Source organism: Pinus tabuliformis, chromosome J, assembly GCF_031772625.1.
Source record: "Pinus tabuliformis cultivar Carrire ecotype Pingquan chromosome J, CPIR1, whole genome shotgun sequence".
Lineage (NCBI taxonomy): Eukaryota > Viridiplantae > Streptophyta > Pinopsida > Pinales > Pinaceae > Pinus > Pinus tabuliformis.
In genome coordinates, this window is record NC_142295.1 from 909,221,549 (window position 1) to 909,365,727 (window position 144,179).

The following is a 144,179-nucleotide window of genomic DNA, read 5'->3' on the forward strand; positions in this document are numbered from 1 at the left end:
TGTGCAGACCCCAACAGCTGAGTGCGCAGGGAGCCTTGAGTCTATAAGAAGAACAAAAGCATTAATAAAGAGATTATTATGGAAATATCTATGTTTTTTCTATCTATTTCTGCTATGAATGAATGCGCTTTTATGATATGATGAATGATGGGTTTATGAATTATCACTGTATTGATGCGCGATTTTACGTGGTTTACATTGTCTTATGAACACAAGTAATAATAACTGTTTACGTGAAGAATATCTTATTGCATGTTAATATTATCAAACGATTAAGCCAATCTAGGCAAATACAGACTTGAGGGTAGTTACAGAGGCACGTAAGGGGTTGATTCACCTATTTAGGGTCCGCGAAAGATAGTCATAGACCTCCGCTAAGGTATAGAATCTGATTAAGAGAAGTTATATCGATACGCCCTCGGGGCTTATCGATCTACGAGAAGGCAAGTTTAGGGCATAAAATGACATCACGCTCATCTTTGGGTGCGGAAACTTGGTTCCAGCACCACCCCATACTACTTCGGGTGAGACTTCAGTCCATGCTCTGCGGGTTGATGCCGAAAGGGCCAGTGGTGTAGGGATTTGTTTGGAAAACTTAACCATGAACCTAGGTCAGGACCCCCTAAGCCAACAAATGGTTCCATTTCCAGGATCGAGATCTGCATAAAGAGATGTGTTGTGTCACATCACTGGAATCCAACAAAGAAATAAATTGAGGAGTGGTTGGATAGAAATATCCACGAATTCACGGCGCAAGAAAACATGAATTCGCGATTGACGAAAGAATAGTGGTTGGATAAGTATCTATACACAGAGATACACAAAATTTTCTTATTTTCCTTCGCGATTGAGCTATACGAGTGGATCGCTAAATTAGTGGACAAACAGGGAAGGTGGAGGCTTGAAGGTCCAATAGTGTGGACCCCGGAGTTAGTGTGGAGATTGGAAGCCTCTGAAGATAATATCATGTGTGCTGTCGATCATTGGATTGATTGTGTCATCGGAAGGTTTCTGACAAAGTTCGCGGTCGATACAAGAGACGCTTCTTCAAGGGACTGTGAGGTATGTATTTAAGATTTTTGAATACTTGGATTAAAATGCTCTTGTGTGAAAAGAGGGTTATGCAATTAATTTGATGTTTGGAGCTACGTGAAGGTGAAAATTATTCAGGGAGAGAAGGAGAACAGGTCCTGAATATAGCCCACTGATTGAGCCTCTTCTGAGTGACGACGAAAGAGCAGCACTGGCTTCACTGCAGAGCACTGTCCAGTTAAAAAGGCAAGGGTTCCCACGAATACCCCATCCGCCTACACCATCTCCATCTTCACCTCCACAACATACACCTTTGCCCACACCACCACCACCTCCGCCACCGTTCAATATGGTGAATGCAGTGAAGTTGTCCGTTTTCAAGGGCTTGGGAAATGAGGACCCGAACCAGTTTTGGTTTATTACGAAGGCTGTATGGACAACCCAGAACATTACAGATGATTAGATGAAGAAAGAAATGCTGGTTACTGCTTTACAGGATCGCGCGCTAATGTGGTACATTAAGTACTGTACCAATAACCCGACATCTGCATTGGTAGACATTCAAACTGCGTTGAATAAGGAATTTAGTAGGCCCAAGTCTGAAGCGCAATCAATCATTGGATTCAAGGAAATCATGATGAATCCTGGAAAGACACCCTGGGAGCTGGATCAAAGATTGAAATGCAAGATCCGTGAAGCTAACATGAATCTTATGGATGGGCAGCACCGCGAATGGTTTGTGGCTTCACTCTCACCTCATTTAACGGTTGCTTTATCACAACAAAGGATTGGGACCCAAGTGGAAGCCCTAGAGATTGCGATGAGACTGCATGAGACACCAATTCCAGATGTTGCTTTAGGAGTTCAGTAGATTCACGTGGAGTTGCAAAATATTTTTCTAGAATTCCAAAGTCTAAAGAAGGATAGAGCGGCTCGGCCAGCGGTGCACGAAGAAATTTGGTGTCTGAAACGTAAGAGCCAGGGGCATGATAAAGATCACTGCCCTGTCTTCCAGAATTATGTTGCAGGAGGAGGGCCGATGCCTCTAAGGCCGGAAGCTCAAGCAGGGTTGAGTATGGGGCCCGTGCTATGGTGTGCTATATGTCAGGTAGCTAAAAAACATGTGACAGATAATTGTCACTTGCTACATAAATTTGTACAGACACTGCAACAACTCTTCTGTAACTTCTGCAAATCAGTAGGTCACGATGAGTGCAATTGCTGTAGTTATGAGTTAATGATGGAGAGAACGCCCACATATCAGATGTAGATAGAAACTCGGCCTTCGGATCAAGGCACTGGGGGAGTGCAAGGAGGATATCAGGGGCACGGACGAGGCCAAGGTGGAGGAGGACCTACAAGGTCAGGGACAAGTTATTTGCTACAATTGTGGAGGGCCACGACACTACGCACGAGAATGTATGAACCCGATGTGCTTGTCATGGCTATAGTGTACTCAATTTGACCACGCGATATAAGACTTCCCTGTATTAATAGCTAAGACTCGGGAAAAGGGGACGCAACCTCAGTAGCCTACCCAAAACTTGCAGATGATGAGGGCTGAACCCCGCGAAGAGGATCCTAATGTGAATATTGTGCTGTGTAGTGGAATGACGACTAACAAGGATAAGGGAAAGTAGTCTAAAGAAAGTGAATGGGTCCGCAAAGCTCTAGAAAAGGAGGTTGGCTTTGATTTAGAGCACGTAAAAGAAACCTTCATGGAAGCAAAGAAAAGCTTCGTTGAGGCTTCTACCTTAGGAAGTCAGGATAAGCAGTCTGAAGAAATGGACCCATCCATGCTTACTACATTTTTGGAGACCTGTATGAAGCTGCTACACGATAGAAAGGCCATGAAAGGATTACAAGAGTTGATCAATAAATGTGCTGGTAAAGAAAATGCTTTGGAGGGACTGCGCATGGTCAGGAAAATTGGTAAGCATAAGGCAAGAACAGGGCGTGAGATGAGGCTCACCACGCAAATAGGCAAATATGAAATGGACCAAGTTATTTTGGATCTTGGGTCAGATGCAAATTTTTTTCCTAAACAAACATGGGAGAGAATGGGGAGACCTACGCTGCAGTGGTCTCCGATTCAATTAAGGATGGTGAATCAACAAAAGATTATCCCCATGGGAAGATTGCAGGGAGTGATAGTAGATATTGAAGGCACGAGCGCGTTGGCTGATTTCGAAGTGATAGAGATTGTCGATGACAACAATCCCTACCCCACACTCCTTGGGATCGACTGGGCTATTGACATGAATGGGGTGATCAATTTGAAGAAGCGGAAAATGTCATTTGAGAGGAAATCGCTCCGCGTAGTAGTACCTCTGGACCCTGCAGAAGGACCACGCTATACTAAACTGGTCCACGATTATGAAAGTGATGATGATTTGGAACAAATTTACAAAATAACAGTGTGAGACCAAGATTGGGTGAATCCGACAACAGATGGACGCATTGCATGGGACCGCAAAAGTTCCTGTACATTGGATTTAGATGAGGAATTGGAACACTGGCAGAATAGGTTGGATGAAGTATCTACGCTACGCTGTAACATGGTGACTAATCAATACATTGTGTATCATCGAAGGTAAGGAGTCTACCTTATTATGATGATCTAACTGATGTAGATAAATTTTTGGATGCATTTGAAAGGGAAGTGCCTGAGAAGCATCACTTCCAAGCACTGGATTTCGCGCTGCGCGCTACGCCCGCAAGATGGTGGGGTACACATAAAGACAATTTTGATGGATGGCACAAATACCGAAGGATGACGAGGGTGCGGTTTGGTCACCAAAAAGTGAAATTAACAGAGAAATATGATGGGAGGAGTGATCTGCGTGATCACTTAGCAAAATGGACTAATGCTTATGGAGCAGAGCCGCAACCGAAGTGGGTGCATTTGTTCTGTCATACGTTAGATGTAATACCAATGAATTGGTACCTGGAAATAGAGCTCTGCCATGATACAAAAGAGTGGGATATTTTGAGACAAAGATTCCTAATGACATTTAGCTTTAAGGATGGATTCGAGTGCATCGATGAAGCGTTGCAGAAGGTCAAGGCAGCGATCTTCAGAATACTGCAAGATCCCTTGGATTTGATTCAACCAGATTGGACCACCCAGCTGCGCCACATGTTGGAGTGCTACAATGTGACTGCTAAACAAGAAGAGGAGGATCCAAGGAACATTAATATCCCAGAGTCAGAAGGTCATTGCGAAGTCGAGGGGCCACAGATAGAGAATCCAGTTATCACTGCGCTGCTGAAAACTAGACAAGTGAACATTGGAACAGAGGAGGATCCGAAGTTTGCGAAAATAGGGCCTTATTGGGATGATGCTATGGTGGATAAGGTCACTGAGCTATTCTGCGAGTACCAGGATTTGTTCCCTACAAAATTTTCAAACTTGAAGGGGATAATAGGCGATTTAGGAGTGATGAAAATAACGTTGAAACTAAACATGAAGCCTGTTAAGCAAAGGCCATATCGCCTTAATCCTAAGTACAAGGAAAAGGTCTGCTTGGAGTTGGACAAGATGTTGGCTGTAGGTATTAATGAACCAGTGGAGGAGTCTGATTGGGTGAGTCCAATGGTGGTTCATGACAAGAAGTAGAAGGATGAGATAAGAATTTGCGTAGATCTCAGGAAGCTGAATGATGCTTACGTTCATGATCCTTTCCCAACTACATTCACTGATGAGGTATTGGATAATGTTGGCAAACAGGAAGCCTATTCATTCACTAATGGGTTCTCTAGGTACCATCAGATAAATATTGCGCCAGAAGACAGGAGTAAGACTACCTTCGTGACTGAGTGGGGATGTTTTCAGTATACAGTAATGCCTTTTGGACTTAAGAATGCGCTGACAATCTTTTCGCACGTAGTCATTGCAACGTTCAAAGAGTTCATTCACAAGTTTTTGGAGGTATACTTTGATGATTGAATAGTGTTTGGTTTGGTAAAATGCCACATAGCTAGTTTGCGCTTGATGCTGGATACATGCCGGAGGTATCAGATCACACTAAATTTGAAGAAGTGTTTATTTTGTGTCCCTTTCGGAATCTTGCTGGGTCATGTAGTGTGCAGACAAGGCTTAATGGTGGACCCTGCTAAGATCACAGTCATAATTAATTTGGAGGCACCAAGAAGTGTTAAACAATTACACGCAACACTGGGTCATACTGGATATTATCGAAATTTCATTAAGAGTTATGCTCAAATTACTGCGCCGATGGAGAAACTATTGAAGAAGGATGCTACATTCTATTGGAATGAAGAATGTCAGTGGAGCCTGGATGTGTTAAAGGAGAAAATGGTCACCACGCTGATCCTAGTCTTCCCGGATTGGAAGAAGGAATTTCATGTGCATGTGGATGTGTCATGTATCGCGTTGGGAGTAGTACTAATGCAGGGCAATGAAGGAGAATTGGATCACATGATAACATTCGTGAGCAGGAAGCTGTCAAAGGCTGAAAAGAACTATTTGACAACAAAGCGCGAAGGGTTGGCTTGGTGTACACGCTCCAGAAGTTCAGGCATTATTGCTAGGCGGACACTTTAATATGTACATAGACCATTCTGCATTAAAGTACCCAACCAACACTCAGGAGTATGATTTCGAAGTCATTGTGAAGCCAAGGCGATTAAATGCAAGACTAGATCATCTGTCACGCATTGAAATAGGAGAGGAGCCTACCAATTTGGAGGAAGGGCTGCCTGACACACAACTCTTTGTGGTGCACGTAGCAGATAATCATTTTGTAGACATTATCCACTTCCTGACTATAGGAACGGCTCCAAAAGGATACACTAGTCAACAGAAGAAGGAATTGGTGGTGCATGTGACAGATTTTTCTGTTATTGCAGGTCATTTATATAAAATGGGATCGGATGAGATACTGCGACGCTATGTGCCTGATTTTGAACGTAGAAATATCCTAGCTGAAGCTCATGGAGGAGCTGCGGGAGGCCATTATGCAGGAAAAGCAACAATGCAAAATATTTTATGCACTGGGTTGTGGTGGCCAACATTGCATAAGGATTCCAAAGCATATTGTAGGGCATGCGATGCATGTCAAAGAACTGGCAGGCCATCGCAGAGGGATGAGCTACCTTTGAATCCACAGGTATCATAGCAACCACTTGAAAAATGGACAGTTGATTTTGTAGGACCGATTCAGCATCTAGGAAAGAACACAGGTGCACGGTACATCATCATTGAGACCGAGCCCATGAAGGACTGTACAGGGGCAATAACAACGGAGTTCCTATTTGAATATGTGTTGACTAGGTTCGATTGAAGATTTTGATGAGTGATCGCGGTACGCACTTCCTTAATGAAACGATCAACGCGTTGACAGAGGAGTTCCAAGTTTATCATCGGAAGAGTACGCCATATCATCCTCAGGCCAATGGGATGATTGAACCGATTAATAAGATATTGGAGAACGTGCTAACAAAGGCTTGCAATGCTCAGAGGAATGATTGGGACATGCGCGTACTCGCTGTGTTAGGGGCATATAGAAATACTTGTAAGAATATTATGGGTTAGACAACATTTAGGTTGGTCTATGGCGTGGAGGCTGTGATGCCTATGGAGTATATCGTGCCTAGTCTACGCATAGCGGCATTCACACGGATGGCAGAATGAGGATACTTAGAAGAGCGGCTCGCACAGTTGACAGAGCTCAATGAAGATATATTTTTGGCTGGTTTCCACTAGGAGGTACAAAAGGAAAATGAAAAGGCATGGCACGATCAATACATCAAACTATGCACCTTCAAGGTAAATGATTTAGTTTTATTATATGACAACAAGTTTGATAAATTTCCAAGAAAATTTCAGATGCATTAGTTGGGGCCATATGTGATCAAAGAGATTACCAATGGTGGATCAGTTCAGCTTGTAAAATTGAATGGGGATCCATTTCCGGGAAAGGTAAATGGTAGCCGATTGAATCCATACATCGGGGATCTGGCCTGATTACTACATGATGGTAGCATAGTCTTAGCACTCCAGGCAATTGCAAGGAGGTGCGGGACTATAAACTACAATGCCTAGGTTGTAGAGCTATGCGACAAGGGCTCTGCGCGAAACAGGAGGATGTCACAGTACTAGAAGAAGCGTGAAGGGATATGCGCTATAGGGGTGGAGATCACGTAGCACAGCCAGAAAGTGACCATTACCATCACTGTTCATGATTTAATTGCCATAAGATGGTTAAGAGGAGCAGATGACTAACATTTAAGGCTAAAATCAAGTATGAAATCTTTGGAAATCTGCCACCAATCTCGCATTTATGGATGGATTTTGGGGGGAATGGTTGAATTTGAATTTGAATTCACCTATAAATTACAGGTGGCCATCTAGCGAGAAACACTTTTCATCTTGAGAATTTATGAGTTGTGCTATCTGTTGCGCATTAACTGAGAGTTCTTTGAGGATTTGCTCACAAGCCTCATGTTCGATCAGTATTCCAAGCTAGACATAAAGCTTATTCGATACATCATGTTAAGACCAGGTCCTACAGAAACTGCAAGCGCTGGAGAGATTGTTTTCTCTTAGGGAGCTGCCCCTGAGGTTGTGAGTATGGAGATTGCAACAACAGTGCCTATAGCGCTGAGGTCGCCTAGGCCAACGAGAGAGGTCCCTAAGCCAAAGAAGGATAAGCAAAAGAAGCCAATGCCGATGCGCGAGTCACCGAGGAAACATGTAGCTACATAAGCGCAGCGGAAAGAAAAGCCGAGCGTGAAGGAGAAGGGGAAGGTGGTCGATCTAGAGGTAGAGGAGGGCGCAAAGGATATTGACATTGAGGGGGTGGACCCTATTTCAAAACTTTCAGAGTATATCCCTCTGTGAAAGGGCAAGGTGAAGGTCCTGAAGGACCCAGATGTCAGACAATTCTCCCTCAACACTCCCCTGTTGCCAAAGAATATTACCTTTGAAGGTCCGTGCTTGGTGCGGGTCCCACATTTGAAGCTTGAAGACTGGGATTTGGTGGACCTTGAGTGGTTCCCCCACCTTGCTACCGACACCTTCATGCAGAGGGTTTTCTACAAGGAGTCTGGAGTCACCGCATTGGAGCCGGTGGAATGGATTCGCGGAGTCAACAAGTCAGGGCTGTTGAACTTGTTATGGGTGCCGCACTACCATCAGTCAAACATAAACCTAATAGTCATCAGACAGTTGCTGTGCCTGGTACACGACGGGTGCCTATGGCTGAATGAGCCGATCCCCATAACCGACATGTTGATCCACAGGATCACATTATTACCGCACTCTGGGCTGAATCTGGCCAAGGCGTTTGGCAGAAAGACAAGCGAGCGCGACCTCGCTGAGAAGATGAAGGACAAGTTTAAGCTTGTCAAAAAGCCACATGGGTATTCAATTACCAGCATTACCAACCCCGTGGTCAAGATTGCCACGCAAATTTTGGCTGGCAAGGTGATGAGGAAGTGTTGTGCGGATGAGGTACTGACACCAATAGTTTCTTTGGTGGCTTAGTGCATGGAAGGCGTACAGTTCAACTGGGTGTGCTACCTATGTAGCGAGTTCCTCACAAACTACAGAGAGGCGCAAAATGAGAGTAAGACTTTTCACTATTCGTGGTTGCTGCTCTCAATAGTGCTGGTCACGTGGGACTTGCCAGAGGATAGCCAATTTCCTCCTGTGGAGAAGGATTTACTAGAAGTAGAAAAGTTTGCATCTCTTTGGGCCATGAAAGATGTTGCGCGGGTGATGGAAAGAAAAGTCTTCTGGGTGCTGATGGAGGTGAGTATTCACATGGCCATCAACCAGAAGCTGCAGTTGTCACCAACCGTGTTCGAGTAGTTGTCGGGGTACGTGGAGTTCAAGGCAGACTTCCACCATGTTTACATCTGGGCGCGTAAGGACCCCGACCAGAAATGGTTTGACTTACCCTACCTGGCCACAGATGACGCGATTGTAGAAGTCATCAAGCATTGGCCAGCAGACTGGCATGTTCCATCTGATGAGGCCGCTGGGACTAGCAAGTCCGCGAAGAAAATGAAAAAAGGAAGCGACCAAACATAAGGTACAATTGTTGGCTGAAAAGAGGAAGAAAGAGGCTGAAGAGAAGGCCCGAGCGGAAGCGGAGCACGTCAAAAAAGAACAGGAAGAGTAGGAAGACCGCTTCTCCGACAGAGGCTAGAAATCTCGTTCGCCCCAAACAGAGGAAGAAGAGTGGTCAGATCAGGGTGACAAAGATCAATAGGAAAGTACTCCCTTTCGGGTGAAGTGGTATAGGGAGAAGGAGAAGGAAGGACTGTGCAAGAAGACAAAGGCCTCCAAGTCGTCGCTAGATCCCATTACCTTGATAGAGGGTGACTTGGATGATATTGGCGATAAGGTGTGGGATACAACAACAAAACTGTTATAGTAGTTTGAGCAGCAATAGAAGAAAGCACTAGTCATCATACAGTTGAGTCTACGCGAGCTGCAAATCCAAACAACTAGACTTCAAGCTGGTGTAGGACAGAGCAGTGCGACATCCACTAGTTTGGCACTAGGGACCACTCAAGTAGTAGAGTTGGTTCAGATAATGGATCTCCAGGCAGTCACACTGCTTGATGGAGCTTTGAACATTGAGGCGGCCGCTCACAAGACAATTGTTAGTACTTTGAAGAATGTGGGCCTCAACTTGGCCGCACTCCCCAGTGAGTTCCTTCACACCTTGCAAGCAGGTGTGATCGTAGAGCTTAAGGCCCGGGAGCAGCGCGCGCTGAGCATGATCAATGAATATAAGGTTAACAACGAACAGATGTTCGTTGAGAAGACAACAACGCTAGAAGCATGGAAGAAGGTTTAGGAGAAGAATGAGCAAACTGCAGCCGTGGTGGCTGTTTAGTCAATTTAGTATGTCCTAAATTGCTACATTAATTATCGACCAGGAGTCATAAACTGACGAAGTGTGGCACACTATATGTGCAAGACAACCTCTTTATTACTTTTTATTGTTTTCAATTTTTGTTTTGTTTTGGGGGTTTTATCTTCGTTTATCTCCTAATGTGAATGGAAATCCTATTCATAAATTTTAAGAATACTTCAGAAGGTAAGTATGGATATAAATTTTAAGGCAATTATGTCCTCTATGTTGATTTCCAGAGCTTAACACTTCAAAGGATATCAAAATGTACTGGTAATGAAACTGTCATTTAAACAAGAATGGAAATGTACTGCTAGTAAAATCAAATAAATGATGAACTACTGATCATGAAATCACTACTTCTGCTACTCATCTAAATACAAAAAAAAAAAGTTAAGCTACTGCACTCAAACAAGTCAAAAACTGCAAACTAATAAAAGTAAAATCAATTCACTTCATTCATAATCTGATAGCACGCCATGTAGTCTAAGCTATGACTTTAGGAGATAACGTCAATGATATGAGGAAATTGATATCTAATTGTAGGAAAATAAAGCTAAAATCAAATCACATCATTCATAGTTCGATAGCTCGCCATGTAGTCTAAGCTATGGCTTTAGGAGATAACGTCAATGATATGAGAAGTTTGATATCTAATTGCAGAAAAACAAAACTAAAATCAAATCACATCATTCATAGTCCGATAGCTCGCCAAGTAGTCTAAGATATGGCTTTAGGAGATAACGTCAATGATATGAGCAATTTGATATCTAATTGCAGAAAAGTAAAACTAAAATCAAATCACATCATTCATAGTCCGATAACTTGCCAAGTAGTCTAAGCTATGGCCTTAGGAGATAACGTCAATGATATGAGCAATTTGATATCTAAACTAGCTAACAAAGCAAGTGAATAAAACTGAAATCAAAGCATAACTGGAATTAAAAAAAACTAAGAAAAGCAAAGTCAGCAGAGAGGTTAATCTCATGTCACTAGTTATTGCAAAAATTGTATGGAAATGCCCGGGCCTACTCTATCCTGAAACACACACACACTGATCAGTGTTAACAACAATATACAGAGCTTGAAAAATCATGTACAGGAATGAAATGTTAATACCATAGCAAATGAAATATACACAGGTGGATAACTATGAAATATGTGCAATGGAAATAAAGAAACAATGCATAAAAACTTTACAGCAATAAGGAAAACGAAACCTCAGCATGTAGGGGCCCTCTGTATGGCCTTCGTCAACAGACTATCAGTCCAGAATTATGCTCACATAGTCATATAAAACAGAGTCTTCTTTATATTTCAAAACAGAGGAAGAATCCTCTTGTTACCACAGTGGAACTAGTTTCATGGCACAGTAAACTTAACAGCAAAATTACATCAACAAAGACTAACTCTATGCGTTTGGAAACACATTATTTATAACAAAAAATTCATAACTATTTTCCTATGAATCTCTTTAGCTAAAGACACGTAAAAGGACAACGTCCGTAAGCTTAGCATACTGGTTGCTGAGATTATTCAATCTATCAAGAGTGGCTATTGGATTCACATCGTGGGGCAGTCTACAGGTGTCAACATGACCCCATCGATCTAGGAACGACCACGAATCCTTCACATGTTTGAAAACAGAGTCTGGTTGCCATAGGACTCCTACGTTGGACCACCATTTGACCATCGTTGATCACGGCTTTCCTTAATGAATCCGGCTAAACCAATAGGACCTGATCCATGTCCAGGTCATTTCTATCTTGCCCACGTGCCTTGTTTTGCCTGATGACACCTGCAACCTGGAGTTTAACAAAAAAATTGTGGAAAGTTGAATCAGCTGCAGAAAGTGACTGCATTCCGCAGCTAATGAGCAAAATCTAAGTCAAACAACAAACACAAAAACATAGTTAGAAAACCGCTTAAATTCTCTTTTAGAATCAATATTTAATGTTATTTGATAGCTTATGGGGTACTGGTGAGGGGAAAAAGTCTAGGAAAATGTGTAGGAGAGATGTAGTTTCAAAGCTCAACATACCCCCACTATGAAGGTGTTGCATGTCCCCATGCAACCAAAAATTTGACCATCCTTCTTTCAGTTCATGTGTTCTGAGACCTCTGCCAATACATCCAGCCTTCTTTTCTTCTTTCTTGGGACGACTATCATCCTCGACTTCCTCATTAGGCACTTGAATTTGAGGTTGATGAGAGCCCTGCTCAACCTCCTATTCTTTTTCTTCAATTTTCTATTTTTCTTCTGCCATAGCCCAAGATGCAACATGGTGTTGTTGTGAATAATCTTATCTAACCTGCCCTGTTCTTTCAATGTTTCATTTTCTCTTTTGATGTGTCTATTTAGGACCTCTAGCTCAAAGAATTCCTGTTTTAGTGATTGGATTTGAGCTACCTGGGCTGTATTAGGCTGGGTAGATGAAGTGCCTTAGTTTGTGGCATTTTTCTCCGATGTCTCAATATAATCATACATTTCTTGTTGGGTTGGATTTATCTCAGGTGTAGTCTTCCTTGGGCTGTCCCCAAAATCTGGTTGAAAAGGACTATTTTCAAAATTTGGCTGAGGAATAGGAGTATGGTGTGGGCCACGACCAAGAGGGATTGCTGAAGGTTGTTCCGGTGTTTCCCCTCCTAAATCAATGAAGTGGGGCCCTTTAGTTTGTACTTTCCTCAATTTTCCTTTAAGTCTGGAGCTCCTCCTTAAATTTTGTGAGCTAGTGTCTTCTTTCTCCACACTCTGTTTTTCTTTCCCTTTTCTCCTTGCTGCAGCTGACTGTTCCTGAAGGTAAACTAGTCTTTCAGAAAGTATTTGGTGGTCCTCTTCTGAGGAAGGTTCTGGGGTTTGATAGACAGCCTCAATATTTCTTTTCCTTTTTGATTTTCTTGGCTTCCTAACCTCAGTTCTTTCCTTCCTACTTTTAGACAGCTCCTCTTCCTAATTAGTTTCTTTAGCTATGTTAGTAGGAGTGTCCTGAATTCTCACACTTTTTCTCCTACTTTTCCTTGCTGAGCTGCTCTCAGGTGTGTCAAGTGGATCTTGAAAGAAGTTTCTAACCAAGAACTGTTCCCAAGTGTCCTTCTTTTCCTTCAACTGTTTTTCAATCAAAATTTTCACAAGGCCGTGATGGTACAGGTGGGGTTCTATGTCCTCCAGATTCTTTTGGACAGTTATGGACATCTTTTTCAAGCTATTCAATAAAAAGTAAGGCAAATTAATGGTTTGATTTTCTAATAAATTCATCAGCAACCAGGTGTGGTACATATACATGGACCCAAATCGTCCTTCACATGTAATAAACTTCTGGATTATCAATAATAGATTGGCCCACTTTTCTTCTAAAGCAGAGACAGGGATTCCACATTTGAAAATAGTTATATCCATACCTGGATTGCATAGGATAACCCTCCAGGCCCTCTCATCAAAGCTTTTATTTTTGAACCACCGTTCTCCCTCCTGTGGGAGTTCTGTTGCGACTGCTATAGATGCCTCTGTGATTGAGAATTTAAGGTCTCCAACCTCAACTTCCACGCCATCAAAAGACCTCGCAAAAGTCTTCGTAACCTCCTTATCCTGACCTCTGAATTTCTGGATGAACTATAGCCACTGTGCCTTTCTTAGCATACTTTTCAATTGCGGATACCCCTCCATGAATTTGGGCCCTTCCGGTTCTGCTCTTAACAGAGGACCCATTCCTTCCCCTGCTTTAAAATACATCTGCGTGAGTGATAGACTGACGGGGGTGAGACGGTTGTGTTTGCGGGGGATGTAGAAGGACTGTGGAGAAAAACCAGTAGTCATAAATGGAAGAACAAAGTTCACAGAACGAAGGCTTATGTGAGTAGACCAGAAATACAAATGCAACTTCGATGGGGCAGTATGGAAATAGAGTGAGCCCGGCAAAGTTTTGAACTAGACGGCTGCGGAATAGACGTTAGCATGCTCACAAAATGGCTGTGGAATTTGTGCGGCAAGAAAGAGCCGTGATCAAATCGATTACATCCTCATAATTACCCGGTTTAACAGATGGAGTGTCAAAGTACGATTAAACACGAGTTAAGTTCGGAGATGGATCATGAGGCCATTAAAAATTAATGCAAGGTTTGTGGTGGAATTATGTAAAGGCCATGGAGTAGTTATGGAAGCTATCAAGGCGAATCATTACATATAATGGAGCCGGTGGTTTCATAACTATGTAAAATGTGCTTTAAAATGCTATTTGAAATGAACTTTGCTCATACCTTGGAACTTACCACTTCCGTCCACTGACCTTTGATTGGCTGCTTCCTGATGATGCTTCTAGGTGCTTTATATCTTCAGAATATCTTCCTTTGCCATACCTGCATTTGGTTTTCATTATCATTTAACTAACATCTGACTGTCAGTGTTGAATAATAGAGTGATGGCTGCAGAAACTAGGTTCAGCTGTGGAAACTGACACAGTGATCATATTACTGAATGGAGATGGATAAATGATGACTGAGTGAATGAAAACTGGTCATGAGAGGGCTTTTATTGGCAAAATGAAATGAAATGAAGTGAAGTGAAATGAAGTGGGGTGAAATGTAGTGGAGTGAAATGAAGTGAAGTGACATGAAACTATGAAATGAGAAAAATATTTATTTTTTTTGGAAAATATAGGGCGTCAGAAGGTTCTGATTTTCGCCCTATATTTTCTATATAAGACTGCCAATCAGTGATTGGTTTTCAGGCTTATACAAAGTTTTTTTTTTTTTTTAACAGAAAAAGAACAAGGACTAGGCTGGTGGAGAAGAAGGATTCTTCTTCACCAACCTTATTGCAGAATTATCCTGAAAGATTTTAACAAATTCCTCCTTTGAGAGTGGCTTATGATAGATCTTTAATCTGTGGCCATTCACAATAAGAGGAGTTTGATGTTCATCAATGGTTTTGATTCTTACCGCTCCATCGCTAAAGATTTTGTCAATCTCGTATGGCCCAAGCCAATGAGTCTGAAATTTTCCTTTAAAATCTTTAAACTTGGAATCAAATGGCAATGCCCAATCTCCTTCTTGAAACTTTTTCTCCTTGATGTATTTGTCATGCCACTTAGCTCTTTGATATTGAACTAGATCAGTTCTTAGGATTGCTTCTTGTCTGATCTCATCTAGCTCATTCAACTGCTCCATTCTATGCTTTTGGGCTTCTGATAGATCCATTCCCAACTGAACTGCCATCTTGAAAGTTTTGACTTGGAACTCAATGGGGAGCAGGACTTCTTTCCCATAAACAAGTTCATAAGGAGAATGTCCTGTTGTATTCCTCCATGTAGTTCTATAGGCCCATAAGGCTTCAGGAAGCCTTTCTGCCCAATCTCTTCTATGTAGATGAACAGTCTTGGTAATGATGCCTTCAAGAACTTTGTTTGTAGACTCCACTTGACCATTTGCTTGCGGATGGTAAGGAGTATATTTTCTGTGCTTTACTTTGTATTCTTCCATCAGCTTCTCCACCAAGTTGGATGTGAATTGACCTCCCTGATCTGTCACAATTTCTCTTGGAACACCAAAGCGAGTAAAAATATCCTCATAAAGAAAACTAATAACTGAATGCTCAGTAGCAGAAAATAATGCTTTGGCTTCTACCCATTTAGTGACATAATCAGTACATACCAATATATACTTTCTTTGTTTTGATGGTGGGTTAATAGGTCCAATGAAGTCTAAAGCCCATTTTTCAAAGGGTTTGATGAGTACCTGTGGCTGCAATGGCATTTCATTTGAAAGGGTAGGTTTCCCTACTCTTTGGCAGCTGTCACACCTTTTGACATATTGTTTTGCATCTTTGAAGAGGGATGGCCAATAATATCCTAAAGAGAGGATTTTATAGGCTGTCCTTTTGTCAGCAAAGTGTCTGCCACATGGTTCATCATGACATGCTTTGAGGATATCAGGCATTTCATCTTCCCTAACACATCTTCTGATCACAAGATCTGGCCCTGTTTTAAACAATTTGTTAGAAATCCATGAATATTTTGAACTCTCCTGAATAATCTTTCTTCTTTCACCAGGAAATAAATGTGGAGGTAGTTTCCCTGTAACCAAATAGTTAGCTATATCTGCATACCAAGGAGTCTTAGTAGTTACTGCAAATAAATATTCATCGGGAAACTTATCCTCTACAAGAGAATCTTCTTTAGTATTCTGAATCCTAGACAAGAAATCAGCTACTGTATTTTGTTTCCCTGGTCTATCCAACACAGTAATATTGAATTCATGTAAAAGTAGGAACCACCTTGTAACTCTGCCATTAGTAATAGGTTTGTTCATTAGATATCTAATTGCAGAATGATCAGTATGAATAAAAGTTTCATAGCCTGTTATATAATGTCTGAACTGATTGATTGCATGAACAATAGCTAAGAACTCTTTTTCAGTCACATTATAGTTCAACTCAGTGGGAGTTAAATTTTTACTGGTATAGTAGATGGCATAAGGAACTAAATCTTTTTGACCCAACACGGCTCCTAAAGCTGTATCTAAAGCATCTGTAGAAATATGGAAAGGAAGTTTCCAATTTGGTCCTCTCAAGATGGGCGCTTCAGATATTCTTGTTTTCAAAGTTTCAAATGTTGTTTGGCAATCAGGACCCCATTTAAATTCACAGTCTTTTGTAAGTATTTTGAAGAGTGGAGATGCTATTTTAGTGAAGTTTTCTATAAATCTTCCATAATATCCAGTAAATCCCAGAAAACTTCTAACATCTTTTTGACAATTTGGAATAGGCAACTTGGAGATGACTTTGACTTTTGATTTATCAACTTTAATCCCATCCCCTGAAATATGATGTCTTAAAACAATACCTTCAATAAACATCATAAAACATTTTTCATGGCTTAATGAAAGGTTTGTTTCTTTACATCTTATAAGGACTTTTTCCAAATTTTCTAATGCCTCTTCAAACGAATCACCATAAACTGTAAAATCATCCATATAAACCTCTACACAATCATGGATTAGATCAGAAAAAATTCCTAGTACTGCTCTTTGGAATGTTGCGGGTGCATTACACAATCCAAAAGGAAGCACTCGATAAGCAAAAGTTCCCCATGGACAGGTAAATGTGGTCTTATCCTGATCTTTAGGTGCTACCTGAATTTGATTATAACCATTAAAACCATCCAGAAATGAAAAGTACTTTTTTCCTGCTAATGTATCTAATACTTGATCGATAAAGGGCAAAGGAAAGTGATACTTCAAAGTTGCTTTATTCAATTCCCTGTAATCAATGCATACCCTCCATTTACCATTCTTTTTAGGTACTATAACCAAAGGAGAAACCCATCGGCTATCTGAACTTGGATAAATGAAGTTTACATTGAGTTGTTTTTGGAGCTCTTCTTTCACTATCTCCCTAAGATTTGGATTCATCCTTCTTTGAGGTTGTCTGATTGGTCTACTGTTTTCCTTGATATAGATATAGATATGATGGATGCAAGTCTTAGGGTCAATACCTTTCATATCAGTATACTTCCATGCAAATGCAGTAAAATGTTTTTGCAAGATTTTGATTAGCCCTTCTTGTTGTGACTTTTCCAAATTTTTGTTGATATTCAATGTTTTACCTGGAAAAATCTCAATGGTAGAACTACCAAACTCTTCCATAGAGTAAAGAGACATTTGTCTTGATGATAAATACTCAATGTCAGAATCTAACTGAAATTGTGTGTGGTCATATTCTAAAGATGTTTTAAAATTTTCTAATGTGTTCAGAATTTGACTATCTTCACTAATTTCAGAAATGGTAAAGACAGGTTGTATACTATCCTCATCATTGACCCATTCATTGTCTCCTACTTCTATAATTGCTTTTGCTGGAGGATACAGATTGAATTTCTTTGTCGAACTACCATCAGAAATGTACATATCCCCAGATCTACAACTAATGAAAGCATCAGCTGTGGCTAGCCAAGGTCTTCCTAAGATAAGTGGGTGCCCTCCTAAATTACTCTTGGGAGTCAAAATCATGAAATCTACTAGATATTCCCAAGAATCTAAGGAGACTGAAATATCTTCTAATACACCATCTAGTTTGATTATTGATCTATCTGCAAGTTGTAGTAAGGTGGGTGTAAAAAGAAGATTAGGAAGTTTAAGCTGTTCCATAGTTTGTCTACTCATAATGTTGATAGCAACCCCTAAGTCAATCGAAGTATTTGGAATTTCTATCCCATTTATATGTGTCTTGACAATTGGACTACCTGGATCTACATATTTCTACATGGTAATTTTTCCCATCATGATATCTGCAATTTTTCCTACCAGGTGGATTCTTCTTGTATCTCTTGGTTTCCTTCCTAGTCTTTTGAGATTCAACTCCTTTATTGTTTTTGCTAGAATAGGAATTTCTCTAATGGCTTGTAGCAAGGGAATCTTGATACAGACATTCTTTAATTCATCTAGAAAATCATAGTCAGGCAACAAGATTTGTTTTTCCACCCCTTTGTCAATTTGTAATATTTCAGGGAAAGGAGGTGTGGATGAAGATGCAGGTTTCTCAACTATAGGAGTTGTGGGGGTTGACTATTTTTCTTTTTCTTTTTGAATGTTTGGGTTTTGAAGAGATGCTTCCTCAGAACCTTTATTAGCTTTAAGAGAATCCTCCTCAGAGGTATATTGCTCTTGAACATCTATAGAAGGTTTTTCTAAAACTCTACCAGACCTGAGTTGTACATCATTAAGAGGAACAATCATATAGGTAGGAAATTGTTGTCCTTCTACCATGTAAGAATTCTGAGGATTTTTGTTGTTAGGATTTGGCAATGGCTGGGCTGGTAGTTGATTTGTCTTTTGTTGAAATGGAAGCAAGAGTTGAGAATTTGGATTTTGTTGAGAAGGTTGTTGTTGTGGAAATGGCAATGAAAGTTGTGGGTTTTTATTTCGAAGTTGTGGATTTTGTTGATTTTGAAAAGATGGAGGATATTGATAAAAATTGAGTAAATCTCCCATAAGGATTTTGCATTCCTTGTGCCCATGATTGGTATGGATTTTGAGGTTGGGGCTAAGGTTGTTGCCAAGAATTCCAATTTGGTGGGAGCTGAAAGTTCGTAGGATTGTTAAATCCTTGATTTTGTGGCCCCTGCCATGGTCTTCTTGAAACAAAACAAAGGGACTCTATTGAATTTGAATCTTCCTGAAAGACAGCTTTGAGCCCACGAATTGAAGGACAATCCTTGGTCTCATGGCTTTCTGAGGAAATCACACATGTTTCTACAACTTTTGCATCCAAGGGGCATTCCCTTAAAGCATGTTTCTTTCTACATTTTGGACAAAAGATGGCTAAGGCTTCGGCTTCTGATTTCTGCTTGTTTTGTATTTTAAGGGTGTCTAGTTGTTCACTAAGGCTCCCTAGAATATCAGTTTTGAACTCATCAAGCATATTGTCAATCTCTGCCCTACTTAATGATCCAGTTGCAGATTTGTTTGCTCTAATAAGAGAAGGATCTCTTGGCCCTTTTCCAGTTTTAGATTTTCCCCTTGAGAGATGGACACATAGTTCTGCTATGTCATGAAGTGGAAGTTGATAAATATCTCCCTTCCCCATCATGTTTAAAATATCTATCCATTCATCTCTAATGGCTTTCAATAGAAGGGCTTTCAAGGTTTCCTCATATAAATTACTCATTTTTGCTCTCTTTAAGTTGTATTGAAATCTTTCAAATAAATCCTCCAAGTTTTCATCTTCTTTTTGCATCATTTTGAATACCTCATCCTTATGATTGGTGGGCATATAATAATCCAGGTATCTATCCAAAAATGTTTGTTTCATATCATTCCAAGTCCTAATAGATTAGGTGACTAATCCCATGAACCATTTCAAAGCAGCTCCTTTCAATGTTGAAGGAAACAGTTTGAGTTTTTGAGAGTCTTCCATATAGTCATAGGTTCGGCACAAGACTTCAAACTCAAATAGACATGTTTCAGGATCCTCACTTCGCAACCCATAAAAGTTTGGGAGGACAAATGGTGAAATGTTTTTCATTGTTGTATGAGTTTCCTCATCGGCTATAGGGAATCCAAATGAGTTATCTCCATCCCTATTTCCCCCATTGTTACCTCTACCTCCTCCATTATTTCCTCCTCCTCTACCTCTACCTCTACCCCCTCCTCCAAATCCATCTACTACTTCTTCTGTCATGATAGTTTCCTCAGAGTCTTCTGGTTCTTCTATTAATGGTGAATGAGGAAGAGTTTCTCCCTCCTCTTCTTCAGGTGATTCTACTTCTGTGATTACAATATGTTTCCCTGTAGAAGTGAAGAAAGGTTCTTCTCCTAGATCAGATTTAGTAGATAGTGTGGAAGAATCTCCTAATTCGGCTGCTCCTTGAATTCCAGGAATCCTAAGGCTGGGAGTATGAGTCGGAGATGATGGAGGTGTATCTTGTCTATGCCTTGAAGTAGCTGGAGTTGTGAAAATCGAACTCTTGGCCCTAGCTATAAACCTTCCCCTAGAATCTCTTGCTCTATGCATGTCATTTTTTATTTTTATTTTTTCAAGCCGAGCTAATAATTCTCTTTCTGATCTTCTAGGTCACACTAGGTGCAAGAAGAGAGCATAACCAAGAAATTATTGAACTAATAACTCTTTTTTCTGATCCTCCAGATCACACTAGGTGCAAGAGGAGAGCATACTTCAAGAAGTTATCAATTTTTCCCCTTTTTTTTATGTAAGAGATCGGCTACCTAGTTACACTTCCCCAACAACGGCGCCAAAATGTTTAGTCAATTTAGTATGTCCTAAATTGCTACATTAATTATCGACCGGGAGTCGTAAACTGACGAAGTGTGGTGCACTATATGTGCAAGACAACCTCTTTCTTACTTTTTATTGTTTTCAATTTTTGTTTTGTTTTGGGGGTTTTATCTTCATTTATCTCCTAATGTGAATGGAAATCCTATTCCTAAATTTTAAGAATACTTCAGAAGGTAAGTATGGATATAGACTTTAAGGCAATTATGTCCTCTATGCTGATTTCCAGAGCTTAACACTTCAGAGGATCTCAAAACGTACTAGTAATGAAACTGTCATTTAAACAAGAATGGAAATGTACTGCTAGTAAAATCAAATAAATGATGAACTACTAATCATGAAATCACTACTTCTGCTGCTCATCTAAATACAAAAAAAATAAGTTAAGCTACTGCATTCAAACAAGTCAAAAACTGCAAACTAATAAAATTAAAATCAATTCACTTCATTCATAATCTGATAGCTCGCCATGTAATCTAAGCTATGGCTTTAGGAGATAACATCAATGATATGAGGAAATTGATATCTAATTGCAGGAAAATAAAGCTAAAATCAAATCACATCATTCATAGTCCGATACCTCGCCATGTAGTCCAAGCTATGGCTTTAGGAGATAACGTCAATGATATGAGAAGTTTGATATCTAATTGCAGAAAAATAAAACTAAAATCAAATCACATCATTCATAGTCTGATAGCTCGCCAAGTAGTCTAAACTATGGCTTTAAAAGATAACGTCAATGATATGAGAAACTTGATATCTAAACTAGCTAACAAAGCAAGTGAATAAAACTGAAATCAAAGCATAACTTGGAATTAAAAAAAACTAGGAAAAGCAAAGTCAGCAGAGAGGTTAATCTCATGTCACTAGTTATTGCAAGAATTGTATGGAAATGCCCGGGCCTACTCTATCCTGAGACACACACACACTGATCAGTGTTAACAACAATATACAGAGCTTGAAAAATCATGTACAGGAATGAAATGTTAATACCATAGCAAATGAAATATACACAGGTGGATAACTATGAAATATGTGCAATGGAAATAAAGAAACAATGCATAAAAACTTTACAACAATAAGGAAAACGAAACCTCAACGTGCAGGGGCCCTCTGCACGACCTTGGTCAATAGACTATCAGTCCAGAATTATGCTCACGCAGTCATATAAAATAAAGTCTTCTTTATATTTCAAAACAGAGGAAGAATCCTCTCGTTACCACAGTGGAACTAGTGTCATGGCACAGTAAACTTAACAACAAAATTACATCAACAAAGACTAACTCTATGCGTTTGGAAACACATTATTTATAACAAAAATTCATAACTGTTTTCCTATGAAATATCTTTAACTGAAGACACGTAAAAGGACAGCGTCCGTAAGCTTAACATACTGGTTGCCGAGATTATTCAATCTATCAAGAGTGGCTATTGGATTCACATCGTGGGGCAGTCTACAGGTGTCAACATGACCCCAGGGATCTAGAAACAGCTAGGAATCCTTCACGTGTTTGAAAACAGAGTCCGGTTGCCGTAGGACAACTACATTGGACTACCATTTGACCACCGTTGACCATGGCTTTCCTTAATGAATCTGGCTAAACCAATAGGACCTGATCCATGTCCAGGTCATTTCTATCTTGCCCACGTGCCTTGTTTTGCCTGATGACACCTGTAACCTAGAGTTTAACAAAAACAGCTGCGGAAAGTTGAATCAGCTGTGGAAAGTGGCTGCATTCCGCAACTAATGAGAAAAATCTAAGTCAAACAACAAACACAAAAACATAGTTAGAAAACCACTTAAATGCTCTTTTAGAATCAATATGCAATGTTCTTTGATAGCTTATGGGGTACTGGTGAGGGGAAAAAGTCTAGGAAAATGTGTAGGAGAGATGTAGTTTCAAAGCTCAACAGTGTCCGAGGCATGCAAGACAGTCTCGGAACTGCATATCTCGGAGGAAGTGCCAGTGGACGCCAAGATCAGAAAGTTGGCTGTAGGTATGCGCAAAGCAAAAACACAAGTGGCCAAGGTTAAGTTTGAATTGAATGTGAATATTACAGAGCTCGATTTGAAGGTAGAACCTTCAACTCCACCAGAGGTCAGAGAACAACACGAGGCAACTATTAAGGATGGAGTTGTCAAAGTAGATGCCACAGTGGCAGATTGCACCGCGCTCTTTGATCAGTCCATGGAGGTAGTCACGACACTCCAGGAAGATCCTAACCTACATAGATTGAACATGAAAGCCCGTGAATTGCAGTAGCAGTATGAGCGACGCTGCGCACCGTCGCTGTATCACAACGATTGATGAAGCTGAATGAGGAAAAGCAGTTTCTTGAACAGGCGGAGGTAGCGTAAAGGAAAGAGGCAATCCTCAAGGTCAGATTGGGACCTTGGCTGGACAAGGCCTATTTTATCTACGCCACCATTGAGGAGAAGCTGGAAAGCCTACATAGAACACATTAGAAGATAAAGGAAGACAGTGCAGGACCAACAACAGAGCAGCTAGTGGAGCAGATCAAGAAGGCAACCATGCAGAACGCAGTTGAGGTAGCAATGGCATAGGTCGAACTAGGAGGTTTCCACAGTAAGATCTCCACGCAAGCAGAGTGACTCGGCGGAGAGTCACGATATTTGTGTTGGGGGCCTATTGGGACAGGGTCCCTTAGGGTCAATTTTAGGGAAAAAGCCCAAGTTTTGGGGAAAAAATCCCAAGTTTTATTATAAAAAGTGCAAAGTCTCCACAAAATGTGGTCACGGAGCGCGTAGATGGTAAAGTGTCATGATGGGGTTTTCCCTTCTATTATGAAAGTTGTGTCGGCTTGTATAGACCTACCCATGGTCTGTGGACCATGGGATTGTATAAAAAGGGGAGTCTTAGAGAGTCTAAGGCATAGATAGAAGTAACAGAGAAGGAAGATGTAATGGGTCATTAGAAGTAAGAGCGGAGAAATCTTAGAGTAGAAGAGAGGCTCTAAAACTATGTGCACAGAGGCCTAGAGTAGAGTCTGCAGCTGTGTCCACAAATCCCTGCAGCTGAATACACAGGGAAGCCTTGAGTCTGTAAGAAGAACAAAAGCGTTAATAAAGAGATTATTATGGAAATATCTGGGTTTTGTCTATCCATTTTTGCTATGTATGAATGGGCTTTTATGCTATGATGAATGATCGGTTTATGAATTATCACTGCATTGATATGATTTTACATGGTTTACATTGCCTTATGAATGCACATAATAATAACTATTTACGTGAAGAATATCTTATTGCATGTTAATATTATCAAACACTTAAGCCGATATGGGCAAATATAGACTTAAGGGTAGTTACAGAGGCATGTAAGGGGTTGATTCACCTGTTTAGGATCCACAAAAGATAGTCATAGACCTTCATGGAGGTATAGAATATGATTAAGAGAATTTATATTGATACGCCCTCGGGGCTTATCGATCTACGCGAAGGCAGGTTTAGGGCATAAAACAACATCACACTCATCTCTGTTTGCGGAAACTTGGTTTTAGCACCCCCTCCCCCTCCATACTACTTCAGGTGAGACTTCAGTCCATGCTCCGCGGGTTGATGCTGAAAGGGGCAGTGGTTAAGGATTTGTTTGGCAAACTTAACTCTGAACCTAGGTCAGGACCCCCTAAGCCAACACACCTACTCGTCAACGACGCCAAAAAGTGGTGAGCCATGGTATTGCACCAAGAGTGTTGCAGATCCAAAGGGCTCCTCAACTCTATTTATGAACCCGAGGTTCGTATAAACTTCGAGGTGACAATGATATATGCATAGTAGATGGGATTCTATTCATGCCACCCTTAACTAGGAGACTTGATCAATAGTGATGCAAGACCATTCCTCCTATTGAATTAGAATAAAAACTAACTAATGAAGGTGCAATTTAGAAGCTACCTCTAATTATAAAAAGGAAAATGCTTTTGAACTTCAACTTGTAAATGTTATTGAATCAAATTCATGAAAGATAAGATCTACACTACTTGCAGAAAGGGAACTACATAATATTGCAATCAACCATATAGCTACCAAATCTACTTACAAATAAGAAGCTAACCTATCAAATCAAAACTCAATATTCTATGTATCATTTATCTAGCTCACATTTGCATATAAACCAATGTTCTATTTGTGCCAAATCTGTGATAAGGAAACTAACGCTATTCTATTTTGCAGTGAAGGAAAAGGAGGGTTTGGAGTGGACTAGGAGCTTCCCTCAATCATGGAGTCACAACTAGGGTTCAACATACTTCTAAGTGAAGTCTAAATTGCAGAAAAGTTCAAAACTAGTTAGGAAACAGGCTTCTATAAGTGTGCTACGAGAGGCTACTACAGGTTCTCTATATTGCTACAGGATGGCTTTCGAGAAGGTTTAGGAGGTGGAAATGATGGGTTCAAGGGATGAAAATATGGATGGAGGTTGAGGTAAATGGATTAAGGGTGGCCACAACCCCTAGCCAAGCTAAGAGCCTCTTTAAGGCCTGTTTTTCACTAGGAGAGTTGCTCATGGTGGTTTAGGAAAATGATCTCAATAACATAACTTTGAGGAAAAAAATTGGGATTCATTAAAGAGGGTGAGGAATTCCAATATGGAGGTGGTGAATGTGCCCTTTCTTGCAGGTCCAAAAAACCCTACAATTATCACATGCATATACCCTTTTATCATTGACAAAATGAAACAACTAGTAGTGGAAAAGACAAGTTGAATTTGAATGTTATCTAATATATGCCAAAAATCTGTTCTAGTCAACAAATCAAATCCTAAGCTACAATAAGAACATGCACAACAATATGACTAACATAAATCCTCTTCCAAGAAATCATAAACATAGTATTTTTGGGCTGTGATTGTAGATCATTCTATTCATGCTCCCATGGGAGAGATGAGGTAGAGGTTGCAATCACATGATTTTGATGGGTTATTTTCTAATGGAATGTAAGAAACTAATAAACACTCTGAACCAAAAGGAGATACAAATACACAAGAGGGACCTAAGCCACTAGGGTTGGGCCCAAACCCAAGAGCCTCAGCCCTATGGAACTAACTCAGTGATGAACCAATAAGCAGCTTCTCATTATCATTGCATCAATGTCTAATACGTCATATACCAGTAAAAAATAACAGTGCCAAATAGTTAAGCTCAGTAGCTACCTAGCTGAAAACAAAACTCGAATCCTAATGAGCTCTTTTACATGTTTATTTATACAAGAGGGTAGATACTAGTAGCTCCCTAGAAAATAGGAATGTTTCTCTCCCATGGCTAGAGATTGGTGGATCTTGATCTCCATTAACTGCACTTGCTTGGCTGCCAATGACCTCGAGATGATGAGAGAGAGTGTGGTGATCTTGGGTTGATTGAAGGAGTTAATGAGATGGACAACCTCCTAGAATCTCTCCTCATTATCGACTCCAAGCCCCTACATGTAAATTATCTAAAAAATGCTTTATTTCCCGCAATTAAACTATATTAGGCCACATGACATAGAAAAACATCTTTTACCCCTCTCGCTAAGCATAATATTAAAAAAATTGTAAATAAATGTGAGAAAGAGATAGTTCTAAAGCTGGAGGATGGCATTATGACCCTTATAATGTACCTATTGATGAGCCTCATCACCACGTTCATGTGCCTTATGAACATTGTGTTGTGTCCTTATTTTGACAAGTTTGTCATTGCGTTTGTTTATGACATATTGGTGTATACAAAGACAAAAGAAGAGAATAAAAAACATTTGGCTGTAGTGTTACAATTGTTGAGGGAGCACAAGCCCTATCCAAAGCTTAGCAAGTGTGATTTATTCCAATCACCGATACATTACTTGGGGAGTAAAGTCTCCAAGGAAGGAATCTCAATTGAACCTAAAAAGGTCAAAAACATAATGAAGTGGCCAACTCCAAAGACTGTGGATGAGGTTATACCATTCATGGGATTGGCAGGATATTATAGGAGATTTATTCAGAATTTCTCCAAGATAGGTCATCCCATTACAACCTTGCAAAGAAAAGGAAAAATATTTGAGTGGACTACACAATGTGCAGAAAAGCTTTGAGTTGTTAAAGCAATTGCTCACCAATGCACTAGTGCTGAGAATTGCAGATCTTGATAAGGATTTTGTGGTGTGCACAGGTGCCTACAAGGAAGGGATCGATAGAGTCCTAATGCAAGAAGGGAAAGTGGTATGCTATGGGTCTAGAAAGTTAAATAAGCATGAAGTGAATTATGTAACCCATGATTTAGAATTGGTTGCCATCATTCATGCCTTAAAATGTGGAGGCATTACCTCCTTGGCAGGAAATTTACACTCATGATAGACCATAGTGGGCTCAAGTATTTGTTTGGACAACCCAAGTTGAATGCTAGGCAAGCAATATGGTTGGCCATGCTCAACGAATTTGACTTTGAAATCAAGTACATAAAAGGTAAAGAAAACAAGGTTGTTGATGCTTTGAGCAGAAGAATTCAAGTAAATCACTTGGAAGTTGTAAGTTCTTATACAACAAACCTGATATAAAGAGTCAAAAGTGCTAGGCAGCAAGATGAGAAATATCAAAAAGTGAAATAAAAATTGTTGCAAAGTGGCGAGGATGAAGAATATCACCTCATTCAGGATAGCCTAATAAGGTTTAAAAATAGAATCTATGTGCCAAATATTGCTAATGAAATAATTCCATGTTAAACCTTATTCAGGCCATCCTTGGTATCAAAGGACCTTTATGGCCATCAAAAAGTACTATTACTAGCGTAATTTGAAGAAGGAAGTGGCATATTTCATTGCAAAATGCATAAAATTCCAGCAGGTAAAGGCCAAGTGCAAGCATATGACATGATTGTTGCAGCCTATGCCCATTTCGGAATGGAAGTGGGAGGTAATTTCTATGGATTTACCAAGCAACTTGATGCAATCATGGCGGTGGTGGATAAGCTGAGCAAGGTAGCTCGTTTCGTAACAGTCATGTCTACCAACTCCTCTAGTGACATAGCACAAATCTTCATAAAGGAGATTGTGAGGTTACATGGCATTCCCAAGAAGATTATGTCAGATAGAGATTCTAGGTTCACTTCTAGGTTTTGGAAGGAACATAATTGGCATTTAGTACAACCTATCATCCACAAAAAAATGGGAAAATAGAGAGGATTAATAGAATCCTTGAGGACATGCTAAGGATGTATGTGATGCAACAACCTAAAAAGTGGGGAAAATATCTTCTACATGTGGAATTTTCATACAACAATGGATAACAAGGATCCATATGGATGAGCCCATTTGAGGCATTGTATGGCAGGAGTTGTAACAATCCCATTAGCTAGAGTGATCAAGTTAACAAGGTCCATGCAGGACTCGATATGCTGAAGGATATGGAGCAGCAAGTTTGGATTATAAAATAGAATTTGAAGGTGGCACATGATAGGAAGGAAAGCTCTACAAATCAATATAGGGTACAAAAAGAGTTCCAAGTTGGGAAGCACGTCTATCCGAGAATTAGACCCAAGAATAGTTACCTAAGGATTGGGACATGCACCAAGTTGGCACCATGTTATTGTGGGCCTTTTGAAATCCTTGAGAGGATTGGACCAGTGACTTATATGCTGGATTTACCTCCATCAATTAGAGTTCATGATGTTTTCCATGTTTCTTTGCTTAAAAGATATGTGCATGACTCTAATCATTTGATTGATTGTTCTATGCTACAGGTGGAACCAGAGGGAGAGTTCCAACCATAACCAATGTGCATTCTAGACCAAAGGAGTCTCATGCTCCAGAATTGAGCCATAGAGCAAGTCAAGGTGTAGTGGAAGCGATTTGGGCCAAAGAAGGCCACGTAGGAAATGATTGATGCCATAAAAGAAAATTACCCCTTCTTGTTTGCTGGTTAAAGAAAGTGTGTATATGATTGTAATTACTATATAGAGTTGTGTATATAAAACTCCAAAAAAAATATGTGATTGTGTTTTAATTCTAGTATTTCATACGGGTAGAAGAACATCGAGGGCGGTGTTCCCTCAAGGGGAAGGGGCCTGTGACAACCACACCTGTGGTTCTCTCATAAAAGGCATTGTAAATATTTTACAAATATTTGAAATTTAAAATAAGGGGACTGAGTCAAAGGCACACTAATTCCAGAGCTTGGGAGGAGGATTGCTTTCTTGGGATGATTGAGGTTTTCTTGTGCAAAAAAAAACCTTGAATTGCTTGGACAACCATTAAAATTTGGTTGGTGCATGAATTAACGAACTAGTTCTTAATGTAAATGGGTTGCAAGAGAAGGTACAAATCTCATGTTGCTTGAGAAATGGTAAGAAGAAAAGAGGACAGGAAATTAAGAAGGAAATTGCGCAGGGAAAGAAAGGGAGGATGGAGCAGTAAATATGAGATCAAGAAGGTAGAAATAACGAGGATGAAGAAACCCTACTGAACAAGTAAAAGAAGGAAACAAAGGCATTCAAAAGAGGGAGGAAGCGAGAAACAATTGGAAGAGGAAATAGGAGAATAAACAACAATTCAAGCATTAGATAAACAAAGAACTCTGGTTTAATCAACAGGTAGTGCAGAAGAGAAGAGAAGAGAAGAGAAGGGGATTGGCTCTCAGGTTACCTGGAGGTTGTGGGTTGAGCTACTAGTATCTGTAGCCCTGTAACAACTTGGTGTCCCTGGAGGTTTTGGGTTGAGATAGGATCCCCAGAGCCCTGTAACAGATTGGATCCCTGGAGGTTGTGGGTTGTGACAAGGTCTTTGGATCCTTGTTGCAACTGCCCCCTCCCACATGTACCAAATTTCAATCATGTCAGGGTAAACATAAGATAAAGAGTTAACATGACATGACCCGACTCTAAGCTTCAATTATGAAATTGGGGCCAACAACTAACTTCTCACAAACATCACTTAGGGCTATAGGACACTCATTGACCAAAAGACCACCCCAGGTGACCAAAACCTGAGCTAGAGATACTTTTCTCACATCTTAAGTTCCAACCGAATGCACAACAAGGCAAGGGTGTGGTTATAGGGCTCCAACTACATGCATGACATTGCTTCCATGCGGTTATAGCCCAAAATCTCTAGTTCATAGGGTGTGGTCCCAAGATCTGAGCCACAATTTCAGGCCAACCTCCAGACCACTACCTATAACTATCTTAGAATTTCCAAAAACATTATTGACATGAGGACAAAGCTAAAAATTCAAACTTGAATCAAGAACTTGACCTAGACTGCCTAGAACACACTAGACATTTTGTCAAACACATGGAAAACATAGAAGCTACAGGTCATGAATCCATATATGATCATACAAGTATGAGATTCATCTAAGAATCACCAAGAAGGCTCTATTCCCTCTCCACATAGTTGCAACAACACTTTTTAGTCCATGCATTGATAAATCAATCAATAAATAAATGATTCATGACAAGAGCCATAGATGGTACACATCATATAACCATCATATAACCAGAAAATAATCAACATAGAAACCATGGAAACCCAATCATAATATCACCAATATATACTACAAATGCTCATAGATCACAATAAGGAAATGTATTAACGTAGGAAAATACCGACCAAGTCAAGGACTTCCACATATCACCCGACCATAGATTGAGATGAACCAAATCTCTCTTTCAGCCAATCACCCCCACGTCATATTCTAAGCATGAATGCGAGATATCATGGAATAACACATGACAAAACCAAACTGGGGCTTCCAGAGGCCAAACCACCTCAACCCTCAACCATAGTGATACCACCTCCATGATTGGACATCACTAGCACCAACCATATTGATTTCTACCCAAGCTGTTGAGGGCTTTAGGAACTAGTAACTCAACCCACAACCCTTCTAGGGCCCTAGAGCATTTTTCCAACCCAACTTCAGGGACTAGTAACTCAACCCACCAAGGGCTCCAGAGTGTTTATCCCAACTCAGGCTCCAAGATTAGTAACTCAACCCAAGTTGTTCCAGGGCTCCTAGAGTGTTTGTTCCAACCCACAACCATAAGGAATTATGTGCACCAATCATAAAACAATCAAGTGAAAAAACCCACAAAACCATGGTTATCCATGAAATGGAAAGGCAAGGCTAAAACCACTATAAATCTAAGAAAAGCTTCATGCCAATGACAACACATAACTAGATAATCACATGCATATGCCATGCATCCATAAATCAACAAACGAAATCACACATGCAATCTGTTACTTGTAAATAAATCTAGCTGTAGTTGTTGATCAACCTGTTCCCTTGCGATTTCCTACTTTCCTTTGCCTTCTCTATCCAAATCCAAGTGAATGCTAAAGTGCTCCAAGCATGCTCTAAGAATGTTCTAAGTATGCAAGAGTACTAGAGAATGAGAGAATATAAGAGAGCTCCAAAACTGAATTGACCAAAGCTCTGAGTGGATCCTAAGAAGCCTTTTCATCATTGAGGCCTCTATTTTCTTCATTTTCCTTCAATTTTCCTCTCATGCAAATATGTGTCTTTTCACCTTCCTTTTCTCATATTTTCCTTTATTTCATAAATAAAATGCCAATTATTGCCACTTTGCCTTTTCCAATGCCTTTGCCAATTTCCATAGACATAAATTAATCACCAATGATACCCATAACTATGTATTTCCAAACATTTAGCTTGGAATATGTGTCCTATGACCTTGGTTATAATTTATTTACATAGAAAATCAACTAGGGGCTGTTACACCTATAACAACTTGGGTCCCTGGAGGCTGTGGGTTGCGATGTAATCTCTAAATAATTGTAATAGATTGGGTCCCCTGGAGGCTATGGGTTGAGATAACAGGCTTTGTATCCCTAGACATCTTGGGAAGAAGCTAATCCTGAAGCAACATCAAAGGAATACTTGATCAAAGACCTATGGTTATTGCCTTACTATTACAGTGGATTATGGACTTCCTAGAAGGGAGTGAATCACTGTGTGCACACTTGGGGTGAGGTAGAGAACCTCTGGAATCCTTGTGCTAAAGAAGATGGTAACAGTCAAATGTGGGATTGAGGAAGAGGTCCTCTGGGATTCCCTATCTTTGGTTGGCGATTGGTGATCGATTCACTTAAGAAAGCACCCCCTTAGAATCTGGAATATGGCTCGAGGGTGATAGCTACAAGTAAGTGTCGCTACAACTATCTGTCTTTTTTCACACATTGATTAATTTATGATGCATTTCTAGTTGAAATGGTGTTGGAAATTTGGATTGTAATAGTGTTGTTGATGCAATAAGTATATGGTTACTCTTTTGTGTTGAGATGGCTTTTATGGTTATGATAAATATACATAGATATATGTATTTGTTGCATTTATAAAAGTATTTTTGCAGTTAAATGAGTTTCTCAAGTGCATGCCTCTGGACTGTAAAGAGGTGTTGTGTGAAGCACTTTCTAATGTCGTCATAACCTAGAATATGCAACAAAGTGTAAATGAATGAACTTAATAACAAATATTTTTCCACTCTTCTACACAATAATTTCGTTATGTATGAAATATATACCAATGTTGCTAATAACATGTATGTGAATAACTTAATGACACCATGAATGCCAAAGGCAATGAAATGATCCATGAGGATCTGGAATAATACTTGGAATCCTTGGGCATATAGACCATTTTTATTAACATGAAATAATTACATAAGGGACTTCTCACTTAGCATGGTCTGTGCATATACATGGATGTTCCTTCATTGGGTTGTAAACCCTTGAACCTATGGAAAAGGTGTTGTGTCAATGTTGTAAGGGTTATTATACCTTCAAGTGTAGGGATCGGTGAAACCCCTCCAGGCAAGATTCACCAACCATTCATTATCAGCAGCTTGGATGTCTTCCACTAGCATCAGGGTGTAGCTAGCTCGACCCTCGATGCTTCTTCTAAGCGCCATATACTTGTTTACACCCTTGGCATGGATTATGACACTCTCGGCATGTGGTAGGCGAGGTGGATACTTTTTAGGAGTTCACACCAAGCTCATGGTAGGTAAGGGCTGCAGGAGCGCCTACGCCAATATGCTTGGAATTCCCTGTCCACGAATGGGGAATGCAAATGGTCTCGGAACTCCATGAAGGTAGATTTTATAAATCTCAGGAGGGGTAACTCAATAAGGTGCCTTAATAAACCATCAACGTCGACACTAAGTACTGGTGTTGATCCAGAGGTGTATAAGACCTCTGAGACAAAGCCATCGTTGAAATAACCAGTTTAGGGAAATCATGGCAAGGTTGAGACTTGCTCTTATGATAGTTTTAAAGATCCCTATCTGATGCATTGCATAAGGTAGGGTCAAAATCCCTTAGTTGAGCCATCGCAAAGGTCGAGTGCTAGTTCAATGCAATGCAGAGAGGAGCACCATAGACTTATAGCATAGTTCAACTAAACCTCATCCTACCCTTGGAAGGTAACCCTAGACGTGGAGGCTCCCCATTGGTGCAACCATATTTCTCCTTAGCATGATTGGAAGAGGAAGGTTAACATGGGGCGAAAGTCTCGCCCTCGAAGATTGTTATGGGAAGCAAGGGAACCAACTGGGATGATGTCATCCAGGATGAGTTGGCTGACACGCCAGCCTAGAAGTCTAGCGATTGGCTAGAGGTGGATCCTCTTGACAGGTTAGCTCATTTAGGCTCACCCCAAAACATTTGCAAGGATGTAGGTGAAGGAGAGTTAGGTTAGTGCAATGGAATGATGTGGGTAGGTTGATGTGAGCTAGGCAGTAACCCCCATTGGCCAGAAGGGTGACCCACTAGCCAAGTGGCCCAAAGAAAAGGGGTAAGCGCAATAGGGAACTGCCAAGATAGAAGTCAATGAGATGACATGTCACAGAGAGACCCACCCAACAATTTCTAAAAGTGACACAAGAGAAAGTGCTACAAGCATTGTAGTAGGATGAAATAATTTGACGCCACCCAAGAAGTCTCACCCCAAAGGTGTTAAGAAGGGTGGAAAAGTAGAGAACCGAGATAGATCTAGTGGGATGGTGTGTCCCAAATGCTTCACCATTGGTAGGGGAGCAGCCCCACCAACCACATAAGCCTGGTAGTTAGCAAAAGCATGTCCTTAGGAATGGGAAGGGAGGGAACCGACAGGGTGATGTAAGCCAATTTTTCCCACCTGTTGAATCAAACTGATGGGTTCAGCCCTCAAGACTAAAGTAGGAAGTCAATTGTAAATGTCGGGAGAAGACTTGCAGGATGACATAAGTCATGCCCCACTGACAAAGTGCATACTCGACTGGTCAAGAAGGGGTCTTGTTGGTCAGGTTAGCCTGATGCTATGGCTACAAAAAATTAAAGAGGTGTAGGGAAGGAGGTGTCGATATGAGGGAGTCGGGGTGATGTGGGATAGGTCACAACAACAAGAAAGAGTGCAATTGATGACTAATGAGGAGGCGACAACATGAACCCACCATCATTGTAAGCCTGGAACAGAGGCCCTGATGGTAAACTAAAGTGCAATCTTGGGGAATCGTGAGGAGAAGGTAAGCAAGGTGTCATGTCTAGTAGGACCAACATGGGAGGCATAAAGGTGTTGTGTTTAAAGGCAGTGGGCTGATGCGGGGAGTAGAGGCCATTGCATTCGGAAGGGCCCGAGAAATGGATATATATATATATATATATATATATATAGATAAGAGTAAAAGCTCTAGTTGTGAAGCTCTTTTGACGATTTGGGAAGCCTGAGTTAAAATAATAATAATAATAATATAATTTTTACCCCATTCCTCCCTCCATGACTTGAGGGGTTGGGTATGTTACAAACTCAAGGTCGACCACAATATAAAGAGGAAAATCATGAATGATATCATCATGATGAGTATATCTTCCACATTGAACTGTGATGACTTCATTATTAACTAAAGTTTCAATGATATTGTGGACTATAATTTCTAACATGGAAAAGTGGACATAATCTCCTTGTCCTTCCTATAAACTATGCTCATGAGTATTGTGGCTAGATTCTACACAATTGTAACAACTCCTGTCATTAGAAATAATAAATCTCCATTTACTTTCAAAGTAGAGTGATTAATATTAGCACTCTATTTCACTTCTGCTAGTAGATATTGTATCTAAAATCCAATGGCACTATTCTCTTTCATCAATGATTTTGACATACAAGAAAATTCATAATATATTGATTAGTGACAAATCTTACTTCAATTTAGTCCATAACATCATTGCCAACATCATTCCTTTAGTTTTTAACATTATTGCTAGTGATATCACATAATAATTGTCATTGTCATCTTCCTTAGTGGAAACATGACTTGTCCTCATCTTCATAATTGATTCTTCAAATTAGATATCTTAATGGCCTTCATTCATTGAAACTTCTTTTTACAACTCCGCATTTGCAATTCAAGATTCCTTTACAACCATGGCTCTGTTACCAAATGTTGGGATTATGATTCAATGAAAAATACACTCAAAAAAATATCAAGCAAGGGACATAAGAAGTTTCCACTCAAGAAACCATAGAAGCGGAAAATTCTATTCAATTAATCATCCCATGTGTGTATATGTTGTCCAATTATGTCCCTTTCTATAACAATAGGTGACTAGAACAACTATGTCATGATTAGATATATACTTCAAGCATATGAATAACTATCTCCGATAATCTCTCCATGAATCTCTCAATTAATCTTCATCCTTAACTTCTTTATTTTCTCCTCATCTTTGATTCTCACACTGAATTTTATGCTTGGTATACATCATTACAAAGCCATCATATAATTTAGGCATTATCATGATTCACGAGAATGAATTAATCCTTTACAAAGGCATTGAAAAACAAGATTTGAAACTTTAATGAGTCGATGGCCAAAGCTCTTAGGCCTTATCATATTCATAGGTTTTCTAGATCCTATAGCAATAAAGTCTAGAAAAATCAAATCAAAAGGAAAGCCAAAGGCATTTTATTCATTTAGAAACATCATATTTATATTTGTGTTCATTGGCTTTTGCAATTTCAACTAGCCTAGCTTTTCAAACTCAAATTATAATCGCCGATATTCCTAATGTTTACAAAAGTTCATTAAGGATGTAGAATTTGCATTAATTTCCCAAAAAATCCATATCCACTGTTAAAATAGGCTACACAATTATGTGAGAGTGCTAAGAAAAATGCATGCCAAGTTTCGTACCCTAGTTGGTGATAAAACTCATGCATCATAATTCCCAAATTAGTCATTTTTTTGGTATACAATCTACCAAATTAGCAACTTTTATATTTTCATTGCAATTGATGAAAATACCTTCACTAAAATGCAAGCTTATGGCTGATTTCTTATCCAAATTTAGTTATTACAATTAGAGAAAGTGTATTTTCGATTCCCCATCTTCTTGCATTTCCATATTTTTAATGTGTCTTAAAAGTTGTTATTATATAATAATACTTAATTTCTTCCATCTTGCTACACAATCTACAAATCCTTTAAATGCTAAAAAAAATGCATGCCAAATCTTTTACATGGATGATATAAAGAAAACATCTATGCTATTTTGTAATCTAGGTCTTATATTTTCTTGATTCATCTCTAAATACACATAGTTTTCCTTCAAAATTACCCTATGGCATTAATTTTCATATTAAAATAAAATGCACACAAACATCACTTAAATGTACATCGAGGCCAACATGAAGATCTAAATCACATTTTGAAATTTGTTCGAAATTTTACATCCAATTATTTATAATCCCTTTTGACCTTGTTCTATGCCTCAACTACTACATTCTATTGTGCTTGAAACAAAACTGTTCTTATTTATGCAATTCAAGAAATTGCATGTTAATAGCTTAAAAAATGAAAGCTTGGGGAAAAGTAACCACACCCAAGTCTTGAAGTCTGAATTTGAAGTACTTATAAGTCTCCCATGACTATGATTGAATTCAAATGCATCTAGGATATATTGTTTGGCCTTGCATTCTCATAACAAACCATATAATTACAAATGCAATGATTTAAACAGAGAATTCACACATATAGTTTGCTATCACAAGAATTGCATCAAAAAACTTCAACAACAATCTTTAAAAGAGTCAATGGTTAATTCTCTCTAGACTCTTTACATTAATTAATCCCATACGCAGGTGTCTAGATCCTAAAAAAAAACAACAACAACTACAAAAATTCAAACCAAAAGGAGAGCCAAAGGGCCCTCATCCATTTATAAACATCCTATTTATGCTTGTGCTCATTTTCTATTGGGATTTCAATTGGCTTATTTTCAAATTCAAATTATAACCCTTGGCATTCCTAGTTTTTACAAAAAAAATGCCAAGGATGTACAATTTGCATTCATTTCTTAAAAAATCTAAGTCCAATGTTAAAATAAGTTAGAAATTGTGTGAGTGGGCCTAGAAAAATGCATGCCAAGCTTTGTTAATTGAAAAAGTGATACATGTTTCCTATATATTACTAGTTGGTGATAAAATCCATATATCATAATTCCCAAATACACCTCATTTTCTTTGCATATAATATGCCAAGTCAACAACTTTTGTATTTTTCACTAAAATTGAAGAAAACTACCTTCCTTCACTAAACACATGCTCAATGTTTATTTCTTGGATAAATTGGGTTACTCAATTGAAGAATGTATATTTTTTCCATTCTTTGACTTCCTACATTTCCATGTTTTCAATTTGAGCCTTAAAAGTTGTTATTGGCACAATACTCGAATTTTACCCTCTTTTTCCATAATGTGCAAAGTCAATGAATTCTTACAAAAATGTATGCCAAATATTTTGCATGTAAGATATAAGGAAAGTATCCTCATTGTTATGTAATTTTATATGTTAGGCACATAGCCTATGTCAGATTGCATTTTCTCAATTAATCTCTAAATGCACACACTTTGCTTCAAAACTACCTATCACATTATTTTTCAGATTGAAAGAAACTACACATAATCAACACTTGAATACATGTCAAGGCCAAACTAAGGATCTAGATCACATTCTAAAGGTTGATCTAACTTCTACATTCATATTTTTAATCCATTTTGACCTTGTGCCTTCACTCTTATATTTTATTGTGCTTCAAACAAAATTGCCCTTATTTTCACATTTTAAGAAATTTCATGTCAATAGCTTAAAAATTTCAAGCACATGGAAAAGAAGGCATGCCCAACTCTTGAAATATGAACTAGAAGTATTTGTTAGGATCTTGTGCCTATGATTGAATTCAAATGCATGCTATATATCGCTATTAGCCATGTATGTTCACAACAAACCACAAAACTTGTAAATGCACTAGTTTAAATAGACAATCACACAAATAGTTTATTATCATGAACAAATTACATCAAAGACCTTCAACAAGAAGCTATAAAAATTCATTGAGTCAATGACCATTGTTCTCAAGTCCCATTACATTCACAAAACTTATGAGTAGGTCTCTAGTTCCCACAACACTAAACTCTACTAAAATCCAAATCAAAAGGAAAGCCAAATGCCCCGTGTACATTTAGAAATATAATATTTACACTCATGTTTATTGGTTTGGAGATTTCAACTAGGTTAAATTTTCAAATTGAAATTACAACCCTTGATATTCCCAATGTTTATGAAAATTTATGAATAAATAGAATTCACATTAATTTCTCAAAAATTTCAAGTCCACAATTAAAACCTATGACACTTTCACTTATTTCAAGAATACAAGACCAAGTCAATCACATAAGAATAAATCATATCCAGAGAATACAAGACCAAGTCAATAACATATGAATTAGATCATATATAGCTCAACAATAAACTTAATAGAAATATATTACAAACTGAGATTTGAACCCAAGTGGGGAGAGTACCAATTTTTCCTCACAACCACTAAAACTATATCCAATTAACAAAGTCGAATCCAATATTTCCTTTATTCTTATAATACATTTATAAGCATCATAAACTCTTTCTTCTAATACCTTGGTTTCAATAATGTTTTAGAAATTCTTTCTTCTTATAATATATTAATTTAAGTATCTAGTCCTTAAATTCTTTTCTACAATACATTGATTTCATCTATATTTTGTATAATTTTTTTATTACAATACTTCATTTTATGTTTTAAGATATACATTTGAAGTGCAATATTTAGCATAATCACAGCAATAGATCAAAATCACACAAACAAATTTGATAATATTTACCTTGTATATTTTTTTGTGATTTAAAATTGAATAGAATTCTTTTTTGTTAAGGTTTACTGCATTGATTTCATCATCATTATAGTGTATAATTTTCCATATTTCCAAAATTGATCAATTTTGAATAAGTTATTTGTTGCATCATTTTTGTTATAGTTTATTGACCTCAATGTTTGTATATGGAATAAAAGCTATATGGAAAACAAATTTTCACTATTCCAAAACAATTAATTAGATATAAGTGTAGGTAAACTGTTATCATGTTACTAAAATTATGTTATCATTTGAACACTGTTGCCAGATCCAGCTTACTTCTCCCACAAAATCATGGATGGAAAATATGTTCCATGTTTTATAGCTTTATCATCCTTTTTGTTTGATGCAGGCAAAATGGCTGACTCCTAGAGACTGCAAAGTAATGCTCCCTCGTTTTTCAGGATGAAATATCTTACCAGTTCATAGTCTCATTATGTAATTGTTCGAATATTCAGCTCTTCAAATTCTATTGAAGGGAACGGATGTGGATGGACCTATGTCAGTGAGAGCTTCGACATGCAGAGTATGTTACTTGTGAAACAAATTCATTGATTTAAAAGAATTTCTGATTTCAATATTTGATTGAGAGGAGATGACAGTTAACATAAGTGAGGGTGCTTTTATTACCATAATTATATTAGAATCTCTATAGAGTAAAGGGGAGATATATTTAATAATGTCTGAGCATAACCTGGTTGCTGTGTTTTTATTATAATAAAATATTATCATCTCATTGTTGGCAGAGTCTGGATTCTCTCTCTGTTTGAAAAAGAAATAATGGTTTATGTACTTCAAAGGAGAAGACGGCATGAGAATTAGATACCGTATCTTAGACGTGCATGTAAAATTCATCAAATTCATGCTATATATTTTCACTAAGGTGGAGGATGTTTAAGTAAAGTATGTTTAATTTTTTTTTCAAATTAAGTTGAGTTTAAGTAATATCAACTTCTATATTAGATAGAAAAATGATCTATTTATAAGTAAAATTTTGACACTGAAATTGTGTTACACTCAGTTTAGACTTCCCTTGAAACAGTGTAAACCCATAAATTGCTCCCTCCCTTAACCCAGCCAATGATATTTGACATATGATTACATATGCAAAGTATAAATAATGTTAAGTATGTTTTTCTTTTCTACTGATATTTCTCCCAACCTCCACTATTATATTATATTTATATGACTTCCAATGTTTATAAATTCTACAAAATTGTATAGTTGCCACTTTGATTCCTCCCTTTCTTCAAAGATTTGATTATGTTGTAATAGCTCGAATGGAAATCTTCTTGGGTGTGATACTGTAGGTTGATTCCTCCCTTTCTTCAAAGATTTGATTACGTTGTAATAGCTCAAATGGAAATCTTCTTGGGTGTGATACTGTAGGTTGAAAATCTCTAGTTTTCAAAAGACCCAAATTTTGTTATCTAAAAAATCATGAAATTCCAAGATAAGGTAAGACTGGACAGATCAATCAGATGTCTAGACACATGAAAATTTTTCAAAAGAAGATGCACAAGATCCACAACTTGCAGAAGTTTAGATGTGAAAACATCTGCTTTACAGATAAATACCTGTCCAGGGGTGATTTGATTATGTTTATATTGTTTTTCAGTTGGTCAAATTTAACAATGTTTTCGATATAATTTTTTTTCACTAAATTGTGTATTTGGAAAATGCATAATAAAATTAATAGATTTGTAATCCATTTTAATAATTAACTTTATTCTTCTCCATCAAAATATAGAAAATTTTAGAACAAAATTTAAAATATTTCTAAAATTTGCAATCCAATTAAATCTATTATATCTCATTCAACTTGAAAACTGGAGAACTAGAAGATTGATCGCAGTAAAAAAAATCAAATTTTCCAGCCAGAGAGGTCTTTCAAAATATACCCCTAGTAGTTCATGAAAATCAACAGAATCATCCCAAAAAAAAATTGCAGAGGCTGACCTCAAGGCAGACATAATGTGATTGATATTGTTATTAGATCTAATTATTGTAATTAAGTGTAGCAATGTAAGGCATAAGAACAGATCCAATCCAGAGTGTTCCATCCTTTTCCTCAACGTGGCTGACTGCTCTCACAACCTTTCCCTGGCTATCCTCTAACACGTCAATAAGCTCTCCGTCGGCGCTGTACTTGGCTATGATGCCATGAACTGTTCCCCCAACAAGTCCCATGTATTGTCTCTCTGCAGACACGGGCAATCTGAGAAACATCATTCTCAAGCGAGGGTGCGTTGCCAGGAAGTGCGTCAGTGCATTGCGACGGAAGTGCATTGCCACCCAAAATTCTCCTCTCTCATTTGTCCTCACGTTGTCTGCGTAGCCTGGCAAAATGGCGAAGGAATCAGTGGTTCCTGCTTTTGGACCTTTTACCCAGTATCGTCTCAGCCTGAAACAGGTCAACAACATTGTAATTGGAGGATATCAATAAGATATTGGAGGCAAGTTGAAGGCAAAACTGACTAACAATTGTTATCCGAAGATTTCGCATATATTTTTAATGGCTATCTTTAAAAATTAAGTTTTTTTGCCTTGGAAATTCTGGTTATATTTTGAAAAAATCTGGCAAGAATTTTTGTAAATCTAAATAAAAACTGTCAAAATTCATAATTTTAGGTGTTTTAGACGTTTTTGATGGCGCTGAATCCATTTCCACTATAAAAACATGATTCAAACACTACATCTACAAGATTTTTTGAATTTTTTTGCCCAGATTCATGCCACTTTCAGCGGTCCTATCAATTCCTCCACCTACTTAAACGACTCATTTTTAATGGAGGTGATACCTGTTTTTCACTCACTGTGCCTCTTACACAAGAACAGACAGAATGATGTGCCTCTTACACAAGAACAGACAGAATGATTTGTCTAACACTTTTAGGAAACATAGGAACTTTTCGATTGGAATGTAATTAAATAGGTATAAATTTATTTTAAATATTGATTTAACATGAAGGATCTAATTTATGTTGGCCAATTTCAATTTTAATCACAAATGGACACTCTTATACATCATATAAACTATAAAATAAGCCTCTCAACTTAATAATTATTTATAATATAAACGATTTTAATAAATTAAAATATAAAATTATAAATAAAAAAACTCAATAATAATATATATATATATATATAAATTTATAATCACTATGCAAAAATGATTTGTTAATGTATACCGCATGACTTTAAAATTAATTATGTGATGAATCTAAATCCGATCGACCAATGATGCTCCTATTAATTATGATTATATAGTAGTGAGGATAATTTGCAATTGTAAGCTGTTTTATTAATGTTATTTAAGGAAAATTATATCATCTAGAATTATTTTATTGATGATGTTATTTAAGGAAAACTATATCACCTAAAATTATCTTATTGCTGATTTCTCTCCTCCTAAATGTCTCTAGATCTTGGGCTCCTAGGAAAATGAGCTCTTAGCCAAACAAAAAAAGTTTTAGGACATACTCCAAACGGAGACATGCAATTATGATTATACTTTATTTTATAAATTGAAACATGGAAAAAAAATATTATTATTATTTAATTTTGCGAAATTTTAAGTTCGAATTATAAGATAGAGAGTTTACAAAATTTGAATGTGAAATTTTATATTCATATTTACTTTAATTTTTATGGGGTTCCTAGGTCAACTCCTCAAAAACTAAATTGAAGCAAAAATATCATTCTCCTTTTTAAATTAACATTGATATTTCTATACATATAAATGTAAAGTTGGTTATTGTGTGAAAATGACAAACATGTGATGCTTTATTATGTGATTCCATGATGGGGGTGCTCTCATGATGATCGTTTCCTAGCAGGCGGTATAATCATCGATGCTTTCATGATGCTCGTTTCCCGACAGGTGGTACAATTGGCATGCAGATCATATGTATGATATATAGAGTGGTGGCTCTCGACATAAGGGCCATGCTCTACACCCGGCTCTGCATGCCACTCATGTGACGATATCATAGTTTTCAAACTATGCTGCACCTACCCAGGTTCGATTGACTTAAATGCAAGCAAGTGGGAGTATGTGGTTAGCCATACGAAACACATTTTGGCAATGGAATTTATCCCTCCATGTGTGAGATGGGTCACCCCTCTCATGGTGGATTGGTCGTGGGTGGAGAATTCCTTGACAATCGGGGAAAGGTCATTCATGAATTTATCATTATGAAGTTTATTGGGATGGTTGAGTACTGTGTTAGATTGCACACCTAGATTTCCATGACAAGCACTCCTGCTGCTCTCCTTAAGTAACAATTCTGGTCTCTCACTTCCTCGCCCTGCTATATATGCACGGTGTAGGTCCCAGGGTGGCGACAAGACTGTGTTTTGGGTGTTGTTGATGATAATCCATAGAGGTCAACTTGTGCATGGTGGACAAGGGTGGTGTATTTCAGACTACTGGGAGGTCTGTTTTCTTGGTACTCTCCTCATAATATAATTGTTTGGTCGCATATTAGTCCCTTAGTGGTCTAGTTATTTCTTGGTCGTATGGTCATGCACTTTAAGGTAGTCTAGTTATATCAAGGTCATTTGGTTTTTCAATGTAAGGGTCAATGTTCTTTGTGCTATTTCTACACAACTCGAGTTCTGGTCCTTCCTTTGAATTGGTGGCAGCATTTCCCTCTACATCACCCCAAAATTCCGACCCTACTGGGATTTTGTTTGGTTGTCAAGTGCTAGTCTACATAGTGTGGTACCTTAGTACCTTCTCCATTTGGTTTTGATAATGGCTATGACTCGTTTAGAATTTCAATTGTCTAAATTTTTATAATTTATACAATTCTCCATCCATAAAAATCCCATGGTTTTGAGAAGTTAGGGAATTTTTCAGTTGGTAAGTGTCGTGGGCTCCTGATTTTCTTCCTCCGCCCATAATATTACATCTCTAGTTTTACTCCAGGGTTTATTGTTCGCATTGTTCTGGGGTCCTACCCTCCCTTCACATTGTTTATCCCCATCATTTAGTTTTCAAGAACAATCTCTTCCCGTTTCGTCTGCAGGTTATATGCTTATATGCCTCCATGGTAGAGACTGCCTAGTCGTTGGGGTGGCACACCTGGGTCATCCTCTTCGCGACACCGACGATTGTTCAGATGGGAGTCTGTGGCTAATTTCTTTGAGTTGACTCCTCTCAAAGTGAGAAAGGAAATTCTTCACTTAGAGGCCAAGGAGTTCGGTGAATGTGTATATTTCTCTGATTTGAAGATTGGAGGCAATAGCCTCAAATGGGTACTCGATCCAAGAAAGTTTCGTAAGAGAAGGCTTCACTTTCTCTATTCTATTAGTTTGCCTTGGCAGTTGGAAAATCTATTAACCATGGTCATTCAAGATAAGTAGGTAGATAATTACAAGTTGATTGTAGGTCAAGAGGAGATAAAGAGAATCCTTAGGGACATCATATATAACTTGGATAATAATGTCGTCAGACTGACTCTGGTGGAGTGCTTTGTGGTATATGATTCAAAAACTAATTTCAATGAGCAACAGGGGGTGCCTGCAGTCATCAACACTCAAACTCATACCTCTCCTCACACAAAATCTTCTCCTCTCTCGCTAGTTATCATCTCGGACTAATAAGTCCACTATGCATATTGTATTAGTATTCACTGTTGGTTACTTAATGTTCTTTTTGTAAAGCAGCTTATGATGTTTTGAAAACATTGTCATTGGGCCAAGGATATGTATCTTTGCATTTCGTATTTGATATTTTGTATGGCTCAATTTTAGTCTTAGCGTGGCTATTATTATCCCTGGTGGAATATATGATCTCTCAGACTACTCTTTTGGTTGTATGAAAGGTTTTCACTATAATGTCTTTTGCTATTAATAAAAATCTATAGAAGAAGTTTACAAAAAAAATACTTTATTACGTAATTCATGAAAACTAACATATTAACTATATCTTATATAAATAGGTAACTATGTGGAAAATAAAGGAAACTATATTTTAATTAAATAAACAACTATGCAAAAAATAAAGTAATTATATTATAATATAATTTTTTCCTAATACATTTAATTTAATTTAATTGTAAATTATTAAACTAAATTTAATTAAAAATAGATATTAATAATTATTATACTAAAAATATTTAAAATAAAATATAGTTTAATCAATTATATATATAATTTAATATCAAAATTGATTTAGTCAAATTTCACAAATGATGAAAATAAAATTATAATAAAAATTAGAAGTTTAAATCAATATGTATTTGTCTTTTCATCTTAGTTAGTGGCACCACAAAATATCATATTCACAATTATCTATAAGTATATGAGCTACTCTACATGGGAAACCAAGAGACTTCTCACATTGTGGCTTAAACACTGTAGGATAAGAAAGCAAGGACCTCATACATATGAGTTAAATTTGACATGATCATAGAGTTGAAGTTGTTAAGTTTATAGTATGTGGTTTTTCAAGCCGATGATATTAGGAATCTTTTATTGTAAAGTGCCAAGAAATGAGTAATTGGAGGGCTCACTTACTTGGTAGTAATTGAAGGGTTCACTTAGTAGTTTGAGTAGATTTGACCAAATAGCCATCGAAGATTCAGGTTTAGTTGTTCCGCATCTGGATTTTGAAGAAAAATGTATATTATTGTCACTATGTTATAGTTAATTATATTCATCTCTCTCATATGTTTATTCCCAACCAACAATATGTTAGTTATGATAATCAGTTTTGCATTGATAAATGGTAGTTGAGTTATGATAATTAGTTTTTGCATTGATAAATGGTAGTTATGAAGATAAATTTCATAATCTTATCTTAAGTTGGATGGCAATGAAGTTCTTTGTAAAGTTATCACACCTTGGCTAGGTATGGATATCAATGAAATTCCTTTTCTTATATTTAAAAAAATGTTTTTCTTAAAAAAATATTATTTTTTAAATCTTGGATTAATCTATATTTAATAGAGATTTAAATTGATAAATTCAATAAGTAAGGATAACGTTATAAAGTATTATATAAAATATGTAATAAATATTTAAATTTTTTAATTTAGTCCATAAATCATTTATAGGAAACAATCCATATTAAATGATAATATAAAATTAACATTACTTAAATTTTTTAATTTAGTCCATAAATCATTTATAGGAAACAATCCATATTAAATGATAATATAAAATTAACATTACTTCAAATAGATATGATTGATATTATATATATAAATAGATATGATTGATATTAGAGAGAGTCATATTTAAAACTTAAAAAAATAAAATTATTAACCTGAAATATTCATTTTGTTGGTTAAATTTATAAGAGATTATGAAAAATAAATAGAAATTTAAAACATAAAGTTTGGTGTAGATATTATTAAAGATATTGGAATAGTTTGGTGTATAAATATTATTAAAGATATTGGAATAATATAGACAAAGTTTTTTGTTTGTTTGTTAAGTAATCTAAGTCCTGAGATGATTGACATGTTTAACTTATGGTTTGAGTAGTCACAATTTAGGGGTATCTAAGCCATCAAAATCACCTAGGGATCGCACTCGGCCTGGACCACACCATCGCTTAGTATGACTAGATTTTTGCCCATGGGGTTTCAAACCAGTGACCTTTTCACCACGAAGTGTCTTAACAAAGCACCCTGTCATCATCTATTCTATGCGTCATGGGTGGAATGATAAAGATAATGCTATATATGAAAATTGATATATTAAAATTATTAAAATTATAAGATATTATGAAAAATAAAAAGAATTTTGAAATATAATTTTAAAATATAAAAATGATTAAAAATAATAATTAATTATATATTTATTATTCAATTTTATTTTTGATATTTAATTTATTTTTTGTTAACAGTAATGAAAAAATTTGTATGAGATCAAAATTTGCGTTTGCAGGTATATTAGGAATTACATCAATCTTTTGCTAAGTCATTTAGTTTTCTCTTTCTTATCCAAAAGCAAAACTAACCTTTCCAGAGGATTATTATTCCCACATACAAAGGGGGGGATTTTAGACCTTCCAATAGAGCCCCAAAATATATCAAAACCAACAATACATGAACTACTAGTTAATGTTATAATCTCGCATTACAATATACTTGCCAACTCAATTGACTCATTCAGATTAGGAGATTTTATCATTTAATATCAAAGTCATGCTATTCACCATTCCTTGAAGCTCTTCTACTTGATGTTGAAGCCATTCTACTTGCTGCCTGAGATAACCCATTTCGTTCTCCTACTTATCCACCTTGACATGCACTTCCATGAGGATATCCATCATATTGGAGCAGACATAACTTTATGCATTGTTATTCAACTTAAGCTTCATGATCTCCAGTTGCAAAAGATCCAATTTGTCATTTAATTGTGCATAAGTTGCATAAGATCATCTAGCCATAATGTGAAAGAGAAGTTTGGCCTCAATCCACTTCTTTGATGAAACAATACCAATGTAAATAAATCCTATTCTCTTATGAAACTAGAGTAAACAATTATATATTATTTATAGGACAATCACCACCAACCATGTCCCTCTCAATTATGAGAACCACGTTCAACAATTCACCAAAGTAGAGAATCATATGCAGGGGATATACCTTAATTTTCCATGCAATGAACTCTAAATGTTTTAAATGCTCCATGATATGATCAATGACTTGATCCACAACCTATAGGCACTCCAATTCACAAGGATGAATCACAATAGCTTTAGTCACAAGACAACAAAACAACCCAGGCGGAACATCCACCAACTACAAGACCTGTCACTAATAAACAATATATGTCCAATTTCACTCCAATCTTTCTGCCAACTTCACGTTAATAAACATAGACATGCATGGTATAATATATAGTTGCAATCACGATGACTAATCCAGGTTATCTTTTATTTATAGATGCATTAAAAGAATTACATATACAGTTTGTAGCTTATTCAAAGAGAAACTTTAAATGTGCACATATGAGAGAAAGAAAAAGAAGAGCATAGGAAGCCAAGAAGACAAGAATTTGATAACGAGTTCATCTCTCCTGGACTACATCTCCGGCCCTGTTCGATCAATGGGGAGGCCTTCATTCATTAAAAATGGCATCAAAAGAAGTTACATTCATCAATTTACAAAATGGAGCATTATACCTCCATGCTGAAAAGTGCCCAAAAATTAGAGAGCCCTGTTGCAGAAACTGACACCACCAATGGATTCATGTCGCCAAGAAGTGTAAAATCCATATAAAACTTGCCCAATTTTGAATCTAGGCCAAAATCACATTCTTGCAAAAATGCTACTCAAACAAAGTTCCACCAATGTATCTCAGCAGCTCAAGGTTCCACCCCTCGTCTCAAAATCCGCCCGTTGATCTCTCCCTTGCCAATGGTAAAAAAAAATGAGTTTAAATAATTCTGGGCGGACTTAGCCATAATATGGTTATATTTATCAAAACCCATTTTTACATAACCATTTACCAACTTTAATAAACCGTATACCATAATATATAAAATATATATTTGTTTGCCTTTGATTGGGGAGTGGGCCCGTACTCCACGGGACCGCACTTACCCAGCCCAACCTACGGCATCCTTTTTTTTAACTTCGGCTGTACGTTGAAGCTTTATGTGGGGCGGCGGGACCACCACGTGGCTGCCCCCAACCACACCCATATCTCCATGCAATCTTCCTGCGTTGACAACTTTACCATATACCGCTAGTTTATACCAAGCATAACCATGGTTGTTGGTTATATGTGCCATATTATACGTTGGTTTCAACCCTGCGTTGGTTTATGGCATGCGTTGGTTTTCTTTTTAAAAGCTTTGCCACGTATGCCTCCATATGCGTTGGCCACCATAACTTTATATGGTATATGGTTAAACCATATTCCTCCACCGCTTTGTTATAACCATATTTGTTATATAACCTTTTCCATGTGCGTTGGTTTAATATATCTTATGCCAACGGTTTTTAAATACGGTGTTTGTTAACCTTACCATATTATTATAGGGTTTTTATACATTTTGGTTATTATTAATTATATATATATATATATATATTTTTGGGATATAGTTAATTGGATAACTATATGAAAAGTGTAGTTATAACCAAAATATTTCTTGTGCAGGTTTAGGAGGTTAATGACAGGCTGACATGTGTAAGTGTTTGATGGGTGCCATGTAGGTCCCATGCGCTGACTAGGATACCATGTGGCACACTGTGGGCCCCCATTTTTCCTCTGCCATACCAATCTTTGAAGAGCCCTATCTTTTGCGTACGAGCTTGGATTGACAAACTGTTCGCGCCACCGCGATCAAGAAGACGAGCCCTCTCAACTGATGCCATCAAATTCTCCTTTCTGCCATTTTGAATTTCGAGCCTTTATCCATCCCCTTGTTGTCACGAGATCCTCCTGGATCAATGACGAAAGAGCCTATACTCATCACCAGAGGACCAACCCAATTCTCATTCTTAGACAAAGGATACGTAAAATTCAAAAATGACTTCATAATAACAGTCAGAACAACATCAAGCTCTCTGATGCATTCCCAAGCGCAAAATTGTGTCGATTTCGCATCTACTACCTAATAAAAAGAAACACCACAACCACAAATTCTATACTAGACAAAGTTGATCGACATGGCTGATTCTTAAATGAATTATGTGAGAAGGAAGGATTGACACAACCATGTTCTATGTTTTGCATGACTTAACATGATGGGGGGTGCCACGTTGAAAACCTAATCCCTCTTTAATTTTTGTTTTGAAAACTTTACAACTAATATTTTCATTTTGTTAATATATGAAGGTAGGCCTTAATTGACCATTAACCACCAATTCACCAAAATTTAGATTGCAACCCATATTGGCACATCCATTGGCTTCCTTGTTATTGTCCCTTAATATGTGCTTAAAACTCATACTAGAGATAACTTTAGATGCTTTTTTGACCTGCTTTAGAAGATTATCCAAAATCTTATCTCTTGGAGTTGTATCTTTGACCATATGTTGTATTATAATAAGGAAGTTCTTTAGCACACCAAGAGAGAGGACCTAATTTTCTTAAGCTATAAGATACCTTCCTGCAAGCCAGAGACTTTTCTCTGATTGTTTGTCATCTTTCCCAAGCCCATGAGTATTCTAAATCTTTCATTTCACTAGTGCCATAAAAAATCCCTCCTCTCTTACCACCTCTTAAATTTAAAACCTTAAAATAATATAAATAAATCAGTAAAAAAATAAAAAACTTATTTTTTTGAAATATTTAAATTTAATTATTATAATTTAAAATATATAAAACAAAATAAAAATAAATTAGTTTTCAAGTTTATTTATCTATCCAATAAGATAAGGGCGTTAGTAATACAAAATGCATCATTATATATTGATTTTTCTTTGTTTAATATTTTAATTTAAAGAATTTTAGTTTATTTATCGTTAACAAAATAGGATTCGAGGATTTGTATCGTAAAAATAGCGTCAAATTTTTTGTAGCAGAAATTATATGTTAAGAGGATTTTCACAAAAGAGACAGATATTTCTATAATTCAAAGTACATGCCTTACATCCACAATTTAGGCTTACACGAGTATATTAGCAAACATTACTCATATAAGAAGAGATAAAAACAATACATAATTAAATTGGATTGAAAGTTTATTTTTTTGACATCATTGGTTGAGATGCTACTCCGGATTTTTTTCTTCTTCTTCACTTTTTTCCTAAACTTTTTTGTTTATTTATATTGAAATTCTTATTATTTCTTTTTAATCTAGAGTATCTTAATCAATTTTATTTGTTCTAAATTTTCCAATTCTTTGGCATAGTCTTTCTCAATCAGGATGGGTTCGGGACCTAATTGACTTGATGTTTCTTGCTCCTTATCATGAGAGATAAGTTCTTATTTATTTAAATTTTGGGTTATGTTTATGGGTTGAAAATGTCTCGCCAAAGAGTTAAGGGATCCAATCTGTGTGGGAAGCCTAATTAGACTCTTCCCTTTTCAAGATCGTTGAATCATCTAAATTATGTGCCCTGACAACTCGTTTTGACGGGCTTTAATGCTAAAAATGGAAAAGAACAACTGGAACCCCTCAAAACACTATTCTACAAACTATTAAGTAATGAAGTGTAATTCATTAAACATTATTAGTCTATATCTACTAAACAACAATTCAAACACTAATCTATAAAGCAATAAAGCAACACAAGGTTGTGATTCAATAAATAAGGTGTGTTGAATTGTGCTAAATAACAATGTTAGAGACCTATTTTAATTGCAAAAAGAAAAATTACTCTATGTTGACAAAAGTGAGGAAAAATAGAAATATACTAAGCTAATAACAGATTATAATGCTATTCAAACATGCGTAGGAAAATGTGTCTATACAAAATAGTTCGTTAACACATAGATTCTTATCACTAGTGTCCATAAAGTTCATAGTTTGAAATAGTCCCTATATGAAAGTGATAGAGTAATGTTAACAACTAATTTTATTAACTTAAAATTGTAGGAAATAAATGAAATCTATGCTATGCAAAACTGATTAGTCTTCCCAAAGTAGTCCAAGAAGTACATAGATCTACCAAGCATAGGATCAAGAGCAATGTAACTTGATATTAGAAAAACAAATCTAATCTAATTTGCAAAAGGAAAATCAATGCTCATAGATTAGTCCAAGAAACAAGTGAAATTTTTTTACAAAGTACGTGACCAAGCAAATTTGGTTTCTCAGTATTAAGAACAAAGAAGAAACAATTCTTACAAAATTCTTTTCCCAACCCCTTAATCCCTGAGGCAATGCCCATGTATATAGTATTACAAAACCCTCTCCCCCTTTAAGGGTCTCAATCATGAAACTGAAATTGGTTCCACTTATGACATGTAACTATCAGTTCCAACTCTAGAGGAGGTCACATAATCGTGCTACACATACTAGTCTTGTGGCATTCCCAAATCCTTTAGATCCTTGGCATGGCAAGAAATATCTAATTTATTGTTGATTTGCATTTCATCACGCCTGAAGTGATTGATGTTAGTTCCTCATTAGTGCCTCTTCAACAACCTTCGTTTCTTCCCTTTGCTTTTCAGATCTTCTCATTTTTCACTCTTACTCAAGGTGTTGCTTCTACTTCCTTGTGCTTTGCTTCTCCTACTTTCTAGGTGAGATTTTCATTTCTACAACCTATTGAATACAATATCATTCGATTTAGGCTTTGTTATATTTCTACAATTAGAGGAGAATTTAAGCTAGTTATGTTGAGGGGCATGTAAGAGAAAGTTGTGAAATCGATTCAATTTGTCACTCGAAGATATGAAAATTAAATTCATGATTGTTCAAAAACCCCTAAGGCTTTCTAAATGTGAGATCTCCTCCTTTTTGTGGTAGTACCAGTCGATTTCTTTGGTGTAATTGCACTGGTGGGCAATGAACCGCCATACCTTAAAATGGGGTATCCACTGCTATATCTCACACATCATGCTCTTACCCCTTGAGCCCTTAGTAATTAATTAAAGAAAAATCATAAAAAGGAAAAAGACGTATAAACAAGGGTGGAAAAATCAATTCCAAGGCACCTCATGTACCACGATTGCTCCCTCCTATACATTATATACCCAAGTGTGGGCTTCCCTTTGATTAGCTACCCTTGTACCCCAGCATGTGGCCCAGGGATGCCCCTTCTCATCCCCTACCTCATTCACCTCTCTATCACATACCACCACCTTTTGAAGGATGTACCTTGAAAGTATTATCCCCTTTAGAAGTAGAAACCACCTAATAGGGTACTTGCATAACCCCATTTGGAGCTTGAAGACATTAGCACATGCCAAAGCCCATTATGGAAGGGCAAGCCATTATGAAGTCCCCACATGTGGTCCATGGTTGGTAAGCTCTTTTACTTGATTTCTTTAATGACTTGTTGTATTGGAGGGCTAGCGGACGTATTGGATCTTATGTAGGATTGCAGGTGGTCTCCATGTTGGGTTTGGTCTCCTTATACGAGGTCCTAACCCTCTAGAGGGATACATTGGAACATGTAGGGTGTATTTTGAGAGTCATGGGCCTCCACAACAATAGAAAAAACTCCATGGATCCTCGAGGACGTTCAGAGATTGCTCGAGATTCACCTAATGGACGAGGAAGATGCACCTAGTTCACCTTTGCCCAACTAGCCCCACAAATGTACCATGCACTTGGAAGCTGACCCAGGACTTATAGGGTGATGTGGAATCATCTACACCATCATCAAAGCCCTTACAGATGATCTACATGCATCTTCGACTCATTTGGAGACCCATGAGGTTATTATTGTGCCCCCACACCCACTGGGAGCACCACAAGTTTATTATTAGGAGAACAAGGGGCCAACCCTTTGTCCATCACTTTTTAGGGTCCTATTCTTAATTATGGCACCGATGGACCTCATCAGGCCTCTTAGAGGGCCATACAACATGTATTATTTATCATTTGACCTCTTAAGAAGCTTATTATTTCATTTGTGAGCTGGTTTGGTGGGATTGTCCCCAAAAGTTAGGTTATTAGCACATTATATTATTTTGGGGCTTATGTAGGCCTAGGAGACTAATTTGAACTCCTCATTAGTGTATAAACACAAGTGATATGATTTCATTTTCTCATCGTCACTTTGGATTCGATCTCTTCTCTCTTGAGAATTTCACACTTTTTCTTGGAGGATGAATTGGAGCTTTATGGATGAATTTTGATGTTTGGATTTGGTTTATCTTGTCTTGGATCTTCTCTATTGTCAAATTGTGGATGGTTGGATATCTTCTATTACATGTAAGTACATGATTTTAATTCTATTCTTATTTTACTTTGTCATATACATTGGATTGGGAATTTCGTTAGTTTTAGGGCTAATTGTTGCATGAATTTACTGCTTAAATTGTGGAATTTTGTCTGTATATAACATCTCTCAATATATGGGCCATGTAATTTTGAATGAAATTTCCTAAGGATAATTCTATCAATGAATTCATCTTGATAAGCCATCACCTTTTGCAAGTCGAAGTATAAATATGTAAGTTTGCTTCCCTTTGGGCTGGAAGACAAGTGAAGTAGTCTTAAGGCCTTCTTGGTCAAGAAACAAGGTCCTCATTCATATTTATCCTAGACTCCATTTTCCCAAGACTAAGGCATTGATATATCAAGAAGCGGTCACTCAAAATTCAACTCTTTTTCACCTTCTTCTAGGTATAGCCAAGTTGGGTCACCTAGGGCATCACTTTCCTGACAAAGTAGCCCTCCAAAAAGTTCGATCTCCTAGCCTCTCTTGCGTTGGTGTGTCCTCAAGGCCTTCACCAATTTTGAAGCCATTACGACAGTGGAGTTGTGAGATAATCCAAGCCCTAGCTCTGATATTAAACTTTGCCCTAGCATCCCCAAGGTTGGTGCCTCATAGGATCAATTTGACACCTTTAAGTAAAATTCCTTTCTTTGATCCTTTCCCCCTCCTTGTCTGGTTAAAAACATCATTGGTTGCTAGATTCTTGCCTCTTAACCTAGGCTGGGTCCACTTGATCCCGTGTGGTCCCACTCCTTTGAAAAGATAATTCTTCAAGGACCATCTGGGATACCAATTTCAATAAGGATTTTAGGGATTGGGAAACTCTTTCACAAGTCATATTCCATAAACCTAACCCTCAAATCCCCACATCCTTCTCCTAGAAGACATTGTACCTTGCTTAGAAAGTAAGCAAGCTCCATTCTTGACCCTCTTCTGGAAAGTGATTATTTGGGTCATTTTATATCCACTTGTTGATTTATCCTTCATTTGTGACTCTATATATATACTAGGTCTCCTCCCTTTGATGAAAGCCTGTAAATAATAGTGAGCCTTAGCTAAGGTGACAATGGGCTAATTCTCCATTTGTTGCCCTTGTCTAGCATTTGACCCTTTAGGAAGCCCCTTTAGGTCCCCTGCTAGTTTGAGCGGTAACATTTTGGCGTCGTTTCTGGGGAAAAAGCAAGTCTACCTCCCCAGTGAATCATTGAGGAATTGACTCATTGACGACATCTATAAATCATTCCTATAGCGACTCCACTCATTGTCCAAACTACTAGTTTACTTGAAGGTGACAACATTCCTCCTTTAAGTAGGGTTGTTGCAAAAAGGGGAGAGCGAACTCCATCACCTATTGGAACCACACTTTTCCCTGAATTTGAGAAGGTCAGTGATCCACCTCCAAAGATGCCATCTATTTCTAACACTTACCCCAAACAAGATCAACCTAAGATGACCAAGAGTGAAAGACACTTGGTTAGTGTCTTTGCCCCTTTGAAATTGAGTGATGATTCCAAACCACTACCTGAAAAATATAACCGATGGTTACCAAAATTCAAAGGGGATGCTACTTGGATTTCCCATGGTTTTATTGAATAATTTTATTGGAAAATATCCCCTAGGATGATCTTTGATGAAGATAAGCTCATGATGCTTTTTTCCTTATCACTTGAGGGACAAGCAAGCGAATGGTACCTTAGCATCCCCCCTGCATGCATGCAGGACTCCGATGAATTTTAAGACCTATTCATGAAGAGGTGGTCATGCAATGCCCAAGGGACTTTCAATATTGAAAAATTCTACCAAATAACCAAGGGAAGGTGAGATGTACGAGAATTCATGCAAAAATGTGATAGGGTAGTCAAAGATATAACTGATCATTTGAAGCCATCCGAAGCCAATATTCTTGATAAGTTCATAAAAGTGGTAGGTGGCCACTTCACTTATGTGTTAAGGGATAAGAAACCTTCCACTTTGGCTGAAGCTAAAGAGATAACAATGGAAGTTGAAGAGAACATGCAAATATCGAAGGTTGATATCAATGACCACCCTAGAGCTAGAGCTGAGCTTAAGAAGGAGAAATCCAAATACCAACATGAGGAAAATATATTTGCCATCTTCAAGATAATGGAAAAATTCACCAAAGAAGCCAATGCACATGACAGGGTTACCATGAACAAAATCACCACCTTGGAAAGGGCCCAAAAATCTAGTTATATCCCAAAAAGAAAACCTTTCCCCAAGAAGCAAAGTGAAGAAGATAGGCCAAGATCTTCTCAATTCCCAAACACTTTGGCTCCAACTAATGTTGTTGAGCTAGACCCATCATCTGAGGATGAGGAAAGTGAAGAGGAAGAGAGTGAGGATGAACAAACTGATGAGCAAGCCAACCTTGTGGAATCTGACATATTCAACATTTTTCTAGGGGGATCATATACACACCCTCCCACTAGTGAGGTCACCTTTAAAGAGGAAAATGAAGAATCCATTCTCAACTCTAATAGCAAGGGAAGGTTCAAAGGGGTCCAATACTCATGAGAGGAAAACAAAAAAGACCCAACAACTCCTAAGGAACCATATAAATAAGATCCATCACCTAAGCAAGCCCCTTCCCAATAATCTCTCCCTAAAATTCCTCCCAAGAAGGATCCCCCAACAAAAGCCAATCCGAAAAAGGATCCTTTGAGGAAAGAAAACATCAAGAAGAAGGAAAAGGGGAAAGAGGTTCAACTTGAAATCACCATAGGAGTTGCCATAGGAAGAATGACTATACCTGTTCCTTTGAAAGAGATTGCTAAACTTCCTGAGCAACAACAACAAATCAAGAAGTCCCTGGGAATTTAGGAAGAAGAATTACCTGAAGAATTGCAAAACATTCACATTCATAACAGAAACCCTGGGCATGAACCATTCTTTCTCCCTTTAGCTATCAATGACCTCTTCTTACACAATTGTATGTTAGACTTAGGGGCTTTCGCAAATATCACGCCTTTAACCATTATGATGAAATTGGGTCTCAACATCACTCGATCATACAAAAAAGTGTGGTTTTAACTCCAAACTTGTGGAAGTGGAAGGTCTCATCAAGGACCTTAAGGTTTCTTTGGCTAGGAATCTTGATATATCCCTCCTCATGGATGTTATTGTCATTGCCATTCCTGATGTGTGGGGAATGCTATTATTTAGGAAGTGGGGGGCTACCATTGGGGGTCATGTTCAAATGGAACTATCATATGCCACCATCCCGCAATATGATGGTACCCATTTTATCCTTTATAGGGAACCTACCTACTTACCTCATGTGATCAAGCTTGGACCATACTATGAATCATGTGAAATCGAGAAACCTTCTCCTATTCTCCCAGCGCAAGAAGTGTGTATCCTCAAGAGGCCAATCTCTAAAACGAGCAAAAGATGGAGGCCTAAGAAATAATATAATGATGGGGATTTATTCTTGGTTGATAGAGATCCAATAGCTGTAAGGATTCATGGAAAGGTTGGGGAGGATTATTACTACATTTCCAAATTTAACGACGAACTTTGGCCCGAGCCAGTCAAATTAAGTCATATCACCTCTTTCCTTGAGACTTGACATTATATCATATGCATGGTAGAGTAGGATGCATTGCATGATGATTTTTGCATTAGAATTAACGTCATATGATATTTCTCATGGTAGATAGATGCATATTTGCATATTTTATTTTTCTATAGATTTTATGGCTTAACATTTAGCATGTGCGATCATGAGACACCACGAAATCATGTTGCCCCAAGTTCTTCATCTATTATATGTGAGAATAACAGGTCTACAGTAAAAAAGTGTTTGTTGGATTTCTCACAACCTCTCGTTCGACTAGCTTCGCCCACTTCTTCGAGATATCACGTCCCAGTTGGAGCCAAATGTTACCCACCATTTTGTGGGTGATATCCTTAGGAGAAATTTTTCTCCAAGATGGTCATCAGCCGATAGCCAACCACCCTTTGCAGCCACCAACTAGCTCGTTGTGCTATTTCTCCATCACCTGAGCCAACCATGTGGTCTCTCATCCATTTGCCATGATCATATGTTTGAAGGTGGGCCTCCTGAACCTAAAGGTATGCCTTGTCATTTGGTACTTGAGTATTGTAGTTTGTTTATCATGGACATTTCTGCGCATGGATTAATGGGGGGATTTATCAAAAAGAATGGGCTAGGTCTGTGCTCTTGTGCTCTAGAACCCTTTTGGATATTAAGCTTGGATTCTAGTCTCGTGGGATCTATTTCATTGGCCATTTGGATTTAGGAATGGTATTTCATGGAAAACCCTGATTTTGGTTGCGTGGTCCCGCTCCCTTATCCACATATATTACCACCTTTCCACTTATTATTACCCCATTCATCATTTCTCCCACATGGGTCCACATAGGTTTAAATTTTCCCTTCCCCTTGCCCACAACTTGGGTTAGGCCTGGAAAGATGCTCTGAAGGTTGATGCAACTAAAAAGAAAGATAAAAGCATAATTGGCCACATTCAATAGGAAAATGTACCACAAAATTCAACATATGGTCGGGACAAACACATTTAGCATGTGGGCAAAAGCCAATACATGAGCTCTACCCCATCATCGTGGCCACCACCCTAGTTCCTACAAGTTCTATGAGCCTCCTTCATCATATAGGAACCCATGATTGTCCCAACCCTTGGTGGGAAATGAACAGCCCTACCTTAAAAGGAGGGTATCCATTGCTATATCTCACAGATCATTCTCTTACCCCTTGAGCCCTAAGCAGTGAATCAAAGAAAAATCATAAAAAGGCAAAAGGAATATAAAGAATGGTGGAAAAATGAAGGTCGAGGCACGTCATGTACCACGATTGCTCCCTCCTATACATTATATACCCAAGTGTGGGCTTCCCTTTTATTAGCTACCATTATACCCTAGCATGTAGCCTAGGGCTGTCCCTTTCATCCCTTACTTCATTCACCTCTCTATCACATACCACCACTTTTTGAAGGATGTACCTTGAACTTATTATCCCCTTTAGAAGTAGAAACCACCTATTAGGGTACTTGGTTAACCCCATTTGGAGCTTGGAGACATTTGCACATGCCAAAGCCCATTATGGAAGGAAAGGCCATTATGAAGTCCCCACCTGTGGTTCATGGTAGGTAAGCTCTTGTACTCGATTTCTCTAATGACTTGTTGTACTGGAGGGCTAGGGGACACATTAGATCTAATGCAGGATTGTAGGTGATCTCCATCTTGGGTTTGGTCTCCCTATATGGGGTCCTAACCCTCCAGAGGGCTACATTGGTGCATGTAGGGTGTGCGTTGAGAGCAATGGGCCTGCACAACATTAAACAACACTCCGTGGATCCTCGAGGATATTTAGAGACTGATCAAGATTCACCTAATGGACAAGGAAGATGCACTTGGATCATCTTTGCCCAGTCAACCCCAAAATGTACCATGAACTTGGCAGCAGACCCAAGACTTGTAGGATGATGTGGCATCACCTACACAATCATTGGATCCCTTACAAATGACCTACATGCATCTTCAACTCATTTGAAGACCCATGAGGTTATTATTGTGCCCCAACACCCGCTGGGAGCACTACATGTTTATTGTTTGGAGAACAAGTGGTCAACCCCTTGTCCATCACTCTTGAGAGTCCTATTCTTCATTATGGCACATATGGACCTCATCAGGCCTCTTGGAGGGCCCTACGACATGTATTATTTATCATTTGACCCCTTAAGAGGTTTATTATTTCATTTGTGAGCTAGTTTGGTGGCCTTGTCACCAAAAGTTAGGTTATTAGCGCATTATTTTATTTTTGGGGCTTATGTAGGCCTAGGAGACTAATTCAAACTCCTCATTAGTGTAAAAATACAAGTGAGATGAGTTCATTTGCTCATCATCACTTTGGATTGGATCTCTTCTCTCTTGAGAATTTCACACTTTTTCTTGGAGGATGAATTTGAGCTTTATGGATGAATTTTGATGTTTGGATTTGGTTTATCTTGTCTTGGAGATTCTCTATTGTCAAATTGTGAATGGTTGGATATGTTCTATTAGATGTAAGTACACACTTTTAATGTTATTCTTATTTTACTTTGTCATATACATTGGATTGGGAATTTCACTATTTTTAGGGCTAATTGCTCCATGCATTTACTGCTTAAATTATGGAATTTTGTCTCTATATAACATCTCCCAATGTACGGGAAATGTAATTTTGAATGAAATTTCCTGGGGATAATTCCATCAATGAATTAATCTTGATAATCCATCACCTTTCGCAAGTCGAACTATAAAGCTATAAGGTTGCTTCCCTTTGCCCTAAAAGACAATCAAGGTAGTGTTAAGGCCTCCTTGATCAAGAAACAAGGTCGTCATTCATATTTATCCTAGACTCCATTCTCCCAAGACTAAGGAATTGATATTCAAGAGGTGGTCACTAAAAAATCAAAGTTTTTCACCTTCTTCTAAGCCTAGCCAAGTTGGGTCACATAGGGCATCACTTTCCTAACAAAGCAGCCCTCCAAAAAGTTTGATCTCCTAGCCTCTCCTGCGCTGATGTGTCCTCAATGCTACCTCCAATTTTGAAGCCATTCCGACAGTGGAGTTGTGAGATAATCCAAGCCCTAGCTCCAAGATCAAACTTTTCCCTAACATCCCCAAGGCAAGTGCCTCATAGGATCAATTTGACACCTTTAAGTAAAAGTCCTTTCATTGATTCTTTCCGCCTCCTTGTCCAGTTAACATCATTGGTTGCTACATTCTTGTCTCTTAACGTAGGATGGGTCCACTTGGTCCCAAATGGTCCCACTGCTTTGAAAAGATAATTCTTCAAGGACCATTTGAAATACCAATTTCAATAAGGATTTTAGGGATTGGGAAACTCTTTTACAAGTCATATTCCATAAACCTAATCCTCAAATCCCCACATCCTTCTCCTAGAAGACATTGCACCTTGCTCAAAAAGCAAGCAAGATCCATTCTTGACCCTCTTCTAGAAAGGAATTATTTGTTTCATTTTATATCCACTTGTTGATTTATCCTTCATTTGTGACTCCATATATATCAGATCTCCTCCCATCGGTGAAAGTCCGTAAATAGTAGGGAGCCTTAGCTAAGGTGACAGTGGGCTAAGTCTCCATTTGTTGCCCTTGGTCTAGCATTTGACCCTTTAGGAATCCACTTTAGGTCCCTTGCTAGTTTGAGTGGTAACACACCTAGGGTGTGATGTTCCTTTTTCTGGTGTTCCTTATGGCATGGTCAGGATGGACTTTCAGAGTTGGAGGTAGACAGGTCACAGTTACAGGTTGGTTCATCAATGGGCCCAAGGGCCTTTGAAGGGGTTTTGAGGAGTTTTATGAGGCCTGATGGCATTCACTTGGTATATTCCATCATCTGCACAATTTTCCTTTTGTTCCGTTGCATTCCAACAACTTAAAAAAAAAAAACCAGGGTTATTAAAGGGGCCTAACTCAATTAGTTACGCTTAAGGCGACATTTTAGAAGGAATACTTGGCATAACACCTTAGTGTAATAGTTTGTTGGAACACGATGGGATAGTTAGAAGTGTTTTTTAATGGCCTAAAGAGGCATGGTGGCCAATTTACCATTTTCCCACATTAAAAAGAATATTTTAATTAAGGGAAATGTGCTCAATGTTTAAAATAATAATAAAATATGAGCTTCTAGAGGGGTCCATCAGATCTATAAAAAGAGGAAGAGGAGACCATTAGAGGACATATTGGATTTGATATTTCTTCTTGTATGAGAGGTTGGGAACTTGGTTCTCTACTTCCTTGGTATCCCCAGGACGAAAACCCTCGGGTGATTTAGTGAGATTGGGTGAGTACCCATCTCCCCTTGGTGAATTCATCTAGAATTCATAGGAGAGCTTAACAGTGGTAGTTCAGTTCAGTTTTTTTGGAGGGCCCGTGCAACATTGGAGAAGATCCTTGAGGCCAGTTCTATCTCAACTATATCATCTATTTTGTTATTTAAGCATGTAAAATCCCAATTATATATTATAATAAAAGCTGAGATTATTTCTGCTCATTGTATGATTGAATTCTGTGCATTCTCTTGTTCTATTTTACGTGGTAATATTCTATAATTTGAATGGTAATTTTATGGAGAATTTGTTGAATTAGTTTTATGCAAAATCCGCAAAATATCCCGAAAGGGATATTACAGTGGTATCATAGCTTTGCATCCTGTCGGCTTGAGAGTCCATTGCAAATTAAATTTGGAGGATATTCGAGGGTTTACTTACCAAAATTGCTGGACCAAATTTATTTTAGCACAAATTTTATCTCTGAATATTAAATGCTCGACAAATTTATGATCAAATTGTCTAACCATTGAATATTTAAAAAGGGGTTGATTATTTAAAAAAAAAGGGAATTAATATCTGAGCCCAATTATTTCATAAAGGCCAAAGATCAAATGTATTGAGTGGTGCCATAAAAATATGTTGAGGGGCCATGGGAAATTTTATCATAGTCCAAGGCTAAATATTATTACATTGCTTTCAGGAGGATAAATTCCTTTAATTTTGTGAAAATATAGAATTATTCGAAGACCCACTTTGTGAACCCTGAATTATTATTTACAAATTTCATGCCTGAAGCGAACGAAAGGTTGCACTGCCACCCATGCTGATCAGGACGGGGTCAAATCTATTGCTGAAGTGGTGATTTGGAGAAACCTCAGAATTGTGAAGGAGCTAGAGTCCCGATAACCCGCTCTAAGTTTGCAGACTGAGACTCATTATTTTCCCTAAGCGATTTCTTCACTGGGCGAGTCTGTTCTCACTAACTGGCCGTGATCATCATTCAAATAAGAAATTGAATTGTAGCCAAATTTATTTGAATGGGATCGAGATACACATTCCTACAGGCCATAAGGAGTTTCTTTAATTTGAGCCGAAACTATTTTCTTGGAAATCGAGCACCATATTTTTCTCAAGGCCGATTCTATTGATGGAAGACTAAGATGACATTTATTCCTCTGTTGGTATTGAAGTCGAGCTCATAAGGGTTGAATTGTTGTGTGGATTGCTGAGGAATTATATATGTCATTTTTGAAGGAACCAAATAAAATACTCTTGAGTTCGAAGTCTTTCAAAAATAAAGGTTGATAGCTCAATTTTTTTTGGGAGCACAAAATTATCCCTACTCATGTCAGTTCATGTTATGAAATCAGCTCAAAAAAAGAGAGAAAAGATAGATCAACGCCTTAGAATTCAACCTCTTCGAGGGGGCAACCTCCTTTACATTACACAAATGAACAATTCTTGGATGATACAAATGACAAGACCTCCTTTCTATATATAGGAGTCTAAGGGGTCATAATATAATTAGAGCCGACATAACAATAATAATGTAAGGGCACAATAATAACAATAGTGGGCTTCTATGGGGCACAATAATAACAATATGGGGACTACATGGGCACAACAATATAATAAGGAGGTTGTACTAATAATAATAAGGGGTTACACTAGTAGTATAGGGACCTAACATGCCCCTCTCCTTCAAAAAGTGTTGTCCTCAACGCTTGAGTAGTTCTTGATGCTTTTGTATAAATTTTTGTCCTCCCATGTGGAATCTTCAGCAGGTAAGTTCTTCCACTTGATGAGATACTCTGAAATTGATCTATTTCGTAGCTTTCGATTTCTCGGTTTTGTGACTGCTTCAGGTTCCAATATGATTTTTCTTTCCTTGTCAAGTTCTCACAATACTGTTTGAATTGGGATCTTTTGCAACTTTTGAATGAGTTCCCACTCCTTTAGGCATATGGATATATGTAAGGCCTCATGTGTGGAGGAACACTTCGTGGAGTCAAATGAATAGCATGATCATGATCACGAATAGGTGGGAGGCCTTTGGGAGTCTCAAATACCTTGGAATGATTGTCCAAAATTTTTTGGAGATCTGGAGAAATACATGATTTCGATGTGGGATCCTCTAGTGAACATAATTGTGCAATTACACCCCGTTGTTCTTTATTTAGAAGCTTTGTCATGCTGTTAGAGTTGATTATCTTTCTAGGTTTTCCTTTGATGTGATCTTTCACTTCTTGAACATTTTTCTTCTTGATATATCCTTCTATCTTGATAGTTTTAGGAGTGGTAATTCCGGCCAATGCATTACAAGATATGGTTGGATTCATTTGTTCTTTCTCGATGTGATCTTTCACTTCTTGAACCTTTTTCTTCTTGATATGTCCTTCTATCTTGAGAGTTTGAGGAGTGGTAATTATTGCCAATGCTTTACAAGATATGGTCGGATTCATTTCTTTCTCTAAGGTTGGTTCCTGGTGTATATCCTCTTCTTTTGATGTTTCTTGATCCTTTTCTTCCTCCTCTTCATAATCTATGTAAAATAATTTCTTCTCAGCACACTTATGACCTTCAGTGCATTTGCCATCACAATTGTAACAAAGCCCTTTTTCTCTTTTTTCTTCCAATTGTTGTGGTGTCACCCTTGTAGGTTGTGGAAGGCTAGGAGAAACAACACTTCCATGTTTATACTTGTGAGGGGTAGAATTCCTTGTTTCCATAATTTTGCTTTCCACTTTTCTTACCAACCTGAATGCCTTCTCCAATGAATTAGGTTCCCAAAGACAAACCTCATGTTGAATGTTATCCTTTAAAGTCCCTATGGAGACATCAATCCTCTGCTTCTTTGGAATATCATTTTCCCTTATATTCAATTTTTGAAAGTCCTCAATGTCCTCTGCCATTTGCCACTTTTGTTTGAGATTTATCAATTGGCTAAAGAAGGTGTTTCTCTTTGTATCCTCATAATGTGTTATCATTTCCTCCATGAAAATTGACCACGTGACAAGTGGTTTACGAGAAAAAAGCCCTTTATACCATAAAAATTGATTCGGTTCTAAATAATTAGATGCAATACATACCTTTTGTAACAGTGGTACACCATATAGATCAAAATATTTCTCCATCTCACTTTTTCTTGATTTTAGGAGCTCGATCTTGAAACGAATGTAACTTTGTAATTTCGGATCTTCCAGTTCCGAAATTGCGACCTGCAGTAGTCCTCTATGTCCTCTTTCCAATTCCACCAGTCTTATTGAAATTGGATTCTCCAAGAAAGATTTATGCACAATCTCCCAAGATGACCTGATTATACACCTTTTCAGAATAGCGAACTTGTATGACATGCCACGTGTCACTGTTTTGACCTTCGGATCTGAAAAATACACACAAAAAACTACAGTCCGTCCTCTTTCTGTAACTTCTTACAAAATTTCAATCTGATGCTTAGAGAGAAAGTTATGATGATTTTACCAAGGTCACTTGTTTAAGATGTAATTAAGGAGTCTGAAAAAACCCTAACTTCATCAGATCATATATCCGAAAATATAGGTTCAGACCGATTTCTTATCAAATGGGTTTTTGTTTTAGCTTCTGAAACTTCGTAGTGAAAACATTATAGCGAAACTTCCACGATGACCTGTTTTAGATGAAATTCTGGAGCTTGCAAAAACTATAAATTCCTCAGATCATATCTCTGAAAATATAGTGAGACAAGATCTCAAATTCGGACGTGAGGTTCAAACCGATGTCTTCTCAAATGGGTTTTTTTTTTATCTTCTGAAACTTCATAGTGAAAAAGTTATAACAAAAGTGCCACAATGACCTATTTTAGATGAAATTCTGGAGCTTGCAAAAACTCTAACTTCCTCGGATCATATCTTCGAAAATATAGCAAGACAAGATATGAAATTCGGTCGTGAGGTTCAGCGTAATTTCGTATCAAAAGAGGTTTTTTTTCCGCATCTGAAACGTTGTAGAAAAATAGTTATAGCGAAAATTCCACGATGACCTGTTTGGAGCAGAGAAACCCTAGAATCCAAAGCTCTGATATCAAATGTTATGAAACTAGCTCACAAAAAGATAGAAAACATAGATCAACGCCTTAGAATTCAGCCTCTTCGAGGGGGAAACCTCCTTTACATTACACAAATGAACAATTCTTGGATGATACAAATGACAAGACCTCCTTTCTATATATAGGAGTCTAAAGGGTCATAATATAATCAGAGCCGACATAACAATAATAATGTAAGGGCACAATAATAACAATCGTGGGCTTCTATGGGGCACAATAATAACAATATGGGCACTACATGGGCACAACAATATAATAAGGGGGATGTACTAATAACAATAAGGGGTTACACTAGTAGTATAGGGACCTAACAGTTCACCCAACAATTGAGGCCGAGTTACATTGACTTGTAAAGGGTTTGTGTTTATTTCTCTTGCTGATTCAAGTTATTCACAAGAGATCGAGACTTGGCAACTTTAACTCATCTGAAGAGGCCAACAATAGTTTCCAATCATGGGCTCAATAAATTTGCAGAGGAGAAATTCATTCTAGCATTCATGGAAACGCTTATGTGTCAAAGCCAAAAGCAACCAGTGAGAAGGCTAGTCCATTTTTGAGCTGTTGGGAATTGAAAATTTCTAGCTCTTTCGGCAAACATATTCTAGTCAGTGGGTTGAGGAACCAAATTTATTCTAGTTAGAGGATCACATTAAATTTAGGATATTTGTTGAGAATCCTTGGAAGAGATCCCCTCTACTTGTTGTACATGTACCAGTGCTCCTGGAAGCTTTTCTTGCTGCAAAGTTGAATACGGAGCATCTTATCAGACATCTGTCACAACATACAAATAAGGTTCCTTATCTTTATTTTCACTCACTGTATACATTGGAAGCTGATTAGTGATACCTTCTGTGTATGCTCAAATTTATGGTCTTCTATTGTTTCAATTTGAATGTTTTTATGGCATGGGATAATCATTGTGTGAATGATTAGAATTTGAGTAAACCAATCTACACCCACAACAACATATCAAACAAGTATTTGACCAAAACTGTAATGTGTACCGTTTCTTAGTCGGGTAGTGTATTGCTGATTGGTTGAGTCAGTGGTATTCAGTGGAGTAGAGAATGTGTTATCTTGACATATAGTGGTCATGAGTAGCCAGTGTCAACTATATGCTGCTATCTATGAGTGGAGCAAAGTTGGAAAAATTATATTAGTTTTGTCAGAACCATTGTATTGCTGGGCATATATCAGGCATTACATGAGGAGTTATCAATCCAAGTTAAACGAGTCAGTTTGATGCACTTACCATCATGAATGAAACTTTCAAAACTACCCTTAATAAATTTGTAGCAGAAATCAACAAATCCCTTTTCAAGGAGATACTCACTTTGCTACAACAAGAGCAACCATAAAAAGGGCATGAGTTGAGACACAAAATATTTAAACTTGGGACAAATCTGAAACATATGAAGGTCACAGTGAAAGCTCTTCTCAAACTAGAAGAACTGGATGCACTTCTTTCCAAAGTACACCAATTAGAGGGGAAGAAACTAATTTGAGCCCAAAAACCAACTATGCTTCCCCTAACACAAACAAGTTCTTGGAGTACCCTTGTGAAGGGGTCATAGTTCTAGTTGCCTCCTGTCTCAGCAACATCATGATGCTGACCGCACCTATACCTCCTTACAGTGTTGACGTAATGAGGAGATTCTTCAGACTGATAGTAGAGACCTTTCAAGATTTGGATAATAGTGAGGGTCCTACATTTGGGAAGAAGCTTGAGATTCTAGAAGGCATGACCCTAGTTACATATTATGACATCATGCTTGATTTGGAGTGTGATGACCTGATCCTGCAGATGTTCCAATGCTTCTTCAGCATTAGGAAACATCATCTTGACACAATCATAGCACACATGCAGTCCATTTTGTCCTCATGTATGGGAGGCCATGATGCCATTTGCAAAAGATTGCGGACTAGATTGTTGACCATTTGGAGGAGAGAACAATTGGTCTCACTTATTGCTTATGAACTAGCCGAAAGGTTGGTTAAGCAGAACATTGGGTTGTTCAGAAGACAGTTGACCAGGGAGGAGTTGCTCAGGTTTGGTGGATCATGCAACAAGAATGAGTTGAGGAGGAAGGGACTTTGCTTCATCTGCAAGGGACCTTGGGGACCTAACCACTCATTCTTGAGTGACACTAAGGAGGTAACAGAGGTAGAGCAGAAGGAGATTCCTTTTGACTGTTGTTATGGCCACCAACAACCCCCCTCCTTATTTAGTATTAGCAATAACACTAGGTAAGTGGGGACCCTTAGTAAAAATTCAAAAAATTCAATTAAGGCTCATGTATTTTACTCCTTAAGAAAACATCGCATCGCATGAAGAATGATAGGACATTTCCTTATGAGTAAAAATGATAAAATGCGAGAGTGCGACACGAATTCCATCGCATCGCATGCATTAAGAAACACTCACTTTGGAAAACCTTAAAAAATCGCCGATATCCGATATGCGATATGCGATATCGCATATCGCAAGGTCGCATAAAAAACACATAACCATTTAACGATTGTAACGATCTGCGATTTTGTGATAGCACGATATTGCGATTTGCGATCTTGCGATAGCGCGATACTGCGATCTGCGATCTTGCGATAGCGCGATCGAGCAACCTTGCGATAACACATCATAATGAAATTTGCGGTAATGCGATACTGCGATGCGAATCGCAGAAACATTCCATCGCAGATTTTCCCCGACTCAACATTCAAGAAAAGCTTTCCATAAACTGGATACACGCTTTAATGATAATTAATGAATTATACGACAGTTGTTAATGAAAGACGGTTCTGTGTTGTTCGAAGAGTCAGGTTACGTCAGGTGGCATGTTTTTGTACATCCGTAGAGCTTAAAGCTTTCTTGTCGATTTTTATTATCATTACTCTCTCCTCATGTGTGAACTGCAGGAACGAAAAACAGAAGTAACACAAAGCAATGTGCAGGAAGCCATGAAGGAAAAGGGTAAAGCTCCAATGCTCAGAGACAGAGAAAAGATGCCATCATAAACGGATACCGCATGCAACAGAGCCGCAGATTCACAGAACGCTACTGAGCTATCCGTTACAGATCTTTCATTCACAGCCATGGTTGAATGAGTAGTTGAACAATGCTGATATCAACAGGCGGTTTAACGCTCAAGGTCAGAAGCTCACGAAAGCAGTATGTTTACAAATTTTGAAGCTTATACCCGGTGAAGGAAAAGGCGCTAAAGGCAAAAAACGCATCAGAGAGGCTCGGATCAAAGAACGGAGGCAGTTTCCAATGGCGCTAATCGCGCATCGCTGAGAAAATTGCTCAAAAAGCAAAGCCTCTAACTGCTCAGTCACTTGTAAGCCCGGAAAACGCAAGAAAGCAATGGTAAAGAACAAACTGGAAACATAAAGCTGAAAGAAGAGGCAGAAGCAATTCGAGGATTAACCAAGTGGAACTTGGATTATTACTGGGCATACACAGTAAATCCACATAGCCAGAGGATGACTCTCGAGTATATCATCGATTTTGCTGAAAAGATGGTGCTAGCTCTTACCATTTCTGTTTGCTTAGCTCAACCAAAAGCGGAAGACAGTCAGCCGACTCTACCCAGGCAAATATTGAATGCTCGCAACATTAAGGAGCAAATGCAGAAATAGTTAGATATTAGATTTAATTTTTAGAAATAGTTTTGCTTAGAAAAAGGGCGGTCATTTAAACCGTATCCTGAATCTGTGTAATTAAGTTATTTAGTTAGTAGTATTTAAACCCTTCTCATGCATTTAGAGAAGGGTCCAGAAATTTATCAAAGACTTGTCCTCAGAACATGCACTTTTGCACCCACAAAGGAGGTTTTGGTGAATGAATGGATCAAGATTTGTTGATGTTTGCATTTGATATCTGCTACTGATGTTGCACTTATGTACTCTTAGTGGATGTTAGAGCAAGGAGAGATAAATCATTGTTGCTTGAAGCTTATGAGTAGGATTAGTCATAAATGGTACTTTTATCTCTTAACCATTTCTGCTTATATGTTGAAGTGATATACAGTTTTTAGTTGTTTATGTATTATTGCATGAATGCTTGAGTTATCATTTGGCACTTTTGTATGGTGATAGCTATTTATTTATGCTTAATGTATGTATAGCTCATTATGCGATATGCTTTTCACAACTGTTTCGTCTAACTTTTATGCGAAGTGGTTCATCTTGATTGATTTCCTTTCTTATAATCGCTGAATGATCTTTATTACCAGTTGTTATTTGAAATCTCTTTAGATCACATGATAGAAGAATTACATCCCGGGTTAGTATAGATTTAGATGTGCTGTTTATTAGATTACAATAGCATAGAATTAGATTAAAGTTTGAATTAGAATATCTTAGATAGGAACTGTTAGATCAGCAACATCAAATTCTACACACACACACTCATAGATTGGGAAACTGGTCCCATTATCCCCAGTCGGACCTGCTATACCAAACGGATAAGGAGCTGCCAACCAAGGTCCGGACCGGGCGGGTATCCCCCTTGTTGTCGACCCGATTTTCGGGGCTTCAACATATTTGGCGCTAGAAGGAGGGCCTGAACTATGAATGGCAAGTAAATCCAAATATGAATACCATTCTGAGAGTAAATCGCCCTCATCATCTCCCCCGACTTCTCCATTACATTTAAATCCAGAGTCAGAAGTCACTCGAGTATCAACCGCTGCTACACACCCTGATATTTCAGAAAAATCTACTGTTGAACTTCCTGAAGTCGAATCCCTGATTCACAAACTTCAGTGATTTTCCATTTCTCCTCAGAGGTTTGATAAATCTCAAGGTAGCGTGACTTCGCAGTACAACCCTGCTCATCCCCTGACCAGGCTAAAGAGTGAAAAATTTGGCGTCTAGCCAACCGAATTACCTCTTCCCACCAGGAAAAGAGCGAGGAAATCACCTAAAAAGTTTGACAGCGAGACTCTTTCGTCAACATCGTCCATATCAACTACTTCACCGCGAAGTCAACCATCCACACCTCCACTCCAGATCATCGTCCATCCGTCCACTAGAATCCCCACAACCCCTCTTCAATCATCTACAATCGTAGTATCCTCATCCTCCTAGCCGTAGGGATCATCTTCTACACTTTCCTCTGTTAGCAGTTCAACAATGGCCCAGTCTCCATGGAATAACCCTGGGGCAATCTTAATGCCTGCACCCTTGAGTCAAATACCTGCCCATCCTGAGAAATGGCTGCCTAAATTCAATACCAAGGCAGGCATGCTAGCAGAAGAGCACATAAACAACTTCATGCTTTCCATTAGTCTCAATGGGGTTACTAATGAAGATGTTGTTGTTTGGCTTTTTCCTTATACACTGCAAGGAACAGCTGGGTCATGGTACTTTTCATTACCCTCCGGATCCATCACAAGTTGGGACATCTTCCAGGAGCAATTCCTAACCAAGTTTGGTGATGACAGGTCTACGGCAACGTTAATCAATGACCTATCCAATCTTAAAGCCGAAACTAGAGAGCCTATCAAGGATTTCAATTTACGTTTCAACAAAATTTTCAACAAAATTCCTACTGCTTCCCAGCCCAGCGAAGAAGTACGATGTGAATGGTATATCACTGCTCTACCATCGAACATAGCAATCTTCGTGGACAGGGCCAATAAAACAACCTTAGCTGAGAACATGAAAGAAGCAATAGCAGTAGAGAAACGAATAATAGCCCTGGAAAAGAAATCCGCGATAGAGGAACGTAAATCCAAAAAAGCCACCTTCAAGGAAGACTCCAAGAAGAAACAAGCAAAATATCCATTTGATTTGGAAGGATTGCAGAAAGTTCTAAAGACCATGTCCAATGAAATGGTCGACATAAAAAAGCAAGTAGCAGAAACTTCTTCAAAAAAGCCCTACAGAGCTTTTAAAAGAGGTCCTTCAATGGATTCAAAGCCACCCAATGCCATTTCAAATGTTGAATCCGAGGAAGAGGAAGAGGAAATTGCCACTGAAGGGCAGACTAATGACGAAGAAGTTGTGGAATTACAAGGAATGTGGGATTTCATCCTCCCACAAGAAGAAGATCAAGAAGTATTTCTAGTTAGCACACGAAGCAAAAATCAGCTTGATCCTCCCCAAACTACCCCTAAGCCGAAGAGCACAAGCTCCGCAATAAAGGATAAAGTCACGACAAAGAAAACGATATCTAAAGCGACTCAAACCAGCCCAGTCCAAATAGATGAAACAACTCCATCTAAAACACTGATAGTGTCGGATGAAATGGAGTACAATATTATTGAAGACATGAAGAAGACTAGGGCTAACATCACTCTTTACGAACTGAGCAAGTTGAAACATCAACAGAAGATAATGATGAAAGAATTACATGCCGTGCTAGTTGCACCTTTGCTTGCTGCTGTACTTTCTCAAGCTTCCCATAACATGGGAAGACCTCCAACTAATGCGATCAATAAGATTGATCCAAATGACATCGCTCTAATTGGAGGAAGATCAAGATCTCACACTCCCCCGTTTCTCCTTAGTTATGAAATCTTCAATAAAAATGTGCACAATTGTTTGGTAGATTCTGGTGCTTCATCAAATATTTTACCCAAATCTATATGTGCCAAGTTAAATGTTCAACCACAGAAATCCGCAGTGTGCATAGTTCAGCTAGATCGATCTCAAGTCGAAGTGATTGGCAAACTAAATCAAGTAACCATAAGATTGTCATCCAACCCGAAGGTATGTCAGGTTATTGACATTCTAGTTGCCGATATCCCAGAATTCTATGGCTAATTCTTAGTAGGGATTGGTCAGAAAAACTCCATGGATACTTCGCAACCGACTGGTCGCACATGTGGCTGCCCTATAACGGTAAACCGAATCAAATAAAAGTTGAACGAGAGCTACACCAAAAGTACATAGTAACGGAGTTAGAGGGAGAAAATGAACCAGTAGCGTATAACAACAGCATATTGGCAATTACTCGGTAGATTCTTTCCTCGGCAATTTCAATGCTCATGCGTCATCCTATTTAGAACACTCTGTTTTGTCCCAAGTCGAAAATTTTTCTCGAACTGATAGTTCGAAATGTATCAATTTTTTAGATAAACCTGTAAATAAATCTTTGTTTTGGAAATTATTTTTTGATGGTTCTAGATCTAACGAAGGAGTAGGAGTAGGATGCGTTCTGATTAGTGCAGAAGGAGATAAAATCATGCTCACATGCAGACTCGAATTCGATTGCACAAACAATACAGCAGAATATGAGGCTTTGGTTCAAGGCTTGTACAAAGCAATCGGGTTAAACGTCAAGTATCTTCAAGTTTTTGGAGACTCTGAGATTGTGGTTAAACAGGTACGTAACACTATACATTGCTTATCAGGTCATTTAAAACATTATCAATCCTTAGTACAAGATCTGACTGAGCATTTCATAACGTTTAATATTTCTTCAATCCCCAGACTCCAAAACGCAAGTGCAGACCTTTTGGCTAACGTAGCTTCTAAGCTTATTCCGTCCGAAGATTTTAGTCCAGATAGATTCTCAATAGAATTAATCTTTAGACCATCCATTCCTGACAACATCACAAATTGGAGAGTATTCAATGACGATCCTGATATTGTAAATTTCCTCACATCTGAAGGATCCTACTCCAATCAAATAATTGACGAAGACCAGCACGATCGACAATTGCAACAAAATAGCACTAATAATGCTATACCTAAGTCGGTGGTCAAGTTAGAAGACTTGTACAATTTGAAAGGTCGGTTTAAGAGGTCTACCGATTCAAAACTCCAAAGTTCAACCTTGAACTACGAATTAGTAAACCTAGGGACCGATGCTAAACCACAAAACATTAATCTAGGCCTCGGCCTAGCCCCTGAAGAGAAATTAGCGTATATTCGTCTTTTGAGACAATATAAAAATGTTTTTGCCTGGAATTATGATGAGCTGAAAACATACGGCACTTCCATCATCCAGCATACTATTCCCATGATCGATAATGAAAAACCTGTCCAACAAAAACTGAGAAAGATCCACCCCAATTTAGAAAATCAGATAAAAACTGAGCTCAATAAGTTATTGAAAGCCAGAATAATCTTTCCCGTCAGACATTCCAAATGGGTCTCCAACATGGTACCCGTTAGAAAGAAAAACGAAGATATTAGGGTTTGCATTGACTTTCGGAACCTTAACAAAGCCTGTCAAAAAGATAATTTTCCTCTACCACCTATGGAACAGATACTGTCGGTAGTGGTGGGCTCAGAATTAATGTCTTTCTTAGATGGATTTTCAAGATACAATCAAGTGTTGGTACATCCTGATGATCAATTGAAAACCACATTCAGAACTAAATGGGGCACATACGCATATCGAAAGATGCCATTTGGTTTGTGTTGGGTCCCTATAATACTAGTAATTACCCCATTACTATTGTAGTTATACCCCTTATTTATATTGTTGTGCCCCTATTACCCCCATATTGTTATTTCTGTGCCCCATAGAATCCCTCTATTGTTATTTTTGTGCCTTTATATTATTATTGTTAGGTCGGCTGGATTATATTGTGACTCCTTAGACTCCTATATATAGAAAGGAGGTTTTGTCATTTGTATCATCCAAGAATTGTTCATTTATGTAATGTAAAGGAGGTTGCCCCCTCGAAGAGGCTGAATTCTAAGGCGTTGATCTATCTTTTCTATATTTTCTTGAGCTGGTTTCATAACATTTGGTATCAGAGCTTTGGATTCTAGGGTTTCGCTGCTCCAAACAGGTCATTGTGGCATTTTCGCTATAACTTATTTTTTGTGACATTTCAGAAGTTGCAAAAAAAAACCCATTTGAGAAGAAATCGCGTTGAACCTTGGGTCCGAATTTCAGAGCTTTTCGCGCGATATTTTCGGAGATATGATCTGAGGAAGTTGGTCTTTTTGCAGACTCCTGAATTACATTCAAAACAGGTGACCTGGGGAAAATCGTCATAACTTTCTTTCTGAGCATCGGATTGAAATTTCGTAAGAAGTTGCAGAAAGAGGACGAACTGTAGTTTTCTTTTATATATTTTTCAGAGTCAAAGGTTGAAACAGTGACACGTGGCACTTCGTACAAGTTCACTCTACTGAACTAGTCTATAATCAGGTCACTGCGGGAGATTGTGCATAACTCTTTCTTGGAGAATCCAATTTGGATCAGACTAGTGGCATTGGAAAGAGGACATAGAAGGCTACTACAGGTCAAAATTTCAAAACTGGATGATTCGAAATTACAGAGATACATCAGATTCAATATCAAGCTTCTACAAAGAAAAAAAGGTGTGTAGTTTTTTTTAAAATTTTTGCATAAGCTTGGTTTGAAGGAATTCAAAGGGCATAGTAAAGCATTATTATCGGTAACTGATGCCCCGAGGAAAGAAAATGCAAACACCTAGTAAGGAACCTGAAAGCTCTAGCATGACTCATGAAGAAGAGGAAGAAATGCTACATGATATATCAAAATTACAAGAACAAGTGCAACAAATGTCACGCTCACAAAAGCTAACAGATGCTAAGATAAATGGCGTGGAATCTAAGATAAAGGGCATGGAAGCTAAGATGGATGGCATGGAAGCTAAGGTGAATGGCATGGACGGTAAAATTGATGGCATGGATGATAAGATGGAAGAATTGAAGATAAATATGAATAAGTTGCTACAAGAAATGGTCACTAAGGGTGAAAGAGTACTAAAGGAAACTCATGATGAGAACAAAAGAAATGTTAATCATGATTCCATAGACTCTAATGTTGGATCGAAGACTCACCATGTTCCAAAAATCGATATGAGGAAGTTTGATGGCAAGGATCCCGCCACATGGATATTACAGATGGAGCAATTCTTCGATCTCAATAATGTGCAAAACACACAAAAGGTACGTATGGCAACTTTATATTTGGAACCAAATCAGTTTGTATGGTATCAATGGCTTTGTTCTCGTAAACAATTTATCACTTGGGCAATTTTTACGGAAGAATTGATAGCACATTATGAGGATACAAAAAGCAACACTTTTTTTAGCCAATTGATAAGTCTCAAACAAAAGGGTTCAATAATGGAGCACATTGAGGAGTTCCAAAAATTGAACATAAGGGTAAAAGATATTCCAGAGGAGCATAGGATTGATGTGTTCATAGGGTCTTTAAAGGATAATATCCAACATGATGTGCGCCTTTGGGAACCTGATTCATTAGAGAAGGCATTCAGGTTAGCAAGAAAAATGGAAAGCAAAATTATGGCAACTAGGAAGCATACCATTCACAACTATAAAGACGGAAGTGTTGTTGCCCATAGTCTTCCACAACCTACAAGGTTGACACCACAACAATTGGAAGAAAAAAGAGCAAAAGGGCTTTGTTACAATTGTGATAGCAAATACACAAAGGGTCATAAGTGTGCTGAGAAGAAATTATTCTACATAGATTGTGAAGAGGAAGAAGAAAAGGAGCAAGAAAGGTCAAAAGAAGAGGATATATTCCAGGAACAAAGCCTAGATGAAGAACAAATAAATCCGACCATATCTTGTAATGCATTGGCGGGAATTACCACTCCTCAAACCATCAAGATAGAAGGACAAATCAAGAAGAAAAAGGTAATAGTGTTGATTGATTCAGGAAGCACCCACAATTTTATTCATTGTAGGGTAGCAAAAGAATTGAATTGCTTCCTATATCCAGCACCAGAGTGTCAAGTGATGATTGCAAATGGAGGAACAATAAATTGTTCTGGAAAGTGCCATAATATCAAGCTATCCATGGGAGAATATGTATTGACTAGCCCAATGCTTTCCATTCCAATGGGAGGTGCTGATGTTGTACTAGGAGTCCAATGGCTACAATCCTTGGGTACAATAGCTTTTAATTTTCAAGAACTTTTCATGAAATTTTCTTGGAAGGAAAGGAAGTTGAATTAAGGGGTATTGCAGGGAAACCAGGAAAGATAATCAGCTCTAATGGCATGACAAAGCTTCTAAAAAAGGAGCAAAGAGGTGTAATTGCACAATTATGTTCGCTAGATGTTTCCACATTGGAATCATCTATTTCTCCAGATCTCCAAAAAGTCTTGGACAATCATTCCAAGGTATTTGAGACTCCCAAAGGTCTCCCACCTATGCGTGATCATGATCATGCTATTCATCTGATTCCAGGAAGTGTTCCTCCAAACATCAGGCCGTACAGATATCCATATGTCCAAAAAAGTGAAATTGAACGTATGGTTGCAGAAATGCTAGAGGCTGGTATAATTCAACCGAGTCAAAGTTCTTTCTCAGCTCCAGTAGTATTGGTGCACAAGAAGGATGGATCATGGCGCATGTGTCCAGATTATAGGGAGCTCAACAAGCTCACTATTAAAGATAAGTTCCCCATTCCTGTCATTGATGAATTACTGGATGAATTGCATGGATCAATTTACTTCACCAAGTTGGATCTTCGTTCGGGATATCATCAAATCAGAATGAAGATTGAAGACATTCCGAAAATGGCATTTAGAACTCATGAGGGTCATTATGAATTTTTGGTCATGCCTTTTGGCCTTACCAATGCACCTTCAACATTTCAAGGTTTGATGAATTCAATTTTCAAACCATTCCTTAGAAAATTTGTGTTAGTATTTTTTGATGATATACTAATCTACAGCAAGTCTTGGAAGGATCATGTTGAACATGTTGACAAGGTGCTACAACTATTGGAGGAGAAACAATTATATGCAAAAAGATCCAAATGTTTCTTTGGAGTCCAGGAGGTGGAATATTTGGGTCATATTGTATCTCATGAAGGAGTTAAGGTAGACCCTAGCAAAATTAAAGCCATTAAGGAATGGAAAATCCCCACATCCATAAAGCATCTGCGAGGATTTCTTGGGTTGACAGGGTATTATCGCAAGTTTGTTAAGAATTATGGGAGAATAGCAGCACCTCTAACAACATTATTGAAGAAAGATTCATTTTCATGGACTCCGGAAGCAACAAAGGCCTTTGAACATCTTAAAGAGGCAATGTGCCAAGCACCGGTCTTAGCTACACCGGACTTCACAAAAACCTTTATTGTGGAATGTGATGCTTCAGGAAATGGAATTGGTGCTGTTCTAATGCAAGATGAAAGACCCATTGCTTTTGAAAGTCGTCCAATCAAGGGAAAGTTTTTAAGCAAAGCTATTTATGAGAAGGAAATGTTGGCAATACTCCATGCACTTAAGAAATGGCGACCCTACCTAATGGGAAGACACTTCAAGGTAAAAACGGATCATGATAGCCTTAAATACTTTTTAGAACAAAGATTATCCTCTGAAGAGCAACAAAAGTGGGTCACAAAGATGTTGGGTTATGACTTTGAAATCATCTACAAAAAAGGGAAGCAAAATGTGGTGGCAGATGCACTCTCAAGAAAGGATGAGGATGTGGAAGCATTGTTGTGTGCCATTTCTATTATCCAACCAGATTGGATAAACGAAGCAAAGGAGGAATGGAAGAATGACGAAGAAGTGTGGGCACTTATTCGAAAGCTACAACAAGATTCCAGTACTTCTGATACATTTAGCTGGAAAAATGATTCGTTATGGTACAAAGATCGCTTATACCTCTGTAAGAATTCCCAGCTAAAACAAAAGATTCTTATGGAATTGCACACTTCTCCCTTAGGAGGGCACTCAGGATTTTTAAAAACTTACCACAGGGTTAAGAAGGAATTTTTTTGGGATGGCCTTAAATCAGATATTCAAAAGTTTGTGGCGGAATGTTTGGTTTGCCAACAAAATAAAGTTGAAACAATTAAGACACCGGGTCTATTACAACCTTTATCCATTCCAAGCCAACGTTGGGAGGAGGTTTCAATGGATTTTATCACAGGTTTACCCAAGTCTGAGGGAAAGAGTGTCATCATGGTGGTAGTTGACAGACTTACCAAGTATGCACACTTTTGTGCATTATCACATCCATTTAAAGCCAGTACAGTTTCTACTGCATTTATGGAAACAATTCAAAAGCTACATGGAAACCCAAAGATTATTGTAAGTGACAGAGATCCCATTTTCACTGGAAATTTTTGGACAGAATTATTTTCTTGTCTTGGTACTCAGTTAGCTCATAGCTCATCTTATCATCCTCAATCTGATGGGCAAACTGAGATAGTAAACAAATGTTTGGAAGGATATCTTCGTTGCTTTGTATCTGATAAACAGACACAATGGGTCAAATGGTTGCCTCTGGCTGAATGGTGGTATAACACTTCCTTCCATACAGCAACAAAAATGACCCCATTTATGGCACTTTATGGGTATCAACCACCATCCATCACATCATATTTAAGAGAAAATTCTAAGGTTCAGGCAGTGGAACATCACATCGAACATCAACAACAAGTCCTCCAACTCTTAAAGGATAACCTCGTGTTGGCACAAAATAGAATGAAACAACAGGCAGATCAACATCGCAGTGAAAGAAGTTTTGATGTAGGTGATTGGGTATTCCTACGGCTACAACCATATAAGCAAATGTCCCTAAAGCAAGCTAAGAAGGATAATAAATTATCACCAAAGTATTATGGTCCGTACAAGGTGTTGGAAAAGATTGGTACTATGGCATACAAATTGGAGCTTCCTGCAGCTTCTCGATTGCACCCAGTTTTCCATGTTTCATGTTTAAAGAAGGTTATAGGCGACAAGCTCCCAGTTCAAACAATATTGCCAGAACTTGACGAGGAAGGAAAAATTATATTGGAACCGGAAGCAATCACAGAAACAAGAACTCGACAGCTACAAAATCGATCAATTTCAGAGTATCTTATCAAGTGGAAGAACTTATCCGCTGAAGATTCCACATGGGAGGATGAGAATTTTATGCAGAAGTACCCAGAATTGCTCAAGCGTTGAGGACAACACTTTTTTGAAGGAGAGGGGCATGTTGGGTCCCTATAATACTAGTAATTACCCCATTACTATTGTAGTTATACCCCTTATTTATATTGTTGTGCCCCTATTACCCGCATATTGTTATTTCTGTGCCCCATAGAATCCTTCTATTGTTATTTTTGTGGCTTTATATTATTATTGTTAGGTCGGCTGGATTATATTATGACTCCTTAGACTCCTATATATAGAAAGGAGGTTTTGTCATTTGTTTCATCCAAGAATTGTTCATTTATGTAATGTAAAGGAGGTTGCCCCCTCGAAGAGGCTGAATTCTAAGGCGTTGATCTATCTTTTCTATATTTTCTTGAGCTGGTTTCATAACAGTTTGATTAATGCTGGTGCCACATTTCAGAGAGCCATGGACATCGCATTCAAAGGTTTAGTCAATAAATCTGTAGTAATTTATTTGGATGATATAACAGTGTACTCGAAGAAGCGAAGCGACCATCTCAAAGACCTGAAACAAATCTTTCAACGGTGTTTAAGGTATGGAATTTCACTTAACCCAAAGAAATATTTTTTCGCGCTAAGTGAAGGGAAACTTCTAGGATTCATAGTGTCAAAATCCGGTATTCACATTGATCCCGACAGAATCAAAGAAATTTCTGAAATATCCCTACCTCATAACAAAAAAGCCATGCAATCTTTCCTTGGTCAGATCAACTTTGTAAAGAGATTCGTTCCAGATTTTTCACGAATCGTGTCTCCTTTGCAAACCATGATTAAAAATAATTCAAATTTTAAATGGGGTCAAGTTGAACATGAAGCATTCAACCTGATCAAACAAGCTATTATTAATGCTCCATCTTTAGCAACTCCAAAATTTTCAGAGCCTTTTATTTTATACACATTTGCCTCAGATAAGTCATATGCTGCGATTCTAACTCAAGCAAATCAAGAAAAAGCGGAAGCTCCAATTGCGTTTTTTAGCTCAAATTTACAGGGCGCTGAACTAAATTATTCAGACATGGAGAAACAGGCTTATGTTATTTTCAAAGCGGTCAAATACTTCAGACCTTTCTTACTTAAAACCAATACTAAGATCATAGTACCGTTTCCAGCGGTAAGGAATCTTCTAATACAGAAGGATGTGGGTGAGAAAAGGGCCAATTGGGTTACTGCCTTACAAGAATATGACATTGAGATCAAACCAACAAACATTGTAAGAGGTCAAGGCTTCTGCAAAATGCTGGCTGGAGCATCGCAAATTTCTGAAATTCCATCTGAAGAGGTACAAATGTGTGAGGTAAGCCTAAACGATGTAGAATCATTATATGCTGATATCATTTATTATCTTAAGAATGGGTATGCTCCTTCACACCTTGATCATACTAAGAAAAGAGCTCTAAGGTTGAAAGCTAAACAATATCAGCTCATAAATGATATTCTTTTTAGAAAAAATTATGATTCTGTTCTTCTTAGGTGTCTTGAGAAAGCTGAAGCTGAAAAAGTTTTGCAGGAACTCCACGATGGGCCGGCAGGCGGACACTATGTTGGAGATGCTACTGCACATAAAATCTTATGCGCAGGATATTACTGGCCCACGTTGTTTAAAGACTTGTACTTTTACGTGAGAAGATGTCAAGTCTGCCAAACTACTGCTGGAAGACAAAAGAAGTCGTCCCTGCCATTACAGCCGGTAAACATCGAGCAACCTTTTAGTCAGTGGGGCTTGGACATAATAGGTGAGATCGTTCCTCACTCTTCTAAGCAGCATAGATACATCCTCACAGCAACAGATTATTTTACTAAGTGGGTAGAAGCAGTTCCACTTAAGACGGGTAATTCTGAAAATATCATTGAGTTCATAGATCAATTTATAATCACCAGGTTTGGATTGCCATCCGCTTTAATGTTTGATAATGCATCATACTTTTCTGGAAATGCAATGACTGAATTTGCACTTAAAAGAGGGTTCAAACTTAAATATTCAGCCAATTACTACCCACAAGGTAATGGGCTAGCTGAGTCAACAAATAAAAACCTAATCAGGATTATTAAAAGAACAATTGATCAAAATCATAAAAATTGGCACAAGGCTTTGATATATGCTTTATGAGCAGATCGGATAGTGAAAAAAGCTTCTATCGGCACTTCTCCCTTCAATTTAGTTTATGGGAAAGAAGTGGTTCTTCCAACTCACTTAGCAATTCCCTCTTTGTCTTTAGTACAATACATTGATGAAGTACCCACTTCCTCCTTACAGCTAAGACAAATGGAAATAATTAAATTAGAAGAACAACGAGAACAAGCTAGGAAAACGCATGCTCATCATTAAGCACTAGTAAAATCCTCTTTTGATTCAAACATAATGACCAGAAAAGATTTTCAGATGGGAGATTTAGTTTTAAAGTGGGACAAGGCTCATGAAGAAAAGGGCAAACATACAAAATTTCAAAGGATGTGTCTTGGTCCTTTTCAGATTGTAGAAGTCGTAGGTCCATCAACGTTTGTGTTACAAGATTTAGCAGGTAAGAGGGATCCTTTACCTGTTAATGGACAAGTTCGCAAGAAATATTTTCCATAGAAGATTATTCTTCTATTTTTGTAGAATAGTTGTTTTTCTTTTTCATAATAAAACCAGTTGTGAGTGGTTACATTAGGCGTTTACGAAAAAGACACCAATTCTCTTTCAGATTTTGAACTTTTCGCTTGTTTAAATAGCAAATCTTTTGGAAAACTGATCTTTATTATTGATAGATACAGTTAAAAACTTTAGCCTAGATATGATACTAGTTTCAACTTCAAACAAAGTTTGATGAAAACAACCTTTAGTGAAGAAATTGTTTTATCTTAGTACAATGAAAGGTATCAATAACAAAATAAAGATTCTCTGTAAAACAGCTGTTTCCAAAAACTCTATTATTGTCGTCCAGAGCTATCTTAAGGAAACAATGACTTCCTCCCTGCTAAGGAAATTGCAACTTTCAGAGGAATGATTCAAGGATACACTTTCTCTTGAAGAATGAGAGGTCTCATCATGAGCCGGCTTATCATTATCACAGATATTATAACTTGCTGACTTTGCCAATACTGTACACCACAATAGGGCAATGACTCAAGATTGTTGCAATCAAAAGACAAGGGGTCTCATCACGAGCCAGCTTGTTCAGCAAAGTTATAAATCAAGTGAATCACTGTGTCATAATTTGGCTACCAAACCAAGACATTGTTCTTTAAGAATAAAAAGAAAATCAAAGCAATAAGTGTGGAGATGAATTTTTCTTTGAAAGTTGTAGGCCACCTTAAGTAGGATACAGGATCATTGTTGGGTAACAGGTAACCCTGTCGAGGCTATAAACGCCTACTGGCAGCAGAGGCTCTACCTACGACAAATGAGCATATTTAAAACTGGTTTACAGAGGAGACTTTGTTTTATCTTTACAAGACCAAGTAATGGCTGATGTAAATACAAGGACTAGCCTGAGGAAGCAAATAGTCAAAGTAGAAAAAGGTTGAAACAAAATATCATTGACAGTTTAGAGCATAATGTACTTTATCTTTACATAATAAAGTTTAATTTTCTGAAAAATTTTCTGTTTTGGAAGTTTGAAGAATTCAATAGAAAAGCAGAGATAACTGGTTCTTCCAAGTGAATCGCCAATTGTTGTGGCCACCAACAACCCCCCTCCTTATTTAGTATTAGCAATAACACTAGGTAAGTGGGGACCCTTAGTAAAAATTCAAAAAATTCAATTAAGGCTCATGTATTTTACTCCTTAAGAAAACATCGCATCACGCGAAGAATGATAGGACATTTCCTTATGAGTAAAAATGATAAACTGCGAGAGTGCAACGCGAATTCCATCGCATCGCATGCATTAAGAAACGCTCACGTTGGAAAACCTTAAAAAATCGCCGATATCCGATATGCGATATCGCATATCACATATCGCAAGGTCGCATAAAAAACACATAACCATTTAACGATTGTAACGATTTGCGATTTTGCGATAGCGTGATACTGCGATCCGCGATCTTGCGATCCGCGATCTTGCGATAGCACGATCGAGCAACCTTGCGATAACACATCATAATGAAATTTGCGGTAATGCGATATTGCGATGCTGTGATGTGAATCGCAGAAACATTCCATCGCCCCCGACTCAACATTCAAGAAAGCTTTCCATAAACTGGATACGTGCTTTAATGATAATTAATGAATTATACGACAGTTGTTAATGAAAGACGATTCTGTGTTGTTCGAAGAGTCAGGTTACGTTAGGTGGCATGTTTTTGTACATCGTAGAGCTTAAAGCCTTCTTGTCAATTTTTATTATCATTACTCTCTCCTCATGTGTGAACTGCAGGAACGAAAAAAAGAAGTAACACAAAGCAATGTGCAGGAAGCCATGAAGGAAAAGGTTAAAGCTCCAATGCTCAGAGACAGAGAAAAGATGCCATCATAAACGGATACCGCATGCAAAAGAGCCGCAGATTCACAGAACGCTGCTGAGCTATCCGTTACAGATCTTTCATTCACAGCCATGGTTGAATGAGTAGTTGAACAATGCTGATATCAACAGGCGGTTTAACGCTCAAGGTCAGAAGCTCACGAAAGCAGTATGTTTACAAATTTTGAAGCTTATACCCGGTGAAGGAAAAGGCACTAAAGGAAAAAAACGCATCAGAGAGGCTTGGATCAAAGAACAGAGGCAGTTTCTGATGCGCGATTAGCGATAAGCGCTAATCGCGCATCGCTGAGAAAATTGCTCAAAAAGCAAAGCCTCTAACTGCTCAGTCACTTGTAAGCCCGGAAAACGAAAGAAAGCAATGGTAAAGAACAAACTAGAAACATAAAGCTGAAAGAAGAGGCAGAAGCAATTCGAGGATTAACCAAGTGGAACTTGGATTATTACTGGGCATACAAAGTAAATCCACCTAGCCAGAGGATGACTCTCGAGTATATAATCGATTTTGCTGAAAAGATGGTGCCAGCTCTTACCATTTCTGTTTGCTTAGCTCAACCAAAAGCGGAAGACAGTCAACCGACTCTACCCAGGCAAATATTGAATGCTCGCAACATTAAGGAGCAAATGCATAAATAGTTAGATATTAGATTTAATTTTTAGAAATAGTTTTGCTTAGAAAAAGGGCGGTCATTTAAACCGTATCCTGAATCTGTGTAATTAAGTTATTTAGTTAGTAGTATTTAAACCCTTCTCATGCATTTAGAGAAGGGTCCAAAAATTTATCAAAAACTTGTCCTCAGAACATGCACTTTTGCACCCACAGAGGAGGTTTTGGTGAATGAATGGATCAAGATTTGTTGATGTTTGCATTTGATATCTGCTATTGATGTTGCACTTCTGTACTCTTAGTGGATGTTAGAGCAAGGAGAGATAAATCATTGTTGCTTGAAGCTTATGAGTAGGATTAGTCATAAATGGTACTTTTATCTCTTGACCATTTCTGCTTATATGTTAAAGTGATATACAGTTTTTAGTTGTTTATGTATTATTGCATGAATGCTTGAGTTATCATTTGGCACTTTTGTACGGTGATAGTTATTTATTTATGCTTAATGTATGAATAGCTCATTATGCGATATGCTTTTCACAACTGTTTCGTCTAACTTTTTATGTGAAGTGGTTCATCTTGATTGATTTCCTTTCTTATAATCATTGAATGATCTTTATTACCAGTTGTTATTTGAAATCTCTTTAGATTGCATAATAGAATAATTACATCCCGGGTTAGTATAGATTTAGATGTGTTGTTTATTAGATTACAATAGCATAGAATTAGATTAAAGTTTGAATTAGAATATCTTAGATAGGAACTGTTAGATCAGCAACATCAAATTCTACAGACACACACTCATAGATTGGGAAACTGGTCCCATTATCCCCAGTCGGACCCGCCATACCAAACGGATAAGGAGCTACCAACCAAGGTTCGCACCAGGCGGGTATCCCCCTTGTTGTCGACCCGATTTTCGGGGCTTCAACAACTGTCAAGGTGAAGATTCTTCTTTGGACGAGTCCATGGGTTCTTATGGGGATGCCTTTTAGGAGTATGAGCAGTCATGTGGAGTTAATGGAAGTAGCCCATATATGCATCCATGTGTGATAGAGGAGTATGATGAGTAGTCGATTGTTCCCATGAGGGAAGGAGATCACGTAGCAGATGAGCGACTGATGTTTTAACATAGAGAGCACACAAAGGAGAATGAGTTAGACAATACACACAGTGTGCAAGATGGGCCATTTTTGGAGGGTCAGCTAGTGGCTCATGTTGAGCCCATGGAGGAGGATGAACAACCACCCTTAGGGTCAACCATTGATAAGGAGCAAACATATGTACATGAAACTAGCAGGGTGGCAGTATTTGAAGACACTTGTCCTCAGAAGGTGTTGGAGGCTGACATGATAGTTTTGCAGGAGGAACACAGAGTTTTTAGTAAGATGAGGGAGGATCTTTTTGAGATGGTGGTGCACCCATCTTTGAGCCTATCCATTGTTGAAGTGAAGATAAGCGCAGTGTCAGCTAGTAGAGTTATAGTATCTCCAAGCCGCACCCCTGTCCTGGAGTACATAGACAGGGCTTGTAACACATCTTGCCCACTTTTTCCTATTATAGAGAGAGGGGTAGGTTTCCTTAAGCATATCTTGTTGATTGACCAGACATAGCATCATCAATTAAGCAGGGACCCATATTAGTCTAGTAGACTTGTTCCTTACACAGGTGTCTATGTATTGGATTGGTGAGAGATGATGAGTTGGTATCCTATTGATGGAGTATTATTTTTAGTCAGGAGCATTGTACTGCTGGAGCCCTTAGATGTGAGGGGTACTATATGCTCCAATTGGCAGCAAGATGTAGGCTGGCCTCTCATTAGTATTTCAGGACATCATCAATGTTAGGGTCCAACCCTAACCCCCTTATTTATGTAATAGGGCCGAGTCATAGTTATAGTTAGTTAAAGAGTCAATAAAGCCCATATTAATAATTGTAAGTGGTTGACCCGCATTTAAAGAAGGGACCACAGTTAGTTGCAAATGGGCCATGGTATTAGATAGATGGTATTAATAAGAACCATGGTACTGACCCATGGTATTGCATGCATGAATCCTATATAAAGGATAGAGACTCCCCTTGAGGAGTGTTGTGTCTTATTTTGTAATTGAGCCTAGCTCTATTGGAGGTTGCCCCCTCGAAGAGGCAAGTGAACATTGCTTTCCTTTCTGAATAATAAAATACACACTGTTATTTATTATTGTTCTGTGTTCTGGGTATATTTCTTTGCATATTTGGTATTCTGGTATCTTCTCGCAGGTCAAGAGCATAACAAGTGGTATCAGAGCACTTTCTAGGGCCGGTGGGATCTCCATTTTTAACAGATTTTTTTTTTTTGGCTAGAGACGTGTTTTGGTGTCTTTAAACCATGGGATCTGAAGTTGAGCGCATAAACCTGCGGATTTGGGGAGGCATGCAAACAGGAAATACAAGAGGTGGTCACGCTTGTTGGACTCCCTTGTAACCCCTGTGGGTACCCCTTCAAGTAGTAGCGCATTAGATAGAACCGCGCACGGACTGTCTTCCAAGTACCCTTTGGGTATATCGGAAGCCCCCTAGGCTCTCTTGAAACCTCGCCATAGATAAACCGTCAGTCGTCTTGTTGCTACAGTGCACTGAGAACAACACTCGGGGAGATTACTCGCGCATACGATAGGGTAGTTGGGTTGTACGACTAAGGGTACGGTTGATCCTCCTTGGTTAGTGCCCTGAAAGATTGGGCCGAGTACTACTGTCAGACCCTTATGTATATTGCGATTTGTAGCACCTGACACTCCTTGAGACCATAGTTCCCTTGTCTCTCTCTAGATCATGCATCATCTTTGCTAGATCAGATCTAGCAGGTTGGGTTTTGTCGTAGCCGCAACAATCAGTTCTGCCATTCAGATCTCTCAGATCCGCCATTCAGATCTATCAGATCCACCAATCAGATCTATTAGATCCGCCATTCAGATCTAGCAGTTTGGGTTCTATAGCAGTCACAACAATTAGATCTGCCATTCAGATCTAGCAACAGGGGTTCGATCACTGCCACATTCCTACTCATACTCTGCAGTTGAGGGTTTTGCCGACAAATCTGACTATTTGTGTGGCTCCTATACCTGGGCATGATTCTCGCAGGACATTGGGCAGAATTAACTTTTCTGGGAATTGGCTGCTGCAGTATTCCTAAGTGAGGAGTAAAAAAAAAAAAAAAGTCTGAGACCCTCCTGGGACACTTATAGGAGACTTAGCCCATAAAAATCAGGTTGACGAGCTGAGCAAGGTGGTACCATTCACTTGTCAATGTCAAAATTTTGGGTGGTCCCAAATTTTTTTTTTTCACAGTAATGATAAGTGCACCGGATTGGTGCATGGTACAAACCAGAGCTCAAGCTATGGCCAATGAGAAGATCAACACCCTTGACCAAAGGTTGGAGGCATTAACGAAGTAGATCCAGACGTTAACTGACACACTCACAAAGGGCAAGTCGGGGGCACAATCAGAGGCATATGATTTTAATGAAAACCTTGAGGGCGAGTCTAGCCATTCTCTTCACTTCTATGGAAACCACCAATAGTCCCAGCTTCAACCACCCAAGCTGGACATGTATAAATTTGATGGCTCTCATCCGGACATATGGCTAGCACAAATGGAGCAATATTTCACATTGAATCACATCAGAGATGATGCGACTAAGCTAAGTGTGGGAAGCCTGTACTTGGACCAAGAAAGATGGCAATGGTGGCAGTGGAATCAACGCTGCTATGTAATGCCACTGACTTGACAGATATTCTCAAAAGCCCTTTCTGATCACTTTGACCATGAATTTAACTTTTTGGGTCGTCTTACTAAGCTCCGACAGACAGGCACAATGCAAGAATATATTAAAGCCTTTGAAGCATTAGCCTTCCGCACAGGAGGTCTAGTAGATGAATTCTACTTGGAATGTTTTATCAGTGGTCTCAAAGACGCCATACAAGCCCATGTCTGACTACAACACCCAGTCTCATGGCTAGTAGCTTGCAAGATAGCTCGTGAAGTAGAACACGCATTAGCGGCCCAGTTGACTCGTCCAAATTTCATAGCCAAGGGATGCCCCACCTAGGCTCTGAGCACTACCCAAACACTTAAGGTTCAAAAGGTGTCACCAGCAGAAATGGCGGAAAGAAGAAAGCAAGGATTGTGTTACTACTGTGATGAGAAATACTCCCCGGGGCATAAATGCAAGGAACCCAAATTCTTTCAAATTGATGCTACTGATCACAGTTCATCTGAGGAAGCCCCACCATTTGAGGGACCAGAGGAGGAAGATGAGGACAACCAGCCAGACAATGAGCTCCCAGCTACACCTGAAGAACCAGTTATCTCGCTTCATGCTTTGGCAGGAATTTCTTCTCCCCAAACTCTCAAAATCAGAGGTTTTATTAAGCATCGCCCTGTAGTAGTCTTGATTGATAGTGGCAATACGCATAACTTTATCCATCAAAGAGTCGCTAAAGCAGTGCATTGTTTTGTCAGAGCAGTCTCTAATTTCCAGGTCCAGATTGCTAATGGGGGGACAATGAAATGTGAAGGCCGTTGTGAAAATGTCAAACTTCAAATGGGGGATTATCACCTAAAGACCCACATGTTTGCCATCAACATGGGTGGGTGTGACATTGTCTTGGGTGCTGAATGGCTCCGCACACTCGGCCCAATCACAATGGATTTCCAAGAGTTATATATGAGCTTCAAGAAGAATAACCACACACATACCCTCCGCAGACTCCAGGCAGGTGCTTCTTCTATCATCAGTTCGCATAGGATGGAAAAATTGTGAAAAAAGGGCCACCATGGAGTTATAGCCCAATTTAATGCCATCCAGGCCTTCACCCACTTCTCTTCATATTCATCCTGAGATGCAACAGGTCTTAAACAACCATCTGCAGGTCTTTGACAAGCCTCATGAGCTTCCACCCTCGAGAGGGGAACATGATCATAGCATTACTTTGGTCCCAGGGGCACAACCACCAAATGTGCACCCATATAGATATCCTTTCGCCCAAAAGAATGAAATTGAAAAAATCATCAAGGAACTCCTAGAAGCCGGTGTCATTCGTCCTAGCAATAGTCCGTATTCATTGCTGTGGTCATGGTGCTCAAGAAAGATGGGGAATGGCGTATGTGTCCAAACTTCAGGGCCCTCAACAAGCTGACGGTCAAAGATAAATTTCCCACCCCGTTTGTTGATGATTTGTTGGGATGAACTAAATGGGGCTCAATTCTTTACTAAGCTCGACCTTCACTCAGGCTATCACCAAATTCGCATGAAATAAGTAGACATTCAAAAGACTGCTTTCCAAACTCATGAAGGCCATTATGAATTCCTGTTCATGCCATTTGGTCTCTGTAATGCCCCATCCACTTTTCAGAGCCTCATGAATCACCTGCTCAAACCATATCTCAGAAAATTTGTCATTGTTTTCTTTGATGACATCCTCATCTACAGCCTCACCTGGGAAAAACATATTTAGCATGTAGATCTTCTCTTGCAACTACTCCGGAAGCATAAATTATTTGTCAAATTGTCTAAGTGCTCTTTTGGCATGGAAGAATTTGAGTATTTGGGCCACATTGTGGGGCATGAAGGTGTCAGGGTGGATCCCAAAAAGATCCAGGCAATGCAGGATTGGCCTCAACCAAAGACCTTGAAGAGCTTGAGAGGATTTTTGGGTCTCACCGGCTACTATCGCAAATTTGTCTGCAATTATGGTCGCATTGCTAGACCCCTCACTCACCTTCTCAAGAAAAATTCATTCCTCTGGAATGATGAAGTGCAACAGGCATTTATAGCTCTCAAACATGCCATGTGTTCCACTCCCGTATTGGCACTACCCGACTTCACCAAATCTTTTGTGATTGAATGTGATGCTTCAGGTACGGGTATTGGGGCTGTCTTAATGCAGGAAGGTTGACCCTTGGCCTTCACTAGCCAACAACTAAGTGGGACAAATCTGGGACAATCTACCTATGAGAAGGAGATGATGGCCATCTTACATGCAATGGATACCTGGTGACCATACTTATTGGGCTGGCATTTCCAAATCCGCACAGACCATCAAAGCCTTAAATATTTTTTGGAGAAACGCATATCCTTGCCACAACAAAATAAATGGTTAGCCAAAATGTTGGGATATGATTATGAGATAATTTACAAGAAAGGGCGAGAAAATTTCATAGCGGATGCTTTATCACGCCAATTTGAGGAGGAAAGCACCTTGCTAGCAATCTCTCTTCCCATTCCAGAGTGGATTGAAGAGGCTCGCAAGGAATGGTTTCACATCCTTTCCTCTCCCAGCTCATTAATAACTTGCAAGCGGATCCAAATTCCACAGCAGGCTACTCTTGGCAGGATGAGATTCTTCGCTACAAGGACAAAGTAGTGATATCACCAACATCCACCCTCAAAAGTCGCATTTTGGCAAAGTTTCACTCATCTCCCACTGCAGGCCATTCAGGCTTTCAGAAGACTTATGCTCGCACTTGACGTTCATTCTTTTGGACAGGCATGAAAAAGGACATTCTTACTTTTGTAGCCGAGTGTGATGTGTGTCCGTGCCACAGAGGAGAAACAGTCAAATCCACAGGCACATTACAGCCATTGCCCGTCCCTGCCTCAATCTGGACGAAGGTTTCTATGGATTTCATTACGGGTCTTCCGAAGTCAGGAAACAAGTCAGTCATCATGGTGGTTGTGGACAAAATTTCTAAGTATGCTCATTTTTGCGCCCTACCCCACCCTTTAACACCAGCTTTGGTGGCTCAATCTTTCATGAACCAGATCTTCAAATTGCATGGCATGCCCACTTCCATTGTGTCTGATCGTAACCCGATATTCACCAGTAACTTTTGGCAGGAACTCTTTAGGCTACAAGGTACCCAACTGCAACTCAGTACTTCCTATCATCCCCAAACTGATGGTCAAACTGAAGCAGTCAACAAATGTCTGGAGACCTACCTCAGGGGTTTCACTTCAAAAAAGCAACATCTATGGGTACAGTGGTTACCTCTAGCGGAATGGTGGTATAATACTAACTATCGTGCCACCACCAAAATGACTCCATATGAAGCAGTTTATGGTCAAATCCCTCCTTCACCTACTTCTTATATACAGGGATGCTCGAAGGTACAAGCAGTGGATCAACTCCTATAGAACCATGCAACCATGCTGGCCCACCTCAAAGAGAATCTCCATCAAGCTCAAAATCGCATGAAGCAACAGGCAGACCAACATCGTTTAGAGCAAAAATTTCAAGAAGGGGATCAGGTATTCTTGAGGCTGCAACCATATAAGAAAACATCACTCAAAGACAAGGGTTGTCAGAAATTATCTCCAAAATTCTACGGACCATATCAAATACTTCAGCACATCGGAGAAGTAGCCTACAAGCTAGCCTTGCCACCCACTGCAAAAATCCATCTCGTCTTCCATGTTTCATGCCTCAAGAAAGTGGTTGGGAACCATTGCAGAATTCAAACTAGTGTACCGGAATTAGGTGAAGAAGGTTCAATCTGGCTCCAACCTGAACAGGTTCTTGACACGCGAGAACGGCACCTGTGCGGCCGCACGATCAAGGAAGTCCTCGTCAAGTGGAAAGGCACCTCTCCAGAAGATGCGACCTGGGAACCAACCACTGTTCTTCAGCGGTTTCCGCAGCGTCAGCCTTGAGGACAAGGCTACTTTTATGGGGGAGGGCATGTTAGGGTCCAACCCTAACCCCCTTATTTATGTAATAGGGTCGAGTCATAGTTATAGTTAGTTAAAGAGTCAATAAAGCCAATATTAATAATTGTAAGTGGTTGACCCACATTTAAAGAAGGGACCACAGTTAGTTGCAAATGGGCCATGGTATTAGATAGATGGTATTAATAAGAACCATGGTACTGACCCATGGTATTGCATGTATGAATCCTATATAAAGGATAAAGACTCCCCTTGAGGAGCGTCGTGTCTTATTTTGTAATTGAGCCCAGCTCTATTGGAGGTTTCCCCCTTGAAGAGGCAAGTGAACATTGCTTTCCTTTCTGAATAATAAAATACATGCTGTTATTTCTTATTGTTCTGTGTTCTGGGTATATTTCTTCACATATTTGGTATTCTGGTATCTTCTCGCACGTCAAAAGCATAACAATCAACATTGTGAGATTGACCTTGTTCTATGCCAAGGGTTGGATTGGCGAGAGGTGACAAGTTGGTATTCAGTTGAGGAGCAACAACCATAATCCATGGGATAGGGGTGTTGATGAGTGGCCATGGTGGCATTGGGATCCGGGATGATCTGTTGATGGTAGGTCAAGTCAGAGTTTAGTCTGGGATCCAGACATTGAGGGATTTATTCTTGGTTGGGTGGCATAGAGGTATGGAATCACTTAGTGGTTTGTATGGGATCCAGGTATTGATTCTCAGTTGCATGGGACTGCCAGATTTGTCGACATATATAGAGTGCTTGAGGGAAAACAATCTTGGGGCGGAGGATTTGTGATGTTCCTTTTTCTAGTGCTCCTTATGGCATGGCTAGGATGGAATTTCAGAGTTGGGGGCAGACAGGTCACAAGTACAGGTTGGCATCATCAACGGGCCCAGGGGCCTTTGGAGGGGTTTTGAGGAGTTTTATGAGGTTTGATGGCATTCGCTTGGTATCTTCCAACATTTGCACAATTTTCCTTTTGTTTCGTTGCATTCCGACAACTTTAAAAAAAACAGAGTTATTAAATGGGCCTAACTCAATTAGTTACACTTAATGTTATGAAACCAGCTCAAGAAAAGATAGAAAAGAAAGATCAACGCCTTAGAATTCAGCCTCTTCGAGGGGGCAACCTCCTTTACATTACATAAATGAACAATTCTTGGATGATACAAATGACAAAACCTCCTTTCTATATATAGGAGTCTAAGGAGTCACAATATAATCCAGCCGACCTAACAATAATAATATAAAGCCACAAAAATAACAATAGAGGGATTCTATGGGGCACAGAAATAACAATATGGGGGTAATAGGGGCACAACAATATAAATAAGGGGTATAACTACAATAGTAATGGGGTAATCACTAGTATTATAGGGACCCAACATGCCCCTCTCCTTCAAAAAAGTGTTGTCCTCAACGCTTGAGTAGTTCTGGATACTTCTGCATAAAATTCTCATCCTCCCATGTGGAATCTTCAGCGGATAAGTTCTTCCACTTGATAAGATACTCTGAAATTGATCGATTTCGTAGCTGTCGAGTTCTTGTTTCTGTGACTGCTTCCGGTTCCAATATAATTTTTCCTTCCTCGTCAAGTTCTGGCAATATTGTTTGAACTGGGAGCTTGTCGCCTATAACCTTCTTTAAACATGAAACATGGAAAACTGGGTGCAATCGAGAAGCTGCAGGAAGCTCCAATTTGTATGCCATAGTACCAATCTTTTGCAACACCTTGTACGGACCATAATACTTTGGTGATAATTTATTATCCTTCTTAGCTTGCTTTAGGGACATTTGCTTATATGGTTGTAGCCGTAGGAATACCCAATCACCTACATCAAAACTTCTTTCACTGCGATGTTGATCTGCCTGTTGTTTCATTCTATTTTGTGCCAACACGAGGTTATCCTTTAAGAGTTGGAGGACTTGTTGTTGATGTTCGATGTGATGTTCCACTGCCTGAACCTTAGAATTTTCTCTTAAATATGATGTGATGGATGGTGGTTGATACCCATAAAGTGCCATAAATGGGGTCATTTTTGTTGCTGTATGGAAGGAAGTGTTATACCACCATTCAGCCAGAGGCAACCATTTGACCCATTGTGTCTGTTTATCAGATACAAAGCAACGAAGATATCCTTCCAAACATTTGTTTACTATCTCAGTTTGCCCATCAGATTGAGGATGATAAGATGAGCTATGAGCTAACTGAGTACCAAGACAAGAAAATAATTCTGTCCAAAAATTTCCAGTGAAAATGGGATCTCTGTCACTTACAATAATCTTTGGGTTTCCATGTAGCTTTTGAACTGTTTCCATAAATGCAGTAGAAACTGTACTGGCTTTAAATGGATGTGATAATGCACAAAAGTGTGCATACTTGGTAAGTCTGTCAACTACCACCATGATGACACTCTTTCCCTCAGACTTGGGTAAACCTGTGATAAAATCCATTGAAACCTCCTCCCAACGTTGGCTTGGAATGGATAAAGGTTGTAATAGACCCGGTGTCTTAATTGTTTCAACTTTATTTTGTTGGCAAACCAAACATTCCGCCACAAACTTTTGAATATCTGATTTAAGGCCATCCCAAAAAAATTCCTTCTTAACCCTGTGGTAAGTTTTTAAAAATCCTGAGTGCCCTCCTAAGGGAGAAGTGTGCAATTCCATAAGAATCTTTTGTTTTAGCTGGGAATTCTTACAGAGGTATAAGCGATCTTTGTACCATAACGAATCATTTTGCCAGCTAAATGTATCAGAAGTACTGGAATCTTGTTGTAGCTTTCGAATAAGTGCCCACACTTCTTCGTCATTCTTCCATTCCTCCCTTGCTTCGTTTATCCAATCTGGTTGGATAATAGAAATGGCACACAACAATGCTTCCACATCCTCATCCTTTCTTGAGAGTGCATCTGCCACCACATTTTGCTTCCCTTTTTTGTAGATGATTTCAAAGTCATAACCCAACATCTTTGTGACCCACTTTTGTTGCTCTTCAGAGGATAATCTTTGTTCTAAAAAGTATTTAAGGCTATCATGATCCGTTTTTACCTTGAAGTGTCTTCCCATTAGGTAGGGTCGCCATTTCTTAAGTGCATGGAGTATTGCCAACATTTCCTTCTCATAAATAGCTTTGCTTAAAAACTTTCCCTTGATTGGACGACTTTCAAAAGCAATGGGTCTTTCATCTTGCATTAGAACAGCACCAATTCCATTTCCTGAAGCATCACATTCCACAATAAAGGTTTTTGTGAAGTCCGGTGTAGCTAAGACCGGTGCTTGGCACATTGCCTCTTTAAGATGTTCAAAGGCCTTTGTTGCTTCCGGAGTCCATGAAAATGAATCTTTCTTCAATAATGTTGTTAGAGGTGCTGCTATTCTCCCATAATTCTTAACAAACTTGCGATAATACCCTGTCAACCCAAGAAATCCTCGCAGATGCTTTATGGATGTGGGGATTTTCCATTCCTTAATGGCTTTAATTTTGCTAGGGTCTACCTTAACTCCTTCATGAGATACAATATGACCCAAATATTCCACCTCCTGGACTCCAAAGAAACATTTGGATCTTTTTGCATATAATTGTTTCTCCTCCAATAGTTGTAGCACCTTGTCAACATGTTCAACATGATCCTTCCAAGACTTGCTGTAGATTAGTATATCATCAAAAAATACTAACACAAATTTTCTAAGGAATGGTTTGAAAATTGAATTCATCAAACCTTGAAATGTTGAAGGTGCATTGGTAAGGCCAAAAGGCATGACCAAAAATTCATAATGACCCTCATGAGTTCTAAATGCCGTTTTCGGAATGTCTTCAATCTTCATTCTGATTTGATGATATCCCGAACGAAGATCCAACTTGGTGAAGTAAATTGATCCATGCAATTCATCCAGTAATTCATCAATGACAGGAATGGGGAACTTATCTTTAATAGTGAGCTTGTTGAGCTCCCTATAATCTGGACACATGCGCCATGATCCATCCTTCTTGTGCACCAATACTACTGGAGCTGAGAAAGAACTTTGACTCGGTTGAATTATACCAGCCTCTAGCATTTCTGCAACCATACGTTCAATTTCACTTTTTTGGACATAGGGATATCTGTACGGCCTGATGTTTGGAGGAACACTTCCTGGAATCAGATGAATAGCATGATCATGATCACGCATAGGTGGGAGACCTTTGGGAGTCTCAAATACCTTGGAATGATTGTCCAGGACTTTTTGGAGATCTGGAGAAATAGATGATTCCAATGTGGAAACATCTAGCGAACATAATTGTGCAATTACACCTCTTTGCTCCTTTTTTAGAAGCTTTGTCATGCCATTAGAGCTGATTATCTTTCCTGGTTTCCCTGCAATACCCCTTAATTCAACTTCCTTTCCTTCCACAGAAAATTTCATGAAAAGTTCTTGAAAATTAAAAGCTATTGTACCCAAGGATTGTAGCCATTGGACTCCTAGTACAACATCAGCACCTCCCATTGGAATGGAAAGCATTGGGCTAGTCAATACATATTCTCCCATGGATAGCTTGATATTATGGCACTTTCCAGAACAATTTATTGTTCCTCCATTTGCAATCATCACTTGACACTCTGGTGCTGGATATAGGAAGCAATTCAATTCTTTTGCTACCCTACAATGAATAAAATTGTGGGTGCTTCCTGAATCAATCAACACTATTACCTTTTTCTTCTTGATTTGTCCTTCTATCTTGATGGTTTGAGGAGTGGTAATTCCCGCCAATGCATTACAAGATATGGTCGGATTTATTTGTTCTTCATCTAGGCTTTGTTCCTGGAATATATCCTCTTCTTTTGACCTTTCTTGCTCCTTTTCTTCTTCCTCTTCACAATCTATGTAGAATAATTTCTTCTCAGCACACTTATGACCTTTTGTGTATTTGCTATCACAATTGTAACAAAGCCCTTTTGCTCTTTTTTCTTCCAATTGTTGTGGTGTCAACCTTGTAGGTTGTGGAAGACTATGGGCAACAACACTTCCGTCTTTATAGTTGTGAATGGTATGCTTCCTAGTTGCCATAATTTTGCTTTCCATTTTTCTTGCTAACCTGAATGCCTTCTCTAATGAATCAGGTTCCCAAAGGCGCACATCATGTTGGATATTATCCTTTAAAGACCCTATGAACACATCAATCCTATGCTCCTCTGGAATATCTTTTACCCTTATGTTCAATTTTTGGAACTCCTCAATGTGCTCCATTATTGAACCCTTTTGTTTGAGACTTATCAATTGGCTAAAAAAAGTGTTGCTTTTTGTATCCTCATAATGTGCTATCAATTCTTCCGTAAAAATTGCCCAAGTGATAAATTGTTTACGAGAACAAAGCCATTGATACCATACAAACTGATTTGGTTCCAAATATAAAGTTGCCATACGTACCTTTTGTGTGTTTTGCACATTATTGAGATCGAAGAATTGCTCCATCTGTAATATCCATGTGGCGGGATCCTTGCCATCAAACTTCCTCATATCGATTTTTGGAATATGGTGATTCTTCGATCCAACATTAGAGTCTATGGAATCATGATTAACATTTCTTTTGTTCTCATCATGAGTTTCCTTTACTACCTTTTCACCATTAGTAAGTATTTCTTGTAGAAAATTAGTCAAATCTGTCTTCAAATCTGCCATGCCTGTCTTCAAATTTGTGTTCAAATCTATCTTCAAATTGTCCATCTTAGCTTCCATGCCATTCATCTTAGCTTCCACGCCATTTATCTTAGCATCTGTTAACTTTTGTGAGCGTGACATTTGTTGCACTTGTTCTTGTAATTTTGATATATCATGTAGCATTTCTTCCTCTTCTTCATGAGTCATGCTAGAGCTTTCAGGTTCCTTACTAGGTGTTTGCATTTTCTTTCCTCGGGGCATCAGTTACCGATAATAATGCTTTACTATGCCCTTTGAATTCCTTCAAAATAAATTTTCAAACCAAGCTTAAGCAAAAATTTAAAAAAAATCTACACACCTTTTTTCACTTTGTAGGAGCTCGATATTGCCTCTGATGTATCTCTGTACTTTCCAATCATCTAGTTCTGAAATTGTGACCTGTAGTAGCTCTCTGTGTCCTCTTTCCAATGCCACAAGTCTGACCCAAATTGGATTCTCCAAGGAAGAGTTATGCGAAATCTCCCACAGTGACTTGATTATAGACTAGTTCAGTAGAGCGAACTTGTATGACGTGCCACGAGTCACTGTTTCGACCTTTGGATCTAAAAAACATCCACAAGAAACTACAGTCCGTCCTCTTTCTGTACCTTCTTACGAAATTTCAATCCGATCCCCAGAGAGAAAGTTATGACGATTTTCCCCAGGTCACCTGTTTTGAATGTAATTCAGGAGTCTGCAAAAAGACCAACTTCCTCAGATCATATCTCCGCAAATATCACGCGAAAAGCTCTGAAATTCGGACCCAAGGTTCAGCGTGATTCTTCTCAAATGGGTTTTTTTTTCGACTTCTGAAACGTCACAGAAAAAAAGTTATAGCGAAAATGCCACGATGACCTGTTTGGAGCAGCGAAACCCTAGAATCCAAAGCTCTGATACCAAATGTTATGAAACCAGCTCAAGAAAAGATAGAAAAGATAGATCAACGCCTTAGAATTCAGCCTCTTCGAGGGGACAACCTCCTTTACATTACATAAATGAACAATTCTTGGATGATACAAATGACAAAACCTCCTTTCTATATATAGGAGTCTAAGGAGTCACAATATAATCCAGCCGACCTAACAATAATAATATAAAGCCACAAAAATAACAATAGAGGGATTCTATGGGGCACAGAAATAACAATATGGGGGTAATAGGGGCACAACAATATAAATAAGGGGTATAACTACAATAGTAATGGGGTAATCACTAGTATTATAGGGACCCAACACTTAAGGTGGCATTTCGAGAGGAATACTTGGCAAAACACCTTAGTGTAATAGCTCGTTGGAACTAGAACGAGAAGATCTACAAGATTAGATAGTTAGAAGTGATTTTCTATGGCCCGAGGAGGCATGGTGGCCAATTTACCATTTTCCCACATTAAAAAGAATATTTTAATTAAGGGAAATGTGTTCAATTATAATAATAATAATAAAATAAGAGCTTCTAAAGGGTTCCATCAGATCTATAAAAAGAAGAGGAGGAGACCATTAGAGGACATCTTGGATTTGATATTTCTTCTTGTATGAGAGGTTGGGAACTTGGTTCTCTGCTTCCTTGGTAGCCCCAGGACGGAAACCCTCGATTGATTTAGTGATATTGGGCGAGTACCCATACCCCCTCGGTGAATTCATCCAGAATTCACAAGAGAGCTTAACAATGGTAGTTCAGTTCAGTTTTGGTGGAGGGCCCATGCAACATTGGAGCAGATCCTTGAGGCTAGTTCTATCTCGACTATATCAACTATTTTGTTATTTTAGCATGTAAAACCCTAGTTATATATTATAATAAAAGATGAGATTATTTCTGATCATTGTATGATTGAATTGCATGCATTCTCTTGTTCTATTTTACGTGCCAATCTTCTGTAAATTGAATGGTAATTTTATGGAGAAATTTTGATTGAATTAGTTTTCTGCAAAATCTGCAAAATATCTCGAAAGGGATATTACATAGGGAAGGGGAATGCCTAGGGAAACATTCCCCAAGTCCCCCTCTTTGGGAGAGCCAAGGGAAACGTTTCCCCAATTCCCCCTTTTGGGGAGACACGTGGAAACACAAGGGAAATTTTTCCCCAGTGTGGGGGACATGTTTCTCCAAAATGGGTGCTTGTGGGTGCCCCCCTCATAAAGAGCTAGGCGTTCCCCCTTAATTTTGCTTGAAAACAATAATTTTAAGTTGGGTAGCTTAATATTCAACCCTAGGGCCCTACTAATGCCATGTGATTAATGGTAATGTCAAATGCTTAAAGTAAAAGTGACATTCTCCTTTATCTTTAATTAAATTTTTAACATTACCATTAATTGACTCAGGATGTTTGAGAGTGGTTTTGACCTCACTGGATTTCATATGGAGAAAGTAGAAATTTAGATCCCATTCAAAATCCTCTAGACTTAACGGTTTTGAGGATTGGTTGGATTGCAATGTTTCTGTTGGATTCTATCATGTATGAGGGTCCACAACTAGCCTTTAATCAAGATCACCAAGCCCAGAAGAACCTCTTTTGAGGGGGGACATATCTCCCTCAATTTTGTCTGTACCCTTGAAATTATAAAAAATAAAATTAAAACTAACAAGAAAAATACATAACAAATATCAAAACCTAAACTAATTGCAATCCCTAAGTCACTCATTCAACTTCATTCGACTTACCAAGCTTACCTTAGCTTACCGTGTGATGCTATCTGTCTTACTGATTAATTGTTGCCTCTCCTCCCTCGTGACACTTCTTAAATGCTCATTCTCCATTTTTAATTTTCAGTTTTAACTTTTGAGTCTTGACTCTAAATATCAATGCCTTAGCTTGATTCTTTGACTCGTCACTTTATTATTTTTGAGTTTGAGTTATATCAATTTACTATTCCAGTCTTCAGAATTCAATATCTACTATAGTTTATTTTGCTTGGTACAAATTAGATTCTAGATTGATGAATGATGAATTTAATTTTTAAATCAATATAGATTTTAGTATGATGAATATGGATCGATGTATTTCCTTATTGAATCTCATGGTGTATGGATGAATGATGTATGTATCAATATGAATGATGAGTATAGATCGATGCATTTTATTATTTAATTCAATTACAGATGGATCAATGTATTTATGTTTTCATTATTGAATATATATATATATTGATGTTCCCTGTCCCCCTAAATTTCCCTAAAGTTTGGGGTAACTTCCACACATCCCTCTTATATATATATCTATATATATATATATATATATATATATATATATATATCAATGTCCCTCGTCCCCCCTAAATTTCTCTAAAATTTGAGGGTACTTCTACACGTCCCCCTTAAATTTCTCTAAACTTTGAGGGTACTCCCACACATCCCCCTTGTGTATCTCCCAACATCTGCATCCCCTTTGTAATATTCCATTTTAATTATTTTAGGAATTTCGATAATTTTTCTATTTTTATTTCTCCAGACAATTTTCCATAGATAAATTCCACATAAAAATGCTACAGAAAAACAAATCAACCAGATGCAAAGATAAACTGCAATAACTCAACAAACTATTTTATTTATTATAAGAAGAAAGTACATGCTGACAACTATTCTAAATGACAAAATCGATTTACTGGAAACTTGGTTGATGGTGATGCATGTTGCTGCAAAATCTCAAAGTTCTGAAGACTGTTGCAATTGGTTCCTCCCTCCTCCGCTAAGTGCGAAAGGATAATTTGAAATGGTTCCCCTGCCAGACTAGCTTGGGTGGATGTTTCTTCACTGAAACTAGATCACAGTTAGATCCATAGGGAGGATAGTCTCACCCCGTAGATGATCCACACTTAGGGCTACAAATCCCCAAACAAATGTTGAGAGAGCCACAAAAAGAATTCACCAAATTATCCACACATGCCTTTCATGAGCTCATGCTTCTATTTTGTTATGATAGCTTATTGGAATACCATGGACAATGCCATGGGTTGTCTCAATATCATGGGTCACTTTTCCTTTATCAAATAAAGTCACTTTTTAATAGTCTCTTTTCTTAGCCACTTTATTAAATAAAGTTATATTTTAATATTCTCTTTTCTTAGCCACTTTTAATTAATTAATTCTCTCATAACCCGCAATACATTTTTAATTTGTAGCTTAGGCTACTGAGATTAATTGTAACGCTTTAATAGACATTATACAACTATATTGGAGTCTTGGTGGAACATAGCAAAATAGTTGATTGGATGTGGTTGTATGAAAAAATTGAAGCCAAGGATAGTTGTTGGTGCCATTGATGGTTATCTATCAAAAGTAGATTAGTTTTTCTCAAATCAGTGTTTGAGAGTATCCTGGTCTATCGGCTCTCTATGACTTATGTGCCTAAGAGAATTTAAACACAATCAAGAGGAGATGTTTTAGTTTTGGTCTAGAAAAACTTAAAATGAGATAATGCCATTAGTGACATAGAATATCTTGGCTAAACCAAAGGAGGACTAAGGTTGAGGTTGAGCTTATGTGCTTAAGATAATTTCAGACACAATTAAGGGGAGATGTTTTAGTTTTGGCCTAGAAAAAATCAAAATGAGAGAATGTCATTGATGACAAAATATCTTGGCTAAAACAAAGAAAGATTGAGGTTGAGGTCTCAAGAACATCTACTTATTTAGTTAGGCATTAGCAGAAAAAAAGTTTATAATGGACGCTATTTAATGAAGGTTTGCAAGAAAAACATATGAAGCTAAACTATTTCAAAATGTATAGTGGAACAATGGGTTTGATCGAAGCCCAAGTCTTGCAAAGGGATATCGAAGATGTCGAAGGGTTTGGTTAGAGTGTTCCTAGTTCTAGGTCATTGGGTGCCATGGAAAGTTGTGAGGGGAAGTCAAATTAGATCAAGTGAAGACCCATGGGTTGAAGCTACTGGCAAATATGTGATGTCTTAGGATTTAAGGTCACATCTAAAGGACCGAGGTTTCACAAGGCTTGCAAATGTGGGGTACAAGGTGGTGATCAAGAATGTTGGATGCTTAGGCTAGTAAGGAAACTTATCATATGAGTGGAAGTAATACACTGGTCTCCTCTCTCATAATCCAGTCTTTCTGACTTGGGGTAATGGAAAAAAAGCATGGGTGGCAAAGCTCTCTCTACATGGTTAATGAAGATACTATCCATCATCTTTTTATTTCATGTCCCTTAGTTGTGCCAAGAAGTGCTACAAATTTTCAATATCTTTTTATTTCATGTCCCTTAGTTGTGCCAAGAAGTGCTACAAATTTTCAATTTCCCAAGTTCCTAAGTCTCCGTCACTCTTGAGCCATGTTTGTGGCAATGGGGTGAGGACTCCATTGACCAAATCCTTCAAAGGTCTTCCTAGTTATGCCTAGTTATGTTCTTTGGAGAATGTGGATTCATAGAAATCTAGCTATTTTGGATGACCTAGATGGAAGTTCCAGTTTGGTCGCTCATAAGATCCGATTTGCTTTGAATAAGTGAAAAAGAGAGCTACGGATGCGGTGAGCACCCTCTTTTAGTTGCTCTATTGCTTAGAGTTATTTCGACGGAGTGTGTCAAAGGGCTACAAGATTCTATGGTGCTGGTATAGTATTGTATCTTTCCCCTATTCACTTGGTGCAGGTCCCAGTACCAATACAAGGGAAGAATTGATAGCTCTTTGGGTTCTTTTATTCTTAGCCAGAGATAAAGGCATTCGGCAACTACAGGTGGCGGGTGATTCCAAGGTAGTAGTTGACTTGTTTAAAGGTACATCTTAGTTGGATAGCATCCGTCTATGTTCTTGGCAACTTTGTATTAGAATGCTTCAGTAGTCATTTGTCTCTGTTACTACAGAACACTTCGAAATTTTAGTGAACAGGGCAACGCCCTCTTAAAGGAAGTAATTGGACTTGACGAAGGCCTGTCGGGTGCCTGTGGGTATGCTCAGAGTTTTTTGGTAAAGCAAACTCAACCAGAAATGCAAAGACATTTCTTTGATGGTGAAATGTCAGATTCGGATTTCCAAATTTTGATTGAGGGTTTGTGTACGGGTTGAACAGAAAGGAAAAGTTGGGGTTTCTCCAGATTTGAATTGGAACCAATTGTTGTATGTTCTTGGCAGAGAGTGGGCTGAAGGTTCTCTTTGGTCAATTATGATCTTCATTGCTCTAATTGGCCAAAGATTTTATGTATTGATTTCAATTTGGAACAAAGAATACACTGTTTTTTCTGTAGAAAAAAGATACAAATACAGAACAATCATAAATTGCTCTTTATATATGAACCTGTTTTCTCCGAAAACAAAAAATTTAAGGAGCGTTGAATGCCGATGTAAACAAATTGCCCATTCTGTAATCAAGAGAGCCATGAATACCAACCTTCCCGCGCAGGATGCATAAATAAAAAAGCTGCGATCCTTGCTGAGAGTCAGCCCGTTTGGAAAATGGAGACCTTCCACCAGAACATGAGTTTCTTTCGTTTTAGCATTATACTTTAACACACGCCCGGATGACTCCGCCGAGAAAACAGCTTGAAGGAAATTCCTGCAATATGGTAGAACCAGGCTTAATCACTCACAACCCAAACCTTAAATCGATTATGCATTATAGTTTTTCAATAGCCCCTGAATTTATGTTGATAGCAGATTCCATAAATATTTCAAAATCTGACACACATGGAGTCAAATAACCTTGCCCATATCTTTCTTATTCAGAATATTCCAAAAATTCACAATCAAATTAAAGATACTCTTAAATAATTCGAAGGGCAATCTGATGAAGAATGACTTGCACCCACTTAAATGAAAGGAATTGTTTCAGGAAAACAAAACATCACATAATCATGCATGAATTTAGTGTCATTAGATTGTGGATTTTAGAATATCTCGGACATGCCTGAAGTTAATTATTTGAGATGAATAAATTAACCATTGAATTCCATTTATGTTTGTTAAATTTCTGAAATCTGCGATCAAATTACTATCCAATAAAATTTACTAACCTTCTCTGATATTTGAGACTGCTGTCAGTAAAATAAACGTTGTCATCGTCATCGATGTCAAGATCGTTGGTGAATCTGAGAGGAACTCCTCCTGCTTCAGTGGTGAGAGGAGTAGCCAATCCACCCTCGGGACCAACCGTGAGGAGCCCGAAGTAAGCGTCTGCAATATATAGATAGCCAGTCCGTTTGTTGAATCTCAAACCCAGAGGTCGACCGCATATATGCTCGTATTCCACGTTTGCCCTCGGAGGATTTTGAGGTTTACATATTTCCAGCGATCTGCAGGTCATAAAATAACCCAAAAGATGAAATGTATTTAATCTAAAACATGATTTTCCCAGATGTAAAAAAAAGAGAGTGAATTTTCTATGCCATATCTGGTGAGAAAAAACAAATTGCAGGGAAATAAATGTAAAATTTTTAGGGCATCTTCGGTAAACATTTTTATTTTCAAATTTTATGGGATGCTTATTCCCCTGACATGGAATCTGAATTAGGATTTTGAGCTTTTAAATTGGATTTTTGCAACAGGGTATCAGATTTAAAAAAAAAATTATAAATATTTATTTTTGGGTTGGCTGATATGAATTTTGAGATTTTATAAATATTTTTTTGCTGTGCTAATATGGATTTTCAGATGATTGGCATTTCTAATCTATGATTTAGATGTATCTAAATAATCAAAATAAGATTTTAAAAAAAATATCAGATTTATAAATTTCTTAATTACAAATTTTTATTTTGTTTACGCAATAATATGAATGGAATAACAACATAAACCTCTACACTGTCAAAATCACCTAACATAAGCTAATTTTAAACTAGTTCCTTTTTCAACACAAAGAAAGAAAGAAAGAAAAAAAAAAAAAAAAAAAAATAACATAACACCCTCAAAACCCTCCTTGCTCTGCTATGCTCTATATCATGTAAGTTTTTTAATTGGTTGAGATCTGATAAAAACAAATTATTTTTGGTGCTCACAGTTTGTCTGTGCACCATTCCTTCTCTTCCATCCTGTGTAGGGCATAATTGGGTTTGTGGCCTGGATAAGGTATTCACAGGCGTGAGGAAACAATGAAGTTCTTGGTAGTGGCGGCACTGTTATGGAAGGTAACGGAGGGGCCGGGCCTCTTTTTGGGCTACAGACCAAGAAGTCGCAGAAAGATTAGAATTATTCAAATCTCTAGAGGCTTCCCATAGGTTAGTAATATAAAAAGATACCGGCAATATAAAAGCTAATCTCATCACCAATTCGAATTTCTGAAATTTTAATATTTAAAATGGATTTACAAAAATCCCACCGGTATTGTATAGAAATCTCAACCAACAACATATGTTAAGCAACAATCTAAGCCCAAAAAAAAAAAATTAAGCAACAATGAAAATCGCTTCGGTTGAAAGCCCCCAATTTCTGAAATGTCAAATACGTATGCTCAGGGAGTAGCTCTTAGTCTCTCTCTTAAGACGAGAGAAATAGTTGTGCCCAATTCAATTTTAGTCATGACGAGACACCGGCAATAGCTCTTAGTCTAACTTATTTTGTTTAGTACTAACAGGCAATTCCTAGAAGTAGCAACTCATGTTTAAGTCAGATCTGGGCCTGGTTTTCATGGTAGGTTTTCTGTAATAGTAGTGTATTATTTTTGTTAAGATTTATGATAAATTATAATTATTGATTTTTTTAATGTGATTTTATTGAAAGATTTTATTTAATAAAAATAATTTTTTTTTATAAAATAATTTTTAATGAATCTTATATTTAGTGATTATTAAAATTAAAATTATTAAAAAAACTATGGAAAATTAATATCAATTTAAAAAATTCTTTTAATGACCATCCTATTTTATTTATATTAATTTATTATTAACTAAGGAAAAAGTATTTATAATATCTATTAATTTATTTTCAAAAATATTATAAAATTAAATATCAATTATAAAATAAAATAACCAAACAATAAAAATAAGATCAATTGCTATAAAAATATTATAAAAACTGAAATCGATTATAAAAGAAAACTACCCAATCTAATTTCACGCCATCAGCTTTATCGTAAACACGAGGACCTCTTCTCCTCGAAAAAAGAGTTGAAAAACTAATAAACAAGTTTTCATCGATCATCTCATTTACAATGAAAAAGCGAAAAAATCGAAGATATAAATTGAGAAACAAATAGTCTCGATAAAAGATTTAAAAACCTTTAAATTATTTCGTATATATATATTATTTGAAAAAACTAATAAACATAACTATTAATTATAAAAAAATATGTTTAAAGATAAAAGAACAAATTTTAATCTTCAATTATATCATTTTTTAAAAATAAAAAATAAATATTATTTTAAAAATAAAACAGTCAAATAATAAAAATAAAATTATTTCAATATAAATATTTTAAAATAGATTTCGATTATAATTATAATGATGCTGATTAAGACTAATGTGGTTTATCAAACTTAAAAAAAAAAAGATTAATTGCAACTCTTTAGTATTCTATTTCTATGATAAAAAAAGGGAAAGAAGCCCTCCTAGATTAAGAAAGTTGATTTAACAAGTCGTTGGTAATGTGGCAAATGTTGTGAATGTGAGTAAGAAATAGATAATCTAAGAGAAAGTGTTCAACCAATCCTTTTAGTATCACAAGAGTGACACATTCTTTTGTCCTAGAGTGTTTTGGGAATAGACCAAGACCAAATTTCACTTTGAGACTCATGAGAATCAATTATTATTTTTACTATATATATAAAATAACCAAATAAAAAAAAATTAATTTTACATATACATATACTTTATGTTATATTAAATTAGCTACATGCTCTACCCCTCCAGTTTTGAACCTGTAACCTTTTAGGAGGGAACACATGCTCTTAACCATTAAGACCACAATACCATACACATCAAAAATTATAACTCATTTGATATGAAATTTATTTAGATAACATTTTTAATTAATCAATTTAATTAAAAAATAAATAAATAAAGCAAAGTCTTTCGGTAGAAATCACATTTGAGAAATTTTTGGCCAACGTTTTTCGAACCAACAAGTGTGGTTGTCCTGAGGATGAACCACACTTGTTGGTTCGATATGGGTTGGCCAAAAAATTCTCTTATATGATTTCTACCTGAAAGACTTTGCTTAATTCATTATGGATCAAGAAACTAAATAAATCTTAATCTTCGATCCATAATTGCCAATTACCTTTTCTCTATAATTACAACTTAGCATAAAAAGGAAAAATAAAAGGCAAAAGAAAAAGGTGCCGTTCAAACTTCAGATAACAACCCCACAAGGAAAAAGAAAAAGAAAAATGTTGTTACAATTATCATCAAAAGTACGATAACCACGTCAAAAAGAAAGGACCAGGATGTTCAGTGGTCTGAGGATTCTCAGACCTGTTGGGCGACGTGTAGGCGAATTCGGACCACCCAACCTGAGGGCCGTTCCAGCGCATAATTCTGCCATCTCCGGTCCCGGTGTAGGGACCCCTCCCTTGAAGATCAAAGGCCAAACACTCAGGCCCAGCGAGTTCGTTCACAAACTTGACCTCCGCCGCCTGCAATCTGTTCTGCTTGTCATATCCAAACTGCAGCTCCGACCAGGCGCCCGGTTGCTCTATAGAATACGCTTTGAAGTCCGGAAAACCAGAAATCACGCTGCGACGCAGTGGATCTACGCCCAAGAAAAACGCAATGCCCAAGAAAACAATCCCCGCGCAGACACTCCTTCCAGAGAGAATATCATATCCCTTTGACATTATCGCTATTTTCTGACGATAATTTGGCAGCTATCCCTGATCTGTCTATTCATATGGAGAAACCGCAAGAAAACATCAATGGCGTGACACCGAAAGGCATCCTAATTGGGGCCTTTGACTGATCGTGTGAATACCAGTAACAGGCCATTCATTCGAATAACGAGGCCAGTGAACGATAATTAAAAAAAAAATCCCACAAGGCTTGCATGACATACTTGCATGAGCAGTGGGCATGTGCATCATGAATTTCAAATGAGTGAACTGGAAAGCTGCACCATCACTATCGTAGATTAGTCCCCATCGTCGATATAATCTAAAAGTACAACAACTAAACATAATTAAGACTTTACTAAAATTAACGTGGAACTGTGCATGAAGGCCTCCCCGCCAAAAAAAGGGACCCCCTAACCCAAAAAAAACAAAAGGGAAAAGATCCTCGTACCATCTTCTAGAGTGGGTAGAAAAAGACAAGAAAATATTCCAAATACAAAATTATTCAGGCACAATCCAACCTATTTTTTCCAAGTAACATAAATGATTGAATATAATTTTTAAAGATATTTTAGTTGAGATATCTTAGTCCATTAAATAAGGTGTCATAAGTGTCATATATCAAGTCATTTTAGATTTAAATCTTTCAATTTTTTACTCACGGCATGTGATTTTACATGACATATAACATAGTATATGTGGGTTTGTGGCATATTAAATATTACTTTTAATTTGACTATATATTAGAAAATATCTCTAAAAATAATTTTATTTAACCTTTTACTACTATGAACCCAATACACTTTCCAAATTAAAAAAACCCACTTTTATTATATATATTGTAGATATCTATTATTTCATTAACATTTTTTATACTCCTTTATATTTTTCATTAACTTTGAGCTCCATTTTTTTATACACAATCTATAAAAACCTTTACCCTATTATATGCTCAATATATTATGTCATTTTTTCCTCAATGTATATCTCCCAATATAAATGCCCATAGTATAGTATTGCTTGGCTAGTAAAACCCCGTGATTTGCTATAAAGATATACCTAAACACTTAAAAATTACAAAAAAAAATTACACCTAAAAAATACGATAAAATTCCTTTAATCACAAACATTTTAAATTTTAAAAATAACAAATTTTCATTTTTTTCATTAACCAATTAAAAAATTATAATATAAAAATAAAAAATTATAATTATAATAGCTTATCATTATAAATATTTTTAATTAAACTGAAAAAAAAAATGCTAGAGTCTTTTTGATTTCAAAGATTTTCTCATAATATTCTTCTCATATATCACAATTTTCTTTTTTTGGTAGGTAAGCACTAATTTTCTTTTCTTTTTTTGGTAGGTAAGCATCCACTGGGGATTTGAATGAGTGACCTATCACAAGGAGTGCCTTAACAGTGCACCCATTCACCGTCAATCCAAAGCCTCATGAGCTACCTCTATCATATTTTTCACAAACACCAATTTTAATAATTACCAAACAAAACACACAACACCATTTTTAGTAATTAAAAAAAAACATAAAAAATAAAGTGTGATATTACTAAGGCATTGCTATTAAATTTTGCAAATTTCATGGAAATTGAGTTGCCTTAAATTTTGCAAATTTCATGGAAATTGAGTTTTTAGCTTTGAATAGTTACCAAAGGAAAATCACCCCTTTTTAATAGTTAAAAAGTAAAACTATAAAAAAAATAAAGTGTGATATCACTAAGACTTGGTATTAAATTTTGCAAATTTCATCATCGGAATTGTAATAAGACTAAGAGTTTCCATGCGAGTGTAAGCATGAAATTTTGGAACTTATATAGTTTTCCTTCATTATATTTGATTGAACTTCTGTTTATTTTTTCTCCATTCTCCTTTTTTTTAACCAAAATTCAAATTTTTTTTTCAATATATATATATATATATATATATATATTTTTTTTTTTTAAATTTTATGATATAGAGATAAATTATTGATACTTAACTTTGATATATAATAAATCGCAAATTTAATGGAATCCATAATTGAAAGTGCATTATTACTTTTGGTTTATATATCTTATATATTATAGGATGATCAGAATTAATGTTGGTAAGAAAGGAAAACAAAGAGTCATTTTGTACCATGTATTGTGATGTATTAATTAAATCAACAATCACACAAATATATGAAGAAGGTGTAATGAAAAAAATATTAATAGAGAAAGTACAAGTTATATATATATATATATATATATTTTAAGTTGGATTTTAAGCTTAATTTTTATCTAAAATTTGATTTGACATACTTGGCTATTTTATATTATTTTCTTGCCATGTAAATTTGGCAAATGGGAGAGAGCAATTTTGGTTGCGCAGCAGAAATAAAATTAAACAAACATACACAACACCTTAAAAAACATAAAACCATAACACACAGATTTAATGTGGTTCACCCAACCAATCTGGGCTATGTCCACCAGAACAGAGGCATTGGCAATCTTATTATTCAACAGGAGATTACAACAATTTTAATTCTTCACACATACTCTCAGCTCACCCTATTTTCTCTACACACTCTCTACACACACTCACAATCCTCTACAGGATTACATTTCTATATAACTGGAGCATAAAACTGAATCATAAATTCCCTCACAACAATATATAGGATGCATTAACTCCTCCTCAAAAAATATTGGAGCTAATATAGCAACTAATCCTATTGTTGTCACACACATGAGATTTTTGCCAAATTAATAAAACAGAAAATCTCAACAATCTCCACCTTGACAACAATTAGCCTGATACCCTGTTCATTTATTATTTTTATCTTTTCTGCAAGCCAAGAGAAGCCAGACACCAACGTAGCTTCTCTAACAAAACTGGTTTCGTGAACATGTCTGCACGATTTTCCTTCGTATGCACCTTTTCAAGAGAGACTCCCCTTTTAGTGATAACCTGTCTTACAAAATGGTACTTGATAGGTATATGCTTAGATTTACTATGATAGGCCGGATTCTTAGCCAAATGAATTGCACTTTGACTATCAGAAATAACTTGATGTTGTCCTGTAACCTACTAAATTCACCAATCAAACCTTTCAACCAAACCGCTTCTTTGCAAGCATGCGAAGCAGCTATGTATTTTGCTTCAGTAGTGGATAAAGCAACAATATTTTGTAGCTTTGACATCCAGCTAATAGCTCCACCTGCAAGAGTAAAGACATACCCTGAAGTTGACCTTCTCTTATCCAAATCACTTGCAAAATCAGAAACAACATATCCGCAAACAAATTCACTACTTCTGCTATAAGTGATACAATAATCACTTATGCCTCTCAAATACCGAAGCACCCATTTCACTGCTAACCAGTGTTCTTTTCCTGTATTTGCCATATACTTGCTGACAACCCCAACTGCATGTGAAATATCTGGTCGAGTACAAACCATCACATACATTAAACAACCTACTACATTGGCATATGGAATTCGAGACATATTCCTTTTCTTCATTTGTATTAGGACATAAACTTGAAGAAAGCTTAAAATAGGAAGCTAAAGGGACTAAAACATGCTTAACATTGTTCATACCAAACCTCAAGAGTATTTTCTCAATATACTTCTGTTGTGATAGCCACAGCTTACCATTGCTCCTGTCTCTGAAAATCTCCATGCCCAAAATTTGTCTTGTTGCTCCTAGATCTTTCAAATCAAATGTCCTAGCCATCTGAGCCTTTAACCTGTTGATCTCTGTTATATTTTTGCTTGCTAAAAGCATATCGTCAACATACAACACTAAGATAATGAACATGCCATTACTTAATTTCTTAAAGTAAACACAATGATCATATTCACTTCTTATATAATTTTGACTCAACATGAAAGAATCAAACTTCTTGTACCATTGTCGAGGCGACTGCTTCAGACCATACAATGATTTCTTGAGCCTGTAGACAAATTTCTTGTTGCAATCTTGAACAAACCCTTCCGGTTGTTCCATGTAAATCTCCTCATCTAAATCTCCATGTAAAAATGCAGTTTTAACATCTAGTTGTTGTAATTCTAAATCAAGTAAGGCAACTAATGCTAATACAATTCAAATTGAAACAATTTTTACAACTGGTGAAAATATCTCATGAAAATCAATCCCTGCTTTCTGAGAAAAACCTTTCGCGACCAGCCTTGCTTTGTACCTGTCCTTTGAACCATCAACACCCCTTTTCAATTTGTACACCCATTTACATCCCACAGTTTTTCTGTCTTTAGGAAGTTCTACCAGATCCCATGTGTCATTCTTGTGTAATGCCATCATCTCGTCCTTCATAGCTTCTTTCCACTTTTCACTTTTAGAACCTTCTACAGCTTCCTGATAACACAAAGGTTCATCATTGTTAGCGGTTAAAGCAACTGAAGTAACATAATCATCATACCTTCTAGGAGGACATTTAATTCTTGTGGACCTCCTTAAAGATGTTTCTGGTACTTCCACAATTAGCTGATTATTGTCTGTAGGAACTTCTTCATGATCAGCATCTGAATCATGTTCATGATCTACATCTGAAACTTGTTCATGACTTACATCTGAACCATGTTCATCTTGATCATCATCAATATTTGGACTGGTTTCAAACTGAATGTGTTGAAGCTTAGATACATTATCCTGTTTCAATTTATCATCTACATCTGAACTTTCAAGTGAGGATTCATTAAATTTAACATCTCTGTTAATGATGATCTTGTGAGTAGTAGGATCCCACAATCTGTATCCCTTAGTCCCATCACCATATCCAACAAAGATATATCTTTTTGACTTAAGATCTAATTTAGAACACTGATGTTTTGGAACTAGAGCATATGCATCACAACCAAAAACTTCCAGTTTAGAATAATCACAAGGATGACCTTTCCATACCTCTTGAGGAATTTTGCATCCTATTGCAGTTGATGGTGATCGATTTATCAAATAGCAAGCTGTAGCAACCGCTTCTGTCCACAATTCCTTCTACAAATTGGCGTTACTCAGCATACTTCTTGCTCTCTCTAAAAGAGTCTTGTTCATGTGTTCAGCAACTCCATTTTGCCGAGGAGTATATACAGTGGTTTTATATCTTTCGATCCCAGCTTCCTTGCAATAATTATCAAATTCATTTGAAGTAAACTCACCACCATTGTCAGTTCTTAGACATTTAATAGTTCTTCCAGTGATGTTTTCAACTAACGCTCTAAACTGTTTGAAAACTGTAAACACATCAGACTTCTTCTTTAACATGTAGACCCACACTTTTCTAGAGAAATCATCAATAAAAGATACAAAATATGACGAACCTCCTTATGAGGTTACATGAGATGGACCCCAAACATCAGAATGGATATAATCAAGGATTCCCTTACTAGTATGTTTTCCAGTTTGAAACTTCTGCTTGCTTTGTTTCCCAAACAGACAATGTTTGTAGAAATCTAACTTATCATAATTTAAATTAGGAAGTAACTTACAATTAGATAAAATCTTTAAACCTCTTTCACTCATATGACCCAACCTTTGATGCCATAAACGAATAGAATTACTATCATTTTCAGACACTATAGAAACATAATCTGACTCTGTTCTTCCTTCTAACTGAAAAAGATTTAAAACCTTCTTTGCTTTCATTACTAGTAAAATTCCTTTATAAATTTTCATTACTCCACCTTGAATAAAGGTTTTATATCCATTTGTTTCCAATACTCCTAATGAAATGAGGTTTTTCCTTAGTTCAGGTACATGTCTTACATTAGTTAAAATTTTATTTGTCCCATCAAACATTTTAAGCTGCATGCTTCCAATTCCCACAATGTTATGTGACATCATTTCCCATGTAAACTACTCCATCATTAATTGGTTTATAAGTTTTAAACCATTCCCTATGAATACACATGTGATTTGATGCACCAGAATCTAACAGCCAATGTTGATCATGACTAGACAAATCAACTGATAACACTTCATCACTCATACCTGTCTTGGATGCCGAACCTGTATTTGTCGTGTTTGCTTCTTGCTTCGTTGGTGAAGAGTCTTCTTTGGATGCTTGTTGTCTCTTCCAACAGTCCTTCTTCAAATGTCCCGATTTGCCACAAAACCAACACTTTACCTTACTCTTCTTCCCTTTCGATTTTGAACGCGAGTCGCTGTGCTTACTGGAGCGTCTTTCTCTAGAACGACCTCTAGCCATCATTGCTTCTGATGTAGAGGTTTTTGAATTTGACCTCTTCCTTGTCTCTTCGGACAACAAAGCTCCAACAACATCATCAAATTCAAGGGTTTCTGATGTACTAAGACTTATAAAAGTAACAAAATGATCCCATGACTCGGGCAATGAGCATAATAAAGTTATAGCTTTATCTTCTGATTCAAATTTTACTTCTATACTTTCTAATTGTACCAGAAGAGTATTAAAGACATTCAAATGATCAGTAATAGTTATACCTTCCTTCATGCGCAGACTGTACAATTGTCACTTCAGAAGAATCCTATTGGTCAAGGATTTTGTCATGTACAACTTCTCAAGCTTTGTCCACAAACCAGCAGCAGTTTTCTCTAACACGATGTTAAACAAAACATCATCTGCCAAACATAGTCGAATACCGCTCAGAGCTCTTCCATCCAATTCATTCCATTCATCATCTGTCATGGGGTAAGGCTGTTTGGATCTTCCCAACAACGCCTTCGCCACGCCTTGTTGCACAAGCAGATCATGCATCTTCACTTTCCAGATTTCAAAGTTATTTTTGCCATTGAACTTCTCGATCTCAAAGCGAACACTTTGAGTTTTTTCCATGTTGTAACAAACTGAATCTCCAATTCTAACTTAATAAATAAAGTTAATATCTAACAAAAAATGCCTTTGCCTTCTACTGTGCCGCCTTTACCTTATCATACAATCTCTCTACTGTACAAACTGCAGATTACAACTAAAAAACAAATAACAAAATTGTAGTTTTACCAAAGCGATCCTCGCTTGGCGCGTTGGCGCTTCTTTGACAGCAGATGATCCACGCCGGAACAAAAACGGCGTAAGTGAAAAAATATTGGCGCACTTAAACCCGTCGATTCCGCGCCAATCAGGATACTGGCACTCTGGCGTGAGTATTAAACTCAGATCCGCACCATTGGTGCGTATGTTCCAAAATAAAACGCGCCAACCCGATTACAGTTCAGAAATTGGCACGACTGTCTCTGCCGAAACTGCGCCAATCGCCAAAACTCTACCTTCAGCAGCTCTGTCACACGCACCAGCTCCACAACCAGAGACCTGTAGGTTATGGGCCCTCCACGCTTCCACTGCGCCACTCTGATACCACTTGTTAGACCAAACAATGCGCAGCGCAAATAAAATTAAACAAACATACACAGCACATTAAAAAACACAAAACCATAACACACAGATTTAACGTGGTTCATCCAACCAATCTGGGCTACGTCCACCAGAATAGAGGCATCGACAATATTATTATTCAATAGGAGATTACAACAATTTTAATTCTTCACACATACTCTCAGCTCACCCTATTTTCTCTACACACTCTCTACACACACTCACAATCCTCTACGGGGTTACATTTCTATATAGCTGGAGCATAAAACTGAATCATAAATTCCCTCACAACAAATATAGGATGCATTAACTCCTCAAAAAATACTGGAGCTAATATAGCAACTAATCCTATTGATGTCACACACATGAGATTTTTGCCAAATTAATAAAACAGAAAATCTCAACAAATCTCAAGCCCAATATGCTTTGAAACAATTTAAAAGGTTCAAGATTAAGGTGTGCAAATTAGCTTATACACCTTATGGGTTCATAGTACACGTGGGTTTGTGACATACTAAATATTTTTCTTAATTTGACTACATATTAGAAAACATCTCTAAAAATAATTTTATTTAACCTCTTACTATATGAACCCAATACACTTTCCAAATTAAAAAAACCCACTTTCACTAGATATTGTAGGTATCTATTTTTTCATTAACATTTTTTATACATCTTTATATTTTTAATTAACTTTAAGCTCCATTTTTTATACACAATCTATAAAAATTCTTTACCCTATTATATGCTCAATATATTATGTCATTTTTTCTTCAATATATATCTCCCAATATAAATTCCCATGTTATAGTATTGCTTGGCTAATAAAACTTCATAATTTGCTATAAAAATATACCTAAACACTTAAAAATTACAGTAAAAATTTACACCTAAAAAATACAATAAAAATTATAATAATTCTTTTAATCACAAACATTTTAAATTTTAAAAATAACAAATATCATTTTTTTTCCATTAACCAATTAAAAAATAATAATATAAAAAATAAAAATTATAATAATAATAGCTTATCATTATAAATATTTTTAATTAAACTGCAAAAAAGTAAAGATAAAATGCTATAGTCCTTTTGACTTCAAAGATATTCTCATAATATGCTTCTCATATATCACAATTTTCACAAACACGAGTTTTAATAGTTACCAAACGAAACACACCACACCATTTTTAGTAGTTACCAAAAGAAAATCATAAAAAATAAAGTGTGATATTACTAAGGCATTGCTATTAAATTTTGCAAATTTCATGGAAATTGAGCTGGTAAAATCACCCTTTTTAATAGTTAAGAAGGGAAAATTATAAAAAATGAAGTGTGATATCACTAAGACATTGGTATTAAATTTTGCATATTTCGTCGTCGGAATTGTAATAAGACTAAGACTTTCCATGGGATTGTAAGGTGTGATATTACTAAGGCATTGCTATTAAATTTTGCAAATTTCATGGAAATTGAGCTTTTAGCTTTGAATTGTTACCAAACGCAAATCACCCTTTTTAATAGTTAAAAAGGGAAAATTATAAAAAATAAAGTGTGATATCACTAAGACATTGGTATTAAATTTTGCATATTTCATCATCGGAATTGTAATAAGACTAAGACTTTCCATGGGAGTGTAAGGATGAAATTTTGGAACTTAAATAGTTTTCCTTCATTATATTTGATTGAAATTCTCTTTATTTCTTCTCTACTCTTCTTTCTTCTTTTACCAAAATTTAATGATATTTTTTTTTTTTTTAAATTAAATTCTATGATATAGAGATAAATTATTGATACTTAACTTTGATATATAATAAACCTCATAATTAATGGAATCAAAAGTGCATTATTAATTTTGATTTATATATATCATATATTTTATATTATATATTATAGGATCATCGTTAATGTTGGTAAGAAAGTAAAACAAAGAGTCCTTTTGTATCATGTATTGTGATGTATTAATTGGATCAATAATTTACTTAACACAAAGATATGAAAAAGGTGTAATAAAAAAAGTATTCGTAGAGAAAGTACAAGTTATATATACATTTTTAAGTTGGCTTTTAAGTTTAATCTTTATTAAAAATTTGATTTGACATAATTAGTTATTCTATATTACTTTCTTGCCATGTAAATTTGGCAAATGGGAGATAGCAATTTTTTTAAATCTCAAACCCAATATGCTTTGAAACTAGTTAAAAGGTTTAAGATTAAGGTGTGCAAATTAGTTTATACACTTTTTGAGTTAATATTTAAGTGTATTTGTGTAGAAATTCCTTGTAGATTCAAAATGCTTATGTAATTTGATAAAACAAAAGACGTGAATCTACTCTTCTCATCAATGGAAACAATTAAACGATTAAGAAATCACAACATAAACATGAGACAAGATTCAATCACATATGCTCAAAGATTTATCTAAGGGGAAAGCAATTGCTCAAAACCCCTTCTTATCTGTATTGCATTAGTAAGAAAATATAGAAGAAATACAATTCTTTCTCAAGCCTGAGCAACCTCTCCACTAGTATATTCTATCTCACTGCTTCCTAGACAAGCTCTGGTCAACACTTAACCAAATCCAAGCATGCCCAAGTCCCTAATTCCTTGCGTTGTTCCTCAAGGAATTAACCCCCTATTAATTAGGGAAATTCCCAATTAGAATTACGCAATCCCTGTAGGCCCTTCTTTGACTGCATGTACCACATGTACAACTTTGATAATTATACAATTGATAGAACATTGCTCTTGAAATCCAATCTCAATTGGGTAACTCGAATTTCATGCATGCATGAGTTAATTAAGGCTGATAATTAGTTAACTGGTTGAACATTGAAGCTGCACCCCACTACTAGACCTCCTACTCCTACTAGTTCCTCCAACATTTGGAACTAGTTTAACTGATCTTAACTCAATTTAACCGAATTAAATTGTTACAGCTGAAATTAACTCAACCTATGCTCCTAAATTTAGGGATCATTGTACACAACTCAAGTTAATCCCTAAGCTCGAATTAATTGAGCCAACTAAGTGAAATTAACTTGGTTAACTCATTCTTGTTGTCTTGTGATGTGGAATTACTATTTTATCCTAATTTAATTCAAGGGAAAATTAAATCAGGATTTTCTTGTTTCCATTTTCAACACTCTCTCTCAACAAGAAAGGGATTCATATCTACCCCGATCCAACACCTTTGGAATGTATTGCATGCAACACTTCTCACTATTGTTTTTGCTTCTGTAACATCTACAATTGAAGAGCATAAAAAAATAAAATAAAAATCATTGGATCAATCTGCAACTATCTATTAGGAAAAATGTGCCATTGCTCACTTTGCCATTGAGCCTCCTGCTCTGCTGTCAACACTGCTCTTCACTTCTCGGTATCTGATTAACATTGATCCTCCTGCTATTGAATACTGTGGGCCTTCGTAGCATGGTAATGATCCATGAGATAAAAACACCTCAATGGACCTTGCCCAAATTCCTGCAACTCTTGGGACTATTGCTTTATATCACCCCATCTCACACCTAAAGGTATGGCTGCATGTGCTCCTTCTGTCCACTCAGCTCGAAAATTCCCCCTATTGAAGGTCTCTGCTTGTTAAGTGGATGTTTCCACTTTGTCTCCTCTCTGCTTCTCCAATTGTGGCTGCTCCACAAATTGTTGAGGCTACTTTTGAGGCTCCATTTTGGGAGGTAAATTATGCTCCCTCTCAACCACCAAGTCTCTAACGTTTTCCTTCCTCCCCAAGGCTTTGGATGCATCTTCGACCTCAAGTGCATATAGATTCTTAACTCGCACACTGATCTGCTTCACTTGTCTCGTGGCAATGTATTTAAGGAAAACCTTCCCTTTGCTAAATATCGCATTGTAACCACGATATTCCAATACCATGACAGAAACAAGATTATTATTTAGACCTGGAACAAACATCACATCCTTGAGTTTGAGAGGGGAGCCATACTCCCTCTGAAAAGTAACTGTATCGATATCAGTCGCACTATACCTTCCGTTGTCTCCAAAATCAATGTTCTGCTTGAGGTATTTCTCCTCCAAGTCATTGAAGAGATCTCTATTCCCCGTCATGTGGAACAAGGCACCACTATCTATATACCACATGCTTCCCATTACCGTGATTTCCATGCATTCAATGAGAGTAAAATCAAGCTCGAATTGTGAAGCTAGAGCTTCACCTGCTGCTGCTACTTCAGGGCCCTTCTTGCTTGCCTTCTTTTGTGGACATTTCAAGGCATAGTGCCTGAATTCATGAAAGTGAAAACACTTGATATTAGAAAAGTATTTATTCTTTCCCTCCTCGCCTTGGGACTTATTTCCCTTGGATTTATTTCCTTTGATGACTAATGCAAGGTCCTCTTCCTCTTCTTTGGATGAGGTCCCATCTCGATTGTCCTACCTTATTTCTTCCTATACTAGATCATAACATAACCAATCCCAACTTGGTAGTTTGTCTCTACCGCTCACCGAATCCTAATCACTATGCCAGCTCTTGGGAAGACCTAAAAAAGCTATAGCTACCGAATCTTCTTCAAGAACAGTCACACTTACCCCGCGAAGTTCATCACAAAACTATGTAAACTTTCTCAGGTACTGCAGAATTGTGTCATTCTTTTGCATATTGATGCTACAAAGCTTGTCCTTTAGTGCTAGTGTCCTGTGGTCACTGTTTTTCTTAAACAATTCGGTCAATGTTTTCCACATCGCGAATGGAGTTTCTTTCCCATGGAGATTTGAGGCAATATGATCTCAAACTCCCTCCAATATGATCCTCCTCGCTTTAGCCACATCCTTCATCCATTAAACGAGATCTTGGGCATCAACTGCTGGGGGTTTAATGACATTTGTCTGGATGTAATCTAGTAGCCTATTATCATCTAATACCGCCTCCATATGGATCTTCCATGCCACAAAATTTGTGGTTCCTTCCAGAGAATACTCGAGCCTGAGTTCGGTGGAAGTCAACTTCTCATTCCTAGAGAAAACCTACAACACTGATATTGTAATTCAATCCTCATGCACAAACTTTGAATTCTCTTGTCTACTGTAATTATAGCTTTGATATCATGTAGAAATTCCTTGTATATTCAAACTACTTATGTAATTTGCTAAAACAAAAGACTTGAATCTACTCTAATCATCAACGAAAACAATTAAACGATCGAGAAATCACAACATAAACATGAGACATGATTAAATCACATATTCTCAAAGATTTATATAATGGGAAAGAAATTGCTCAATACCCCTTCCTATCTGTATTGCATTAGTCATAAAATAGAGAAGAAATACAATGCTTTCTCAAGCCCGAGCAACCTCTGCACTAGTATATTCTATCTCACTGCTTCCTAAACAAGCTCTAGTCAATACTTAGACAAATCCAAGCCTTCCCAAGTCCCTATTTCCTTGCACTATTCCTCAAGTAATTATACCCCTATTAATTAGGGAAATTCCCAATTAGAATTGCGCAATCCCTGTAGGCCCTTCTCTGATTGCATGCACCACCTGTACAACTTGGATAATTATACAACTGATAGTACACTGCCCTTGAAATCCAATCTCAACTGGGTAACTCGAATTTCATGCATGCATGAGTTAATTAAGGTTGATTGATTAGTTAACTGGTTGAACACTGAAGATGCACCCCACTGCTAGACCTCCTACTAGTTCCTCCAACAATTGGAACTAGTTTAACTAATCTTAACTCAACTTAACCGAATTAAATTGTTACAACTGAAATTAACTCAACCTAAGCTCCTAAAATTTAGGAATCAATGTAGACAAATCAAGTTAAGCCATCAAATCGAATTAACTGAGCTAACTAAGTGAAATTAACTTAGTTAACTCATTCTTATTGTCTTGTGATGTGGAATTACAATTTTCTCCTACTTTAATTCAAGGGAAAATTAAATCAGGATTTTCTTGTTGCCATTTCCAACAATTTGGTTGTATGAAGTTAAGGTTTGATTGTAATCCTGTTGAGCTTATAAATAAACACCAACTAGGTATATAGGTCAGTTACACATGTCATTAAAACATAAAGAGATCATTCCAACAACAAGGATTTTCTCATCCTTCATGCTCAACTAATTAGATTGAATTCAAGCTTAGAGTATACACAAGAATTGAACCATTCCATCAACAGTGCAATCGAACGATGAATCTTACAGAGATCCACCCATATCTCTATATGCAGGCCATTTAGACCAATTTGCAGGCTCAAGATGAATACATAAATAAACCATTCCTAAGATTATATTCTAGGCATCTACAAGACATTTCCATGCTAGATTGACCTCCCTGGTCATTAACTTGAGTAAATTAATAGTCTGATGCCAACATATAATAATAAATACAAAGAAGAGATAAACAACCATGAGTATATTGGTCCTCCAGAGATGAACCATTCCTCATCAATGGCACAAATCTTAGCATTACACAAGAATTAATTTCCTCAAAGCATCAATGCATTAAACCAACACAGTGAACCAATATCATTACAGATATTAACCCAAATGCATATATTAAACAAGATATTGAGTATACGTATCTTATTAAAGTGTTTTCAACAATTGAGATTGAGACCCGAACTCTCCACCCAACCGTAGACAATTTACAACCACAATTACTTGTACTTGTCACCCGCAAGGTAGATTCCAAAGCTTGAGGTGGAGTGCTTCCGAGGGGAATCTTTAAGCAATAAACAATTGAAATAGGATGTCACAAGACCACCTTACTTTCATCCACCAACTATTAAAGCTTCCACTTAGTCCTCTCATACTTTTTCATACATGCAAACATCCATACCATGATACCATAGTACAAAGAGTTCAACTCACTTTCAAGAGAAGAGAGTCCACTTGAAAGGGAAGTTTCATCAACTAGATAAGTTGTTGTTTGGGTATCGAGACAACATATCTAGGTACTTCATCAGTGAGTCAAACACGATATATTTAGCCCCAAGGCAACTTCTGGTGCTTCAACAACCCTCACAAATACCAAAGTGTCTCCTCCTTAACTAATAGTTTCATCAATCCACAAGCCCCCCTATGGTTTCTTTAGCCTTTATGCAAACCATTACTCTCTATAATACTCAACCAACAAGCCTCTTTGAAGGTTTCACAAAAATTTCCCTTACTCTAGAGCTCGATCATTGTGTGCTTTGATCATTGCACTGTTAACTCTCTCCCTTTATGTGTGTGTGAGAGAGGTATGCCCCTGCTATGTATCTGCATGTGTTCTCCCTTTTCACTGCCTCTGCGCATTAGTGAGAATGAACGAGATAGCCTGCCCCCCGCTCCTCCCTCCCCTGCCCCTAGCATCAATGTCTCCTACTGCCAAAAGAACAACCATTTATCATTCACCACGGTTGCACACCAGTCAACCACCCAGGACAATGCAACCCATGTTGCCTTTAAGTTTTTGTCCTTTTCTTTCTTGCAATTATGCCCCAGAAAACACATCGGTCTATCCTTAATTATCCAGGTTAATTTAATACACCGTCATCCTAGGGTCCTATAATAAGAATCAGTGGTGTTGGCCTCTTTCTATTCATTTCGATCAGTTTAGCCTATGAATCACTAGGTGTCATAGCCTAAAGGTTTGTTTGTCCAACGAGCCATTTAGTTCTTGAAGTCCGCTGGTCAAGGAAAATCTGAATGTTTGGGAGATTTTTTTCATATAAATTCCAGGTCAGATCATGCTACAGGTGTTAGCTTTCCAACGGTATATCTAGTGCTTCAAACCGATTTCTGGATAAAAGATAGAGCAAGTTGAAGTCTCCTCCTCAAAACCACAAAACAAAGAAAAATGCCTAAGTGTGAAATTATTTATTTGAATTATTAAAATTAATTCAAAAAATAACTTAGCAACCTAATATCTAAAACATTAGAACCACATTTAATTTCATGTGTCACCCAATAATGAATTTTGAAGTCAAAATCAAAAAGTCAAACTAAGTTATGACCCCACCCCACACTTCATGCATTAAACTTCCCTAATGTGAAATGCCTCGAGATATGTGAATATTCAGATCCATGGTTATTGATGAATTTAGGGGGGGTTTACCTATTCGACTTTTAACCTACCCCTCCCCTCCTCCGAAAAAGTGGTTTCACATTTACCATGTTTTACAACTGTGAACTTCTACAATGATTTAAATATCATGATATATGGTAGGAAGGTCATTTGTGTCATTTGATTAATTGAATTTCTCTAGAGCTAGAGCTTGGGTTTCTCTTAACCTTGGATATATTTATGAAATGAATTTACAGGTAAAAGTAAAAGGAGACTTTTACGGTGATATATTTATGAAATGAGGCTACAGGTGAAAGCAAAAGGAGAACAAATTTTGACAGAGAAGAAATAAATGTTTTTGCTATGGTATAAAGAGGAGAAATGCATGGGAAATGAAATGTGGATAAATACTTATCCAAATTTTTTACATGAGTATAAGGATAAAGTAAAAATACTTGACCAACCATGGCAAAACAGGACATGGTTTTTAAAATCCATGGGAAGGAAAAACAAGACATGGATTTCAAAATATCATGATATATGGCAAGAAGGTCATTTGTGTCATTTGATTAATTGAATTTCTCTAGAGCTAGAGCTTGGGTTTCTCTGAAGCTTGGATATATTTATGAAATGAATTTACAGGTAAAAGTAAAAGGAGACTTTTACGGTGATATATTTATGAAATGAGGCATTTGTGTCATTTGATTAATTGAATTTCTCTAGAGCTAGAGCTTGGGTTTCTCTGAAGCTTGGATATATTTATGAAATGAATTTACAGGTAAAAGTAAAAGGAGACTTTTATGGTGATATATTTATGAAGAGGCTACAGGTGGAAGCAAAAGGAGAACAAATTTTGACAGAGAAGAAATAAATGTTTTTGCTATGGTATAAAGAGGAAAAATGCATGGAAATGAAATGTGGATAAATACTTATCCAATTTTTTTTACAGGAGTATAAGGATAAAGTAAAAATACTTGACCAACGATGGCAAAACAGGACATGGTTTTTAAAATCCATGGGAAGGAAAAACAAGACATGGATTTAAAAACAAGACATGGATTTCAAAATAGCACGATGGTTTATTAAATAATTCAAGTTTTTTGAAATTCACTTTAAGAAAAATATTTGGAAACAACAAAATATTTGGAAATATTATTCAAAACATTTTCTTCCCAAATATTTTGTGACAGTGATCAACTATTTAATGATGATGAAGGCAAATACTACAGAAAAAGGTTCAACACATACATTTGATTTAACTCCAAAATACAAATAATTTATTGATCAACTAGGTGGAAAACATCAACAGACATGTAATTATTTTCAGATTTTTTGGCTCAGAAATAACAGTAAAAGGGACAACTAGTTGATACAGGTGGCAAAGTTAATCATATTTGAGAGGGCAACTAGCAGGTTTTGTGAAGACAACTTCAACCTCTCCAGATTCCAAGGCAGAGGATCAACATTTAAAAACCAATTTCCATATTTGAAGGCTGAAGATTTTCCAGCAGTTCCAGATTTCCTGCAATTTTCCAATGATTGATTTTATCTTTAGTTTATTGTTTAGATTTTTTCTAGAAATTGTTAGATATTATTTTGTAATCAGTTCCTTTTGGAATTTGATGTTAGTTTAGTAAGAAATCTATAAATATGTTGTAATAAGACTTAGTAGAGGTTGGAACTTGTATGAAGAAAGGAGCCATATTTTGATGTATGTTGTGTATTGCACTGAAGTGATCAATTTACAATAGTAAAAAGAGATTTTGTTCCAAGATTCCTGTGTCAAGCAATTGGTACTTTCTCATGTGAAATTTTTATTTTCTTAGCTTTCCATATTTTTTCTGTCTCTATTGTTTCAAGAAGATAAAAGGCCGAATTTTCTTAAGCGTACTCTGTTATGCCTTGTAAACAATATCAATGTTTTCATTCTGATGTTAAGTATAGAATTCATCCCAACATGCTCTATACTTAATTGAACTTAAATCATATTCATCCCATATACTCCACAAATGCTTTAAAGATCCAAAAGTTTGCCTATCCTTCCCTGTTACAGTTGCTCTGTTATTTTTGTGTTTTATCACCTAAAGACTCATGACTCCATGCCCAATGGACTTTCCCTACAAATTTCAACCAAATCTTTGAAAAACCAATCTCAGAACTCAATACCTAGCCTAATATCCTGAATAGAAATCTAAATCATATAGATATATCCATCTCTGATGCTGGAAGGGCTAGATCCCAGCTTCCAAAGTGGTTTTGTGGTTACCTATGGGTTTCTCTCCTCAGCCTAGGGAAATTATAGAGTGATAACATTTTGGCGACCATACTAGGGACAAAAGGTTTCATCTTCCTCAGGAAAGAGTATCAAGTTTCAGATTTGATTGTTGATGGTGGACAATGATTAGACACAAGAAGGCTGAAAACATTCACTTGGCGACTCCAAACAGTTTCAAGTTGATATAAAGACTCCACTAGCAGCAGGATCCATAAATCAAGATGAGTTCTCAATCTATAAGGTATGCTCCTATGCATCACATTCATATTCTAGGTTTTCCAAATCACATGTCTGGTGTAAGTTGGCAAACTTATTTACCTACCTTCAAAGATAAAAAAGGAGATGATGCTACTTTGCATCTGATTAAATTTCATATGCATATTTGTAAGTTTAAAGTTAAATTTCATGAAGATTGTCTTATGAAGATATTCATGGTGTCCTTGGAGGGAAATGCACAATCATGGTATGCAAGCTTAATAATTTTCCATATTCTCTTAGAGATTTTCATATAGTATTTTATGAGAGATATAAAGAACATCATCCTTCTTTGTTATTGGTCAAAGTTTGTTGCACACATTTTGACAAATTTGTTGAGGATTTGGAAAGTTTTTATGAAGATGATAAATTTATGGATCATGAGATTATAGAGGCTATTCATGAAGGACCTTTCAACCATGAAGAAGATGTAGAAGATGACTGCTATGACACTCAAGAAATTTTTCAGCAAGTAGTTATTTCTTCCATGGATGAAAATGAAACAAACCTGCATTTCAATGACCTACTTTCACATGAACTTGTTGATGACATTTCACATCCTTTATACATTTCAGAAGAACAAAATAAAAAAGCATCCCAGTTGTAATGAAGAAAAAAAGCTTACAAATGATAGTTTGCAGCAATCTTCACAGATTTTCAGAAATGAAAATGATCATTCTAGTTGCCTTGCATTCCCTTCTTCTCCCGAGTTTTTAATTCAGGAAATGTTTCTTCTTCTGAAAATTAGAATTTCGAGTTTGCTAGCATAGAAACTTAGGAAAGCCATGATCCATCCATTATTTTCAGTAATAATATGCAACAAGTTTGTTATTTTAAGCTTAATGGAGAAATTTCTGAAGAGCAGATTTATGAAACTACATGCACAAAGATTCTCAACAAAGAAACTATTCAGGATAATTATGAAGTAGAGCAGATTGTTGTAGACCCCATGGGTGTAGAACCTTTTGTTATTCAATATGTGGTTGTCTCAATTGAAAATTTGCCTCCAGGTTAAAATAATGAAGAGTTTGCTGAAGAAGAACAGGTTGTCCCGAAACCTATGTATGTTATTGTTGTGGATGAATTGGTTGTTTCAAATGAAGATGACAAGATTGATGAACATATTACTCCCTTTTATTTAGAAATCAGTCCTTTTGTAGATCATCAAAATGTAACTTTTCATGTTTTTCAAGATCCTCTGGCTAATTTGTTGCAATCATAAAGGAAAATGGTTGTTCTGATGTTTGTGGATTACGGTCAACAACTTCAGTGGTAGTTTGGGTTGCCAGTCTCATATCTTTTCTGCCTGCTCATGAGAAGTATGAGCATAACTCAATCAAGTAGCCATTTTCTTGATTGGATACATTGGAGAGAAGAGATCACCTAGTGTATATACTTTCAGCAAGTGTGGACAACCATCATCAAAGTTTGAAGCCCGAGGAGAAGGCCCTAACACTTTGGTGATGTGTTGTCAAATTTCTAATTTATTCTAATGATTGTAGCAAAGTTTTTAGTTTACAATGTATAGTTCAGCTTCTGAGTTTGCTAGCATAGAAAATTAGGAAAGCCATGATCCATCCATTATTTTCAGTAATAATATGTAGCGAGTTTGTTCCTTTAAGCTTAATGCGGAAATTTCTGAAGAGTAGATTTATGAAACTACATGCACAAAGATTCTCAACAAAGAAATTATTCAAGATAATTATGAAGTAGATCAGATTGTTCTAGATTCCATGGGTGTAGAACTTTTTGTTATTCAAGATGTGGTTGTCTCAATTGAAAATCTACCTCCAGGTTAAATAATGAAGAGTTTTTTGAAGAAGAACAGGTTGTCCTGAAACCTATGTATGTTATTGTTGTGGATGAATGGGTTGTTTCAAATGAAGGTGACAAGATTGATGAACATATTACTCCCTTTTCTTTAGAAAGAAGTCCTTTTGCAGAATATTAAAATGTAACTTTTCATGTTTTTCAAGATCCTCTGGCTAATCTGTTGCAGTCATCAAGGAAAATGGTTGTTTTGTTATTTGTGGATTACGGTCAACAACTTCAGTGGCGGTTTGGGTTTCTAGTCTCATATCTTTTCTGCGTGCTCATGAGAATTATGAGAAAAACTCAGTCAAGTAGCCATTTTCTTGATTGGATACATTGGAGAGAAGAGATCACCTAGTGTATATACTTTTAGAAGGTGTGGACAACCATCATCAAAGTTTGAAGCCCGAGGAGAAATCCCTAAGACTTTGGTGATGTGTTGTCAAATTTCTAATTTATTTTAATGATTGCAACAAAGTTATTAGTTTACAATGTACAATTCAAATTCTTGTTTGAAGAATGGATTTGGTTCAGTTTGAGGATGCAACAGATTACCAGCTGGGTTCTAGTTGCAGTGGTTTCAGGGCATATCATGTTGTAGGTTTGGGATCAACCCAATGGTTAGGCACATGGTCTACGATGTTATTTGGCACCTCACAGGGAGGATTCCATCCCGATTGGAGCCAATGTTAGGGTCCTATAATAGGAATAAGTGGTGTTGGCCTCTTTCTATTCATTTCGGCCAGTTGATCCTATGAATAACTAGGTGTCATAGCCTAAAGGTTTGCTTGTCCAAGGAGCCATTTAGTTCTTGAAGTCCTCTGGTCAAGACAAGTCTGAATGTTTGAGAGATTTTTTTCATATAATTTCTAGTCAGATCATGTTGCAGGTGTTTTCATGATAAAGTGATCAGAAGCATCTTTCCAACGGTATATCTGGTGCTTCAAGCCAGCTTCCAGGTCAAAAGATAGAGTAAGTTGAAGTCCACTCCTCAAAACCACAAAACAAAGAAAAATGCCTACGTGTGAAATTATTTATTTGAATTATTAAAATTAGTTCAAAAAATAACTTAGAAACCCAATCTCTAAAACATTAGAACCACATTTAATTTCATGCGTCATCCAATAATGAATTTTGAAGTCAAAATAAAAAATTCAAATGAATTTTGGGGGGGCGGAGGGGGGACCTATTCAAATTTTAGCCAACCCCCCGAAAAGCCATTATTTATGATGATTTAAATATCATTAATATATGGCGGGAAGGTATGTGGATAAAAGGGTAAAGTAAAATACTTTACCAAACATGGAAAAACATGACATGATTTTTAAAATCCATGGGAAGGAAAAAAAGACATGGATTTAAAAACAAGACATGGATTTCAAAACATGAGGATGGTTTATTAAATCATTCAAGTGTTTTGAAATATTATTCAAACTATTTTCTTCCAAAATATTTTGTGACAATGATGAACTATTTAATGATGATGAAGGCAAAGAATATGGAAAAAGGTTTGACACACAAATTTGATTTAACTCCAAAATACACATAATTTATTGATCAACTAGATGGAAAACATCAACAAACATGCCAATTTTTTTTTTAATATATATATATATATATATATATATATATATATATATATTTATATTTTTTTTTTTCCAGATTTTTTTCCTTAGAAATAATAGTCAAAGGGACAACTAGTTGATATAGGTGGCAGAGTTAATTAGATTTGAAGACAACTTCAACCTCTCCATATTCCAAGGCAAAGGATCAATGTTTAAACACCAATTTCTAGATTTGAAAGCTGAAGATTTTAGAGTAGTTCTAGATTTCCTGCAATTTTCCAGTGATTGATTTTATCTTTAGTTTATTTTTCAGATTTTTTTTTCGAGAAATTGTTAGATATTATTTTGTAACCAATTCATTTTTGGAATTTGAAGTAGTTTAGTAAGAAATCTATAAATATGTTGTAATAAGACTTAGTAGAGGTTGGAACTTGTATGAAGAAAGGAGCCATATTTTGATGTAAGTTGTGCATTGTACTGAAGTGATCAATTTACAATAATACAAAGAGTTTTTGTTCCAAGATTCTTGTGTCAAGAAATTGGTGATGTACTTTCTCTTGTGAAATTGTTATTTTCTTAGTTTTCCATATGTTTTATGTCTCTATTGTTTCAAGAAGATAAAGGGCTGAATTTTATTAAGTGTAATATGCTTGGCTTGTAAACAATATGAATGTTTTTATTATGATGTTAAGTATAAAATTCATCCCATCATGCTCTATATTTAATTGAACTTAAATCATATTCATCCTATACACTCCACAAATTCTTTAAAGACTCAAAAGTTTGCCTATCCTGCCCTGTTATAGCTGCTCTGTCATTTTTGTGTTTGATCACCTAAAGACTCATGAATCCATGCCCAATGGACTTCCCCTGCAAATTTCAACCAAATATTTGAAAAACCAATCTCAAAACTCAATAAATAGCCTAATATCCTGAACATAAATCTAAATCATATAGAGAGATCCATATCTGCAGGAAGGGCTAGATCCCAGCTTCCAAAGTTGTTTTGTGGTTATCTCTGGGTTTCTCTCCTTAGCTTAGGGAAATCATGGAATGATAAAAATCCCATTAAAACCACTCAGTCAACCCATGGCTAAAATTTAAAATAACCAATTCCTCAAACAATCTCCCTCCTAAAGCAATTGGATTTTGTGTTCTTAGCAATTTTAATTAATTACGATTTATTTACAATGAAGGAATATTAACCAGGGGATGTCACGGTCCCCTCCCCCTTGGGGGGAACATCGTATTTGGTGTTCAATAACCATATACAACCAAAACATGCTTTAAACCAAACATATATGACTATGGAGATTTATATACACAACTCGTTTTAGCTTTTACAACACATCGTATATGCACAATAGTTTACCCGACCACTTGGTAGACATTAATTCATTTATGAGACCATTTCACAATGGTCCTTTTGTAGTATTTGGTGCTTATAATGTGCTCAATCCAACTTAGATTCATTCCTTTTCTCTGGAATGTTTCTTGCCTCCAATTTCCAACACTGTTATCCTTGCGCTTCTTGTTCCTTCAACAAACAGTTCCTGGTTCATTGTTTCCAGGCACACCCCTAGTGTGCTTATGATTCTAATAAGCTATGTTCATGACCAAAAACTAATTTATTTCTTAGCCTTCCTTTCTCTGCTGCCCAGTCCCTCGAGAAATCTGGTCATCCCCTTCCGTGTAGCCACACACCTTCCAAGTTCAAGCATCCCCTTCTCTGCTTCCCAGTCCCTCGGGTGATCCATTCCTTTGCAAGGTTTCCTCGCATCAGAAGAGTCTCATAATTGAGGCAAGTCACTACCTCAACACCTTTATATTGGTAATGGCATGCTTCATGGAAATCAATGGACTTAACTGGGTACCAATGTCCCACAATGGTCATGTTCCTGAAATATTTTTCCAACATACCATTGCATGCTATAATTCCTTTTGTTGTTGTTGCTATGCATTTTGCAACCAACTCTAACCACCTAAGCAGGGTAGTTCCATGCATTCCTACATCATAGCACATAAATTTCCATTAGACTCACCATAAGGAATTGCAATAAATTTGAATCATACCTCATTAACATCTTATCCATGAAATGAAACTCGTGAATTTATTTTGCATCCTATCAAGGAAAACCAAATTAGCTCATAAATCAAATCATTATAGATCAATGTAACAATTTATGTTCATAATTTAGAAATTAATGAAATAAAATGGAATACTGATACTCATCTTTGAATTTCTCTTTGCCTATTTCAATGATCGATTTCCAAACCAGTAAGCATCCAATAGCCTTTTAATACACACACTAGATCGATTACAAAACCAGGTAAGCACCCAATTCCTTCTCTTCTCTTTAACCACATACACACACTGGATCACATGCCAAAGTCGACAACACTACAACAAAAACCTGTGATTAACATCCATTTTTTCTTCCTTTTTTGCGTCTAGAGCCCATTTTTGGTGTCATTTGCATCCATTTATCGAATATGGTGCAAAACTTGATGAAAAATTTGCACTGAGTTTTGAACCAGGGTTTACACCAAGTTTAGCACCATGTATTGCAATAGGTTTTTCGCCAGGTTTTGCACCAGGTTTTATGCCACGTTCATCCGTTGCACTAGGTTTTGTTCCAAGTTTTGCGTCAAGTTTGGCACCTAATTTTGTTTCACATACTTTTGCATCGTCTATTGCATCCACTTTTTGTGCCTACACTTGCATCAACTTTTGCAACATCTTTTGCATCCTTTTTTAAATCATATTTTGCATCCATTTTTAGATGATTTTTTGCATGCCCTTTGTGCCAAGTTTTGCATCAAAGTTTGTGTCTAGTTTTTCATCTACTTTTGAATATTGTTTTGCATCCATATTCACATCCTCTTTTGCATCTATTATTATGTCCACTATTGCATCCAATTTTATTGTGCCACAATTTGCGCCTAGTTTGGCACCTCCCTTTGCACCCACTTTTGCTTCTAATTTTGTATCCATGTTTGCATCCTCATTTGCGTCTAGGTTTTCATCGACTTTTACATCTTCTTTTGCATCCCTTTTTGTATCCTCTTTTGAGTCAGGATTTGCATCGACTTCTGTGTCTCATTTTTCATCTACTTTTGCATCGAATTTTGTTGCATCAAATTTTGCATCCACTGTTGCACCCATGTTTACATCCACCTTTACATCCCTTTTTGCATCTTTGTTTGCATTGAAATTTGTTTATTTTTTTCTCCATCATTACATCCAATTTTGTTGTGCCACAATTTGCGCCATGTTTTTCACTTGTTGTTGTACCCACATTTGCTTCCAATTTTGCATCTATGTTTGCATCCTCTTTTGCATAAAGTATTGCATCTCATTTTGCATCCACTTTTGCATTGGGTTTATGCATTGGGTTTTGCGTATCGTTTTGTATCTAATTTTTCATCTACTTCCATTGCATCCATTTTTTGCGTCCAATTTTGTTTCTTCTATTTCATCCATGTTTACATCCACTTTTACATCCCTTTTTCATCTTGTTTTGCATCCACGTTTGCATGTTTTTTGCATCTGTTGTTACATCCACTTATGAATATAATATATCAATCACATCAAATAAAATAGAGCATGAAAGATAGATAATGGGGAAAGTCTTTGTTACTATTTCTCTTTGGTAGAACTTGAATACATCGATGGGTCCTCCAAGTCTCTACCCTTGATCTACTCCATAACTTCTATGCTCACTGCTATGGATGCACAATTTTATCGTGGTTGCAACACTGGCCAAATTTGGAAGAAGTTCCTTCTTCTTCCTGTGACTAGTGAAGAGCTCTGTTTATATAGATTCCGATCATGGTTGAAATTCATTGCACCTAGACACTTTCTTGATCATATGAAGGTGATGATTAAGATAAACCAAATCAATAATTTTTTAATCAACATTGGTTATTTTAAACAAAGTTGTTAATTTGGACCGAATCTAAGCTTATCCAGTCGAATTATCGCATTGTTTCAGAGCTCTAGTGTAGAGAGGGCTTTGAGGGCCTTTTGTTTCAGCCTCCAACACTAGGAATGAGCATTGCTAGACCTTCTAGTTTTGTCCATACCACTTGGAAGGAGCATTGATGCCTCAAAACAATTTTTAATTTTAATTTTAATTTTATTATTTTTTTATGTTTCACTTCTCACAAATTGATCCTCTGACTTAGCAAAGGATATGCTTATTTTCTTGACCCTAGGGCATGGAGTTTTGAGCCATAACACTTGGCAATGTGATTATCTATGTGCTTTATTTGTGGTAAGGCAATATTATTGATAAGTGCATCAAAGATACATGAATTCTCGATGAAGGAGGAGTATGATATTCATCAATTATCAATGTCTTAGATTATATGGATGATAACATGGCCTCACATTAGGTAGTCGATTGTTCAAATATGCTTGGCTAAGGGGGCGTGATAGTAGGTTGCCTATAGTTGGGTGGCGATGATACAACATCACTCATGGTGAGACAAGCACTTTGACATTCCACATGATGGAAGATGTCTGGCTTGGGTTTAGTAAGGACACATCGATTAGGTGTATTCTAGGTGATACATGTGCTCTCCAACCTAGTATGGAAAATATGTTGTAGTGTCCTGTCCTATCTTGTTAAACATTTTTGACACGATCAAATTATGTAAAAATAAATATAAAATAGAATAAAATTAAAAAAATTAAAAAAAAATAAAAAGTAAAATTAATAATTATACTTATAATTAATTGTATTTAATAATTAAACCAACCTAGATCCATCTTAACTCAGGATTTACCAAGTGTCAAGAGAGATCAAATCTCTTGAAGTGCAAACCTCTTTTAGAGTAAAAAAAGAATCAATCAGTCTCAATGCTTGGTGTTATACTCCTATACCAATAGGTGTCATATTTCATGATTGACTTGATGAGCTCTGTAATATGTTCATCCCTTTCCTTGCAAAGGTTTTCCATATTATCAAAAAAATAAAAAAATGTAAAAAATGTAAAGAGGGTATGCCCTAAAAGAAAAATCAAAGGGTAAAAAAAGAGAGAATAAAATGGTCAAAAAAGTGAAAGAAATGAACCCCAAACAAAAATAGACCAGGAAAGTGTGCAAGTCCAAAATGCCACTACTTTTTATTTTATGTAATAAGCATTGTGTGCAGCTTGTAAATTTATGCCACAATTGATGAATGGCCAAACAGCTTAATCTTGGCTAGTTCATATTTGAATTTCCTGTTTTAGAGATAGAGAATAAAATCTGACCAAAATGTTTAATCTTGGCAGATAAGTAGATAGGTAGAGTAAATAAAAAGGAGCTCAACAGTCAAGTCTGAGCCCTTGGATGTAATAAGTGCAGACTTAGGTAGGCTTACCATGAAAAGAAAAGGAAAGTTGATAAGGGTTTGCCAGTCTAAGTGCACCCAAATAAAGAAGAAAAAATGCTAGGCCAAAGTAGGCAGGGTAGGTAGATGGTGTTGCAGAATGATACTTGTGATAGATTATGTCTCTAAATGTGTTAATCTTTATCTCTATCGCAAGTGCCGGAAAACATTATGCTTGATGCAGCTCAAGCAAAACGAGGTTAAATAACTAACTCCCCTTCATACTTTTCCCTAATCATTCACTAATTTCCCCTAAGCATTAAGATCTGTTCTTAATATCACTCATAAAACCACTCATTCCATTTCATAAAGATCGCCTAAGTAAAACCCTATTTCACTTAGGAAAATGGCAAATATTCCTCATATAAACCCTTTTTCCCCTTCAAAGCCTAAGTTTAAATGGAAATTTAGCTTAGTGCTTTCGTTTTGACGTCATATTAATTCTAACTCTTACTATATAACCCACGCACCTTATTACCCGTCCCGTATTATGTAGATATATAAAAAACCCCAAAAGTATTAATATTCCCGCCCCGGTTGAAATACAACCATAGTCAGAGTTTAAAGCGGGTATTAATAAATTTAACCAAAGTTTATTAAAACCTTTCGTCGTCGTGCTATATAAATTAACGAGGGATTAACGAATTTGTTTGTAATAACCTTTCGCTGCGACAAACTATGGGATTAATTAACCATTGGGTTAATTAATAACCATTACCAAACCAATAAAATCAACGCCCGATACATTTAAAGCATAGTTTATTATGACCGGGCTCGCTGCATAACTCCCCGCCATATCCCATGCCCATCCACCGTTTGATCAACCCGTTCTCATCTGACGGTTGATAACAATATCGCGACCCCCCTTTTGACCATGCGTTAACTCGCGATCACTGACGGTTTTCCGCCCATAAAAAAGCCACGCGTCGCCCGTTTAATGTGCTCGCTCGCCCTCCACTCAATACCACTCAACCCCAAAAGCTGTGCGAGCAAAACTGCTTACCGCCTTCCGCTGACGTCATCCGCTGATGTCATCCGCCCTCCACTGACATCATCTAACCCTCCGCTAACGTCATTCGCCCACTGAAATCCAAAAAATCTCGCCAAAACTTCGTTTTGTCAAATAAACGATAAAAAAAAAAGCCATTTTCACTGTAAAGCTCTCCGCCCCGCACTCTCCTGCAAGCAACGTCCTGTTCAGTTACAAACCAGCACCCGACCAGCAAAACTACAGCATGAGCTCCGCAGCCAGCCATTCGACCTGCATTTGTATGATTTTCTTCTTTTACGCAGGTATTTACCCAGTTTTCCATGAAACCCTGCAGTTTCGGTTCTCGGCTGAAAATTCTACCAGATGGAGTTGTTTACCAGATTGAGCAATTTACCAGACAACGATGAGCAGGGGTCAAAACAGGTCGAAGAGTATCAGAGCAGTTAAATAGTATTAGTAAGAATGGGGCAACCAGCACAGAGTTACCGAAGAAGACAATTGCCAGTCGAATTATAGGGCCTGCCTCCAGCGCATTCAATAAAAACAGGACCAGCACAACATCAGTTTATCTTTTCCCTATTTTCAAGGCTAGCTGTTTCTATTTACTTGTGAAACTATTTTTAGTCATCCTAGATATTATCTCACTCTGTTATGAGATATTTGTTGTATAATTTTCTGAATAAATACCCCCTCAATTGGAGTATTGTGTGTGGATTCCTAGACTTTGCTGTAATATTGATTATTTGGAATAAAGCGCTGTTGGAATCAACTGTTGCATGGCTTAGTGGATGAAGAATTGAAGCAGAGGACTTGTCACAGACTTCTTGAATCAACCACTGGATCAATAAGTCCTCTATATCTTGTGTTTTAAAGTTTTCTTAGTTTATTATATCATCTGTGTTTCACAATTTGAATGATAAAGAAAAGATTTAATTTCAGAATATGCTTGATTGCACTCTGTTTTCAGTCATTATTGTTCTCTGTGTTTTCTTCAGAATTAGGATAAGCAGTGAAATCTTAATTGCTCCTGTTTCCTAATTCTTTCATGTTGATTATTTTCTAAAGAATACTTAAATGCTCCTTATCAGTAATCATCCAATTTCCCTCTTTAAATAGGTTGAAGGATTCTCAACTGCCCTTCACCCCATTTGAGCCCATTCCATCTGTTTCAAGTCTTTATTTGTTCCCTGTTTGACCACCTTGCTCTGTGAAACCATCCTCTATTAAGAAACCAAATCCAGAAAGCCATCTTCTTTGACTCCATTAGCCCAATGGCCTAAACTACTCTGTCTTACCTCTCTGCTCTATTGAATCTCACCACCCAAACTCAAACAAAACTCTTGAACTTCATAACTAGCCTAATACCTTTAAAAAACAAAGCTAAATCATAAAGAGAGAGCCCTCTCTGGATACAGATTGGCTAGATTATATATCTAAAAGATTGGTTAGTGGTTACCTCGGCCTCCTTTCCCTTTCTTACAACTTTTGGGAAAACCTGAGTGATAACACTTGGTAAATCCAAATTTAAGATAGATATAGGTTTCTTACAAATCCAACACTACAAGTGAAATTGAAAGAAAAAATCAAAAACTCAACCTATCAAAATTCCGTCATAAAAGTTGGACGTGAACCACTTCCATAAAAATGGAAGTTCACATCACCATGAAATCCCCCTAACATACTTTTAATTGAAAATAGAAATCAACACAACCTTAAAATAAGATAGAAATTGCTAGGTTGTCATAAATTTGACTTTGGAAGATTTTATGTTCTTGTCAACTGAGTGCTAGTTGCAATGATTTGTAACAATGGATGAGGATTTGGTGCTAGACATTGTGGTCAGAAACTAGGTACTGGTGTCATTGTTTTTGGACACAATATTGATAAGCATCTTACCCAATTTTGTTTAGAATCTCATGATATTGTCACAGCTGTTTGACCCTAGAATTGTTAAGGAAGGGTGAGTAATAAAGCCTCTCGATTCATTTTGTTTTTTCAAATTTTGTGATTTCAATTTGAGAAAGCCAAGGGTTTTGGATTTGGTGGAGTGTAGGAAGTTGGTTATGAGAGTTAGGAATTTGAGGGTCGCGACTTCTTTGATCCTCGATAGGTCCTTTCACGCATGTTGGAATTATTAGAACCATGAGGTATATTTGGTCAATGCTTTCTCTCAATTTATTGATTTCCCAATAGCTATATTATTTTACCCTTTACCCTATAGGCTTCAACCCTGAAACCTGCTTTTGCACAAACATGACATAATTTGAAAAAAATATATGTGGACTTTGAAACCCTAAAAATCATGGCAAGAAAATTAATTGAGGTTGGATCTGGGAATGTGTGGAAGGTCCCTTGCATCGGTTAGAATGCATTATTTTCTTTGTTTGCAGGAGAATGGGATTCTTGAAGGGTTAGACGTCACCCTAGAGAAAGGTATAAATAAGAGTGAGATGGAGGCTCATTCTCACCAAACCAAGTGCAAATCATCATTTTGGAGAGCATCTAAAGTAGTCACAGCTCAAGAGGACAAGGTCGAGGGTGAAAAGGAATTTTGGGCTTGTTTGTGTTTGTCACAAGTATGAGTAGGATGTTGGAAATACTGAGAGGGAGGGTGAATTAATATTTCTTTTCAATTATTACTTTTACCAGTTAGATCACTTATATTTAGAACACAAAATGAACAATAAGAATAAATGATTTTATTAATTTATTCTTTACAATAAATCAAGTACAATATATGTAGGGATCCAACCCTAGATGAAGACACCGATCTTCAATTCCCCAGGCTCCAACCTGTAATGTGTCAAGCACTGACTTGAACTTTCCAAGGCACCAACCTCAAGGGCTCCAACCCTATATCTGGTTCAGGCTCCGGCCTGGTTTCTTGAGGACTCTAATCCTCTAGGGATCCAACCCTACCTTCCAAGGCACCAATCTTGTATTTTCAAGGCTCCAACCTCTTGGGCTTCAACCCTTGCTTTACTTCATTAAGATGTGTTTAGTTTTACTTCACGGCTCCCAATGTCTTCTTCACCGAGCCCTATCAATCTTCAACAATTCCTTCACTTAGTCTCCACGTCACGTCATCAATGACAACCTTGTTCTTCACATGGAGGTATCACCATTTATCTTCATGTTACCCAAACAAAAATTCTTCAAGGTCACCTCATGATGAATTCAATGTATCATCATCTCCAAGGGTGCCTTCAGGAACAACTTCTACAAGTATTCCAAATGTCTTCAAGAATCCCTCAAGTTGTCTTCAATGGGATGCTAGATGACTCTCCAATGTATGCTCAAGATCAACTCTGACTGCTCTACAAGATTCCAAGGTCAACTTCTATTATGCTTCCAATTTTCTTCAATAATCTCAAGCCAAGGTCTAAGCTTAAGACATGACTATTCTTCTGATCTAGGTGGATGTTGGTGGCCACCCACCTGTCCCATTTGGACCCCCACAATTGTCTCTTTCAGTTTTTCAGTTTCCTTAATTATAGCATAGTTTACTATTTTTAGCAGTTTTTCGGGTCCTAAAATTTCGGAGCCGTTTTGAGGCCCTACACGACGTTTTTTGGGAAATCTACCGCCAGCGATTTTTCTAACAAAAAATAGCCTTTTTCGTCGTAGTCCTCGGAGAGATCTTTCCAATGGGATATCATGCATGTCAGACGGAGATAATATGACCAATTCGCGACCCCGGGAAGTTGGTTGTCCAACTCACCCCAACGGGGCCCACAAACTCTTGGTGTTACATCTCCTCGGGTTAGGGTTTTGGTTGTTTAGGGTTTTCTCTTAATGTTCAATAATAAAAAGGCCCTTGAGCCTCATTGTAAGATAGTTCAGAGGCATGTAGCCACCACATCTCTTCTAAGAGATAAGCTACCATCGCCCTAGCTGGTTTATTTCCATTACTGTTTGTAAGCATATTTCAGTATTTTACATTAATAAAATGAAGTATTATTTCTGTTGCATATCTGTGTTTATGGTTATCTCTGTAATTTTTTGCATTCCTATTTAAGTTTAGATCAGTGGTATCAGAGCAGTCTGCTTTTTCTTTGTTTTTCTTTGCATGTCCCCAACGAGGTCGGGATATAAGGAGTTAGGGCTTGAACTAGTCGAACCTTTGCAAAACCAGCCTCGCAAATCTCGACGACCTCCCATGGCGGATGAGAAGAAAGACGAGGGGGCAGGAGAGCCTATCAAAATCTTGCTCGAAGAAGCCCTCGAGCGGCAAAGGAACGCGATGATGGATAGCTTTGCACAGATCCTTCAGCGGCTACGCAGAGGTGACACATCTGCTTCCAACAGCTACTCTGGAAATGCCACACCCTTTAAGGTACAAGTTAATTTTGAAATCCCCATCTTCGAGGGTCAGATAGATGCAGAGGCCGTAGATAAATGGTTAAATATGCTAGATGGGTATTTTTCTGTTCATGAATTTTCAGGTCGGGAAAAGATTGTTTTCACTCTTCTCAAAGCAGCCCCCCATGTCAAGGACTGGTGGGAAACCTACTGTGAGCAGAAGGATGAAAGTACAGGCTCACTGTTTTCAGCCACACCCACTTGGAATGACTTCTGAGATGCCATCAAGGAGCAGTACTACCATGTCAAAAGCTATGAGGACAAATACATCAAATGGACCACACTGCGGCAACGACGAGACCAAGATGTGTCGGAGTTCAAAAACATTTTTCATACCCTTTGCATACAATTGGGTATCAAAGATTCTGAGCTGCATCTGGTACTCAAATACCGTGGCTGCCTACATAGATACATCTAGGAAGAGATGGAGTTCTTGAACATCTACTCACTCGGCACAACATACCGATACGCTGTCAAAATCGAGTAAAAGTTAAAACAGAAGAAGCGAGACTTTGGATTTGCAAATTCGAATCCCAAAGGACAAAGCCAAGGTGGGGTGACCCAAGGCAACCCCTCGAAGCTGCAAGAAAAGAACACCACCACGAAGCCGAAGAAGGACATAGGAAAGTGGTGTGAGTTCCACAAGAGTTCCACAAGAGTTCCACTCATAACACAAGTGAGTGTCGGACCAAGCAGTCGTCGGTGGCCGAGTTGAAGGCTTCCAAATCAAATGCATGTTCTGACCCTGAGCCAGAACCTGACAAGGGGAATGGCAAAGGGAAGCATATCATTGATGCGGAGCCCAGCGCCACTGTTGCCACCGCCAAGATCCAGATAAATGAGCCTGAAGATCCAGAGGAGGGGGAACGTCTCTTCCACTCACAGATGTGGGTGAAGGGCTCGCCACTGCAATTCATTATCGACAGTGGAAACCAAAAGAACCTCATTTCAGCAGAGGTCGTGAAGCAGTTGGGCCTACCAACTACAACACACCCACAACCGTACAGTATCGGGTGGCTTCACGAAGGACGAGATCTCAAAGTTCACTAGCAGTGCTGCCTTCCCTACAATATCAAGCCCTTCACAGACGAGGTATTATGTGATGTTACACCTTTGGATGTTTGTGACGTATTATTAGGCCAGCCATACTTGTGGAGGCGACATGCTGTGTATGAGTCAAGGCCTCGTGCTGTCATTATTTCTTTGAATAATTCAGTATACAGGATACCAGAGGTAGCTCCACCTACCGCCACCTCTTTGATCATTGCTAAGAAAGGCAGCAAGCTCATCTCGCAGACTAGGAAATTTATTTTCTGTCTGGTTCGCTCCCAAAGTAAGGGGAAGATCGTTGCTACCTCCATGACTCCCGCGACGAGTTCCTCCACGCAGCAGTAGCAACAGAGGGATACAATCATGACAGAACACAGGATCAACTTCTCCTTACCCAGAGGGGTACCACATAAGTTTCAGGTGGGTGACAAGGTTTGGTTACATCTGCAGAGAGAACGCCTTACCAGAACCCATCAGAAACTCAGACCACTTCGACATAGTCCTTACACCAGTAACAAGGCTACGGGAAACAATGCTTTGAAGCACAGAATTCCTCCATTCCTTCGCTTGCATCGATTTTTCAATGTGGACCGTCGCGACCATGCTTCCCACCATTTCTGGACACATCAAAGATTGCAGAACAGCTCACTAGAGACCCAACTCAACAAAAGCTTCCTCATCTCAGGAAAGAACTCAATGCAATGGGGACCATTGCTTCTTAAGCGGGGAGGAATGATCTAGGTGGATGTTGGTGGCCACCCACCTATCCCATTTGGACCCCCACAATTGTCTCTTTCAGTTTTTCAGTTTCCTTAATTATAGCATAGTTTACTATTTTTAGCAGTTTTTCGGGTCCTAAACTTCCGGAGCCGTTTTGAGGCCCTAAACGATGTTTTTTACCGCAACGATTTTTCTGTCAAAAAATCATCTTTTCCGTTGTATTCCTCGGAGAGATCTTTCCAGTGGGCTCTCATGTGCTTCAAATGGAGATAATATGACCAATTTGCGACCCCTGGAAGTTGGCTGTCCAACTCACCCCATTGGGGCCCACAAACTCTTCGTGTTACATCTCCTCGGGTTAGGGTTTTGGTTGTTTAGGGTTTTCTCTTATTGTTCAATAATAAAAAGGCCCTTGAGCCTCATTGTAAGACAGTTCAGAGGCATTATCCACCACATCTCTTCTCAGAGATAAGCTACCATCGCCCTAGCTGGTTTATTTCCATTACTGTTTGTAAGCATATTTTAGTATTTTACATTAATGAAATGAAGTATTATTTCCGTTGCATATCTGTGTTTATGGTTATCTCTGTAATTTGTTGCATTCCTTTTTAAGTTCAGATCATCTTCAAAGTAGCACCAAGTTCAAGACTTGAAGTGATGATCCAAGCAAGTGACTGTAGCTCAAATATTCGAGGTATAATCCGATTAATATCCCTCACACGAGCCTTTACCCAAGTTCACCGCAATGACAACAGTCCTCTATAATAGTTTTTGTTTTGAGCTGTCACCTTTTATCTCACTTCTCAATAGGTTTGAGTCTTGTTGTTATATGTTTAAGCTAAACAAAACATCCACAACACCATAGGTCTCCAAACTGTTGATTGGTTCTAGTCGAGCTTGAGGTCCGAGGAGACTGTCAACAAGTCTGTAATTGGTGATTGTTCCTTCCACAAGTCCACTGACCCAAAAACCAACAGATTTACCACATCTTCAAGCTCCTTCAGTCAAGGTGACCACAGAGAATGTCTACTACAGATCTGAGGCACAAATTTGAACCTTCACTAATAGATCCGAGCTCAAGAAATAACCTTCCACAAGGCTGCAATCCGAGGTCAAATATAGGTGATTGTTTGCTATCTTTTTACTGAACCGAGATTAAAAAGAGAATGTCCCTCCTCAAGTCTGAGGTCTGTAGCACAGGTTTGAAGCCTCAACAAAACTGTCCATGTCTTTTTACTACTACCACAGATTTGCAATCCCACAAGTTTGAGTTCCACTATTTGCTTCACAAGACTGTAACTCCAAACTGAAATTTGAGGTGACTGTCCACTGTTTTCTGACCACAGGTACGAGCCATAGTGTGAGGTAACTATTTACTATTCTTAAAAGATATTTCAGCACCCAAACTTGAACTCCTTAGCCCAAACAGTAAGTTTCTTGATCTCCTCGGCCTCCTTCCTTTTCTGTGTTACTACTCTGTATTTTTGACCGAAAATTGTGCTTGAAATGAGTGTCTACACTTTGTACTTATAGTGATTTCAAATCTGGAATGAAGGGAAATGATCTTTGGAATTGAGGCTGACTTGATATAACTTTGCACAGGTCGGCTCACTGTTAGGTGCAGTTTTCCTTAGTCTTAAAAATTCAATATCTCACAAACTACTAGGATTTTCGAGACAAGTAAGATCTCATTGGAAAGCTAAATTTATGCTCCTCAAGATGGTGTAAGTC

General features: G+C 37.5%; 1 protein-coding gene across 1 annotated transcript; it reads right to left on the reverse strand.

The window, feature by feature from the left end:
* Positions 1-40,739: 40,739 nt before the first annotated feature.
* Positions 40,740-108,889, reverse strand: LOC149229688 (protein STRICTOSIDINE SYNTHASE-LIKE 3-like). Its single transcript, XM_089375887.1, has 4 exons — positions 108,306-108,889; positions 104,912-105,190; positions 104,290-104,454; positions 40,740-41,309 (listed from the first exon to the last, which is right to left on the reverse strand). The coding sequence occupies exons 1-4, from the start codon at positions 108,665-108,667 to the stop codon at positions 40,904-40,906; spliced, it is 1,212 nt and encodes a 403-aa protein (XP_089232013.1). The 5' UTR covers positions 108,668-108,889; the 3' UTR covers positions 40,740-40,903.
* Between the last annotated feature and the right edge of the window lie 35,290 nt (positions 108,890-144,179).

What these genes read in the sequence shown, in the direction of transcription:
- LOC149229688 (XM_089375887.1), bottom strand. Translation starts at nt 108,667, where the DNA reads ATGTCAAAGGGATATGATATTCTCTCTGGAAGGAGTGTCTGCGCGGGG. An exon ending in AGTCTCAAATATCAGAGAAG is followed by an intron (nt 104,455 to 104,911) that starts GTTAGTAAATTT and finishes ACCATATTGCAG; the next exon opens with GAATTTCCTTCAAGCTGTTT. An exon ending in TATGCATCCTGCGCGGGAAG is followed by an intron (nt 41,310 to 104,289) that starts GTTGGTATTCAT and finishes GACCTGTTTCAG; the next exon opens with GCTGAGACGATACTGGGTAA.